This window comes from Orbilia oligospora, assembly GCF_000225545.1.
Source record: "Orbilia oligospora ATCC 24927 unplaced genomic scaffold scaffold00193, whole genome shotgun sequence".
Lineage (NCBI taxonomy): Eukaryota > Fungi > Ascomycota > Orbiliomycetes > Orbiliales > Orbiliaceae > Orbilia > Orbilia oligospora.
This window is the reverse complement of record NW_011645750.1, coordinates 268,367-387,696: the sequence shown is the minus strand read 5'-3', so window position 1 is coordinate 387,696 and position 119,330 is coordinate 268,367. Positions and strand designations below refer to the sequence as shown.

General features: G+C 45.7%; 39 protein-coding genes across 39 annotated transcripts in view; 17 read left to right on the top strand and 22 right to left on the bottom strand.

Annotated features, from left to right (window-relative positions):
- Window positions 1-1,071: 1,071 nt before the first annotated feature.
- AOL_s00193g112 (uncharacterized protein) lies at window positions 1,072-3,154 on the bottom strand (the record flags this gene model as incomplete). The annotated part of the gene is made up of 6 exons (XM_011128723.1): window positions 1,072-1,579; window positions 1,635-1,821; window positions 1,882-2,176; window positions 2,257-2,837; window positions 2,902-2,991; window positions 3,097-3,154. 6 exons carry the CDS (start codon window positions 3,152-3,154, stop codon window positions 1,072-1,074), a joined length of 1,719 nt encoding a protein of 572 aa, XP_011127025.1.
- A 1,184-nt stretch (window positions 3,155-4,338) lies between these two features.
- AOL_s00193g111 (uncharacterized protein) lies at window positions 4,339-6,384 on the bottom strand (the record flags this gene model as incomplete). The annotated part of the gene is made up of 1 exon (XM_011128722.1): window positions 4,339-6,384. One exon carries the CDS (start codon window positions 6,382-6,384, stop codon window positions 4,339-4,341), a length of 2,046 nt encoding a protein of 681 aa, XP_011127024.1.
- Window positions 6,385-8,979: 2,595 nt separating this feature from the next.
- Window positions 8,980-13,177, bottom strand: AOL_s00193g110 (uncharacterized protein; the record flags this gene model as incomplete). Its single annotated transcript, XM_011128721.1, has 7 exons — window positions 8,980-10,706; window positions 10,783-12,135; window positions 12,190-12,277; window positions 12,355-12,545; window positions 12,612-12,639; window positions 12,713-12,781; window positions 12,857-13,177. The coding sequence occupies 7 exons, from the start codon at window positions 13,175-13,177 to the stop codon at window positions 8,980-8,982; spliced, it is 3,777 nt and encodes a 1,258-aa protein (XP_011127023.1).
- A 1,091-nt stretch (window positions 13,178-14,268) lies between these two features.
- AOL_s00193g109 (uncharacterized protein) lies at window positions 14,269-15,919 on the bottom strand (the record flags this gene model as incomplete). The annotated part of the gene is made up of 3 exons (XM_011128720.1): window positions 14,269-15,207; window positions 15,274-15,335; window positions 15,406-15,919. The coding sequence occupies 3 exons, from the start codon at window positions 15,917-15,919 to the stop codon at window positions 14,269-14,271; spliced, it is 1,515 nt and encodes a 504-aa protein (XP_011127022.1).
- Window positions 15,920-18,975: 3,056 nt separating this feature from the next.
- On the top strand, window positions 18,976-21,009 carry AOL_s00193g108 (uncharacterized protein; the record flags this gene model as incomplete). Its single annotated transcript, XM_011128719.1, has 1 exon — window positions 18,976-21,009. The coding sequence occupies one exon, from the start codon at window positions 18,976-18,978 to the stop codon at window positions 21,007-21,009; it is 2,034 nt and encodes a 677-aa protein (XP_011127021.1).
- Window positions 21,010-24,195: 3,186 nt separating this feature from the next.
- AOL_s00193g107 (uncharacterized protein) lies at window positions 24,196-25,357 on the top strand (the record flags this gene model as incomplete). The annotated part of the gene is made up of 3 exons (XM_011128718.1): window positions 24,196-24,520; window positions 24,593-24,673; window positions 24,753-25,357. 3 exons carry the CDS (start codon window positions 24,196-24,198, stop codon window positions 25,355-25,357), a joined length of 1,011 nt encoding a protein of 336 aa, XP_011127020.1.
- A 582-nt stretch (window positions 25,358-25,939) lies between these two features.
- AOL_s00193g106 (uncharacterized protein) lies at window positions 25,940-28,181 on the bottom strand (the record flags this gene model as incomplete). Its single annotated transcript, XM_011128717.1, has 5 exons — window positions 25,940-27,082; window positions 27,148-27,204; window positions 27,271-27,401; window positions 27,458-27,914; window positions 27,981-28,181. 5 exons carry the CDS (start codon window positions 28,179-28,181, stop codon window positions 25,940-25,942), a joined length of 1,989 nt encoding a protein of 662 aa, XP_011127019.1.
- Window positions 28,182-29,507: 1,326 nt separating this feature from the next.
- On the top strand, window positions 29,508-29,915 carry AOL_s00193g105 (uncharacterized protein; the record flags this gene model as incomplete). The annotated part of the gene is made up of 1 exon (XM_011128716.1): window positions 29,508-29,915. One exon carries the CDS (start codon window positions 29,508-29,510, stop codon window positions 29,913-29,915), a length of 408 nt encoding a protein of 135 aa, XP_011127018.1.
- A 1,161-nt stretch (window positions 29,916-31,076) lies between these two features.
- Window positions 31,077-33,182, top strand: AOL_s00193g104 (uncharacterized protein; the record flags this gene model as incomplete). The annotated part of the gene is made up of 11 exons (XM_011128715.1): window positions 31,077-31,302; window positions 31,410-31,592; window positions 31,650-31,694; window positions 31,770-31,788; window positions 31,842-31,907; window positions 31,975-32,154; window positions 32,222-32,241; window positions 32,311-32,349; window positions 32,413-32,704; window positions 32,765-32,939; window positions 33,027-33,182. The coding sequence occupies 11 exons, from the start codon at window positions 31,077-31,079 to the stop codon at window positions 33,180-33,182; spliced, it is 1,401 nt and encodes a 466-aa protein (XP_011127017.1).
- Window positions 33,183-33,365: 183 nt separating this feature from the next.
- AOL_s00193g103 (uncharacterized protein) lies at window positions 33,366-34,426 on the bottom strand (the record flags this gene model as incomplete). Its single annotated transcript, XM_011128714.1, has 2 exons — window positions 33,366-33,632; window positions 33,707-34,426. 2 exons carry the CDS (start codon window positions 34,424-34,426, stop codon window positions 33,366-33,368), a joined length of 987 nt encoding a protein of 328 aa, XP_011127016.1.
- Window positions 34,427-34,461: 35 nt separating this feature from the next.
- AOL_s00193g102 (uncharacterized protein) lies at window positions 34,462-35,414 on the bottom strand (the record flags this gene model as incomplete). Its single annotated transcript, XM_011128713.1, has 2 exons — window positions 34,462-35,191; window positions 35,383-35,414. The coding sequence occupies 2 exons, from the start codon at window positions 35,412-35,414 to the stop codon at window positions 34,462-34,464; spliced, it is 762 nt and encodes a 253-aa protein (XP_011127015.1).
- Window positions 35,415-36,200: 786 nt separating this feature from the next.
- On the bottom strand, window positions 36,201-39,844 carry AOL_s00193g101 (uncharacterized protein; the record flags this gene model as incomplete). The annotated part of the gene is made up of 4 exons (XM_011128712.1): window positions 36,201-37,898; window positions 37,962-39,348; window positions 39,415-39,529; window positions 39,598-39,844. The coding sequence occupies 4 exons, from the start codon at window positions 39,842-39,844 to the stop codon at window positions 36,201-36,203; spliced, it is 3,447 nt and encodes a 1,148-aa protein (XP_011127014.1).
- Window positions 39,845-42,715: 2,871 nt separating this feature from the next.
- Window positions 42,716-43,265, bottom strand: AOL_s00193g100 (uncharacterized protein; the record flags this gene model as incomplete). Its single annotated transcript, XM_011128711.1, has 2 exons — window positions 42,716-42,975; window positions 43,055-43,265. The coding sequence occupies 2 exons, from the start codon at window positions 43,263-43,265 to the stop codon at window positions 42,716-42,718; spliced, it is 471 nt and encodes a 156-aa protein (XP_011127013.1).
- Window positions 43,266-44,828: 1,563 nt separating this feature from the next.
- On the top strand, window positions 44,829-45,855 carry AOL_s00193g99 (uncharacterized protein; the record flags this gene model as incomplete). Its single annotated transcript, XM_011128710.1, has 4 exons — window positions 44,829-45,196; window positions 45,271-45,406; window positions 45,468-45,629; window positions 45,682-45,855. 4 exons carry the CDS (start codon window positions 44,829-44,831, stop codon window positions 45,853-45,855), a joined length of 840 nt encoding a protein of 279 aa, XP_011127012.1.
- A 548-nt stretch (window positions 45,856-46,403) lies between these two features.
- AOL_s00193g98 (uncharacterized protein) lies at window positions 46,404-47,521 on the bottom strand (the record flags this gene model as incomplete). The annotated part of the gene is made up of 2 exons (XM_011128709.1): window positions 46,404-46,891; window positions 47,032-47,521. 2 exons carry the CDS (start codon window positions 47,519-47,521, stop codon window positions 46,404-46,406), a joined length of 978 nt encoding a protein of 325 aa, XP_011127011.1.
- A 1,673-nt stretch (window positions 47,522-49,194) lies between these two features.
- AOL_s00193g97 (uncharacterized protein) lies at window positions 49,195-50,571 on the top strand (the record flags this gene model as incomplete). The annotated part of the gene is made up of 1 exon (XM_011128708.1): window positions 49,195-50,571. One exon carries the CDS (start codon window positions 49,195-49,197, stop codon window positions 50,569-50,571), a length of 1,377 nt encoding a protein of 458 aa, XP_011127010.1.
- A 972-nt stretch (window positions 50,572-51,543) lies between these two features.
- AOL_s00193g96 (uncharacterized protein) lies at window positions 51,544-54,287 on the top strand (the record flags this gene model as incomplete). Its single annotated transcript, XM_011128707.1, has 5 exons — window positions 51,544-52,610; window positions 52,671-53,070; window positions 53,128-53,634; window positions 53,704-54,162; window positions 54,219-54,287. The coding sequence occupies 5 exons, from the start codon at window positions 51,544-51,546 to the stop codon at window positions 54,285-54,287; spliced, it is 2,502 nt and encodes an 833-aa protein (XP_011127009.1).
- Window positions 54,288-55,939: 1,652 nt separating this feature from the next.
- AOL_s00193g95 (uncharacterized protein) lies at window positions 55,940-57,348 on the bottom strand (the record flags this gene model as incomplete). Its single annotated transcript, XM_011128706.1, has 3 exons — window positions 55,940-56,182; window positions 56,277-57,065; window positions 57,160-57,348. The coding sequence occupies 3 exons, from the start codon at window positions 57,346-57,348 to the stop codon at window positions 55,940-55,942; spliced, it is 1,221 nt and encodes a 406-aa protein (XP_011127008.1).
- Window positions 57,349-58,159: 811 nt separating this feature from the next.
- On the bottom strand, window positions 58,160-61,740 carry AOL_s00193g94 (uncharacterized protein; the record flags this gene model as incomplete). The annotated part of the gene is made up of 2 exons (XM_011128705.1): window positions 58,160-60,731; window positions 60,815-61,740. 2 exons carry the CDS (start codon window positions 61,738-61,740, stop codon window positions 58,160-58,162), a joined length of 3,498 nt encoding a protein of 1,165 aa, XP_011127007.1.
- A 728-nt stretch (window positions 61,741-62,468) lies between these two features.
- On the bottom strand, window positions 62,469-63,384 carry AOL_s00193g93 (uncharacterized protein; the record flags this gene model as incomplete). The annotated part of the gene is made up of 3 exons (XM_011128704.1): window positions 62,469-62,816; window positions 62,908-63,077; window positions 63,219-63,384. The coding sequence occupies 3 exons, from the start codon at window positions 63,382-63,384 to the stop codon at window positions 62,469-62,471; spliced, it is 684 nt and encodes a 227-aa protein (XP_011127006.1).
- Window positions 63,385-64,707: 1,323 nt separating this feature from the next.
- AOL_s00193g92 (uncharacterized protein) lies at window positions 64,708-65,616 on the top strand (the record flags this gene model as incomplete). The annotated part of the gene is made up of 1 exon (XM_011128703.1): window positions 64,708-65,616. The coding sequence occupies one exon, from the start codon at window positions 64,708-64,710 to the stop codon at window positions 65,614-65,616; it is 909 nt and encodes a 302-aa protein (XP_011127005.1).
- A 350-nt stretch (window positions 65,617-65,966) lies between these two features.
- On the bottom strand, window positions 65,967-67,983 carry AOL_s00193g91 (uncharacterized protein; the record flags this gene model as incomplete). The annotated part of the gene is made up of 5 exons (XM_011128702.1): window positions 65,967-67,310; window positions 67,378-67,459; window positions 67,527-67,606; window positions 67,705-67,736; window positions 67,896-67,983. The coding sequence occupies 5 exons, from the start codon at window positions 67,981-67,983 to the stop codon at window positions 65,967-65,969; spliced, it is 1,626 nt and encodes a 541-aa protein (XP_011127004.1).
- Window positions 67,984-69,242: 1,259 nt separating this feature from the next.
- On the bottom strand, window positions 69,243-71,211 carry AOL_s00193g90 (uncharacterized protein; the record flags this gene model as incomplete). The annotated part of the gene is made up of 3 exons (XM_011128701.1): window positions 69,243-69,791; window positions 69,854-71,031; window positions 71,106-71,211. The coding sequence occupies 3 exons, from the start codon at window positions 71,209-71,211 to the stop codon at window positions 69,243-69,245; spliced, it is 1,833 nt and encodes a 610-aa protein (XP_011127003.1).
- Window positions 71,212-71,711: 500 nt separating this feature from the next.
- Window positions 71,712-71,972, top strand: AOL_s00193g89 (uncharacterized protein; the record flags this gene model as incomplete). Its single annotated transcript, XM_011128700.1, has 1 exon — window positions 71,712-71,972. The coding sequence occupies one exon, from the start codon at window positions 71,712-71,714 to the stop codon at window positions 71,970-71,972; it is 261 nt and encodes an 86-aa protein (XP_011127002.1).
- Window positions 71,973-72,054: 82 nt separating this feature from the next.
- Window positions 72,055-74,247, bottom strand: AOL_s00193g88 (uncharacterized protein; the record flags this gene model as incomplete). The annotated part of the gene is made up of 1 exon (XM_011128699.1): window positions 72,055-74,247. One exon carries the CDS (start codon window positions 74,245-74,247, stop codon window positions 72,055-72,057), a length of 2,193 nt encoding a protein of 730 aa, XP_011127001.1.
- Window positions 74,248-76,801: 2,554 nt separating this feature from the next.
- AOL_s00193g87 (uncharacterized protein) lies at window positions 76,802-77,164 on the top strand (the record flags this gene model as incomplete). Its single annotated transcript, XM_011128698.1, has 1 exon — window positions 76,802-77,164. One exon carries the CDS (start codon window positions 76,802-76,804, stop codon window positions 77,162-77,164), a length of 363 nt encoding a protein of 120 aa, XP_011127000.1.
- Window positions 77,165-81,372: 4,208 nt separating this feature from the next.
- Window positions 81,373-83,367, top strand: AOL_s00193g86 (uncharacterized protein; the record flags this gene model as incomplete). The annotated part of the gene is made up of 5 exons (XM_011128697.1): window positions 81,373-81,462; window positions 81,705-81,800; window positions 81,869-81,945; window positions 82,011-83,191; window positions 83,261-83,367. 5 exons carry the CDS (start codon window positions 81,373-81,375, stop codon window positions 83,365-83,367), a joined length of 1,551 nt encoding a protein of 516 aa, XP_011126999.1.
- Window positions 83,368-86,682: 3,315 nt separating this feature from the next.
- AOL_s00193g85 (uncharacterized protein) lies at window positions 86,683-87,842 on the top strand (the record flags this gene model as incomplete). The annotated part of the gene is made up of 4 exons (XM_011128696.1): window positions 86,683-86,781; window positions 86,879-86,969; window positions 87,043-87,566; window positions 87,639-87,842. The coding sequence occupies 4 exons, from the start codon at window positions 86,683-86,685 to the stop codon at window positions 87,840-87,842; spliced, it is 918 nt and encodes a 305-aa protein (XP_011126998.1).
- Window positions 87,843-88,721: 879 nt separating this feature from the next.
- AOL_s00193g84 (uncharacterized protein) lies at window positions 88,722-90,140 on the bottom strand (the record flags this gene model as incomplete). Its single annotated transcript, XM_011128695.1, has 1 exon — window positions 88,722-90,140. The coding sequence occupies one exon, from the start codon at window positions 90,138-90,140 to the stop codon at window positions 88,722-88,724; it is 1,419 nt and encodes a 472-aa protein (XP_011126997.1).
- A 1,375-nt stretch (window positions 90,141-91,515) lies between these two features.
- AOL_s00193g83 (uncharacterized protein) lies at window positions 91,516-93,738 on the top strand (the record flags this gene model as incomplete). Its single annotated transcript, XM_011128694.1, has 1 exon — window positions 91,516-93,738. One exon carries the CDS (start codon window positions 91,516-91,518, stop codon window positions 93,736-93,738), a length of 2,223 nt encoding a protein of 740 aa, XP_011126996.1.
- A 413-nt stretch (window positions 93,739-94,151) lies between these two features.
- On the bottom strand, window positions 94,152-95,555 carry AOL_s00193g82 (uncharacterized protein; the record flags this gene model as incomplete). Its single annotated transcript, XM_011128693.1, has 1 exon — window positions 94,152-95,555. One exon carries the CDS (start codon window positions 95,553-95,555, stop codon window positions 94,152-94,154), a length of 1,404 nt encoding a protein of 467 aa, XP_011126995.1.
- A 587-nt stretch (window positions 95,556-96,142) lies between these two features.
- Window positions 96,143-97,351, top strand: AOL_s00193g81 (uncharacterized protein; the record flags this gene model as incomplete). The annotated part of the gene is made up of 2 exons (XM_011128692.1): window positions 96,143-97,181; window positions 97,260-97,351. 2 exons carry the CDS (start codon window positions 96,143-96,145, stop codon window positions 97,349-97,351), a joined length of 1,131 nt encoding a protein of 376 aa, XP_011126994.1.
- A 780-nt stretch (window positions 97,352-98,131) lies between these two features.
- On the bottom strand, window positions 98,132-102,103 carry AOL_s00193g80 (uncharacterized protein; the record flags this gene model as incomplete). The annotated part of the gene is made up of 4 exons (XM_011128691.1): window positions 98,132-98,294; window positions 98,363-98,431; window positions 98,503-99,662; window positions 99,719-102,103. 4 exons carry the CDS (start codon window positions 102,101-102,103, stop codon window positions 98,132-98,134), a joined length of 3,777 nt encoding a protein of 1,258 aa, XP_011126993.1.
- Window positions 102,104-103,238: 1,135 nt separating this feature from the next.
- Window positions 103,239-104,143, bottom strand: AOL_s00193g79 (uncharacterized protein; the record flags this gene model as incomplete). Its single annotated transcript, XM_011128690.1, has 7 exons — window positions 103,239-103,303; window positions 103,408-103,477; window positions 103,571-103,597; window positions 103,715-103,749; window positions 103,851-103,884; window positions 103,979-104,001; window positions 104,107-104,143. The coding sequence occupies 7 exons, from the start codon at window positions 104,141-104,143 to the stop codon at window positions 103,239-103,241; spliced, it is 291 nt and encodes a 96-aa protein (XP_011126992.1).
- Window positions 104,144-104,766: 623 nt separating this feature from the next.
- On the top strand, window positions 104,767-107,739 carry AOL_s00193g78 (uncharacterized protein; the record flags this gene model as incomplete). The annotated part of the gene is made up of 3 exons (XM_011128689.1): window positions 104,767-104,798; window positions 104,891-105,926; window positions 106,195-107,739. 3 exons carry the CDS (start codon window positions 104,767-104,769, stop codon window positions 107,737-107,739), a joined length of 2,613 nt encoding a protein of 870 aa, XP_011126991.1.
- Window positions 107,740-108,560: 821 nt separating this feature from the next.
- On the bottom strand, window positions 108,561-111,643 carry AOL_s00193g77 (uncharacterized protein; the record flags this gene model as incomplete). The annotated part of the gene is made up of 6 exons (XM_011128688.1): window positions 108,561-109,693; window positions 109,750-110,011; window positions 110,070-110,288; window positions 110,355-110,558; window positions 110,615-110,875; window positions 110,936-111,643. 6 exons carry the CDS (start codon window positions 111,641-111,643, stop codon window positions 108,561-108,563), a joined length of 2,787 nt encoding a protein of 928 aa, XP_011126990.1.
- Window positions 111,644-113,731: 2,088 nt separating this feature from the next.
- On the top strand, window positions 113,732-114,829 carry AOL_s00193g76 (uncharacterized protein; the record flags this gene model as incomplete). Its single annotated transcript, XM_011128687.1, has 3 exons — window positions 113,732-113,908; window positions 114,038-114,110; window positions 114,216-114,829. 3 exons carry the CDS (start codon window positions 113,732-113,734, stop codon window positions 114,827-114,829), a joined length of 864 nt encoding a protein of 287 aa, XP_011126989.1.
- A 789-nt stretch (window positions 114,830-115,618) lies between these two features.
- On the top strand, window positions 115,619-116,906 carry AOL_s00193g75 (uncharacterized protein; the record flags this gene model as incomplete). The annotated part of the gene is made up of 6 exons (XM_011128686.1): window positions 115,619-115,787; window positions 116,141-116,305; window positions 116,391-116,509; window positions 116,570-116,660; window positions 116,720-116,837; window positions 116,897-116,906. The coding sequence occupies 6 exons, from the start codon at window positions 115,619-115,621 to the stop codon at window positions 116,904-116,906; spliced, it is 672 nt and encodes a 223-aa protein (XP_011126988.1).
- A 1,873-nt stretch (window positions 116,907-118,779) lies between these two features.
- The window catches only part of AOL_s00193g74 (uncharacterized protein), a gene marked incomplete at both ends in the record, with an annotated part of 1,768 nt that continues 1,217 nt past the window's right edge, over window positions 118,780-119,330 (bottom strand). Inside the window, one exon of the mRNA XM_011128685.1 lies at window positions 118,780-119,330. This exon is cut by the window's right edge and continues 762 nt beyond it. Coding sequence (XP_011126987.1) covers window positions 118,780-119,330 — 551 coding nt within the window.

Below are 119,330 nucleotides of genomic sequence, written 5' to 3'. Positions count from 1 at the left end.
GTCCTACTTCTGTGTCAAAACACCCCCAAGTTCGTCCTGCCAATTAGCAAGCATCACCGAGCTTTTTTCTCTCTCTTTCTGAACGAGTTCCTACTTTTTTTTGGTTTTGTCTCTGAACCCATTTGTGACGACCTCGAGTACGATTTTCCTTTCGTTTCCTTTACCTATGGATTGTAGTATGTGGAACTACCTCTGTGCACTAACGACTTAAGTTTACTTGCCCTGTATTCTATATGAGCTTACGATGCGAACATGTTTATGAAAAAAAATGAATCATTTAGACCACCCTCCAAAACTGTCAACATGGGGACAACTACTATGTATACAACTTTACCAATTGCAAACATGGTCAATTACTTGACGATATAAGTAAGTACTTATATGTCTCTAATCCCCTAGCGCTCGCGAAATATTGCAACAGAAAAAAAAAACCCCCCGACCTACCCACAAAACTTAGGAAACTAAACGAAACAATCTAAGAAACCCTATCTAGCTCGAAATCTCTAAAACGTTAAAACCAATAGCCCCCACCAACCAATCCAAAGAATAATAATAATAATAATAAAAACTGATATGAAAAATCGTTAATAAAAGCCAACAGGGTGTGCCAGGGAATGATAGAATACGTCTATAATTGGCTATAGATTGATCACGGACCCCATGTACTGTGCACTAGTCAATAAATGGACAATATAATCTCAACCGCCTAATTCAGTTTCTACTTTACCTTCTTTCTTTCTTTTCTTGGCCACTATCTAAAGCTAAATAAAATATAAAGACTAGAGTATAGAGGATCGTCAGGTTAAGGATCGTCAGATTGAATCAAATAAACACTGCTTTGCTCAAAATTATACAATTGATTCAGGGTATGCGACAATCAAGAATAGTCTCCCACAAAAAGCATCAAAATTATAGGGCCGACAAGGGCCGATAGAAAAAAAATCACAGCTATGAAACAAATTCAAGATATAATAGTATAGGGCTGCGCAACGGAGCAATTCATAAACCCCTAACTGCATCCAAAAAACAGATTCTATAATCTAGCCCTGGGGGTATACACACCAAACAAAATTATTTTTCCCGAGGAAGAGTGGGAAGCTGCACCACTTCAACTGGCCCTTGGCTCCCCACCGACAGGTTCGGTTTTAGAGGGTCATAAACGCTGTCGAGCTCCACGAGATGGCGGCTAGGCGCTAATTCAGCCGCAAGATGTGACGAATGTAATTCCGACAACGGTCTGCCAAAACCGCCAGGTGGTGGAAGACCGTTATCATATGCAGGGCCGGGCACAGGTACAGGCGGTAAATTCCGCTTCTTCCTTCGGCGCATGAAAAAGAATGCAAATACAATGGCACCGATTAAGACGACGCTCCCAACTGATGCTCCGGCGGCTATGGCAGCTGTATTCTTTTTAGGGGCCGAGCCGTCATTGTCGGATGGAGTACCGGCTCCTGTAGGCGTAGAACCACCGGTAGCCCCAGGGCCGACGGACGTACTGGTAGGAGCAACATAGCCGCGAGTATATGCTTGTGCGAATACCTCCGCAAGGGCAGGATTATCCCAACTTTCCGGTTGTCGTCTGAACAGATTCCATTAGATATTTCCAGCTAACTCGAAGGGAAGACAGTGCTTACCTTCTGCCTACAGCGGTTCTGACAATCTGAGGCCTTTCGTAGCCTTGCGCATTCGCATCGAAATGAGTCCAACCTAAGTTTGTGATATCATACCAAGCGAATGGGAAATTTGCGTATTCCGTGCCGAAGCCATATGTACTGGCCACCATGAAGTATCGGTCGTTTGGGCAAGAACAAGAGACGTTATCTAACATATGGGTGTCAGAGAAATTGTTAACCAGCAATGCCTGAATGGAGTTTAACGTACAAGCTCCATGAGTGGTTCGATCGCCGGTAAGACCGAAATAGTACTGAACCCATTGAAAAGTTGGTACCGTGAGAGCCCACACATCATCGAGTTTAAGTAGGTCATTAGAGACTGTCCGGTGACCACCGTGCAATATTATTTCATAAGAATCCGCAGCTCCTGCATAATAAGGAGAAACCGCGCAGAAGAACTTTCGGTCGATAGGAAGGCCTTGGACATCATCGGCCGGTGTTGCAATTTGAGAATACCATTTAGATGAAAGAATATCATAGACCCAGATGTTTTCCATTGGCATCTATTATACCCGTTTCGAGAAATTTGTTAGCAGGGTGTTTTCAAACTCTTCCCAATATAATTTGATGTCAGAAACAATACCGATCGTATCCTCCCACTAGAATCTATCATTTCTCCACCAATAGACACCAATACACCTTTCTTTCCAATCGGGTACCACGACATTTGGGATCCAACCAACGCTGGCATATCACCCGTATCCTCCACGGATATTTCCCCGTTGCTGAGATTTAATTTCACCAATTGCTTCAAATATTTCCCATTGTTATCCATACCCCCCAAATAGTACCCGAATCCATCAAGGGACTGTGCTGCTGCCCCATGATGTGGGTTCAGGTACGCCCCTTCTATTGTATCATTAGTCTTGGCCCCGACCGTGAAAATGTCGAATCCTGCGTCCTGCGTATTGTACTCGTACAAAGGATTTCCTGGGTCGACTTCGTCACCGGTTCTTCCTCCAAACTGGACAAATTGCGATCTACCGCCTCGGGAATCTATCCATTTGTAATTGAATAAAGCGCCCCCGGAGGAAGTTCCCGCGCTTGCAGGTTTTTCAATAAGCTTCAAACGACCGCTGTCCCAGAGTTGGTCGAGTCTGTTGTTTGATGTATTCCCGCTTGTGATGATGGTTTGGCTAAGGTCAAGACTATATAGATACGGGTCTATTCACCCCAATCAGTAATTGAAATTCGAGGTGTTTAGTTCCTCAGAGATAGCATAACATACTTGGACCGTAAGACCTATCTATTGTCGAGTTGGAGAAATTCGCAAGTCTAACAGGGAGGACTTCGCCGCCGTCTATCCATAATGTAGTGCCTATTTGTGCAAATTGCAAATATTCGCCTGTGGGTTAATTTTTTGCTTTCCTGCGATTTTCGCTTTCCGGTGGAAGCATATCGGTTATCGAAGATTTATATGTACCAATGAATGTGGTCTGGTGGTTTCGAATGAACTTAAGTCCGAAGTAGTCCTTAGCCATATTCGTCTGTTTAGGAATTCTGACCTTGATGCTGAAACAAATTCGCTAGTTCCCGAAAAACGTCAAAGAAACGTTTTGCACCCGTGTTCAATCGCGCTCGAATTACTGTTTACTGATCGCACTGGAAGCCGATCATGGGGCTCTAAGACACCAAAGTCGTAATTACACGATCGGAATTGAGAAAAGGACGGAAGGTCCCTTAAATATGGGAAGAGGTTTGCCCTCGGTAAGCGCCATTGTTGACGATATTTTGAATGCCATTGTCAATTGTCCCGCTTTCATCTAGGATAAACGAAGGTGTGCGAACAGGGGACGGAGTCCGAACATGGGTTTTCGCTCTCCTTTCCTAGTTTGGCAGGCCTATTTCTCGCACTGCATGATCTTGGCTACTCGGGCCAGTCAACTGGGAGACTCGTACATATGTGCCGGCTGGTTGAAAATAGAGAGTCTCCGTTTGGGCCAAATTGAAGGGCGGCGACAGAGCGGAACGCGATGGGCATCCTTACATAATTCAACTCATCTAGATCAATTGGATCTCAGCCGAGATATATGCAGGTGAATCGAATCTTGAATCTCAGAGATATTCTATTCAAAACTTCACTGTATCGCTGACTGTGTCATCCGGGGTTTGACTAAACATTTTCTTCATGCATCTCAGCGTAATCTGTCAGAGTTCGTGTATAGCATGGCGCATGTACGTTGCACAACTTTTGGATCTGACAGACTTCATTTTCCTTCGTCGGTGCTGAATGAGATTTTGAGCTCCAAGCCTCTTATTGATATTTGTATATGAGGAAAGTATAAAACCATTACGAATTTACGTTGTACAAATGGGGCAGAGTATCCTTATCAAAGTATAGCAATGTATCATGAATGCTCAGTCCTAATGTAACCCTTTTGATAGAGTAGGCCAGCTCCAAACTTCTGAATATATACAATAGTGGGTATCTACAGGCGTGGCTTCTCCAACATTATAGCCAGCCACCCTCCCCGACCTGCTCATCGAACATAAATTCCAGAATGACGTCAATAGTAACTCGAATCGTATCATGAATGCGCCAGACCAATGCGAATACGCCCTTAGCGGTAATAAAAGAAGAGACTCCAGCACTCCATCCAATGGAATAAAAAAATAGAGTAACGTTGAAAGAAAAAGAGAAGGAAAAAAGTTGGAGGATGAATAACTAGCCCTCCACGTTTATTGGACCCAGTTTCTGATAATCGCACAAACAATTTCCCATACCACGTTTCGCGGTCACATCGTTCAGAGATATCACGTCTAGTGATTCTTTATCTCTACAGACTACCTGCTTCCCGCCCCCAAATTTTTCTTCCGTAAGATAGACGTTCCCGGGCCATTCTCCACGATAGGCATTCCCTTTTGAATCGCCCTTTTTCCATCGAAATTCGGTGTTATTGACGAACATCTTTGCCGTCAATACGCTATTCGGGAATTCGCATGTGGCTTCTCGGCCGTCTATAACGACGCTGCTTGTTCGTGTGTAGTTCAATGAGAACTGGTAGAACGAAGTGTTTGTATTTGGATATCGCATTAGGTATAAATGTTCGGATGGGAATACGTAGGCAAATGGGTTCCCGCCGCTAGAAATAAAAAGCGGGCTTTGGTGATCTATTTCTGTTTCATTGGTCATGTTCCTTCTCGATATGAAGAAACTCCAAACCGCTTTACTCGCTGAAGGTGGAGTTTCGTAGGGAGCGCAGCGCCATAGGTCTGTTTCTTGCCCATCTGCTGTCGGTGCGCATCCTGTAGTTTCGTTCATAAGTGTCGTTGTATATGCCCAGGTACCGAGGAAGCCCCCAGGAGGTGGCATCTCTGTCGAATTTCTCGCGGCCCACCATCCGTTGCGGTGTCTTCTTCGCTGGCCCATTTCCCTTCCAATCACGATTCCAATGATCGTACCAACAACAATTGCTAATCCTGCAAGTCCAACAATGATCCAGAAGCAGTACCCCTTTCGCCTCCTCCACCATGGTTTCGAAGGGTCCTTATCCGTCGGATCAAACAATCCAACTTTCTCGCTCCACGTCTTTGTGCGCCCATCTGGTGTCAGAGTCGGCGTTAAGGTTGGTGATAGTAAAACCTCTCTTGTTGTAATATATTCTGGGGGTGGATTTTCAGCTCCGTGTGGTGGAGGAGGCCCGTGGAAATAATGAGGTGCTCGTGGCTTTGGCTGTGTATTCCGTAGCATCTCGATAACGTGAGGAGGAATCGGCAGCGGTGGTACGCTGCCCTCTCCAGGAACCACTGTTTTCATGTCCGCATTTGAAAAGCGCACCTGCCTCTGGATAGGACTTATCGGGGTGAACATCGCGAAACTCGATGCAGTCTGATTCGATTCCTGCCTTGTTCTTATGACTGGAGGAGGTTGAGAAGCTCTTGAAGCAGCTGACATAGCGTTTATCGTTTGATCGGATTCCTGCCGTGTCCTGAGTTCGAGACCGAAATCCTGGCCCTTTAAAGGAATCTTTGGAGGTGGAAATGGAGGTGGTGGTGCCAGGCTGTCTCGAAAGTTTTCAGTATCAACAAGCGGGGTGCCATATGGGTCCTTGGAACCAAGAGCTCCAACGCTCGATTGTGTGTGTATTGAATCGGATCGCTCAGTATGGCCCTGTTGGCTGCTATGGCTGCCGGCGGTTAATGTCCGCGATTTGTCCGCATCATTCCCTTCCGTGAGGTCGTCATGGTAGCCAAGGTCCGGGATTGATTGATCAGATATTATGGACATTCTCGCATCATGCGGCATAGACACTCCCAATCCCGAAGGATATGGGGAGGACCCTGGCGTTCCATAAACTTGAGGCACGGGGAGTCCATATGTTGAAGGTGGGCCATATGTTGAAGGTATGGAAGGCCCATAAACAGAGGGTACTGAAGGCCCATAAGATTCCGTGGAAGGAACAGGAAGTCCCCCAGATGTTGGGAATGAGGTCGGCGGTTGTGGAATTTGGTCTTGGTCTGGTAAATTGGTTCTAGTTGGACTTACAACTGTTGGATATTGTAGACCTGCTCGAATCGAATCTTCGGCGATACCAGCAGCAAATAACGAACCAGTCGGTGATAGTTCATCAGCATCGTTGCGGGGGTAGTATTCGTCGCCACTGATATTTTCTATGTCGCTAACAAGCGAAAGTCGGCCTCGGTTGTTCCTTGCCAGTTGATATCGGGGTGTCGAAGGCCCCTCGCCTGTGCTGGTATCCTTACTCTCCATCCCGGTTGCAGCTTAGTGTACTACACAGCACAAATCACGAGCGCAGGTGGGATATGGCCATCGATATGAACATTCAACTCGAGGAAATGATGTGAATATATAAAAAAAATAATCAAAATCAAATACCTGTATCGCAAAAGAACTTTTGGCGAAATAGAAGGAATTCACATTCTGTGAAAGGCGCGGGTGCAGGTACAAGTGTCCTCTTAAGTATGTCGAAGAAGATACACCACAAATCTGCAGGCTCGCTCCTAACGTCGACCTACTTCCAAACTACTCCGCTTTACTTTACACGCCATTTTTTTGGTCCGAGGGAATCGGAGGCAACAACTTAGAGACTTTGTGATGTACGGGCTAGCTGAAGACCCATATTTTTCCCTTCTTGGACAGACACAATTCCAGGTCGAGAAGGATGCATGCGAACAGGAGCGGAGGCCGAGAGCTAGGGCCACAGTTCATCTTCAAGTTGCCATGCATGGCTTTTGCATTTTTTGTGAAGTGAAAATCATCAGCCCTTTTGTTGGCTGTTTGCCGCCCCAAAGGCTGTAAATTGTTTCCATGGTTGGACCGCTCGAAGATTAAATTCTCAGCACCCGGTTTATCGGGGCTGATACTAAAGATCCTGCTTTTCTTGGCCTGGTGACCGAGAACTCCTAGACCTCGCGGAATTCATAGATATCATTCTGGACTTAAGTTGCGATCTTGTCGGAAATTAATTTGGATTTTAACTTGACAAGCGAGCGAAAGCTTTGATAGTATCTTTCTGGACCAACCCGAAACGCCGGCCTGGGTTTAGATTCGTAACATGGACTTTTAGCTGCGTTAGTTGCACCGCGGAGAGGATGAATTGCTGAGCTTCAAAAGCCGAAGGAAAGGAAGAAGAAATCCTAAAGCCTGGAGACATACGTACCTTTCGACCATAGATGGAGCCTCACAGGCGAGCTCGTACATGTCGAAACTAGATTCCTGTTAACTAATTCAATCGGGTCGAGGTGGTCTTTTGCGGCTGGGTTTGCCTTTGATGCAATTCATGCAGCACAAAACCAAGGACCCGATGGGCCATGTTCCGTCGTTCGGCCATGCACATATTCACCCGCGCAGGCAGGTCCTTAGACACTATTCAGTACAGTACATAAGAGCTAGGTATGTAAGTACTGCCGTTAGTTTTGAGGGGGAAAGTTGGTTAACGTTAGTAGTAGTAGCGTCCGTTGGCTGCGCGCTGTGGGGCGTTGTGATGAGGTTGGAAACCTGTTCCGAAGTAGTTGTTCTTGTCGTCTACATTGGGCATCGCATGCATGACAAAAGAAATGTAAAGGTACCATCGACGCCATTCTTTCTCACCCAATTGGAATGCTCTAATGCATGATATGGTATGATAACAAGATTGTTATTCCACATTGCATAGAAGAGGGGTTAGATAAGAATCAATTGGAAGGTAGCAGTGTGGGCCGTGGCTAGACCTTGATGCAATGCAGAAGCAAAGAGACCGAAGTAACCGCCCGAGATATCGATCATAGGTTCAAGATGGAATCCGAATTCGCTTGATCGATTGAACGAAAGCCAAGATACCTGTCTTGCTTTTTCTTCGTAAACGGGTTCCTGGGCTATCAAAGTTGACTTATAAACTTACAATATGCATGTTTCTTCCTAAATAAACGGAGAATAACCTCACTATTCCGAATGCTCTTCCAATTTTAACCGCAAGTAATATAACGCGGATATATTGGAAATTAGAGTCAATCTAATGCGGCAGCTTTGATTCGCATTAGACGGATATTTTGCACTCCTCGTGGGTGGAAAAGACGGCTAGGAATAAGCATTTCCACATTGGTAGTGCCATCGGCGCCGCTCGTTGCCGAAGCACAATTTGGCAGCTGAACTCGAAGTTTGGGACGATTTCATTTTTCCAGGACGGATAGCCTGTACTTACATACATGGGTATGTCGACTCTCCATGTGCATATTTGTAATGCCAAAGCCCCAAAGCTTGAGGTCCCGTGGGCTCAACTTAAACCTGCATTGGGATCTACAGACGAGTGCCTATAAGCAGGAAACGACGCCGATTAGCGTGGATGGCCTCGAGATCTAGATCTGGCCTGGGTATTGCGGAATTTAGGTCTCAGTGGAGCCATGGAGTATAGATAACCTACTTGATAGGTGGTTAGTGGGCTCTAGCCGAGCCAGTTAGGTCAATGCAGTTGGATGCTGATTGACTCTGGCCGTCAAAGCTTCAACGGCTCAAACATGTCTCGTCTTGCACATAATGATATGATTCGGTCGGTTGAAGTTCGTGGTTAACTGCGGTCTCGTATAAGACCTTATCCAAAATTCATTGCATTATATATCCGTCCAATTAGCTACAAAACAACCCGATTAAAACCCAAAACCTCTATACAGCTAGTAAATTAGTAATATGTTCATGCGGATACTCGCTCCGTGAAAGATCATAGAGATAGAAAAAACCCGATAAAAAAATCAAAATCAAAAGCAGAACTCATGACATAAGCCTCCAAGATCATTATTCATGTCGTCACAAAGATACCGCACCGTTATGGATTAAGCGCTGGGTGGCAGGTGGCTGAAGCCATGTTATCTCCTACTCCCGTTGTTCATATCCTCCAAAGACCCCACTTTCACGTCTCCTCTCTCTTCTTCGCCTCTCCGCGCTCCCGTCACCTGCTTCTCGCGATTCTTCACGAGATGGCCGGTGATGCCTTCGCGCCTTCTCTTTCTTTGGTGCGTCACCACTTTCGACTGCGTCCTCAAAGTTAACCTCCTTGACGGGTCGCTTCCTTTCCTTTTTTCGCGGACTGGGTGTTGGAGTTTCATCCCAATCTCGCTCTCGTCGGTGGCGCCGTCGATGTGCTTTCGCGTCACTTGCATCGCCAGTGTCAATACCTAACCCGCTGACATCCTGCAGCTCAGGCATTGCTGAATCCCTCCTTCGGGGCGACCGCGAAGGTTTGCGACCATCCGATCCAGAACCATCCGACGGCGCATCGAAATGTAGAGGGCTTGGACTTGATCTATGCTTTCGATTTCTGGAACTTTTCTCATCTGGAACTTTTAAGGCACCCTCTTCGCCCTCAGCTTGTACCCCATTCTCCTCTGCGGGTGGGCCGTCGGCGAAGTCAGTGGGATCGATTTGGACGGGAAGTGTCATGGAGCGATGTCTCCTACGCCTCCTCTCATCCTCATCATGCGAATGGTGTTTTCGCCTTTCACTCTGTGTATGGTCACCGCGGTCACCTGTTCTCCGCCGTTCAATCGGCCGTGGAGTCTCCTCTACCTGCTCACGGCCAAGGAATTTGTCTCTCTTGGACATAATTCTACCGAGGAGCCCACCGCGGCTTGGTGGTGGAGGTTCCTCAACTCGTCTCTTCTCGGTGGGTTCTCTATCCGTGTGTCTCCTAGTCCTATTTCTTCGCGCAGATTCTCCATTCGTGTCTGGGGGCTCCATGCCGAGAACCTTACTAGCCTTCGATTTCGGTTCTTGTCGCAACTCATGTTCCGGGTGGTGCGGTTGGAAGTACCCACTACCCTCTTCTGGTATAGGTGAAGGGTCACCACCTTCTCTTCTGCTCCTATGGCCTTCTCTCTTTCGAGAACTCCTCCTCCTTGACGGCTTCCTATCAGATTCCCCCTCTGCTTCAACCTCAATTGGGGTGGCTGGTTCCGGAGGGGCAGCAGGAGGGGCCTCTGGGCTATCTGGTGGATCAATGGGGGCCGGCGCCTCCGGCGCAGGCGGCCCTGGTTCAGTTTCGACCACTGGTACGGGAGGAACCTCTTCGTCCTTAGGAAGGGCATCTTCGTCTGATTTCGACCTCTCACGCCTACGTGAGCTTCTATGCCGGGGAGGCGAAGGCTGTAGGTCATCGCCTCCCTCGTGCCTATGCCTATGCCTCTTATGCCTCTCTTCGTTAGGCGCTGCCCTTGAAGATCTTACCCTTTCTGTAGACCCATTGGCTTTGTACCCTGGAGCGTCGGCAGGTGCGTTGCCACCTCCAAAACCTAGGTAGTTAAATCCCGAAGAGAACATTGCGCTCAGGCGAGATTTGGTGCCGTCCTTCTGCTTCTCTTCAGGGGGTGCGCGATCTAATTCGTCACGATGCCGATGATGGTGGTGTCGTTCTCGCTCCGCGAACTCATTTTGGCTATTCCGAGGGTCACCACTTCTGTGTTTCCTTCGAGTCGGGTCTCGGCCTGTGTAATCATCGACTGGTGCTGGAGGGGTTGGTGCTGGGGGTGGTTCCCGATCGATACTGCGCTCATCATTATGTCGTCTCGACCTGCGATTTTCTCTTTTTTCGGGGCTTCGGGAGCCTATATGTTATATTAGTGTATTGGTATGAAGCTAAGACGCGACGTTTATTATTTTTATGAGAGAGGGGGCATTTACCTCTATCTTCCCTTTCTCGAGGTGTTCTACTGTCTCGATCCCGTTTCCTTCGATGTGATCTCCCGCCGTCTTGTGAACCCAACATGGGAGTTGGGATGTCAGCAGCGACGGCCGCCCCCGCCGCCGTAACTATTTCTGGTGCGGGTTCTGCAGGTTCTGCAGGCTCTACAGGGGCTTCTTCTAGAGCTTTCTCCACTACAACTTCAGGAACCTTTTCCTCCTCCTCCACAACCGCCTCTTCGGGCTTCTTCTCTGTAAAAATCGTTCCTGTCGCATCTCCAGGCATGACTCCAATACCGGCTATAGGTTTTGATGATCCATGACCCGTATCGTGTCCGTGGTGATTTTTACTTTCTTTTATACCATCCATACTCAGACTGCCACGCAATTCGTCTTTCTCATCCTCACTTTTGAGTGTCCACCAATCACGCACAATGGCAAACATTGCAGATTGACCCCGGTGGTTGCGCTCGTCTCGGCAAACCGGGTGGTGGAAAACCCCTATAATGTAGTTGATCAAGGGTTCCATATCCATATCAGGCTCGTCCCATGCTCTCATAACCAATGGGACCACAAACTTAACAATTTCAACTGCTATTCTACCGGCCGGTTCACTCAGCACGTTGGCTGCGCTGTCTTTGCTAATAACCGTATGTACCGGGTCGGAGCAGTATGGATCTGAAAATACCTCCCCCTCTTTTTCCGACGCTATTGCGATTAGTTCGTTCGCTGACTCCGCTAGTTCTATTCTCGCTTGTTGCAGAACAGGGAGGATATAAGGAGCAATCAGAGTAAATGTAACGACACAAAGCGATTGTTGAATCTTTCCATACGTGGCAGCATGACTAGGGACTTCTTCCATGCCGTAGACAATCTCTCGGACTACTCGGTCGTGCATCTCCAGAAAGGGGTATATTTGGTCATAAAGATCCTTTGCATCAAGATCCACGGGTTCCCCATCGTCGGCCCGGGTTTGTACTTGTTTCTGCCTCTCCTTGCTTTGTTCCTCAAGAAGGTCGAGATTCGCGATCGATTGTTCGTTAAGAAGGCCTTTAGGAAGGGCTTCGAATAAATCTCTCAGGACCTTTATTTCGCCCTCATGGGTATTATCGGTTTCAAGAGCGGAGAGGATCTGTTGTTCCAGAAGCTGTAACTCGGAAAGGTTTGGGTTCATTGGATCGCCGCCAACGACACTTGAAAGGAAGTGAACTGTTCCGAAAGATCCAGTGACAAGCGGGAAGACTTGCTCCCCCTTGACTTCCACCTCAGTCGCAGTTCCGACATGGGGAAATACCCCCCTCTCGCCTAGCTCTCGGATGCATAGTTCGATATAGTTGGAATGCGCGGGGAAATCTACCACAGGCTATCAGCATAACTGCCGCATCACGAATATAGAAGCAAACTAACCTTCGAGCGCATGTAAAGCAGCACCTAGGTGCCGAAGCGCATCGTCAAAGTCCTTGATATTCTTCTTCCGAGCATGCTGTCGTCCTAGCTGTATCGTAGGAATATCTGTCAGCATAAAACCCCGATCTAGGCAAAGATGCCGCATCTCCTGCAACGATGCCGTACCTTAATACACCTCCCTAATGCCTTCCTCACATAACCTGCCGTAGTAGTAACACCGAGCCGCTCGTTTGCGATGTATCCTTTCATGCCCGTTCTGTCATCTGGAAATAGTTCCAAATCCTCATCCACTACCCCCCGTAGTCTGCTATCGTACTTCTTCGCATCGATATTATTGGCATAGTTTTTCGGATTATCTAGCGGGATATGGGGTTAGGTGTATTGCGTTTATGGGAGCAGTTTGGGAAGGAATGCGATTATACCGAGATGTTCCTCAGGCCGGTAAACGCTCTAGGTGAACCAAATTAGCATTTCGAAGATACCTCGCCATGTGCCTGCTAGCAAATCGGGATATATAACATACCAATCGACTATCCGAAACCTCAAATTCTCCAGTCCCATAACCAAATGTCATAAAAGCAAAAAGCGCCACCTAGGTCACCCCAATTAGCCCCACAAGACCCCTCACGTCGATATGAACAATTCCATCATTAGGTAATCCACATACCAGCGTCCTTAACACGTTTGGCCCAACAACTTTTAGAAAAGCAACATCCATAATCTGCGAATAATCCCGTAGCCAGTTGCCAAAGTACACTCTCTTAACATCCATTCTCGTGAAGGCCGTCCCGCCAGCCGTCCTGGCCAGCATAAGTCCCAGCAACGCATTCTCGATATCCCCATGTCGCCACTTGCAGTCATCGGAAGATGTAGTTCCAGCTCCAAAGGCGCTCGCGCCTGTCGTAAATACGAAGAAAAGGAATATCGTCAAGAGGTAAGATACGCCACCGTACGGCGACGGGAGCGTGCGTCTAAAGGTCGAAGCCATTCTTTCTTTCGATTCCTCCCCCAGGCAAGTGACCAGTCGTAAGGGAGACGGTTGACGGGGTCTTCGAGTTTTCGCTAAATTAATGATCACAAAAGAAATTCAAATCCCCAAATAAAACGGAAATATTACTAGAACGCTCAAAAACTGGAATGGAAGCTCGGTCGAATGAGAGGCGTCATTGCTGATGGAGAAGGAAAGAAGAAGAAGGGATGTCTCAGGCCGTCATAGCAGTTGACAATAAAAGAGGAAGTGGAGCCGATGAAAAGAACCTGAAGATATTCGCGGTTTGAAGGGCCCACCCCTCGGTGAGATCGCAACTGACATGTATTTTCTCGCAGAAGCAAAGCGCTGGTGTACCTGAAAAAACCGCAACTAAACAGGAGTCAAGCAAGCAGATGCCCTCTTCCCCCAAACAGGGTTACCGGCAGAGATGAGGCGAGGCTGGGCCTGCTAACTGGTCGGACTGTCTGGCGCAGACTAGAAATTGGCTGATTACGAATGCAAGGATCCCGAACGCCTGCCAAAAGAAGGGGGTTGGTGATTGGCTGAAGCAAGACGGCGCAACAGCAGACGATGGAAACTTTCCCAGCTGAACTATAAATAATATAATATCTCGGGGCCGTCGTCGGGGCAGGCGTCAACATTCGCGTTTGAGCGATGGATGTGACATTTCTACGGTGTACGTCGATAGAGGGGTACCTGTGAAGAGCAGAGAAGAGAAGAGGAAGGGGAGAAGAGATGATGGAGAGATGGAGATGGGATTTGTATCTGAGGTTACAGTCTAATGAATGGATACAGATACGGATGCCGTGCTAGCTATTGAAGCTACGAGAGAAGAAGATGTACCATTGATTAGATCTAGCTATCTGATCTGATCTGATAAGCCTTGGCAGGCCTGATGTTAAGAATACACGACGTTGTGATGGGCGGAACCGTGTTGGCTAGTATCGATGCCAACGCAATATCTGCAACAAGACCTCAGACTTGCAGCTTGTACTGTACAGTCCTTAAGCTTCAGCTTCCATAGCCACCACGATCTCGATATCACCATTATCACCATGTACTACTATTACCTCCTAGATGCTTGTCATCTATAAATGGAACCCCCCCGCTTGTAGAACTGAAAAGACACCCTTGGGATCATGCTTCCGGCGGATGTCTCGAAGTCTCTGATAGTTTACCTGGCCATAACTGCGGAAAGGGTCCTGGTCTGGTGCTGCAGCATTGATATAGATGAAGTCAATATGCTTTTCCTCAGCCTGAGCGAACCTTTTCATTCGTTCCACTGAGGCTTTTACAGCCGCAGTTCGGGTTGCCGACTCGGTTTGATTGATCCAGGAATATGTCAACAAGGCTAACATCAAAGGTCCGTTTTGTCTGTCCAAACCTAATGCGTTTCCACCAGTCCGTTGGCTTGCAGAGAGCATGCTAGTTGCATATGGTTCATATGCAAGGGTGAATACTCCAGGTTGTACACTACTACCTTGGCTTAATCTAAACTTTTCAGCCTCTTCTTGGAAAATCTCAGCAACCTTCTTATTAACTACTGGGGAGCGTTTGTAGGTGAGCGACCTCCAAGTATGGCTGAGAGTGCCTGGTGAAAGACCTTCCCTGCCATTTGGAACAAGCTCTGAGTACGGTTTCGTGGAGACTGTATTCGCAACAATTCCGGGGATGTCAAAGAAGGGCTGAAAGGCTACAGGAATTCCGGTAGACGGTTTGCCATAATAGAGAACGACCTCAACAAGCTTGCCAACCCCAACATCGGCAGCGTCCATGACATTGACGAAGAAGGAAGCCTTTGGATCAAATTCTAGGTGGCGGTGAACGACGTCGATCTGTTCGAGCACTAATGGCAAGCTGGAGTACTGATAGGTAATCGTCCCCCCAGTGACCTTGGATAATGGGTACATTCTCATATCAAAAGCAGTGACAATTCCGAACCGATTACTACCTCCCTTGAGAGCCCAGAAGAGATCGGGGTTGGAAGAGGCATTAGCATTTTGAACTTGGCCATCGGCGGTGACAACCTAGTTTCCAATGATTGGTCAGCTTGGCCTTGGTGAATCTAACATGTTAACATGAGAACCAATTACCTGGTAGTTCACTACCGTATCACAAGCAAATCCATGTTCTGAGCCCTGGAAGCTTATCCCACCTTATTCAAAATAGTAATTAGCAACAATATCCTAAGAACAAACTAGTACCATGGAGCTTTCGATACTTACCCCCCAAGACCAATCCACCAACTCCGACGGTTCCGATTCTTCCACCCAGAACTACTTTCCCAACCTTGTCGGTTTCACGATAAACTTCAGTCCAAGTGTTCCCGGGTCCAATCCTTACTGTTTTTCCACGAATATCCACCATTTTCAACTTTGTTGCGGCAAGTAAGATAGCTCCGTTTTGGCCGTTGCTGCCAGGGATTGGAAGATGCCCACCGCTGCGAACGGAGAAACTACAATTCGCACCGTTGAAAATACGAATTGCATAAGCGACATGTTCCGCTGTTTCGGGTGAGAAGACACAAGCTGGTTGAACGACGTTGGCCGCACTGAAGTAGTTATGTGTCTCATTGGTGTAGGTGGAGGAGCCTGAGAAGCTTACTGCTTTGGCAGAAATCCCTTTCAACGCAAGGCAGCAGACTTGTGCTCGAGAAAATTCCGTGACACCTGCGAGGTCTAACCCGTTACTCAGGATAGACCTGGACGCGATCAACCCATGCGCAAGAACGGTTTTCATGGTGCTAGAACAGTTAGAAAGGCGTTAATGGAGGTGAAAAGAAAAGACTTGATGAAAAAAGGGAGTACTGGCCTGAGGATAAGTAGGGGTAAGAAGGAGAAGAAGAGGGGAAGGGATGTAGGAAGGATAGTGGGAATGAAGAAACAGGTGGAGAGGACGAAATGATAGCAACGAGATGTGAATTGAATGAGGAAGGAAGATATTTGTGGGAACGAAACAGAAAATATGGGCAGGTCTTTCAAACTTCAAAGACATGTCCTGTAAGCATTCCAGCACGTGTACCTTAAAAGAAAAGGCTAGGGTACATCTCCTCATCGCAGTTTTCCATTATATTTCCTTGGGACATTTCGGCGGGCCAGCTCCTAACTATTAAGCCCGGCAGAACCGATCGAAGAGGGTACATCTGTTTTACCCAGATTGGTGACTTTAAGGCCGGCGCATTGACCACTAATACGCTTATCGATAAGCCTTAATTTCTGACATATATGTGGTGCAATGCATGGTTCGGATTGCATACACAAACCGTGTACCTCCTGTTGTGTTTAAGAGTCTTACACCGGGCGAAATGGGAGCCTTAGGCCACTATTCGTATAATTAATTCTCTAAGATTGATATATTGACATTACCAAAACAGTGGTCCTCAACTTAACTCTTAATATATCAGAATCCAAAATTCCAACAAAGTGTTTTACGAACCTAGCATGATGGCTACCCGACATATAGATCAGCCTCATTGAATAGTAAAAAACAAGGCCTTGGGAACATGGCACATCCCTAAGCCTCACACGTCGCCCTAATCAATTCCACGTGGTCCAGCAAAATCTCAAGAGCAAGGCCAGGAGATTACCATTCCTATCCTCGAGTTTACCACATGCTCTATCTCACGGCTCGTTACATTTGAAAATAAGACAGGCTTTAGCGAAAGCACCTGTACCAACCATGCACCTCGGACCTCTGTGGCTGCGACGTTCGCGCGTCAGAGTTGAAGAGTATCGAAATGCTCAAGGGTTGGTAATGTTATTTGTAATTATCCTCTAACCAACCACTGGCCGTCTAAGCCTGCTGATATACCTGCATAAGATAATTTGGTTTCTTCATGATCTGGAGATTGATCGATCATGGCCGTATTGATTTCCAGTAATAATTCTTATAAATTGTGGACCGTCAGAATGTAGATTTTACTGGTCTCGTAAGCAGATTTACAATTAATTTAACATCCCTATGATCATACAAACTTTTCGAAGTGTTCTTATCTAGAGTTCTAGAAGCCCAATCGTGAATTCGACGGTACCGAGTACCTGATCTTCATACCTCGTCATATGACCAATCCTCCAGGTCGTCCCTGTCATCCCTTGGGCCCCTTGTTTGTAGCCTGGTATCCAACCAACAGAGAGTAGCACATACATAAGTATGTAACAAAAAGCGAGCGCCCAGCTAGGTCCGGAGACCAATCGAGTTATACCATTTGCACACACAGCGCCCTTTCGTAGCTTAGTAATTACAAAATCGCAAGGCAGAAGTGAGCGTCTCCTGAACTAAAAATCGAGTCTCCTAGACTAAAAACCGAGTGAGATTTTATCATCCCAGATTGACAACTGGTCTCCTATTATCATATTCACACTTCCCTTGCTTTTCACACTTCCCTTACTTTGAAGCTTGGATTCATTAGGCATTTTTCCCCCCATTTCCCATAAGCACACTCCCAACGGAGGACCAACTCGAAGATCTTTAGCGCTTTGGCTCGTTACACGAGGGTATTTTCCTGCGATTTTTTTTTCCTATTTAGGACATGATGCTCGATGTGGATCTGTCGTGTAACCATGAGGATGCCACAAATGTTGTAGTTTTGGCTGTGCAACACAGACGCTGGATAGCCTGTTGTGAGCTCACCCCATGGTGACCGTGGCAGTATGCATGCCGCGGACCGGTCCACCAACAGGCCCCGAGCTCTTTTGTCTTGAAGCTATGTTGATCAGGAAGCTGTGAGTCTCAAAATTTGAGTCCAATTTCCCTTAATTATAACTTAAGTTAAATTGATGTGTCATATGCTACTCGTTTGTTTTGCCTTACATCGATCGTTAGACAACATTTTCTGTTCGGGTCTATTGGATCTTGGAATCTTATGTATGTAGCACGAATACACTGTGGGTTGTCTTAATATTGGCGAAGTTCGGTATCAATTAAGTGTGGGCCGGCTGCTCGAGCTCTAGATTCTAGATCTCACCAAGTCCCTGTACGTATGGGCATTTTCCATGACTCCACGACCTACTATAGTACTACTAAATGTGTTTCTTTCAGCTGATCTGAATGATCAATGAGGTAACATTACTAGCTAGTGCTCGTCACATGCGCCACATTTTGGGAGCATGTTGGATTTAACAAAGCAAATTCTTAGGCGAGCCGCCTTTAAATTGCAACCACTAAAGCTTGAAACTGAATAAGAATGAACTGGATTCTGAGCCATCTGGTTCATCGGTGAGATCCGTATCACGAATATATCGTCATTTATATACATGTATGTACGTTTATATACCTACCATAATCCCGTAGATTCTATGTCCTAAATTCAAATTTATATATGGATGGAATATGTATCGCCGTGAATTCCAATGCTTCAGTATATCAATTTATCTATTAAACACTTTTCTCCCCTCCCTTTCACTTTGGGAGGGGGCCTTAGCGTATTATCTTGTTATCCTCACACTAACAAAGAAATGGCATATCTATTTTCTATTAATATTCCGAAACATTTTCTTTAGAATGCAGAGGAATATGCGCTGGGAGCACGCGGAAAATTGATTAAACAATATCACCACCACCACTACCCAGACTCTCTATACCCAGTTCTACGAGCCCAACCTGGTCTCGTTCCCAGGCCCCACCATCTTTTAAGCTCGGGCTCATCCCAATATCCCAAGTTAAAAACCCCACAGGGACCGTATTCCTATTTCTAAGTAGCCGTGGTACAAGTTGCAGCATCGGCCTCAAGGTTGTTACGGTAATAGCCTCAAATCCAGGCATTCGGCATCACCCCCTCAAGTTCTCGTTGCATAAATATGCAGGGCTTAGCACAGCTTCAAGGTGATCGCCTTGAAGGTAATGCCGCGATAAACTATTTTGATATCCTTAATTTTCCAGAGCGTGAAGGCCGTCCGCCTAAACAAGATGTCGAAAAAGTCTACCCCAGAATCCGAGCAGGTATATTGAAGGAGATTGCCAAAGCAAATAAAGCTAGAGACAGAAGAAAAGTGCAAAGCCTCGAGCAAGACGCTAGAAACCTGAAAGAAGCACACGACTTTTTCACTCAGGAGGACCCAGGAAATACTCTGTTTAATCAGTGGGTAAAGAGGAGGGTAGCCCGGAGCCGCATCAAACCTGATTCTAGAAAGCCTCCTGGTAATCCAGGCACCGAGAATATCCGCATCTCAGACCCACCACTTTCCGCTGATGGTGAAGTATTCCGAGGAGCTGCTAAAGGGAAAGTGAGGGCGAAGAAGAAAGTGAACTTCAAACCCCTTAACGACATAGAGTTTATCGGTAGGGATGAAGAATTCGAAGCGCTAGAATCTCCCAGCGAACAAAGGAACAGGAGGCCTGGCCAACGCGATCATCATTCGATTCCCAAAGACCGACACAACGGTAGAATCAAGCCTGAGATCTGGGAAAGGCTTAAAGTATCACCTCCCCCACAAGAAGTCCAAGATGCATACGCTCGATTACCCCTACTTCCCTCGGACGAGCTTGATTTTGAAGATTTCGCGATAGAGGAACCAGAAGATCCATCGCCATCCCAGCCGTCCTTTAGTAGCACTACGAATCTTGACCAGACTGCGGAAACAGAACTCGGAAATACAGAAAACCGACTATCTCGTAAATACATAACTTCGGATGGAGACAGACAAATGGATAAAGATCTTAGACGCCGCCTGAACGCCTGGAAAGCTCTCAGAGAATCGGGGAATTTGACAAAACAACAACTCCTGCAGCGGATGAAGGAGGGAGAGCGAAACGCTAATCGCCAAATAGACCTTAACGCTGAAGTTGAAGCTGTAGACGCCGCTCCTAGGGTACCCTGGCAAGAAATAGCGCGCCAGCGAGCATTGGAAGCACAGACGTTATATAGAGAACAGCAACGAATACTGTTCGGGGCTCGGAATAAAAGTGATGTGGCGGATCGGCTTAACCGTCTTGAACTCGAGACCCCTGGCTGGATGAAGAGCGCCGGTTATTCTTTTTGGGTCCCTGGTATTGTAGGCCCAGAATATGTTGGAGCAAAACTTCTAGACGACGAAACAAATATCGATTGGAAGGCCCTTAATATTGAATGGCCGCCACCACCGACGGCCGAACAAATTGCCTGGAGTGAGAGGTGGCTCCAAGATATTGATGAACGCATCCAAAGTGGAGAGCTGGGGTCGGAGGATGAGGAGGAAGAAGGAGAAGAGAGGAAATTGACAAGTGAAGACTTACAAGCACGGACTAAGGAAACGGAGCCAAATACCTGGTGGAAACGGTACCAGAGATCCTGGGTTTCGAAACTCTTGTTTGGGGAGCATGAAAGTTTAGTTGACGGACGAGATATAGCAGTGGCCCCGAAGCAATACCGTTTTAAACCCAGCGTTTACAAACTCAACGACAACTTGGAACTTGAACATATTTGCAGTCCCGGGGAGTCATATTTTGAGCATCTTTACTTCTCCAACGAGACTTTCATTTGGCCAGAATCTCTTCCGAAGCCTCCAGGCATGTCCGCCCGAGACCGATGGATAATGAAACTACAAGAGACAGATGCATTGAGGCATCGGGATGGACTGCCGCCACTGGACCCAATCCCAGGCGTCACACCAACAGACCTGCCATACGACCCCGACCTTTTTAATCCACCTCCAAAGCCGCAGCCGACACCGACTCCTAGTGTTAGGACGGGTCAGGCGACATCGGAACCGCCGCTAATAGAGGGAAGAAGCAGAATTCAAAGGCCTAAAATTGAGGATTTTATACGGGATAGGCAAGAGCGTGGACGGCAAAAAAATCAGAACGAGAATCAAAAGCAGCTGAATAAAACTGAACATGGAAATCAAGGAGAGTGAGTTGGGAAACAATGTGAGAGTGGATCTTAAACGGAACCCGGCCCTAATACTTAGACGAGTTTTGACAAAGCGGTATTTTTTGATCTTGTTGTGCATACATACGAAGACTAGGGACTTGTATCATAGCTTTCCAGAGCCGAGCTATCAATAATAGAATTATATCAATATTCTTATTGAATATGGTACAATGATGCGGGATGTATACTATACAAGCGGACAACCGTAACGATAATTCGACTAGGTGGTGAAATATGGGAATATGACTACATCTTGATCTTCCTTTTTTTTATATTTCAAATGACGCAAATTTGCAAATCTTCCCAAACCAGGTGCTATTATATATCAATACTATACACAGCCCCTCAAATTACAAGTATGGTGTAATATGCTACTATAGTTTGCGCCTTGAAAAATATGCTGATACGAGACTGGGGTTTTGTGCTTCGATCGAGTCCCAGGTCATTTGCTATCGACCGGCCAACATTTGCCCTTGACGTAGATGCGCCTACCCGTCGGCTCTATAACCGCGATATGGATTACCCCGGCTCCTTATGTTCAATAACTGCTAGATAATACCAATACTATCCAATAGTCTCTTAGCTTTCAAACTCACTAAGTCAAATGGGATACAACTGTGCAATGCTCAGGCGCCCGTGGTTTTCGCACTCCTCATGTTCTCCCAAAGGAATTTAGATGTGTTATCGAGACCAATAGATCAGGCAGTATGTCTCAAGCTGATCAATAAAACTGCCTTGTCAGCCTATCATATCTGCAAGCCATATCTGGGGTATTTAATGTCAGGGCATTTAGTAAACGCATTCTGCGTTACACAAGAATTCTTGTCGGACGAATACCCCATATCTGGGATAGCGAGAACTTACCTCGGACGAAGGCTCCCCTCTAGGAGTGGCTACTATTGGACAATCTAAGATTAAAATCCGCTTTCTGGCACCTGTCGTACTCACCAGATGTATCGATTTGATAGACTTTGAATTTATGTATGCAAGTACCTACATACGTGCTTGTCACCACATATTCTTGAAATATGCTGTAGTTAGTACCACAGTTGGGTGTCACGCATGTCCGTCGCATGGAAAAGGTGGCTTTTGCGGTGACATATAAGTCGGCCCCCAAGTAATATTCAAATCCCACGAATAAACCAAAATCTCAACATGTATCAAGAGACGAAGTCTCTAGGCAGAGCAGGCAAGCCCAATATTCCAAAGCAAAATAGTTAGCCGAGTTTTTCAGAGCCTCCACCGCACTGCAGAAGTATGACCCGAGACCGATCATCCATGCCATCCGGATTTTGGCTCTCTATCGGTCAGGGTATATGGATCGATACCTAGCAACATAGGATTTGATATCCCGTCTGTGTCGACTAGTGCCGCTGAACCCTGTTAGGAACCAACATACAAGGATAGAAGGCTCGGCCAATATGCGTTTGCAAGGTAAATAGCATTTTAGAATGCATTAAGTTATATTTACGATTAAGACCTAACTAGGTTAATTGAGTGAACGGAATCTACTCGCCGTTTTCACACAATACTAGTAGACTACGTGCTAATCTCCGTTAGTCTCGAAACTGGATAATAGACTAAGTGGAAAATCAAAAAAAAAAAAAAAAAAGAAATATCGGCTAAGGCTGACTTACGCGATAAGCAAAGACTAGTAGAGTGAGGGCCCAAGACTAAAATTCTGGGTGTTTAGATCGGAGTTTGGAGATGCTTCTTTGTTCGAGACCCCCTCAAAATGCAACATCAAACACCTCAACATGAGTTTTGAAAGAAGTTCGAGCTAGCTGGCCCACCAACACCTATCCACCTTTCAACACCACAAGCATACTAAGTAATTACCTGCATTCTGTAACATTTCCTCTTCCCCCAAAAACATCCCTCCCGATAATATCTACAAAGCCTAAGCGTTCTCGGGAAGTCTGTTCATATCTCAAATCTACACCGTGCACCAAAAGACTTTCTTGAACGAACTTTTGCAACGTTGCACAGGTACAGGCCACCTAGATCGGATCTTTCCTTCCTTCCCTTGGGCTTGCCCCCCCAGGCCCTTCATAGTTTCAGCTATCAAGATTCCCTCCCTAATACCCAACATTGATCACAAAGTTGAGGGAAGAAAGAGAAAAAAAGTGATAATCCTCGCTAAATATCATGACGATTGGTGATCCAACTACTTAGCTTCGAACCGTGCTCTTCGCTTATTTCTCGCTGACGAAGGGGGGGCTAGGTTACAGCCGAGAGGGGGAAAGGGCCGATATAACCTACCTAGGCTTTGTATACTTGTACAATGTAGCCGTAATCTGCAGTAGGCTATGAAACCAAGTAAGGGAGATGCATGGAGTGCGCATAACACACTTGAGCTCGTCGTGGAGATAAAGATATAAAGTCCAACCACACCATACTAGAAGTAACCAAACTTTTCCCTTGTGATCTTTTGAATTTCTCAATTTTATTACTCGGACACAAAATAATAGTCACTCATGACCTTTAGTCACTTCAAAGGGAGACCTCAGGAATCAGTTCTCTTGAGGCTCTAGACCCAACAGCTCCTCACATTTATTCTTGCTTGCGGCAGATTTTCGTGAAGGCGAATGTCTCGAGTCCTGACAAGAGATCTATTTTTTATTATATTTCCTTGAGCTGAGGCACACAGATGATCTTTATCCAAACCCGGGGCACTACGATATCTAACTTCCAATTCATTTTGTAGATCTATTTATGAGGGCTTCTATCTTCTGGTTCCCCTTCAGAGAGTTTCATATTTTCGGCTTCGAAGATCCTGGGCAACTCAAAAGTATCTACTATCTCAACCATATATACAATATTCGACTAGTACTATAGTGAATTAGCGTTAACGAAATGAATGTCCTTCAGTACACCGTAAGTAGTTAGGACCTTTAATCGTACAATAACGGCGCAGAAGTTCAACTTAAAACTAATTCTATCGCATCTTAATAGGTCTGTTATATTACCTTCTTCATAATTTCTTTCGCTGCGACGGCTACTCGCGCATACACTCGAAAGAAGATCAACCGTGGCCTTCACACTGAGGATGTAGGTAACTTTAAACTAGGTTCTGTTTCTATACGTTCCATTTCAATGCAAAGATAGATTAACGGAATACCCGCACTAGTGGCTTACTATAGTAGCCTGTGCCATACTTCTCATCCAAATGGTTCTTTCTTGTCTCTTCACTCCACGCTACACAGTCCTGGTTGAGACCCCACCAGAGGAACTATTTAAGATGCTAGGCTCCATCCCAAATTTTCAAAAGTATCTAAAACGAACGCTCGAATACCAAATCGGCAGCCATGTTGGATTCCTAACCTCCCTTTGGCTCATCAAATTTTCATTCCTATTCTTTTATAAACGATTAGCGGAGGGAAGAGCGTGGAGTAAACTCTGGATTTTCACAGTTGTATTTTGCGGATTGAGCTACATTGGAAATGTGGTTGGGTATTTTTTTGTTTGCATCCCGTTAAGCAGTTACTTTGATAGTAAGATACCACCGTATCCCCCCAATTTAGTTGAGTATTGTGGATTCAATGTTAACCAGTTCATATGAATAGCGACTTGCGTAAGCCAAACCGGTCGAAGTAATGCCTCTCTCTACGGTGCTACCGCCACAGATATCATCAGTGATCTTTTGAGTAAGCTACCCAAACTTCTAATATCCAACCCTTATGCCAACTTCTTACAACTGTAACTTACACATTCTCTCTTCTATAGTAATGGCCATTCCACTTCGCCTAATCCGCCACCTACGCATGTCAGATCTTCAAAAAGTCGGCCTAGCCTGCCTCTTTTGTCTTGGTTTTGTCGTAGTAATCCTCTCCCTCGCTCGCACGATCCGAATCAATGCCGGTGGGTCAGGTGCATATCCACAGTCTGATCCGCGGTGGGTAGCACTATGGAGCATTGCAGAGGAGGCCACCGCAATCGTCGTTTGCTGTTTGCCTGCGATCAGGAAGCTCTTTACTGTGCAGAAAGAAAGGAGAGCCGGAACTTCTGCGGCGGCCGGCTCAGGCAGCCATGGATCAAGAACCGTTGAAACAATTTCAGGTGGTAGGAACATAGGAAAGAGGTGGTCTTTGAGGAGATGGTCTTTGAAGTATGGATTGAAATCTATGGAGTCTTCGGCAAATAGAACGAGAACTGATAGTATGGTTGAGTTGGAATATGGGGTTTCAACTACGCCCTCATCACCAGCTTGGCCTCTATCACCTCGGAAGCCTGAAAGCTTGCTGACGAAGGCGCGAAGTGAGAGTTTTGATGGGCAAGGGGGTTTAGGAGTTATTCCTAGCCCTCCTGGTTCTTGGAGAGGGGGACCTTAGCTATTTTCACTATGACGGAGTTGAGGTTGAGGTATTGGGGTATGTGAACATGTAGCCATGCATGTATTAAATTGGTCCCGACATCAGGCTTGGACCTCGATAGCCGGTACGATCTTGATAGCCATGTACGTAGCAAAGCTATAACTTCGATTCGTATTTACCTAGTTTTAGTCAGCCAGAAAATTTTAGATATCACATATACCCTTATATAATTATCAGTCGTCTTATGGCTTAAACCATATAGCATGGACCATTATGGATTAGGTGAAATCCGTGGACTAATGTTTCTGATTGGTAAGCTGAAAATATCTTGATAACTATCGAGCAAGATACACGACCAAAATTTGCTTAACTCACGCCCTGATGTCGGGTAAATATACAAGGAGGCTGCCGGTATTAGAGAAACACAAACTCAGTCAACTATAAGCATACGCCTAATCTGCAAATTATCAACTGGTTGGGAAAACACTTCAAAAGAAAACGAACCCCGGAAAGCCTTCCCACAAGATACGAAATAAAACGCCGCCAGGTTCAACTCCCCAAAGTACATCTATGTACACGCAGACAAGAAAATCTCCAATGTTATGCTAACAATCGACTCCAGTCTTCTGGCGACATATTTTGTTCACTCATACTCATCAATTCTGCAAAGAAAGCCTCAGAGAACGGATCCACTATGTGCCCAAACTCTAGCTCAGGGTTATAGTTTTCTGGGTTGTAGAAGTCATAATCCATATCCGAAGTCATGTTCTGCCCCATCGTTGATGGTTGGCAGGAGGAGAGGTTGTTCGTAGTCGGTTTATAAGCCGTATCACCAAGGTAATAGCTATTCATCGAACCCGGCGTAGATTGAGGAGGAGGCATTGAATTCAAGCTTTCGGGAGAAGCGTCAGCCCCAGTAGAAGCGCCGTATCCGCTAGTATCATATGTGGTGTCCATTTGCATGCTTGTGTTCGTATCTGTCGGGAATAAAGAACTAGCCATGTTTGGTGATTTCTGGCCAGCTGGCGAGGTAGGTTTCGGAGTAACACTCGTAGGATCCAGGAACGCTTGAAGCTTCCTCATCGCTTCACTGTTCTTCATATGTAAACTGTTAATAGGCCCGGTCACATCGTCCCGGTCGAGACAACGCAGGCTAGCTTTCAAGGTATCGAAGGCTTCCTTTGCTTCGATAGCCCTGGCCGATTCTTTACCTTTATGTGCCCTCGAGTAGCTAGCAAGTGCAACAGCACAAGTCAAAAGAATCATGGAGATAGTCCCACAGGTCAATTGCTTAAGGGCTTCCTGGCCCTCATAGCACAAGCGAGTAACTGTTAGAGCAGACGTAAAAACCTCCTCTTGGGCCTGTAAGCGAATTGTAGCATCTTGGTGGTGAAGAAAGCTCCTGAACAACATCATTTTTGCGCTTTGGAATTTGAGAGCAAGGTACAAAGCCGGCGCATGTGCAACAGGGTCCGCAAGATCTGGGGGGAGATCTTTTGCTAGGTTGTTGAGCTCTTCGTTTAATTTGGAACCAATGTGTTCTGGTGGAGGGCGAAAAGGGTTTCGACTTGTCGCAGCATAGAATGACGGGAGATCTTTCTGAGCAGGCTTCTGAAGCTTCGAGGTGATCTTGCCAGTTATCTCAGCCAATCTGATCTTTGCCTTCCATAAATCAGCTTGCCAACGAGGAGGCTTTACGCTCTTCGGTTTGTATGTGAAAGCAGGCCAAGGAGTATTGCAATCCTAGACAAATCAATATATATTAGAGTAAGCTCAACTAAAGCCAATATTAGAGCATGTTTACGTACTTTGTCCCTGATGGCTAAGGGGCGACCTGTCGCTAGGGAATACCACCGGTCGTAGCACTATTGATGTCCCACGTTAGCATTAAGCCGCAGAGTCTGCGCCGTAATCCTCGATATAAAGCTTACATATACTTCCCACCATATCATTCTGGCCCTCTCTAGCCCAGTCTCGTCGAGATTTTGAAAGATAGCAGAGTTAGAAACATGAAGCCCTAGGGCTTGAGCAACCCGAGCAGCAGCACCTGTACAAAGGTAACCTATGAACCGTTATTAGATATTTCGCAACAAGGCTCGATAGAGGCGATTTACCAACCTTCATCCAATCTTCCCGTTGTCGTCAAAAACGAAACCTCCATCAAAATAGTATCCAAAGTCTCAAGCGACAGTTGCGACCATAACAATCTTAAAGTCGGTTTTACAAGAAGGTATGCCGAAAAGGCCTTAAAGCTATCCGGGTACATCCCAGACAAAAGCGCTAAATACAATCCCAACGTCAAAGCTGTGGCCGGAACGGTGGGTATGCCCGCCTGTGTTGAGTAAATATGATTGAAGGTCTCCATCAGCTCATCGAGATATGCATAACGCTTCCGCAAGAATGTAGCTCGAACGAACGATGCCAAATACTGAAGGGCATCCTCTTTAGGAAAGAACTTGACCGGAGGTAGCTCATCCTTGAGGAGGCTAGGCAGGTAGTTCATATGCTGTGGTTGCCACGTAATCTCCCAGACTCCGAACCCACCGCCGCTTGGTTTCGTTTTCGGTAAGCAAGACTACATAACAAGTCGTATTGTTTAGTAATACTTTCTTACTACTATAGGAGCCGAAAACTAGCGCACCTTGTCCCTATTCTCGGAAGAAACTGTTGAGGGTGTCGCAGGCTCACTACGAGAGCTCGAGGATACGGGTGTATCGGGGCTCAAGGCCGGAGTAGTATTAGATATCGACCCCCCATTGCTTCCGTGAGTCGCTTGTTTCGTCAATAACGTCTCGAGGTGTGCGATCCTGTCTTTCAAGGCCTGAAGGTCGGAAGATTCCATTATAGAACTTGAAGGATATGCAATATCATCCTCAGCCGAAGTACAGTCGACTCCATATCGGACGCAATTCTGGCAGGGTCGAGTCCTATCGCACTATTCATATGAAAGTGGCATGGTCAGAAGGGCGAACGGAAATACGATATACGAAGGCTAGATCTATAGAGAAATTTACTTTAATTTTTCTTGAACCCGCAAAGCAGTCAGCATGAATCAGATAAGATATGTAGAACATAGAATAGTACGAACTGCAAGGCCGTACCTTGAATGGCATGACATGCACGCAGGAACTTTGATGCGACTGGTCGTCGATTTCTTCTTGGTAATCCCACCAGACTGTGTCCGATCGCGTTCAATCGCCATGATTCCTGATATAAAGTCGTTCGATCGACCGGGGGGAATTGAAATGTAAAGATTGGACGTAGAGCTATGCAATGCCCACCCGCTTTTATCGCTATTGACTATCAACGGGTGACTCGATAAGGGAAAAAAAAAAAAGGAGTATAGCAGTCGTATGGAAAATCGTAATAGTTCGGGAGACAATAGATGATTTCAAAGAGAAAAAAAAAGATTAATTGTCTTTCTTCCTCGCGACCGAGCCAGCTGAATTACATTCGGCTAGGTTATGCTGACATAATAATCATCATGCAATGTCGAAATGGGGGTATACTATGAAAGAAAGTAGGAATCGGGGCTTATTCTCTCCGCTGCGCTCCCATTCGAATCAGTCGCTGGCCAGTGTTATCAATCTGGGAAGATTCGATGCCCCGGAATGACCGGGGATGTGGAGTTAACAAGATGCATTACTAATGCGAACTGGCGAACTAAGACCATTTGTTGAACCCAGATCCTGTGCCTCGGCTCATGTTCGTGCTGGGGACATTTGCAACACAAACCGTCGTCGAGACGATTTCGAGGCGGACATCCACCCATCCTTCGAGGTCGCACAGTGTATATGCTCCTTCCTTATGTATATACTGTGCTTATGCACATTTGTTTGAGATCGTAGCTACTTAGATATAAAAATCCGTCCCTTAGAACCGTCATGTTCTTGATAATACGTAGAACGCTGTCCGCGGTGTCCGCTGACTCCTCGTCTGGGAACCACGTTGAGGAATATAAAATGGGCCCAGAAGTTCAGTCCCATTTGCCCGTTTGTGCAGCTGTTGAGCCCAACACAAAATATCCAACAAAACGCACCTATTCCTGTTCTTGGAAATGTAAGCATCTAAAAAGGAGGCCCGCCTCGAAAATTGCGAAACCCTAGCCATAGATGTATAAAGTACTTGGTTAATAGACTGTATTATAGAAAGAAGAAGCTATAACCACATGGCTAGTCTCCTCAAGACCATCAGGCCACCTCGGCTACGACCCCGCATTTCGGCTTGCTCCACGTCCCCCACACTCCGGAGGCCGACTGCTCCGCTCCCTCTAATTCACATGCTCAAGCCGACGGTTCAAATCTCACAGAGAGCATTCGGTACGCAGAAGCCGGGCCCGAATCCGAGTCCGGGCCCGAATAACGGCCAAGAAATCAGTCATGAGATGCCAAAGATAAGTTGGAAGGATCTTGGAGCTTCGCGAACGGTTAAAATCGTCGTCATTGTTGCCTTGAGCATAGTCGGTACGATGGAAACAATATTTTACGCCAAGTTATTCATGAGGAAATTCTTTCCCGGCGAAGAGAAACCTGTAGAGGACGGCGAGTCGGCCGTAGAGGACGCGAAGAGTACATGAGGCTGACGCCTGATACACTCTTCGTCCTCCTTTCCTTTGTTATGTTAATCGCATAGATAGAACGATAGATCACCTCTTTCCTATTCCCACTCTTTTATCAGTTGTGTACTTCTAGATTCTCATCCTGCGAAGTCCGGTTTGAGATAACTTAGCTATATATTGAAATAGAGTACACGATTCTTTCTAAGACCATATTATGACGTCTATAAAGCAGTTATTTACAAAAGTCCTCAGTTGCTCTCTTCGAAAGAAAGAAAACTAACAAGCAAAAATAAAAAAAACAAGAGATAAAAACCCCCCAAAGATCTAAGTTCTAATCCCAAGTTTTACACTACGCTCATTTGATGTCGTGACTAAGTTAGTGGGTTCGAAGTGCAATTGCGCAAACGTGGAAAGTATATCTGTAATGGCTGACGCCTTACATTTATAGTAGCAATATAACAATGATAAACTACCAAGCGCCCCCAAACCCATGCGCCGTAATGCTAGACCCACAACGGGGTCAAAAACCACTGAGATCTTCGTGCGACATAAACTAATAGGTCAGCAAGAGCGTGTTGTATGTAATGTCGTTTCATGAAGCCGCAGGGGTCTAGCAAACGTCCCAAGCTATGTAGCTCCAAGCTGCACAACCAGTCCTGCTTTAGGCTAAACATACCTGTTCACCCAGTGTTAAGCAGCCATTGTGTATATCATGTTTAGAACATAATATCTTCCAATTACCAAAAAAAAGACTAAACTACTTAACTACTAGGAGAAGGGAAATGTTCGAAACAAAGACACGGATAAATTATCGCTTTCTTTTCTGCCAAACCGAAATATCCTACTTAGCCAATGCATTACGGTTGGCTCGGAATATCTCCTTGCATAAAACTCGGTAGGACTGGTACCGAGCTTTCCCCATGATACCCACCTTTGAACATGGGTAAGCTAAAGAAAGAATCAAGAAGCTTCAGTAATTGTTAGAAAAGATACCCCACTAGGAGGATACACTCGAGCCAATTGACTAAAACGAAATACTTTAAAGCTAGATATAAACTTGTAATATAAGCCCTTTTTCATTTTCAAGATTCAATTCGATTCCATAGCTCCAACTTTTCCATCCCGTTCCTAGCATACTACAACTCGCAAAATCCAACAATCCTCCTTCAGGCCGCAACAATGCGCTCTACACTCCTCTCCCCCGTCCTCGCACTCCTCCTCTCCACCCCCTTCACATACTCTCTCCAACTAGAGTCGACAACCGAAGGCCGTCTCCCCGCTATGGGCTTTAATTCCTGGAATTGTTTCAACGAACACATCAACGAAGAAAAGTTCTTAACCGCAGCACAACAACTCGTCGACTTGGGATTGAAAGACTTGGGATACACATACGTCAATATCGATGGTAAGATTCATAAATATAATTATCATACATAGGAATTTCTAGTCTATTCCGCCTAGCTATAGAGAAATATAAGTTAATTGTCGTGGCGCTTTGGTTTCAAAATATAGACGGGTGGTCAGACAAAGACCTCTGGCGAGACCCAGAGACAAAACGGATCATCGTCGACACCAAGAAATTCCCGGATGGTATCTCGGGATTGGCAGATAAGGTCCATGAACTAGGCTTAAAGCTAGGAATATACTCCGATAGAGGGACAAAAACATGTGCTAGCTACCCCGGGAGCATGGATTGTAAGTATCTTGGTCGACTACGAACCGATATATTGAATTATTTCTAATATACCGAAGACGAAGAAATCGATGCAAAGACATTTGCAGATTGGGGCGTCGATTGTAAGTTTTAATCATCATCCCATACCACTCGGGTAATAAACATAAGGATACCTACCTAACATATTTTTCGGAAAGATCTCAAATATGACAACTGGTAGGACCTCATAGAAGATGATGCCGATATTAAGGTTCTAACACCAAAGAAAGCTTCATCCCCGACGAAGAAGAAGACGAATACCCCTGGGCTCCCGAATGGTGGAACACTACCCATGAGTATGTACACTGCATCTGCATTTATCAGAAAAATGATATTTCGTACTGATGTATATCTCCACATTAGTGGCAACAAAATCCACGCCCCAGAATCCTACGACTTCTCAACCTCCCGTTCCGCCCAACGTTACCGCGCCATGCGTGATGCCCTAAAAAGGCAAGATAGGATAATACAATTCGGAATGTGTAATTGGGGTCACGCACACGTTGAAAAATGGGGCAATGAGACAGCGCAGAGTTGGAGGATGTGAGTAGACCAGTCCCTAGAGGCTATACAGTGGAAGCTTGTGCTAACTATTGAATCGAATGAACAGTTGGGGTGACATATTACCCCGTAAGTCATTCTTCACCCCATGAAACGGGTTATATGTAAAAGATCTCACTCATAGGCATAAATCCACAGAATGGACCGGTCACAAAGACCACATAGCCTGGGGCGTCAGTAAGTCACCCCGAGACCTGAACCAGATACCCGTTTATATAGACCCAAACTAACGCCTCCCAGTGCCAATCCTAAACCACGCCCTCTTCCACCTCTCCCAGACCAACTTCTGGGGCCACGCGGACATGGATATGCTAGAAGTCGGCAACGGCCTTACACCCGCCGAAGACCGCTCCCATTTCGCTCTCTGGGCTATTCTAAAATCCCCTCTGTTAATTGGTACCCCGCTGGATAAAGTATCCCCAGAGACGCTGGCGGTATTTAAAAATAAAGAATTGATCGCATTTAACCAAGATGAAAGTTTTGGAATTCCGGCTTGGCCGTATAAGTGGGGTGTCAATGCGGATTGGACTTGGTAAAAAAACACCGCCAACTGCAGTAAGGAATACATACTGACCTCACTTACGATAAATAGGAACCAAACTCACCCTGCAGAATACTACTCCGGAAACTCCACCGCAGGTCTACACGTCTTCATGCTAAACACTCTGGAGAAAACGGTTACAAAAACCGCAGTATTCGATGAAGTTCCTGGCTTGGACTCCACAAAGAAATATATCGTCCACGACATGTGGAGCGGTGAAGACATCGTAAGCTAAGCCTCCCTAATCATGAAGTTGAGAGGATGAAAAGATAAATTTACACTTTTACTAAACTAAATATCTACGCATGTACAGGGTATCTACGAAAAAGAATTTTCAATCCCAGTAGAAAGCCACGACATCGCTGCATTACGGTTCAACGAGGCCTCCGAAGGCGCCGAGGAAGCATTGAAGGTACAGGGTAAGGGAAAAAGAACACACCATGCCGGAAGAGCAACCGACGAACTTTGAAATGAACAAGCCTTTACTAATCATACGCAAGGCTCGAGGGGCAAAAATCTCCAACAACCGTTATAAGCGGTCAAAAAGTTTATACTTCTAGCGTCTGAATTCATTTGAATACATAAGAATACCATAGATCTTAACTGCGAAATTCACACCCCCCAGCTAGATAGTATGATAAAGGTGAACTACTTAATCAACCTCTAGGAGCTCGTACTTCTCTCCCTTCTTTTCAAGCAAAGCCTCAACTCTCTCCATAACACCGAGAACCTTCTCTTCGTCCAACCGCTTACCAACGATCTGCACACCAACTGGCAGCCCAACCATCTTCTTCGCGTCGTAGTGAACATAAGCCCCCCTTGCGATCTTATTCAACTTCTTGATATTGAAAGTAGCTGGTAATGCGTCCTTAGTTGCATCAACCTTTGTAACTGGGAGTACACCAGCAGTGTAATCCAACTATCCCAACATTAAACCATTAGTTATAAAGCATCCTTTGAAGAGATTCAAAAATATCGAAAGGGCCCACTCACCAGATTAAACAAAAACGTATAACCACAGCTCGCAACAGCTGTTGCCATTCCATCCTCTGGTACCGCCGGTGTAGCATTCGGCACCGTCAGTAACATATCGATCCCCAAGTCATTAAACATCTTGTGCCATCTATATCTATACGCCTCCCGGTGACTAACAAGCTTCCACTGCTCCACTGTAGTCTGCTCCCTCCAGTGTGTGTCCACGAGTCCAGCCCATAACTCATCACCCTGGATATACCTAACCCACCAGACATAAAACTTCTTAATCAACCAAGGCATCTTAAACCACTTGGACAGATTCGCCACTCCGGCATCATTGTATTCAAAGTAAGAAGTAAAGAAGGACTCATAAGTCTTTCCTCCATCGTTGTTAAGCAAGATACTCGCCAACTTGAGCCCCTCGTATGGACTAGGAACATCCTTAAGATCCAACTCGATGACTTCCTCGCCGGATTCTCGGAGCACATTCACAACGCTATCGAGCGCTCGTGCACAAGCAGGTGATGGAGTCACAACACCATCATCGCGGAGAACAGCATACTTGAGCTTTCCAGATCGACCGGCTTCGAACTCCTCTTCACGCCACGGGATGGGGTGCGTATGGTGATCGTAATTCCAAGGTTTCATATCCAAATAACTACGCCAAAAGTATATCAAATCCTCATTCGTACGGGCCATCGGGGAGTACACAGCCAGAACACCCTCTTGGCCTGCCATACTTGTATTCTATCACCCCCTCGAAAAAAAAGGTATTAGTTCCCACCACCGCTTCTAGGTGTATTCAACACAAGATACATATGGGCATTAATACTAACATTCATACTCTTCATAAATCTTCCCGTCGCCGCCCTAACCGTATAGATACCAGCCCAATGCGCCGGCACTCTCACACTTCCTGCAACATCAGTGCCAATTCCAATCCTACTCCCACCGTAGGCCAAGAGTGCGCTTTCACCACCAGTACTACCACCAGGGCTATAATCCTTATTATGAGGATTCGAAGTCCGTCCAAAGACATCATTCGTGCTCTCAAAACTTAACAAAGTGATAGGAACATTAGTCTTAACGTACGGCACGCAACCTGCGTCCTTTAGTAGCCGTGTAAGAGGGGAGTCAATCAGAGCTGGCTTATTAACCAACGAGGAGTAGCCGATACAGTAGTCGAAGCCTTTGATACTGACAGTATCCTTAACGGAGATGGGGACTCCGGCTAGAGGGCCTGTGAATTCTTTGCCTTCGACATATTCTTCCATCTCTTTAATCATGACTTCGGTAAGACAGTTTGTTGCCTCATGGGCTAGAATTGACTTCTTGCCATAGGCTCTGAGGACGTCGATCGGAGCCCATTCTTTATTACGGATATTTGAGGCGAGTGTGCCGATTGGAGTGGAGAGGATGGAACGGTCCTGGGATGTAAGAGGGGTAGAGTAATATGACGGCAAAGAAGCAATCCGATTTGCACGGTCTTGCTGCTTGATTTTGCTACAATTGTTCGCAGATGGTGGGTGTCAGCAAAAGTGTGTTGGACTATGTGGTATCTTGAAAGCTGGCTAGCCTCGCTCGCTCAGGTCCGCAGACATGGGTCTGGATATCTCCAGCCAGCTAGACCGTACAAGGGTCGTGGGCAACCCGAGATAACCCCAATGCGAAGCTGGGAGCCAGATATAACGTACCAGTTCTTTCGATGCTGAAGATACGAGAACATCTTGGGAACGATTCAATGGTGTCGTGTGCGCGAAACCTGTTCAATTGGAACTTGAAAGGAAGAAGCTCAAAGTTTGAGCTTAAGTTAAGTTTAGCGGCGAGGTGTTCGCTATTTAAAGGCCCCACATCCATGGCACCCGGAGGGAGGAAGTGGGATGGGCGAAGGATGCCGACGGCTATCGTCGACTGGCGCTTGGAACCGACGGTAACAATCCATCGAATCCAAAACGAGTATCGTTAGGCCCCACATATTACCATCTGTGGATTAGTAAAACGTGGAGAACAACAATCTAATTTAATATGTATTATCGGGCTTCTCCTGGCTAGAACTCGAGCGGATGTATGTACAATATACCTGGAAATCATGTATCAAAAAACAGAGAATAAAAAGAAATATGCCAGCATCCAGTAATCATGTATTCATACAGTTTCAGAAGCGAATTCGGGGAGGAAAAACGGAGACTATTAAGAAATAATAAGAAAACACGGGCAGCGCAATGCAGCATGCTTTTGTGAAAGACCAAATACAACGTGCTACCGACGAGAAAAGAGACGCAAAAGAACCATCGAATAAACGCCAAAATGCAAGAGAATGGGCTTCAGTTTCGGGAGATAAAACGGCGAGAAAGAAGGAAAAAGGGAAAAAGAAAAGGAAATATGTATGATGAAAGAAGTCCTATATTAAAAAAGACAATGTATTCCGGAAAGGAAGTTATGAAAAAGTCGTATACGCGTCGCTTCCGGTCTTCCCTTAGCTCTCATCTCTGTCTTTTGCTAGTTATATTCTTCAAAACGTTCCTTTCCTCCCATGCTCATCCACAACCTCTGCTCGGCTCTCTGTCCCGAACACCCTCTCGTTTGTACTTGTCATGCTCACTTTATACCGATTCACCGTCCCCAAGCTCGCCGGCCGGCTGCTACTCGCATCATCATCGGCCGCGATCATAGCAGGCGTTATAAGCATAGAACTACTAGTCGAGTAGTTGCTATTCGCATCTTCTAGATTTCCAACTTCAGATGCTTCCCCTCCCAAAGCCGATGGGCCCTGGCTTGCCCTCGTGAATGGCAATCTGTGAGTAGAGCTTGTTGATCGGTTTTCGTGCAAGGGTGGATCGTATAGTTGTGAATGGACCCGTTCTGGTGTTTGTGGTAAGGAATGGTACAGAGGTGTAGGGATCAAATGGGCAGATTGCCTCTTAGACGACTTCCTAGGCACTCGGGGCTTCACACTCTTTGCACTCTTCCTGCTATTCACCCTTGACTGCATCGCAAACGCATCCCCCGTTTGGATTTCTGGCAATTGAGGCGGCAAGGGTGATAGTTGTGATGTAGGCCTTGGCGTCCCGACCCCATCGTCGTCCGAGAAATCGGAGTCTGTAGTATCTTCTTCGCTGGAAGATGTATCATCAGCCCCTCTAGATTGCATTCCAACATCTCTAGCTGGTTCTTGAGATATTGACTGCCGCGCTTTCCCAGCCGCAGTTCCAACTCTCACATCCTCATCGCCATCATCGCCCTCAATCGCCGACCTCATCGGCGGCGGTGCTCTCGCAGACCGCACGACTTGGAATCCCTTCTCCTTATTCTTCCCCTTTGTCCACCTTGAGAATTTATTCAGCCATCCGGTAGCACTCGCTACTGTACTTGTTGGATCTGCTGGCCCAGTCCTCAGCCTTCTCGAAGGTTGTGCCGAAAGTGCAGGCCCTCGAACTCCATAATAAAAGTCCGATTCTCGCTGTGAATAATCCTGCATCTTTCCAGATCCCATGGAGTCCGTATGTTGCGGCGCAGGAACGGCCATAAGTGCTGGGTTCGAGTAACCAAATCTAGTGTTTTCATCCATATCATTCAACTGAATGTTCGAAGACCCTTCTGGTGCCTCCCGTGTCGTATAGTCCGCAGGCCCGTTATATTTAAAGCTCGACGGGCCAGCAGCGTCCCAATCCCCACCACCACCCATAGAGCCAGACGTGCTATTATTCCGCGGTTTGTTCTTCCGAGGTTGTCGGTAGTAGGGGCCCTCATTCGGTCGTCCGTTGGAGTCTAAATTCGCAAGCGCATTTCCAAGTCCGGGTTGCTGAGGCAGGCGAGGGGAGCTACCGTTGATGCTCTGCATCGCTGACTGCGGATTTACATTCTCAAAGTACGATTGACCGCTGAAGTGCCGAGGCGTTGCTGGCCCAAAACTTGTGCTCCCGCTGTTTGTATGGTGGTGGCCTCTGCCCTGGGAGGATGTCTCTTGGATTGGGCTTGCGTATTCTGTACTAGGAGTCTGCGCGAAAACTGCTTGTTGAGCCGGGACATTGCCTTGGCCAAGCAAGATAGCAGAGCTACCAGAGATCGACCCTCCGTGACGAGATCCTGTCATCAGGCTTGGTTTCCTCTCCTCGTTCATATTAGAACCACCCCCTAGATATCCTGTTAGTTCGGGGCTATGTCCGCCAGGGCGATTCGAACGCCTCGCAAGCTGTCTTGAACCAAAGACCTAATCACCGGGCGTCATTAGCACTCAAATAAACAATAATACTGACAGCACTCATCTAAATACCTTAGACAATCCACCTCTCTGGGCACCGTCCCTGCCCTCTCCTGCTCCCGCGATTCTCGCTGCAACTTCCGCTAGTGTTTGCAGAGCATTCATAAAAAACCCAAACACTAAAACCACCCCATGCAATATCAAGATTACATATCCAATCCACCCTCTCACAGCGTCATCAACCTCAAGGCTTGGTACAAAGGCTACTTGGAATAGTACTGAAATCAGCCGGCTCATGCTAAAGCAACTGTGGTAGATATTCATTGAAGTCTTCGATGAGTAAGGTCGGAAGGCATTCAGGGTTAGTATCTGAACAATCTCGCAACTAGCGAGTAATGTTAACTGTGCAATCCCAGATGGTTGAAGGAATCCGAAAGATGCCCCTCGAATAAGACTGATTCCCAGATATACGATACAATATAGAGTTGCCGCTTCATCGTAAGTATTGTAGAGTGGTCCGTAGAAAAGTAGAGTTGGAAGGTCGTCATATAGTGGAGACCGAGGTTTATAGGTGCTGATCCTTCTCACGAGAAAGGCGGCCGCCACAACCACCGCAGCAAACACAATTCCAGAAACGATATCCACAGACAAAGGGCTGCTTCCCGATAAGATAAGCTGGTAGGCGCTGAGGGATAATATAGGCAGTAAGAGATAGTTGTACACCACCCTAACCAAAAGCCCTCCAAGAAAGGGAATATTCTTGGCTCGTAGGTCGCCACTCTCATGCAGCTTAATCCGTTTCATGACCCATCTGGCGGTAGCGATGATCACCACGAATAAAACAGTAGCACCGATAATTCCAGAAAAGATAACCATAAACCCAGCCCATGCATCCGACGGATCACCCTGCCCGACTAGCTGCGTAAGCCGACCCAAACCATGCCGGTGACTCGTAAAATATATATTATCCACCGGATTCTGTGTCGATTCCTGGCTCACCAACGAAAAGTTGAACATCAAAACCGACCATGCCGCATTTGCTACCACGGGCTGATAGAATCCCGGGTAGTTTAGTGACAGCGCACCCGTAAGAACCACAAATTGTAGATATTGTAAACAGTCCGCAAACCCGGGTGTTATCAATCGCAACATGTCCAAGTCCCTCCGATAATTACTGCTCCATTGAAAAATATCCTTTGTTCCGTTCCAGGGGTTGAATATCGCGGCGACTATAGTAGCAATGCCGGTCATAATGACGATACCAAGAGGGATGAAAGTTAAGAGGTCGGAAATAGCGCTGCCGAGAGTAGGGGTGATAGATGCTTCGACACAACCAATACTGATTCTTTCATTGTCGGCTGGGATAATACGATAGGTGTTTATGAGGGAGCTAAAGGCGTATGAACTAGAGAGGTTGCGAGTAGTGATGAAACCTGGAAGTTGTTGAAAATCGGAGCCGCTGTGTCAAAAGGTTTATTAGCATCGGAGATCGTGGATTTTAATGGATCGGCGACGGGAAGCCTACGCATCGGGTTTAGGAAATACATCGCAGGTTGTTCCTTCGGTAAGTGATTTGCAGAAGGCGACATTTTCGACCAGAGGGGTATACGACAGGACATTGATCTTTTGCCGTAATGTCGCTACATCCAACAGTTAGCGATTTAACGTCGGAGTGAACAATAAAAAAAATGAAGATTAATTAACATACTCAGAGCATTTTGCCTTTCGTCGAAATCCTTAATAACTTGACCTGGACCTGTGAGGTTTCCGTGAACCTCAATTGTCAATGGATACCCATCTGCCTCGTCTCCAAACTTCGCATCGACACTAAAGGGTCGAAAATGTGGAGCGCCGGGGGGGCCAGTTCGGAGACAATCCCGGAAGGGGACTTGGATGGCATTTGAAATGCCTGCCAAACCAACAAATAGCAACAGGTGAACTGTAATGAGCTCCATGGGTATAAAATTTGAGATTTCGAACCGCCGCCGCTTCATGTTAGATGATAATATGTGTATGGTGGCAAAGGGTTGTCCTTTGCTAGAGATAGAGGCAGATATGAGAGAGATTTAGGATGAGTCCGGCCAACAAGCTAAGAATGAACGGCGTTAGAGGAAGAACAATTATTTTTTGATAAAAAAAAAGTCGAAAGTATTAAAGAAACAAGACAGAATCGATCAGTTAAGCAGCGGCAGCTATCATTTTGGAACGGAGGCTATGAAGTTCGTCTCATCACTGGATATCGATTCTGCCACTAGATCGGTATCAGGTGGGATAAATGTCGAGATGGGTGTGTTTTGTTCTGGAAGAAGGTCGAACAAACAAGTTCCCAGGGTGGTCTGCGAACGACCGCCTCGTCTGACGTAGGAGTTAGGGGTCCAGACAACCGATATATTCGGGACTCGAACGGTTGTAGATGAAAGAATACGGTGAAGAGAGAAATTAGGAGGTTGGAAAAGAATTATATCGAAGGAAACAACCAAGCGGATTATCGATAAGTTGTTGATGGATTAACTGGCAGGCATTCGCTCGTGTTTCGACGGGACTGGCTGGGCATAGTCATTAATATTATTTATTATAACTGAGTAGCGAAGAAAAAGTTGACGAGAAGCGCACGAAAATGGCAACGGCAAGACAGAAATAAATGGCAGCAGCGACAAGAGAAAAGCCTCGAGAGACCGGGATCAGGATGTCGAAGAGAGTGGGTGTATGGGATGTGAGGATAGGTATTATTGGAAATCAATCCCCTTTGCACATTGCTCGCTCGACTAAACTACCAATTGGCAACTGGCAATGATTGGAAGTGCAAGTGCAGGTGCGAGATGATTGTAAGTGCAACCGCTGTGCGGCTGGTATGGGATTTATGTAACCGTACAGGAACACCCGTCGCTAAGCAATTTGCATCCTGTATTTTCCTCTCTGTGTATGGTCTGTCTCTCAAGGTTGAACCCTCTCTCTCTCTCTCACAACCAAAAGCGACCAAAGCAGGGAATCGTTCAGCGGTGATGGTGGGCGTGGTGGGGGCCCCTTCACGCCTAAAGGTTCGAATTGGGAACCTCGCTAGTGGAAATCGCAGACCTTTGGAGTCTATCTGTATCGTCTTGTGTACGGATTCACGGGGACCACGGGAAGCATAAAGATGCAATCAGGGGTGCGATCAATCGACTAGTAGTGATGGTGATGACGACGCATACGATGGGTGTATGATGATGATGATGATGGTGAGGCAGGAGGTGGTGGTGATGGTGATGATGGATGGTGGGTGGTGATGGTGGATTGCTTACCTTTCCAGACCGCCCGTCACTGGAACCACAGAATGGATGACCGGGCCAAGATGCAAAGCCAATTTGGGTAAGCGAGCTTGTTCAAGATCTCTTTCTTCCAATGCTGCCGAGTCCCGAGTAAACTGTCCGATTCGACCAACAATGTAGTGAATTCGATGATGAAGATTCAGAACGAAGAGAAAACTAATTACTGAACGTAAAACCTCGTCTCCCAGAAAAATTTAAATTAAATTTATGACGGTTAACATCTTCATGGATTCTAGAAAATAAAAATCCTCAAGACTCGAAGAAAAAAAGAAAAAAGAACAAAAAATAAAAAGAAAGAAAGAAAGAAAAAGGGGATTAAACCAAAGCGTGCAGTTGGGGTTGCAATCGCGCCGGTGTTTTTGCATGGCCTGCAGGAGGGGAACCCACCAGCGAAAGTGGCTATGCCCGTCGCTATCAGGAACATAAATCCCGACCAGTTTCAGCCCGTTTTTGTCGAGACTTCTCTTGCTCGCTCTCCACTCGCTCTTCCAAAGAGCCGCGCGGATGCGGTCCTGGTCAATTTCTCATATAAGTAATTAATTAGCTATCACCGTCATTTCGATATCATCAATCTGCTTCAAACTTTTTTTTTTGAAGAAATACCGAGAGTTCGAAATGAACTCAGAGTATTCGAGCGAGAGGTTATTAATGGTATTATCGTTACCGATGGACAACTGGATGGTCACAATACCCATGTCCACACGACAGAGACATGGAAGCTGCACGTTTCGCTTGTTATAAATAGCATCCTCACCATGGCCATATGGTACCAAACAGAAGGAGAGGAGGGGAAGAGGAAAGGAAGAAAAGGAAGAGGGAAAAAAAAAGTTTCATTGAACCACTGACGTTATCACAGGACTCTTTGCATTCCACTGTTTCTATTTCTTCCTCGATGATGTCCCTCCAGGTTGGACAGATCTAGCCGGTCTAGGAGAGATTTCCAGTTCCATCACACCCATTACACCGAGATTTGCAATATTGGTATTGCACATATATCTAGCTAATATCGATGTTCAGCACTTGGACTAGTTTCTTGAAACATGTTTGTAAACATACCCACTTGTCGCAAAAAAGTCCATTCGGGGGAGGTTGCATTCTTGAGTCGGACGATTCGCCTTATCCTAGCCACTAGCCACTTCGTAGACTAGTCCCATGAAGAACTAAGTCTATATTTAAACTCCTTTCCCGTCAATTTTTATTCTTAAAAGTGCAGAAAGTCAGGTACTTTAGGTAGGTAGGTAGGTGTATGAATATGTACCGGACGTACCAAGGATTAACAGATGTCAGACTTCGGCCGGGTGTCCCCCAAAGTTTCCCAATACTATGACTACTAAGATATCCATATACCGAGATGATGCATGTCTTATTGTTTCTAGCGTCTCGTATTTCGTTCCTTCGTGTGCATGTAGGTCCCTCTTACGGATTTTAATTCCGTTCCCTTCAAGTCCCTCCATTTAGAATCAGCACGAAAAGTAAGACCATTAACCATGCCATTGTAATTGCAGAGAGTATATTCACCTACGATTCATTATCCATTATCCCCAGTTTGCAGACAACCTTTTTGACCTGCTCGAAGTCCCTATTTGAATCTAACCAAACCGCTCCCAACAAAGCCTCTACAGCCGAAGCCGAGGTCACCCTGCCTATCTGTCCACCTTGAAGATGTAAATAAGCTTGCTCTGGTGCTACAAGAATTTCGCTCGTAATCCCTAATTGATCTGCGCATTCTTGTAGCCTTCGATTGGTTACATTATCTTTAAGAAGTACATCCGCGATCCCTAGGGACGTTAGATATCAGCAATACTCTTGATTTGGAACATCCTAGTATCCGCAGTTTACTATATATACGCAACTTACCTCTGGTCTGCTGGGTTCCATACCACTGATCAATTTGTACCAGACCCAGAACTTTATCTCCCAATGAAGCCAACCGTCTGTGGCCATCTCCTTTACCAGAGACGAGTCGCGCGTGACCAGTCGATTCGAGGGCCTCCTCTACGAGGGTGTTGGATTTGAAGACATAGCCGATAGCATTTTGGATCTTTTGTATATTGACGACCTTTGCCATCTTCGAATAAATCAATAGATACTACTTTATAAGTCGCTATTTGAAGTCGATAAAGGTAATAACTAATAGGGTAGCTGTAAGAGTTGTTAGTTATGGCGAACTTGATGGTATATTTTAGAACTACTCACCCAGATAGCTATATCGAGATACACTAGGTGGATTAAGTCTTGTCTCGTCGCCAGACTCCTCAACTGTGATTAAGTCTGTATCTAGCTATCCAAGGAACCAGTCTAACAGCTAGTGTGGTTTCCAAAGCGGGGCTAGAATTCGCTTGAAGTTCATTGGTATGAATTCCAGCCTGCTAACATGCAATTGTTGTAAGTAAGAATAAGGCTTGTGTATTTCAATTTTACTGGGGCTTTTCGCTTGAGGTTAACACCAGCAATTCAACGCACGTCCATGCCCGTTCGTACAAATTATCAGCTGGGTACCTGGGTCATGATCAAACAATTTCATGCAAAACCGCCACAGAAGCTCGAAGATTAATACTATCTACCACCTAATTAAGACGGCTCTTGCTATTAAGCCTTTGAGACACAAACCCGGGTTTCTCAGCTGTCAACTTAATTGATCATCGATACGTATCCGTGATCCGAATGACCAGCGTTGGCTGGCCGCCAAGGTACTTCAACATACGGAGACAAAAACTACAAAACCAGAACGTAGAAACGTTCTAAGGTAACAAACTCCGAAAAAAAGACAATTATGCCTCTGCCATCCTCTTTCATTTTTTTCCTTTTGTAGCCTTTGATCCACATATATTATACCCCTCTTAAAGTCTTAATTATAATTATAATAAAGCAAGATTCCCCCTCTAATCATGATCACGTGAGAGAACCCATCGATATCGGTAGGATGATCCGGACAGATGTGAACTCGCTTGTAGTATTCTGATTTGTAGACGTTAAGCGCAACTTCGGTGCGGGTACTACTGCGCGCCAGAAATTATACAAGGTTGTACCGCATCGAGAAGTTCCTTGTATATGAAAAGTTGTGCAACAGTTTTGGGGTGAGTGGGTATTGTATTGCATTGTTTGGAAACAGAAATATTACACTATAGAGAACATCGAATTTGGCATCTATGCACGCCAGATTCTTATCAAGGATCGCCGCATCGAGAAGTGGTGAGGTGAAATTATTTTAGTAGACTTTACACATAGCGATGTCACCTCTCACTCGTATCCGCATGTTGTAGCTTTATTGGGGATTCTTGCTTCGCGTGAGCTTTGTAGTCAGCCGGTGATACCGATATCACAATCGATCTTTTGTATTCGAGTTGCGGATAGTAAGATCTCAAGACTGGATTGGAGTATTTGAACAATCGATCTTGAAAATCGAAGATAGTGAGGGGAGAATGTATATAAGAAACCCAAACTTCACCTTTTAATCTTTCCTTTTCTCAGCAGCGCCTCCAGCCCACTCACCCCCACCGGTCTTTTACAGACTGACATTCTTTTACAAATCGGGTTCTTGAATCCTGCCGTTCTTTTTTATTATTATACTTTCACTACACAGAATAAATATATTCTATTAAAGCTTATACAGTATACTACTCGAAGAACAATGAAATTCACACTCCTTTCATCCGGCGTCATCGCCCTCACGACTATCGTCCCCTCCATATCCGCCCACTCCTTCATCTACTGGGCCGCTGGCGACGCCGACCCAAATATCCAAGGCTGGGCTCTCGGTTATCGTACCACCACCCCGGCAAACGGACAAGGTCAACTCCCCTTCCAGCGAGACGTAGCCGTCTTCTCCAACCCCGCTGTCCCCTGTAAAGCAGGTAGATGGCGTAAAACTTGTGAGAAAAGAGAGTACCTCCCCACTGGATGCGGTCTCAGTCTCTTCTACATCAATAGATATCATGAATCGTATAATCCAAACAAGGATAAACCATACAAAAAATCTGGGGGCAAAAAGAATGATTGGTACTATATGACGAAATATGTGTCAATAAGCCATTCATTCCTATCGCGTCTGAGGTGGAGAAACTGGTGAACAGTAATAAGCTCCCTCAGGTCAGCAAGGGTGGTCACGTGATTATGAAGATCCATCAGGTCAATGCCGATGGTGCTGGACCTTATCGGTGCTTCATAGATTATGGCGGTAACGCGGGTACATGGGCTGCGGAGTTGGCGGTACATTTCTCAATCTTTACTCGTATTAAGTTTTATATAATAGCTAATAAACTAAAAACAGGTTCAATGGCAAGTCAAACACACCGGCAAGCATTCAACCAACGACTACGGGTCCCTCAAGGACCAACAACTTCGAGTCAAGCTTCCAGATAACATGACCTGCGGTGGATCATATGCCGGCAGGAACAATATCTGCATGATACGCTGCCAAAATAGTGCCCCGGTAATATTATATTCATACTTCTAGCATCGAACGACTTGCTAACGTTTAATAGAACGGCCCCTTCGGAGGCTGCGTTCCTATTCAAGAGGTTCAACCTCCAGCAGCGACTCCAGTAGAGATTCCACATCAAGAGGAGCCAGCGCCACCACCACAAGAGAACCAACAGGATGCCGACGATTATAACGGTGCCGATAACGTTCAGGAAAACTATGATTACAACTATTAGATCGGTTTTTAGTCATCCGATTCACCTAGTTCAATGTATCTACCGGAGCTCTGTAGCGTAACAATATATAGAAATATATCCTGGTCGAACGGCAAATTGTGTTGAATTTGTGGTATTATGGAACCGCTACTTTTAATGATCTCGAGCTTTGTGATTTTTTTTTTTTTAACAGCATTTTAAACTCGAGAGACATTTTTAGACTAAGATGCTTGACAAAACAGTATCAAAAATTTAAAAATGAATGAAGCAAAACCTTGGGTGCGCTTCATGATTCTTATGAAATTCTATTGATTCCATTGGTGTCCAGATGTGGAAATGCAACAGATCAACACTATCCTCGCAGCCTCGAGATCTATCAACATTTCAAAAAAGAACATCGATTTTGACAAAGTATACCCTATCACGGTGACATCTAGTAGTATTACAGAGGCAAAGCCTGACCTTATCCATCTATGCCTACCTTTATATTCAGGGCCTTAAGAAATCTACCTAGCTAGGTCAATTCTAATACTAATGACTCGATCCGGCCCTCGATTTTAATAATCTAACTAATATTTATATTTAAAGTCTTCGATCGTTTTGTTGGCGCCGGCGCCGATATTCTCCGCTTGAGCTATTCCATTCCCTTCTTCTATATCATGATTAGGGGTTTGATCCTCGAGGTCATTCCTCTTTCTCAGAGCGCTGCTACTCCCCGAAATACTCCTCAAATCCCCATTTAACCCACGAAACCAATTCCGTGAGTCTCCCGTAGGCTCTTCATCTGGTCCTTCCAACCAGAATGGTTCTTTGACCCCGGGCACCAGCCACTTCTCCCTGGAAGACCCGGCCGCGCCTCCCCTGCTATGTTCATTTCCCTCAGCAATACCCGCAAGGTCTGTCGGATTGAACATCCCCTTCCTCCTCCTCCTAGTCTTCTTTTGTTGGCTATGTGACCTCAATGGTGGCATGAAAGGCTGATTTAGGGCGCTAAATAAAGACGCCGCCGTCACCTCCGGATCATCCTTTGGGAAAATGAGAACTTGACATGTGCATCCTATATTATAAAACCTCAACGTTAACAGTCAAAATTCCACCAAAATTACTATGCATGTCTTTTCATACTTCAAACATATAATATGATAAAACAAAAAAAACCAGAAGGATGCTCCGAAGGCTCGAAAGGGCCATACTAACCAAACAAATACATACAACTATTCGCCTTCTCTTGAGTCTCACACAGGGTCAACTCCGGCGACATCTCCGGCGGTTTTAAAATCGCATTTCCAGTTTCATCATTATCTCTCGACGAACATGCACATTCCTGGCAATGGTCTATGAAGGTTGAGATGAATTCGACGACGTGATGTCGTGGCGAATTTTCTAAAACGTTATGTAAGAACCTGTAGTCACCAGGGCGGATCGGGCCGATATTTGCGGGGTAGGATTGTTCACGCCAGCGGGTGATAACTTCGTCGATTGTCAGACAGGTGAGATATCCGCCTTTGGTGTACCAGCCGTCTGGAGGTCCGCGCTTTTTAGGGTTTGGAGTTACACCTGATGTGGTTTTGTTTAGGTCTGGTGTGGTCAATTCTGGGGGGTTTTCGAGGGGGTGGATTGATACTGGGGAACTGAGAATGGGTTGAAGGGTAGAGATTTGGAGAATAAGAAAGAATAGGTTTAGCATAGTGATATTTCCCCAGAGATGAGATAAAACAGCTATGAATGTCTGGTAGTTCAACAGTCTAGTCAGCCATGCCATAAACCGGCCCGAAATTTCTAGGAACTAGATTGAAGGAGGATCCTAGTTGAACAGACCATCGATGGCCATCGGCACTTCATAAACTATTTATGAATTTTTGTAGAAATGCTGCTGATCCTGTAAACATCTAGGATAGAATACTTCGTAATCAGTAGTGCTAAGTGAGGTACGAACGATCGCGAAACGGCTCCGGAGCTCCAAAGCTTTAAGTTCGGTTGGTTGAGTCCAAGCCACCCACATTAATGTATTTATGTATTTCGCTTTCCTTTGCGTATCATAAGCCGAAAGGCAGTAATGAATTTGTTCAATCTCCGGGTGCTAGAGCGGAGGATCACCAACTATGTGGCAAAGTACTGCAGTCTAATGTTTCCAAGTACATTCGCCCATCCATCGCGATATTTATATTTATATCGACACGAAAGGAAATTTAATACGTTAATGCGTTTGCGTTATATTCTTCTCCAAAATCCTTTGTAACTCTAGATCTATAGAACTCTAGAGCTCTGTAGTCAGTTAGAAAGTTTCCTCCGACTGTTCATGTTATGGGTTGCGTTTTTGAAACTGTGGTGTTATAATATTCGATCTTAACCTCAAACTGATTTAATATTTAAATTATATGAATTCAAAATATACACGTACATACTTACATACTTATATATATACATACAAGATCGAATGAATATATATTCCGCTCCACCTGCCTCGCCCCAACTGGCTAGGCCATAGCCCATCCGGAACTCTTAAATCCAACGGGTTTGAATTAAGGATATTCATATTTTCCAAAAATCCTGTATGTGTATACATGAGGTACAGCAGAATTCAGTATGCATATAAACTGTTCTGCCAAGACATAGCTACACATAGTCTGTATATGACAAAGTAAATGCAGTACGGCTTTCCCGTGCAAAACTTGGAACAATATTGCATTAAGTATTACAAAGTGGACTTTAAAAAGTCTACTTAGTCTGCCACGAAGTATTTTTCCCTCTTGCATCTAACAAGAATGAACCTATTTTTCAAGCGCTGCGCCGTTTACCTCTAAGCCTTATTTGTGGTCAGTACTAGTATGCAAACATGTATACCCAATCGAGACAATGATCTTGTTGTACGTTGTATTCTTTCCTCCGCCTCAAGCGCGTCTGGATTCGAGACTATATTCTTTCCTTCGACAAGCTAAGCCGCACATGTAAGTACCATAGGCCTCTGACAGTTTTTGTTTCCGAGCTCTAGCTCTCAAGCCACCATGACGCGGGGCCTAAAAAGCCTAGGATCAGGCATCAAACGGGGAACTGCTAAATGAGTAACCTTGTGATTCATTCATTTTCAAAAAGTTCTTATTGTACAACTCGTATATTTCCGTCTTGGTCCCAGAAGATATCGCGTAAAGCCTCAAGCAAGAATGGTATATATATTCGTATATACCAGGTCCTAGGTTTGCAGAATGTTGACGTTCGTATCGTGCTGTAATTAAATTTCAGTTCATTTTCAAGACGATAACTTCGAAAGTTACTTTATATATACCTTCAGAAATCCAGCTAAATTAATTATCATAAGTCGGCTGGTCGACGGCGACGCTGGGCCAAGTTTTGTTTTAAAGAATGGCTTCACTGGCCACCCTCCCCGTCGAAACCCTCCTACAGATATTCAACCAAATCCCAACCGCTGATCGAAATCATTGCGCACTAATGTGCCGCCGACTCCGTGGTATCATACACTCGCAGTACGGCATCCATTGTGTATTCCAAGTAGACCACACCTCCCGCTCAGCTTGGAAGTTTATCGAATACCTTCTTATCAATCCTAGTTTCGGAGAGCGAATCAGCAGGATTCGGGTTACATGGCATCGTCGGGAGTGGCGAGACGGAACGACCTGGACTCAGAAATGGTATTGGACTCCAGACGAATTAGTTAAAATCCGGTGTATGTGCGATAAGTGGGATCTCGGATCGGCGTATTATGCCATCAGGGATGGATTGAATTCCGAAGCCTGTTTACCATTGTTACTTTGCCATACCACACGGCTCGTATCACTGGATATTGGGAGAATATCGGATCCTGTGGTAAAGGATCGACTGCCCCAAACTCTTAAGAACCTCAATGCGATTTACAACTACTGCGTCGGAAACGAATCCAAAAGGGAACCTGGATGGGAACGTCGGTGTGATACCGAAGGATCATTCCAAAACACATCAAAAATGTTAATCCAGGGCATGCCATGGTTCTACACAACCTTCAACCCAGAGAAATGGCTACCGGGCTTATCCAGCCTCAAAAGAATCACATTTGGGGGCTACACCAAGGCAAGACCCGATGATCCTGATACCTGGCCATACGAAAATTTAAAGAAGATTCTTTTACTCCCACGGCTTGAAACCCTTCGGTTTAGTGGATTGGGCATGCCGGAACAAACCTTGCTCTCCGACATGTGCGGCGAACTATACGAGAAACAGGCTAGTAGACGGGGTCCGATAAGGCGTCTGGAAGTCATTAACTGCCTGTTCCGCTGGGATCATTACAGAATACTTGCAGCAGAAGTCGGTCCCCTGGAAGGTCTTAGACTTAGCATGCCTTATATGCTGCGGATGGGGTGGTTTGATCCAATAAGATGGCGGGGATGTATTAGAAACGATATAATAAACCTCTTCCTACGCAAGGAGACAACGAAATCGAAAGGGGGAAAGTTCCTGATTGAGAGGCAGTCCTGCAAAAAGGGCGATATCTACGGCCGTCGTCCTGAATATGATTCTGATCCTGATCCTGATGATCATGGTTATTATTCTTGCGGTTATGACGACGATCGTATTTGGTATCCGGGCGAGCCCGTGCAGATGGAACTTCATGGGCATAAACGGCTTGAAAATGTCGATGTCAAGTTTGCTTACTGGGGGTGTCAAGAAGAGGGTTTGGACGGTAAGATGGCAATTAGGACGAGGAGCGTGAAGGCCAAAAAACCGAAAGCCACGAGCAAACGATAATTGCAATAAGCTCTGGTGTAGTATCTCGGGTTAGAACTACAGGAGTTAAAAAGGAGCATATAAACGCTCCGTACATGTATGTACATAAGTGAAATAGTATAACAGTCCTTTAATGCATATAGTAGAATAGAATCGAATAGAAAACTTGTAACAGTTAAAAAAATGAATACCAACTTAAGCTTTGGAATATATTAGTAATACAATGGCGACACATTGCACAGCATGTGCCAGAATCTTCAGGGGATGGGAACATCTCATTGGCCCGATCAAGTGTCGACTTCGTTCAAAGGACATACATTAATATTACATGCCTAGCATCGGTAATATCTGTATCAATGCTCGAAGCGACTTCAGTCAGCTAAACCTCCTAGTCTTAGCTATATAGCTATATAAGTAAGTACTTAAGTAAGTAGCTATAGCCTGAAGATTCGATTGATAGATTCGATTTTGTGTTGGAATGTGGTATAATGGCTCCAGCCACCAGCATATGCCATGCAGATGTCCACCCCCTGTACATTGCATTCCGTAGACCAGACTAGAGCTATAGAGATATCGATTAGATGTGCAGCTGTTGATGCTAAATAAGAATGTTAACAAATATTAGAAGATGGTGTAGAGCTTGCTGTATCAATCGGGTTAGTAAGTAGGTGTAGGTGCCCGCGTGAGCAAAAATATCGAGGTTGGAATTGATAGGAACTCCGGCACAGACCAGCAGGTGCGGCCCTTTTTCTGCACGTCCGCCCGGCCAGACACACTTCGACCAGATAACGTGGGTCCGGGCATGGCAGCCATGGCTTGGTTGACCCTCTTTTTTTGGACATTCTTATCCTCATCCTTACCCTCATCCTCATCCTCATCTTCTTTTTCTTCATCTTCATATTTATTTTCACCTTTATCTTTATTATCTCCAATCAACCTTCAATCTTCTAAGTCTGTTGAATCGCTTTTGAATTCGTAGAATGCGAGGCTAAGATGGCCACAACCGAGGCTTCTGCAGTTCAGCTGCAGCTCCAAAACCTCACCCTCGATGACCCCTCCACATCCACATCCACATCCACATCCACCATCCCTCCTTCATCTCCTCCCTCAAAACCAACCGTCATCACGACTTCTACGACCCCTCCGGTCTTGGTCAAACCGGATATATCTGCCCCGGCGAGCAGTGAACCTGCAAATGGTCCGACCCCGCCGTCGTCTCCGTCGCAGTGCGGTTCTTCCACTCAAGCTGTCATGTCGTCGCGGTTGAGTGGCCCGGCAGACCACCAGCCCGGTACCAATACGGCTGCCACTCTCTCGAATTCCACTCCATCACAACATCCACTGCCACCGCCACCACCACCACAATTATCATCATCATCATCACAGCAGGCTCACCAGCAGCCTACTCCACCAAGCACCCTGCCCGAGGATGCTGCCTTCCCTCAGGCTGCCGTTGATAGCACCATGAATGATTCATCTCCAATATCTCCAAACGTTAACGTTAACCCTGTTAGGGAACCTTATGTTGTGGAACATGAACATCGGCCATCTGACGAGACATCGGTTTCCCCTGTCTCTCCTAGATCAGCAACCCCTTCATCGATATTAGACGACGGAGTCCCCACCTTGGATGCAAACGAGGCTGCTTTCATGCTTGAAGCCGACGAGATGGATAGTTCTCATCACGACCACGAAACTCGGCAGGCCGTCGACTCGACAGTCCCTACACCCGTTCATCTTCAGCAACGGCCTTCACAGATCCCTCGCTTTCCTTCTAATTCTAGTAACCAGTCCGTTCATTCGGACCTCCCAAACCTTCAAATCCCTCAGCATTCTCCACCGGTCCCTTTCCAACCTCACCAAACTGGTTCACACTACTCTTTCCCATATGCAACCACATTGCCTGCCGACCCTCGACGAACACCGTTAAGGGACATCCAACGATCACAGGAGGCTCCTTTGTCGCCCGATATTCCACCATGGCAGCCGGACTCGGAAGTCACCAGCTGCCCTATCTGTCGGACAGGTTTCTCATTCTTCTATAGGAAGCACCATTGCCGGTAAATCAGCCGTTCACAATACCATGATATCTTAAAACTGGTACTAACATATTTAATTAGTAAATGCGGCCGTGTCGTCTGCGCCCCTTGCTCACCCCACCGAATCGCGATCCCGAGATCATATGTCGTCTACCCCCCACACTCCATTGAGGCAGAACTAGCCCAGTCGTATATTGATGCCCACGGCCATCGGATATATGCAGATGGCGAAGAGGGTGTCGAGGTCAGGATATGTAACGAGTGCCTGGCCGGCGAGAACCCCTCGTCCGGGAGAATGGGACTGAATAGAAGGCAGTCGATCCAATCGCCCTCTGGCGGTGCAGGAAGGTTTTGGCAGGATACTGGCCCATCGGCTGGTGGAAATGGGAATAACTTTGTTTCGCCGCAGGGCGTAGGTTTTGGTGGAAGTCCTAGCACTCCTCGCCGTAGAACGGTCTCTAGTGCTAATCCATTCATCCAAGTAAGTTTTTCACTCAAGCCAGCCCAGGATATAAGGACAGCACTGACAATATCGTAGAATCCTGGAGTTATTCCAACAGTTACAGGCGGCTTCCCTGGCGCCTTATATCATCATCAGGGCGTACAACAAGCACATTCACTTGGTTCGAGAAGCCACCCCCATGGCTTCTTCCCAGGACAGCATCACCCACCATATCATTCACATCCTGTCCATCAGCCACCGCCTCTCCAACATCCCACTCCTTCGTACCCTCACCAGGGGCATCAAACTTTCACATTCACAGCCCCCCAATTTTATCCGTCACCCCAACCGTCAACCCACCACCACCATCACCATCATCATCATCAGAGGTCCATATCATCTTCTCATGCATATACCCAGTATTCTCCTGTCAACCAACCTATAAGAGGGCTGCTAGATACTTCACAACAGCCGACGCCGGCTTTTAGCATGCCCGCACACAGGCAGAATCTACCTATTGCTAGTCAGTTCATGTCAAGCAGCTCGAGGGAACAACAAACACACTCTGCACCACCTCAACCTCAGCCGAGGTTGAAAGAAACCGTACGAACCCTTTTTGTTTTTTCCCGCTTTCAGTTGTAAATCATTGGACAACTAACAAATATGAAACAGGATTACTGCCCAATCTGCATGACCGTACTCCCACCACCTAACCCTGTAACAAAAGACGAAAGCGCTCGAGAGGCCCATATCCAACAGTGCATTGAAAATGCAGTTGGGAGCCCCGAAGTTTCTCGCCGAAGATCAACTTCAGGCACCCCACCAAATCCTGCTAGTCTTGCCAATAACACAATGTCTTCACAACCTGCTCGAGCACTCCCCACCACCCCATCCCAAGACCAAACTCAAACGCACACCCCTGGCCCCGAACGGAGCAGAAGAAACACAGCCTCAAACCGTGCCGGCGGCAGCGGTAGGATGGTGGTTTATACAGCCACTGAGAAGGATACCTTTGCCATGGGGAATGATGCTGAGGCGGACGGCCAGAAGGCCGAATGCGTCATTTGCTTCGAGGAATTCGAAGCCGGCGATTCTATTGCACGGCTAGAGTGCTTTTGTCGATATCATAAGGTATTTTCAAACCTTCCCGTTACTTATTTCTACTTATATACTAATTACGGGACTAGAAATGCATTACGGACTGGTTTAACCGTCGAATGGACGGGCAATGCCCAGTGCATGCCATGAATGAATAGTAACTAGCGGCTTATAGTTACTATGTCCCCCATCAAGTGGGTTTCTGAGGGATAGTGGTGGTGGTTTATCAAATATATAACCCCCACTTCCCGATCTTTAAACTTTTAAGCAAGAGCCTTTTCTCTCCCTTTAGCACGGCAATGAAACTAGCAAGCAGTCGTCTCTCCCATTTTCTTTGTTCCCATATTAAATTTGTCATCGTTCTATTAGCGGGGTCTCTTTTTTGTCTCTCTCTCTCTCTCTCTCTCTCTATTCTTGTTATACACACGCAAACACGCACAACCGCATATGCATGCGCACACTCGGTATACGGGTTTCTCTTTGTTCTCAATCTCTTTTCGGTCTTAAGGTCTAGGTTTCTTCTTCTGTTGATTTTTTTCGTTTTTGTCTTTGCAATCTAAGGGGGACGGGCTATTCGGGGTGGGTGTTAAACCGGTTTCATGGATGTCGTCGGAAGCTTTCATTATATCTACATTTCGTTTTTTTTTTGTTTTTTTTTGGCCTTTTTTTTAACTGGAGTCAACCTCTCTCGATATCAGGTTCTATCCTCACGGTGTTTCTATACTATATATATATTTTCTTCTTCTTCTGTTTTTCTATCCTTTTGTTTAGTTTTTTCTTCTTTTAGTTCATTTTTATTTTTCGTTGAAAGTCTTTTTATAATTATCATTATCACTACTTACCTAGTATTAGGGTACTTAGATACTTTAGTTAGATGGCAACTTTTACTATTATAAATGTATTTGACTCTCTTCTTTTTTTTAAAAAAAAAAATGTTTTTCAAGAAGATTCGAATCATATAAACAGTCAATTGAAAATATATGATCATAAGTATTTGAGCACTTAAGGTAATGTATGTACAAGCCATAATACTACCAGCCTATAACACTTTAAAATAAAAGTATTATAAAATCCTATGAATCTTTTAGGTCGGCGGTCCTTTGAGGCTTGCGGATGGATGGTTGGTTAGTTCCCCCCTAAGCTGATATAAAAAGGATCCAACGGTAAATAAATTCTATCGGTCTTTTTATACGAAGGAGGGGAAACTTTGGCCGGTATCGTTTACAAACTCCATATTCCTCTTTGTAAATGCTAGAGACTACATTACATAGAAAAAACACTAGCGAGGATATATATAGAAGTCGTAAAAGATTCCGTCCTTTTTATTTTATTTTTATTCTCGCCTTTTTTGGGGGGTTTTGGATCAGAAATCAAGTAGGACTTGAATGTCCACGAGATCGGTGATTTATATCTTGAAATCTCATACCCAATGTTGGAGCAGTTTTTTTTTACATATATACTCACCGTTCACGGGGTTTGTTACTGAGTGAGTAATAATATAAAAAAGATTGGGATGAGATACAGATGTAAAAAGGCTGTTAAAGTTTAATGGAATATTCTTATTCACGCCTGAAAGGGAGAAGAAAGTAAAAGAGTCTGAATACCCAAAAGTTCCCTGCATCCGAAGTGGACGGGGACTAATGATCTTGCCCCGGAAAGGCCTCTAAAAGAAATCTCAAGATGGTTTAATTAATTTCTATACCATGTCTAGCACGTACCGTATTAACTTCCCTTTTTTTTTATAGAAAGGGACAATGACTTCCCACCGCACCAATGGTACGGTGGTGGAGGGGGAGGGGGGGTTAGACAACTAATGTTTCCCACTAAGCACAACCTGCTCACCCTTCGCCAACTTCTCAAAAGCCTGCAAAAGATCATTCCTCAGATCCTCCCAGTTCTCGACACCGATGCTCAACCGTAAAAGGGTTGTAGGACAGTGGGTATCGCTCATAGCCCGCCATTCGATTAGTGATTCAACACCACCTAATGAAGTTGCATGTGCGAATAACTCGAGATGTGATGGAAGTGTCTTTGCCAAAAGTTCAGTTTTCATCTATCAAAAAAGGGGATATTAGCATTTCATAAACTTCACCAGCCCAATCTAGTTTTTCTTGAAAAGGAAGAAGAAGAAGAAGAAAAACCAGTACCTCAATCCCAAAAACCGGTCCAAACCCTCCCTTCATCTGCTTCCTAACCCACTCCTCCTCCTGCAAACTAGCATGCTTAACATTCTCCACCACCCTCCCAATCGCACTCCCTTCCTTCCCAAGCTCCTCACTCAACCAGCCCACCAACTTCGTCGCATTCTCACTCTGCCTCAAAACCCTCATCTCCAAAGTCCTAGCACTCCTGGTCCCCAACCAAGCCTCAAGATTCCCCATAACCCCTCCCAAATACAACCTCTCGTCCCACAACTTCCATCTAGTCTTAATATCCCTCGTCACCAACACTCCAGCCAACATATCCGAATGTCCACCGATATACTTCGACCCAGAGTGCATTACAATATCCGCCCCGAACTCAAAGGGATCTTGTAACGGCGGTGGCGCAAACGTAGAATCTACCATTAATATGGCTCCACGACTATGTGCCCTATCCGCATAATATTTAATATCAAATGCAGTCCCCAATGGGTTCAGTGGTGTTTCGAGATGAACTACATCCCCTGGTTGAAGATCTTCGACAGGACAGTCTAGGGGTATTTGTTTCATCCCTGTTAAACGGCTATGGATGTCTGCAACGCCATGACAGCCGTGGTAGAAGAGACTGCCGGAGAGTTGACGTGGGTTTAGGTGGACTAATGCTGCGTGAAAGGCTGCAACACCAGATGAGTAGACGATTGCGTAGCCATTTAGATGGGAGGATAGTAAAGCCTCGAGTCGTGCGGTCGAAGGCGACGAGAGACGGGAGTAGACATGGGAATCTGCATCTTCGAGCTGGATGAAGTTACAAAACAAAATTCGTTAGTTAAGGGGAGAGAGAGAGAATAAGCTATAATTTGAAGCTTTGGGATGATGTATATATACGTACCGGCAAATCCTTAGCAGCAATTAACTTCGAAGGATCCCGTGGGTAACGGAAAGTAGTAGAAACGTGAATTGGGGGCGCAACATCGTTCACTTCGTTCAGAAACTCGTCGGCGTGGACGAGATTTGTCTCCGTGGTGTACTTGGAGGGAATGCCGGTGACGGCGGATGGTTGAAGAATGAACTTGCTCATCTTTGTGCTCTTTTAAGAAAAGCTGCTGAATAGGAACGATTGGGCAACACACAAAATACCACAAAGCCGTCAATGGAAATACGATAATTCTACTAAACTTCGAGTTCAATTGAATGAGATGCAATGAATGGTGAATGAAACTTAAAGGTTACTATATTTCTAAAGGATAACTCGGGTGCTCCTTTATATACTCCTTTTTATAGCAAAACTCTGTTTTACTTGTCAAAGTTAGAAAACCTTCATTCGTTGCTATTTCCCCGGAACTGATTGCGATATCGAATCTATCAAAGAGAAAAAGGCGGCAATTAGGTAATCCACTTTCAGTTTGCCCTGATCCTTCATTATAAAGTACCAGCTTGTAAGGACCTAGTAAAAACTTTCGAACCCCTTCGCGCGAGAAATCCGCCGACTCGCTTGGAGCTCTCGAACCATTAGACTCGATTAGATAGCTGCGGCCTAGCCGGCGGGGTCCTTTTTTGTTTTGTTTTTTTTCACTTTCTCAAAGCAGGAAACTTCGCGAAGAAACCGGTGCCCAATCCGGTGTGCCCGGTTAATATTACCCAGTGGACTATGCCCGACAGCCTGCCTAGCTCTACGCATTCAAAATGACACCATATGCAGGGTACGCTGCACAGTTGGGTAATGGTACCAGTCCTAGGGGGGGTTATATCAGAAGCGGTATACTACCCTGGCTTCATGTCTATCTATCTATACATGCATGTCTATGTCCAAAATAAGATATTTACAGGAAATATATTTACAAGAGAGCTATATACATATTATACACACACCATATCATCCTACTTTACATCTACTCCCACCTAACCCCCTCCCCGATTCTCTCAAAGAACTCACTCCTAACATCGCTCATGGGCTTCACGAAATCCGTATACTCGAATGCCACAATCTGCGCATTGTTCGAATCAGTAGACCAATGCCACGGCGAAATCTTCCCCTTCACAACGTCCCCGTACTTCACCGACTTTCCAATATTACCCGGCAAGTAGACTCTAGCTCCAGAAACTCCCAATCCCTTGATCTCTCCGGAGACTGGAGTAGGATGCGTCGCAACGCTGATAACCTCGATATCGACTTCTTCCGGTAGCCTTGGATCCCGAGCTTTCCAGAGCTGCTTCAGCAGCCTAATGCTCCAAAGTCTTAGAGTCGCATTGTCCGCGCTCTTGAGTATCTGCTCCCTGTGCCGAATATCCTTACAGAAATTCATTACTTCCGTCTCCGTCAACATGGGTTTCTTTAACGCTTCCTTGTCGCCTTTATATTCTTCGTGCTCCGCCAATATTTGTCGCTGAATGATATGATGGCTCACAAAGTCTGCAAATCTTCGAAGAGGACTGGTAACCTTGACATAGCCTTCCAGTCCCAGTGCCATGTGTCTCTCCATCCGGGGTGTTATTTTAGACCCTCCAGCCGGGAAATAAAGCTTCCAGAAGTCAACGGGTATGATACCATCTTCGCCCTTTGCCTTCGCTAGGAGATCAAGCCACTTTTTCTCTTCGGCTTTGCTGGGCCATATAAAGGCGTGCTGCCGGTACATCTGCATCAGGCCTCTCTGATTACTCCACACGGCTGCCGCTTCACCAGCCATCGTCATAGCTTCTCGAATTGCACTTGCGGACGAGAAGGTCTCCTTCGACCTCGTCAACTCCGAAAACTTCAATGTGATCGTGGGTTCGTAGACGTCTAAAACTGGTTTCTTGAGAAGACCGGGGTGAATTTCGTTTCCATGTCCGTTATCGACTACAATATCGAGGCTGGCTTGTTTCGAAACCTCCATACATCCGTTTCGTACCCGACGTTGGAGTAACCTATATCCTAGCTTGTGGAAGTTCCTCAAGGTTTCTAAGTCCTTTTCGTTAACATCCGGTTCCGGCTCTTCGGTTTTCTCGGATTGCGGCTTATTCGACAAAACTACAGTTTCTGCAGCCGTGACTCCGAGTAGTTTGTCCATGTACGCATATGACACCCGCTTCACGTTCTTCACGGTCGAAGCTCGAACCTGTATATCCTTATGTTCACCAGTCTCCCTATCAACCCGTATACTAAACGTCATCGCCGGCCGATTCGGTGCTAACCCGAGCTTCTCAACTGAAAGCCTTAACGGAACCATCGGGTAATTCCTAGCCGGGCCGTAAAACGTCTGCGTTCTCTTCGCCGCAATCTCAGAGATCCAGTGGTCTAGTGGAAGGAAAGCTGTCGGGTTGGCAACATGGACGTGCAGCCACACGTCTTTCGAGTTCTTGATCTCCTCCAGCGAGACGCCGTCGTCGATATCCTTCGTTTCCGCATCGTCAACGCAATAAACTGGCATATCCCCCCAGTCATGTCGTAAGCCCTCCATTATATCCTTCAGCCCCAACTTCTCCACCGAGCCCTCCTCTTTCTCAATGTTATCATATAGCCTTCCATCGTCCTCCGCCTCCACAGTAGCCCGGTGACCTGGTAAACCCAACTCTCGCTCTCTTAATACCGAATCCTCCCAGGGCGAACAAACTCCCACTTCTCCTAGGAATTCAAACAGTCGTTGTTCATCCAGTAGCTTGCCCTTATCGTATCTATTTAATAGCCCTAGAACATGTGGATACAGTGATTTGAGTGTCACACTCAGCCCACGTCTATATTCCAAAGCCTCCTCAAGCGCCCTTAGAAGCTCCATCTCTTCGTCAGTCCACTCAACCGTGAGTTCGTTTTTCACCTCATCGGTACTCTTCCCTTCTTTCCTAGCTTGCCTGCCCAAGTCGATGATCTCCCTTGCCTTTCTCACGAAACCATGGACAATCTTCCCACCTTCTGAGTCCTTATCCGCAATACTGTCTCTAATCAACTTCTCAATCCTCTTCGCTCTTTCAACTCCTTCCAAGCTTTTAACGTTCCACACAGTCTCCTCTCCCCATCCTTCGCCCACCGTGAACAGATCCCGTCGCGCGAACAATGCTATATGTGCAGCGTATCTATCCTCCTTCGAAGGATCCGCCTCTCCAATCATCATCCTCGCGACTTCATCCGTAGTCACAACCTTCGTCTCTTTCTCATCACCATCGTTACGACTGAGTAATTCTGTATGCAATTTATCGATCCTTGCGTTGAAGGTTGGGTATCGAAGATGCACCCTTGCCCTGAACTCACGGACAAGTGTTATCATGTCTCGTACCAGGTCCGCATTTAGTCGTCCCGTCGTTTGGGAATCTTTTATAAGTTCGTCAACTTTTTCCACCGGAATAAACCCGGGGAGTGTGAACCGGGACATATCCACAGCAGTGATTAGGATAGCGCCCTGTGGAGAGAGTACAAAGGAATCACGAGAGTAGTTTCCTGTCTTGTTCTTCAGGAATATGGCCAGGAACGGAACCGATGCGTCTGTATATCTGTTTACCACGAAGATATCAGTACTCATATAAATAGGATATAGAATGAAATTTTGTTATCCTCTCGAAAGAATTCAACGAACCTGACTTCCACCAAGCTGCCGGGAACCAAATCCACATTTCTTGACGCATAAGCCTCAGGGTCCAGATCATAAGCATTATCATATCCCCCTCCAGAACTTGCATCTATAGACGTAGCTTCCTCCGTAGCTTCTTCCAGCCATACCGCATTTTCCATGATTTTCTCTAGGACCACATCTACACTCGTCCCTTTGTTGTAGGCAATTTTATGAGCTTCCTCTTTCTTACGCCATTCATTCATAAGCTTCTCGCGCATTGTCGGTGTAGAAACCTGGTTTTCATAAACAATTGGTGGTGATGTAGGACGAAAACGATGAGAACCAATCTGTTCAGGATCGGGCCCTCGAGGTGCAAAAACTTCCTTCGCGAGGTTTGGCCTAAATGCAGTGAAAGGAGATCCTTGATTTTCCAATCCTAGCTGTCGAGGATCAGAATCCCTTCCGCCCCGATCAAACTTCTTCTTCGATGCATTTGGATATTTTGATTCCATCGTTTCTCCGAATGTTATGCGACCTCCCTGTATCTTGGGTGATGCCGAAAGCCCACTATCATCCAAAAACTCAACAGCTGTCCGCTTTATAACTTCGAGTTTAAATTTCGGGATTTTTTCATCGTTTATTTGGTAGTGCTGGTATACACCATTCATGAAACGCTCCTCATCCTCGTGGATCGTAAGTGTGCCGCCCGGTTCTAATTCCTCGATTCTTTGTAGGATATCCACGACATGTTGCTCGGTTTGCTCCTCTTTATCCTGCCTAGATTTCTCGTATCGGCGCCTGGCAGTGACACTGCGGTCAAGCGGTAATGTAGTTGTAAGAGTTCGAGAAGGGATGGTGGGGAGTATGAGACGAGTATGGCGGGGTAGTTGGCGGGGCCGCCATGTCCTTAGGGTAGCGATGAAAGTACATCGCGGACATTGAAGCGACATCAATGGCCGCTGATTGAAGAAGTTCTCCTAATTATTTGTGTAGCGGTTTTGTTTTGATGTTTCGTTGGAGAAGTGGTTGTATTCTCTAATGTTGATATGCGAGCTTTGAACAATGTGACGGCGACACAATTGAATTCGCGGAATCGAAATGATGTTGGTGGTTACGATGGTGATGCTAAGCTTCGAAAGGGAGGGTCTATCGGTGTAATGCAGACAAGATGCTCTTTATGTTAGATTCTAGATGCTAATTTATGGATATGCTGTTTGAATTGATGAAAGATTTTGAAGTTGATGATATCGAATCGAAGTGGGATGTTTAGCTCGTCTGCAGGGAATTTTTTACCGAAGTTTTGCGACCCAAAAAAAAAGTTTTTGGTGTCGGAGCTCGGAAAGAGCTTTGAACGCCGAAACCCACCAACAGGGGACAGTAAAACACCAGACCAGACTATCGACAGATATATACCTTATACCTCTTTCTTAGTATTTATATTTCGATAAGTATAGAGAATATTACAGTAGTAGATATGGAAGGCTTAGAATGGAGATTTAACTGTTTATTCTATTTTTGGTCTTTCTTCTTTTTCTTTGTTTCTTAACACTCAGACAACTGAGCTGTAAGTATAAGTACTCATGATCAAGTACCCAGATATTTTACATGAGATTGCGCCAGCGTACACCGTTTAGATATTCACTTGGCCGCCTTGGTAATCGCCATCGCATTGTACTATCTAAGCCTCCTCAGTAGCTGCCTTCTGAGCATCCCCAGGGGCGGTTCCATCCTCCAACAGCTCGCCGGACTTAACGATCACAAATTTCCCATCCAGGATCTTTCCGTCTTGTCGCTTTCCCTTCTTTGAAATTCTATTGACGACCTCCATGCTGTCGGAATCAGCAACTTCTCCGAAGACGGTGTGCTTGCCATCGAGATATCCGAGTGGGACCGTGGTGATGAAGAACTGGGAGCCATTGGTGTTCTTGCCGGCATTGGCCATAGAGAGGAGACCGGGGCGGTAGTGCTTGTGGTGGAAGTTCTCGTCGTCGAATCGATCACCGTAAATGGACTTCCCACCGGTACCCTACCGATTTGCAGTTTAACGGATTAGCACACCTATTCCAGTAATACTCTAAAATTAAAAAGAGAGAAAGAATGAAGAATGAAGAACGTACATTGCCCTTGGTGAAGTCACCACCCTGAATCATAAAGTTGTCGATGATACGATGGAAGTGAGACTTCTCATATCCGAAACCCTTCTCGCCGGTACAGAGAACCCTGAAGTTCTCAGAGGTCCTAGGAGTCTCGTCGTAGAGGTTGAACTTGATACGGCCCCATGACTCGGCTATGACAAAAAACAAAAGGTCCACGGGTCAGTATCGATATCTACCACTTTATTAAGTATCTACCACTCCATAAGAGAAGGGAGAAGGAGGAGGAGGGGCGTAAGTTTGAAGATGTGTAAATAGATAAATAGACTACTCACGATCATTGGCCGGCCTAGCAGGCTGCCACTCGACATCGAAGAAAACCTTGGAATGGACCATGCTGTTCGCTGAGGCGCCGAAGTAACGCACGGATCGGAGGGCAGATGGCTTTGTGGCGGTGGAGAGTAAGGAAGAGATGGTGGATGTGGGGAAGCGGGGAGGCATTGTTGCGATTGAATTGTATAAAAAGAAAGCTGCTTGCTTGCTTTTGCAATTGCTGTCTATCTATGACGAGGTCGAACACCTGAACGAAATCAGACGTCGACGTCGGAGGATGAAGTGTCTAAGCTATCAGGTTGCTTTTTCGGTCAGCCCTGTCCGTATGAAGTTTTTTTAGTTTTTTTTTTGAAAGGATCGAATAAAGAAAGAGAGAAAGAAAGATTGAAAGGACGGACGGACGGATGGACTGGCTGGATGGATGGGTACTTGCAGCGACTGACAGTATATTATCAAGTATAATACCGATCTATACTTAGGAATTGACAATCAACAGAGCTGAGTCTTCCGAGAGAAAATATCTTTTTAACTTCCCCAAGTTGGCTAAATTTCTAAAAAACCGAGGAAATTTTTGGCGTTTAGACATTTTCGTCGAAGCGCTGTTTCGCGAAAATTCCATGCTGCCGACAAACCCCGGTCGATTTCCTATCAAATACAGCTACGTCCAATTAATTCTCACGACCGAATTATATTATAGTAAGTAAGTACCTATTATGCAATTATGTCACCTGTCAATTCCTTAGGAATCTAGGAATAACCATCCATAGACATTAATGCACAGAGAGTATACATACATATAATACTTGGTGGGTATTTTGGCCGGAACAGTTGAAGCCGAGGTGCACCGTCGCAGTTCGGATTAGTTCGCTTTCAACCAGCACACAGAGCTGCAGAGAGCGAGAGAATACTTGCATCCTGTAACGTAACAAATCCTTCCACCGTAAACTAGCAACTCCACAATATTATGTACAATCCATCTTCAAAAATACCTACTTAAGTAAGTAGGTCAGATAATAAGTAGTAGCTACAGGCTGCCAAACTATACCTACAGGTACTAACTTGGATACCTTAGCAAGTACTAGTAAGTAAGTGGGTAGGTAGGTGAAAAATGCAACAAACCGTCTATCCTGTCGTCGAGACTAAACCCTCCTCGCCGCCAACATGTAGACGTATAAGCCTCATTAAAACTAACATTCAATTGAAACTTGAAACCGTTCTTCTATATGTCATAAATGGGTACCTTGCAGACGCATTCATGGCACAGACTTCGAATTCAGTTATAAGTACTTACATAAGTACTCAATCGAAATCTTTGCATTCTAGATCTCAGTTCAGATCTTTTCAACTAGTCTCTTTCATGAATTCATTCTAGTCTCCTTATACGAATTAAGACTGCATCTAAGAAGTATACTATACTATATATATTATACTATGTCGATATACCATCTTATAATTATAATACACATCTGAAAATATAATAATACTTTCAAAATGCATCTTCTAAATTTCATAAACTCCCTAATCCTCTTCCTCCCCCTCCTCGCACCCACACCCATAGCCGCCCTCCCCGCCAGCGGCCCCGACCCACCAGTCCAAGCCCGCCCTCCAGGCGGAAGCGTCGACCACTTAAACGCCTACTGCCAAATGAGTCTTTGGCAGCACGGTCCCGGCCAAGGCGCATCCTGGACCGGCTGGCCCCTCTCCAGTTCCCCAGGCTCCATACCCGGTTTCAATTTCGACGCAAACCTCAACAACCAATGCGTCAACCTCTTCGAACTCAACCCATCCGGTCTGGCTGGTGAATTATCATCCTACATAGTCACGGGATGGTGTGAATGCGAATTCTTCGCCAGGGTGGAATGTCTTCACAGTTTATTCTCGGCTTATAATCGTCGTGATGATACCCTTTGGGAGAGGAAGCCGGATGTGGACAATATGGTTCAGAGTTATAGATGTTGGTATACTCAACGTGAACAGGATTTCAATTGGTGTACTGTTAGTTGGCAAGGTGTGAAACCGGATAGTTTTAAAATGATCGATGGTCGTAAGCAGGTCGTCTGGGAGAAAGGTCCGCGCTGGCAGGATGTCATAGAGAAGAAGGAAATAGGCAAATGTCAGAGTCTTCCCGGTAGGAATAAGGAAGAGTGGCAGGCTATCTCGTCGGTTGTCATAAACGGCTGCACCTGTAACTTTTATAGTGATGAGGGCTGTCAAGGCGATGGGTTGGGATCATTCGGAAATGCTGGAAGTGTCATCGTCAAGGATTCCTTCAGTCCTCTGTTTTTTGAACAGGGGATCCGCTCCTATATGTGCTTTCATCCCGTGGGGATTCCGCAAGCAGCTAGGACAGATTATGATATAGCAGGAAAACCTGGCATGCCGCCTGAGGTGAACTTGTAAAGCTTTAAAGGTGCATGGCTGGATGCATGTATCAGTTGTCTTTGTTGCATACCTCTGCAGCTACGTATACGAGCTGTCATTTGGCGGAATTAATCTATGAGATCTTGAAACTGTCGTATACCTCAAAATTATAAACATAGAAAAAACGTTGGAAACTAAAATAAAATAAAATATTCTTTTTGTCGTAAAGGGGGAAAAGGCCAGCGTACGCTCTGTTCACATAGCGAGCACAAAGAAACAAAAGATCATATAAAGAGAAGACGTCGCAGGTGATAACCACAAAACCAAGGGGTCAACATATAAATACATTGTGAAGTGAATTGGACGAAGGATGGTAGAGCCCCTTCCCTTTAACCTAGTAGATCAAAGGCACTCGAGGAGCCGCTACCGCCGGCGGGCTTGTTGTTATTGTTGGTGGATGTTCCCGTAGTCCCCCAGATCCCGGCGGAAGCCTTCTCCTTTTGCATAGCTGCCATGCTAGCCTGGGGAGCGGTTGGTGTAGCGGGCTTTTTGACGCCAGCGCCTATGCTTACAGTGTTCCAAATGTTTCCGAAGGCATCGCCACCGGCTTTCTTGGGTCCACCGGCTGCAGAGTTTGGCGTTGTAGCACCAGTATTAGTCCTTCCCAGACCGCTGCTCAACGTTGGGGACATGGGAGTCGAACTCGTGGATGAGTTTAATGGAATCGAAGTGAAGTAGTTGGGCTGGGCTGGCTGGTATCCGGTAGGTTGCAGCGGTTGCATCGGTTTCGCGATCGAGCTGGACGCCTGGGAACCAATCGATGGCGCTGGAGAGGCTGTCTTGAATCCGACAAGGTCTTGCATGCCCTGGTTCTGAGAGGCTGAAACTGGTTTTGGAGATACAAATGTGGCAGTGCTCGTCGCGGGGAGTGAGGTCAAAGCAGGAATTGGTGTGATGGTTCGGTTGGCAGTATTAGTCGGTGGTGGAGAGATCGGTGCGGCAGAAATAAAGTCGTCGAATTCATCCTCATCATTGCCCGTCTTGAAATTACCAAAATCGTCGTCCAAGGCCGATTTCGAGGCGCCGCCGGCTTTCGAAGTAGCTGCTGGTGCAGGAGCGTCTCCGAAGAGCAGGTCCACGGCAGGTTCTTTCTTTGGTGCAGCTTTGGGGGGTTCTGGTCGTGAAGGTTTCTTGGGAGGTGGAGATGCTGGCGTGATGGCTCCCTCATCGTATTCGTTGTATTCCTCGTACTGGTTCCCTCGCCTTGATGTATCTGCATAGGAAGATGATGTACCTGTACTGAAACCTCCACCATCGCCATAAACTCCACCGGAATAGCCACCATACTCCAAGTCTTCCGACCCAAATCCACCGTATCGGCTTCCGCCTCCACCTCCACCTCCGCCTCCGCTACCGCCGCTAAAGCCACCACCGCCCCCGCCATAGCTGCTACTCCCCACACCACCAAAACTTCCCATACCACCACCCTCCATTCCCTGGAACTTGCCTCTACTCGATTTCGACTTCTTCCGTTCGGCGCGGATCTTTTCGACATCGGCGAGTAGCTCAGCTAACTCCTTAGCTCGGTTTCGTACGTTCAAACCTTGATCTTTGCCGTTCTGGTCTATGAAGTGGAATTGCTTGAGCATCTTGACGGTCGATATGTGCTGTCGGGCATCGTCAACCACCCGTTCGGAGCCGTTTTTGACCAGGAATTCTAGTAATTGGAGAGCCTATAAAAGATCACCAATTAGTGAACCGTCTTCCAAGAGCTTCCGACTTCCTACAGTTAATAGCTACCTTGTAGATCTGTCTCCATTCTTCTGCTGCCTTTTCGGTGAATCGCTTATAGATCATGGGCATGATCTCGTTCAATTGCTGGCTATACTATCGTTAGCGAAACTCGGAGCGGGGAATACGATGTTTTATCGGATGATCGAAGGACGTACTAATTGAAGGTTCCGGCGGCAATTTCATTCATAAGAGTAGACGAAGCTCCCCATGGCTCATTGTTGGTGGCTTCTCGGACCTATCCCACCCAATGACGTATTTAGTCAGCATCCTCAAAAGAAAGAAAAAGAGAGAAAAACCTCCTTCTCAGAACTGAGGTCTCGAGTATTGACGTACCTTAGCCTCCATCTCGGTGAAGTTCATCACCACTAGAAACATAAAAGCAAACCATCAGTCCTAAAAGATTCTCCTAATGTACCCTGCCGATTGTATCGTGGGACCCGAGTAGTAGGCGCAAAAAAAGGAAGTGGTGGGCGTGTGGGTGTGTTTTGGCAATTGTGGCATATAAAGGTGTATGTATCCCTTACCATTCTGGGCTTTGCGAACGGCGGCCTTGACATCGTAGAGCGTCAGGTTGGTGACCTGGCTCTTCAGGTCGTCGAGCGTGAAATTCATAGTTGGCGAATTACAGCTACCTGCGGAGCTATCGGAAGGCGATTAAGGTGGTGATTGTGATTGTGATAGTGGTAAAAGGATGGTGATGTTGGCGTTTTGGTGGTGGATCTGGACAGGTTGGTGAGAGCAGGAGGTCTGGCTGGTCCGGGCTCAGAACTGGAGCTTCTCAAAATGTCTCCCATTCTCTCCTGGCCGACACCCGATTTGGCCACCAACAAACAACACAATTCTCGCAGCTTATTGACTAGTACCACATACTTAAGTATGATTACTATGCAGCAATTACCACTATAACTCGATCCTGTGTAGGTTACCTCCTATCTACGATACAACTGGCCTGAAGGGTGCAGCTGGGCGTAGGTGAGTCGAGTCCATTCGAGACTTACGGGGAATAGGTAGCTAGCGTGTGTACTAAAATAATTTACGTGAACAGCCGGAATATCGCCAATACGATATCTTTATATAGAGCTATAGCTAGCTATACCCCTTGAAATGGTCGAGTCCATCGAGGCGATGACAAAACCGCAAAAGCTGAGTCAGCAGGTGCTCGGTACTGCGATTGTGTATGAAGACTTAAGTCTCACGCCCTGATAGTGTTAATTTCGCCCAAGGTCTTCCTCCAGATCATGGAGCTATTGGATTCAGGGAATGATGTTTGAAATGATCCTGAACAGCTTCTTATGATTATCGAACTTCGATATATTCAATCGGTTAACATAAAATCAAATGATCACTACTCCGCAGTGGGGAGTACATGATATTCATCCCTGTCGTCGATAGTGAAGTCTTCGACTGGGATACTTTTCAAAAAGCTGCGAAGCTATAGTGGATATGGAATTGATTGGTCCATATGAAAGTGAATACACGGCACTAGATACCCTAAGAAGTGTGGTCAATGAAGGCAGACAAGAGCTTGGAGTGCCAGATCTAAAGCCGGACAAGATAATTGGTGACAGTGGGCTTACCGCAGATGAACATAGGTGACCGCATAAGACTAAAGATAGGGCGGTCGTTAAGGTGCTTCCATATAATATCTAGAAGGATTGTAGAAACTCTAATTTGGAGGCTAAGCATTTTCTCTAAGAACCAGTAGATAGTATCATATATAGTATTAGGTTACTCTAGAATTGCTAAGATTCAAAATACACCGTACCTAAGAAGGAGATATCCCCAATCTGGAACAACATACACTCGGGTACTTGACATATCTTATACAAAATATCCAGTACCGACATGACTATTCGAGCAAAATATACGCTCTAAAGCCTAGCCTCAGCCTGGAGGCCATGCCCAAACACTAATCTACAATCAACTTCTGCCTTCTCCTTCCATCCAAACCGTCTTTGGAATATAGCCGGCGCACTCGTAGCCCCAACAGCCTGGAATCCCTCACGTCCAATCCCTTCAAGAATCCAGCGTAGCGCAACCTCAATCGCAAGCGGATCCCCATCTCTATCGGCATCCACTATAAGGAATGCACCCATGACCACGAATGCAATTCCAAAGCTTAGATCTCTACATTTCGATAGAGCCTCTTCGGTCGACGCCTTTTCAGCAAACTGCTTGATATCATTCCAAGTGGTTCTCAATACCGCCCTAGCTTCTCTTAAAGAATTGTGGCCTTGTCCGTCAAAGACACGGCCCAACCAGGTATTTAAAGCAGCCAAACTGTCTCCCTTTGTGAATGCACGAATAATATCCACCGAAAGCACATTCGTAGTACCCTCCCAGATAGGAAGGACGTTAGCATCCCTATATAGTCTGGCAATGTTTAACTCTTGTTCGTTCTCGAGGTAACCAACACCGCCCTGTACACAATAATTAGTTTCTTTGGTTTTCACGAATTAATTTGTAAACTTGGGAATCTTACCAGGCACTCCATACACTCCGCCAAAGACGACACGGTAGCCTTCGCTGTCACCATTTTTACCAATGGTGTTAATACCCTCAACATCAGTGCTACCTCCTTCCCATCTTTTGGCATCCATGGCGCCCTCTTCTCTGGCATTCCTTGCTCGTCAAACCCAAGCAATGCAACAGTGAAGTAAGTTAATTGCATATTTGCCCTAAACTGCACCTCCATCTTCGCCAAGCCGCTCAAGTGAAGAGGATTCTTCCATAGTTCCTTATTCTGCGTCTTTCTAACCTTCGCGAATGCCTTTACGATCGCCAAACCCCGGCGCCAGAAGCTCACCGAAGAAACCGCGTTGTGAACTCGAGTGATGTTCAACATCGTCGAGATATATTTCACACCTTTCCCTTCTTCACCCACGAGGTAACCTTTCATATCCTTCAGCTCGAGCTCAGCAGTAGGCAAGGCACGAGTGCCGAGTTTATCCTTAAGCCTAACGATCCGAACACCGTTCCACGACCCATCTGCATGCTTAAGAGGGGCGAAAAAGCAAGACAGCCCAGCTGAAGTTGGAGTACGAGCGAGAAGAATACTCATCTGTGAGTCAGTGGCAGATGAGAACCATTTATGACCCGAAATAAGGTATGTCCCATCCGATTGCTGGAAAGCTGTGGTCTCGCTATTGCGAACATCGGAGCCTCCAGCCCGCTCCGTCATCCACTGACCAGATGTCCAGGATTTTGCTGGATCGCGGGTCGTCAGATTATTGTATGCATCTTGAAAGACAGATCGCTTAGTTGTGGAGAGCGATGCATTGCTTAACTGGAGCTCAAGGACTCTAGCTGCCGCATCCGTCATAGCCAAAGGGCAAGTATAGATAGCGCTAGAAGGACAGTAAATATAATATTTGGTGAACTGGACAATTCGTTTATACGGTCCATATTTGTCCTCGTAGGCTGTTTGGATGATACCCTCTCGGGCGGCCATTTTGCCAAGTTCCTTCCATCCTGCAGCAGTGTGCAGAACACCCTTTGGTTTGCCAAAGGTAGAAAGTTCTTCTACATATGGCTTGTTCTTTTCAGCATCGTCTATCCAGCGGAAGACTTCTGGCTCTATGGTCTTTGCGCCGATATCTCTAAAGAGACCGACCGGGGAGCTTGCACCGGAAGCCTGCGATAGTTCAACAGGCAAGTAAGCTAAATTTTTATACAAACTTTAAATTAGAACTTCAAATAATTTTAAACTTGATTTTTTAATCGATAGAAAATACCTTGAATCAACCTTTGAAGATATAAATCTTCATCGTATTGGTTCCCTAAACGAGGCTGCTCTTGGAAGAAGCCCTCTGTCGCAGAGTTTGGTGTGAGACGAGACATTGTAGTTAAATTGATTCTGCTTAAATCTGATATGTCAAGGTATCCGGGGTAGCGTTAATGCGCCTCTAACACCAGACCTCTCAAAGTGATGTCGAGAAAAGCCATCCATGGCGGAAAATCCGGGGTAGAAGTACAAGCACTTGGGGATAATAAGCCGAGGCTGTTCGGTGCCGGCCTTCCACTGTTGTATTGTAGTAGACGCGTGCTTGTGACGGAATGGGCAGCTAGAACGTGGGGAATGAAACCTCCAAGCGAGCTGCTTCTTCTTCTCCGCTCTTTCTTTTTGACGACATGCACAACATCACGCCACAGAAATAGGAAGTAAGTTTTGAGCCCCAGATAGCTTAGTATGAAGTCGGGGTATCTAATCCTCCGTACGCGGCAATGCCGCATTTTGAATACTTTCAACTAGATCTGAATTACATCTGGCACACATAAATCTTTCAAGATTTACTAAATAAGGCTTATATTATACTCGCTAGCCGAGAGACGGTATCAAAATGGCCAGCACATTTACAGTCCTCTACTTTGCATCTGCACATACATATACCGGCAAATCCGAAGATGCCGTCCCAGGTCCAATGACCGTCTCAAAGCTCTTCCCCTACCTTGAAGAAAAGTACCCGGGATTTAGGAAGAAGGTTCTCGGTAGCTGTGCTCTGTCCGTTAACCTTGACTATGTGGATTTGGCCGAAGATTCAGAGAGGGAAATTCAAAATGGGGATGAAGTCGGAATCATTCCGCCTGTCAGCTCGGGGTAGACTGGAGTGTTTTGTGGGAATGTCTCTCTACGAACAATGAGAGGCTCAAATATGGCCACGGCCCGTTGCAATCTATGGTTACCTATACACGACGTCCTGGTTTATAGGCACGATCTTCGGGAGCTTTCCGCCTTCGCACTGTCTTCTTTTGAGGTTTTACAAGGTTTGAAGATTCACCTTTATTATCACTCTGCTCGGAGTCAGAGCCACCCTCAGACCTAGTTTCCTTTTCGACTTCCTTATCAACCCGGTTTTTCATATCCAAGATATCGAGTCGCTCTCGCCTCTCTTCCTCACGATCTCGAACTGGAATATATTCACCGTCCTTGCTTGCTTTCTCCTTTGGAGCTGGTGTCTTTGGGTGGGATAAATTATTCTGCTGTGACCTCCCCGTTTTTTCTTTTGATTTCGAAACTTTGGACGGGACTTCCCCTACATTATGCCATTTATTCTTGCTAAGGATTGGCTTGGTATTCTCCCTCTTGCCGTTCTTCAGGATTGATTTCGGCTTGAAGTCTGGCTTTGGTTTCACAGGGCGGGGCGCCGACGGCTTCTCCTTCGATTGCCCGCCGTTGACTACCTCTTCATTCTTCATTTGTTGGAGATCGCTTTTCTCGATTTTGTTGTTTTCGCGCACACCATGTTGTTTATACGTCGGATCAGAATTTCTTCTTTTCTTCTTTACTGTTTTCTTCGGCACGCGGGGACGTGATGGGCTTTCGACTTCTCGTTCCTCGGATTCTTCACCCCCGGTTGGCTGATATTCTTTGTCGTCGTCCTTCAGTGTTACCTTAGGTTTCCTGGGAGGTGGGCAAGGTGTATCATTTTGATAATTTTTTGAACTTGGTGGGAATGCCACGAACCGTGGCGAATGATACGGATTTTCGATACGAGGCTTTGGCGTCGACTTCGGCTTCGGCTTCGGCCTTACTGGTACTCGGATCGGTGGGGGCTCATACCTGGGAGTCGGGTCATATTTTGGCACCCGTATCTGCACGGGTTCCTTCCTCTGCGCCATAACCAATGGTCTCTTTGGTAGCATTTTCGGTCTTCGAGGGGCCACTGGCTTCGGGGGCGGGGCGGTCGATGTAAAATCTAATTTGAGGTTTCTCATATCAATTGTACGCGGTTCTGCATACCGAAATTTTCGACATTCCGGATCGTAGTATGGGATCTTGAAATATCCTTCCGAGAATTTTCCTAAGATGGTTCCATTTTTACTTATAAACTGCGAAGCAGGAGGAGGGGGGCTATCGAGTTCTTCGGCTCGAACGAATCTGCGGACATGCTGGAGCCAGGGCGGCTTCCTACCGCAGGAGAAAGGACTCTGGACTTCTTCTCTAACTCTTCGAGGAGTCGAAGAACCAGGAACATATTCATGTTCAGGTCGATTTTCATATCTGTACATCCCATTCTGTCCGAGGGTTTCATGACAGTAATCGTGTGCTTCATCTTCGGATTCGTCGCCCTCCTCAGGCGGTCGCCACGGCTTCGCGACATATTCGTACCGCTGTGATCGAGGATTATACTGCTTCACCCAACATAATCTTGTCTCTGGCTCCGAAGGGTCGGGCTTAACTTCCCAACATGGCTCTGGCGATCGCTCTTCCTCTTTTGGCGATTCAACAGGAGGTGACTCCACTGGGGGTACTTCCATGCCAGTGCGAACGACGATTCCATCACAAATTGTTTCGCAGAAAGATCGAGGGAACCTGCCGGGGAGCCTCCAGGTTAAGGTGCACATACATGTTCCTCGCTCAGTCCACTCTCCAGATGCAGAGCAGTGCCCACAGTCGACGTCGCCATATTCCTTCTTTAGGAATTCTCTTCTCTCAATCTCAGCCTCGCGCTCACTCTCAATCTGTGCTTCCATCTCCTTTGATTTGTTAGCTTCCAAGTTTTTCGATACCTGTGTCCGTTTTATCGACTTTGGAACAAACCGATCATACCATCTATTTGGCGGCGTGATTGACCCATATCTCCAAGAAGGTGTCTCTTCCTTCTCCCTCTCCTCCTCCTCCTCTTTCTCTTCCTTATTCAGTTCTCCGTTGTTATTTGGCTGGATATCCTCAACATCCTCGATCCATTCTGTAGAACCTAGAATTATTCGTCTTGCCGACTCTGGAATAATTAGATTATACCAACGCGAAGGAGCCTCTGGCGGAGTCATCGATCCATATCTCCAGCCGGCCAGTTTAGTGGTATCATCGGATGGATCGTAGGGTCCTTGGCATGTTGACGGGTCCACATGGGGATTATATGATGGTGCAAACATTTTGGCGGGGAAGCTCAAGGGCTTTCCCAGGTTTAAGATACCGAAGATTACGTTATATTAGGCTACGAGATAGCGTTACCTGCCTAGATAACGGCAAGATGATAAACAGACGGATCTAACGAGATAGAGGGGCAATCAGAGCATCATGATTGCTTGCAGCCTAGCTAGCAGATCTTTATGTTTATTGTTCCGCTTCGTCACTCTCGAACGGATTATTTGTATAGTTCGATTGGACAGCTCTATGACAAAATTACAGTTAATCTCGATCCGAACACTACTATTATATTCGCAAGCCTTGTGCAAATTGTGGCGAATGAGAATAAACATTCGATCAGGAAATTAGTTTACAGATATTTAATATTGCGAGCTTGTCAAGGTTAAGCTGCAAGCTTCAGACGTAAAATTGTGTTTTGACATCATGTTCCAGATCTTGCGGATGTTTATTTTAAAAAAAGAAAGGTCACTTGACCACTACGCTGGCCTTAGCTTAGCAGAGGTTCTCGATCTTTTCGGATTTTTTCTCCCATGATTGCTTTGGTACGAAATCTTAATACCAGTCCATGATGAAAACGTTCAGGAAATTACACAGCTAGTTCATTTAGTGCCACCGCCTCCAGCCGCAATCAGAATTAATCATGGCCATGCAAATAGCGGCAGGGAAATGTATACCACGCGCACGGCAGGCGGGTGACATTGGCTACATTAGCACGAACATCAAAAAATTCCCACCGTCGGTACGATCGAAATTTCTTCTTCTTCCAGGTACTATATTTTCTGTCCTTTTGCTTTATCTTTTTCAAGCCTTTGCCGTCGACACCGACGGCCGAAACATGGAGAGTGTCCGTCAAACATTGGACGGACGCCGTCTCCACATAATTCTGCATAGGACCCTATCATATATCCTTAAGAGGTACTTACATACTACTTCGCTTCGAACATGGTATACGTACCCATCTACATGTTACGAAACTTCGAAACGACAAAATTGCGAACTATTTCGACTCTACTATCTAAATCCGTCTATCGACACTGTAATATAAAGGAGAGTTCGACCAATTCGAAAGGGTACCAGCATGCATCATGTCATCTAAACCGTGTCGATCGAATGCAGCCCCCAGAACAGGCAGTCAGTTAACTTATAGTCCGTACCTGCATTCCTACCTAACCGTCTATGTCCACGGTAGGTACTATCTAGTTTAGCCTCAGGGGACGCTCAGTCTCGGAGGGAAGAGCCGGATTTCGCTAACCAGTCTCGTCACCAAGTCTTTGGTGTCGCTAGCTAATCCCAGGCCTTTTAGTCCCACTAAAACTCTAACATCATGCAGTCTAAAAAACACTTCATGGCTTAACGATGGTACCTATATGTAGCAACAGTTACAGTCTACGACTACCTAGCTAATCTTTCATATCAAGAGCCAGGGATTACCCATGAGGCCAGTGCACAAAAAATACGAAAGAAGGAAAGAAAAGGCAGCAATTATGGGGCATTGGCCATGTGCTGAATGGATCTAATACGCAAGATGCAAGAACTTTGACAGGGTTATGGACAAAAACTCCGTTATCGAGCGACGAAGTTCAGCTACACTGGCGTGATAGTTCCCTCGGAGTATCTTGGCCATTCGGGCTTTTTCCCTTACCCCTTGCACCAAAAGACAAAACACCATAATTCGTCGACGAGAGTCGGCCCCATATGAGCTCATTGATCCCATTGCATCGATTGGTCCTGCATATATCCTGCCGCAGATTCTGCAGCGAATATTTGAAGAAGATTACATACTTCGAGAGCGCAACCTGCAACCAAAAGTTAAAATCTTGGAAAGAGAATGTGCTATTTTCATCGTGGGTTTAACTTCTTTGCGCGCCCGTGGAGATTACATTATCCAAATTTCAAACCCACCAAGAAGGAAAAAGTGACCTTACTGTGCGAAGAAACGACGACAGAAAGGGAAGAGAAAGGGAAAAACAGCTAACAATAGTGGGCCCAATCAGTCCCAAATCCAGCGGCATAGCCCTCTTTCTCCCAGTTAACATTTCAAACTATACCCCAATCCTCCCTAGTTCCAGCGGCCGATCTTGCAATGAGGCGTTCGAGCCCGGGGCAGCATACCGTTAAGTTGCGGATGCTTTATGCGCCCATGTCTTTCATGGTTTAATTATCGATTACTCCATACTACAATCGATTTTTAATAGTTTACCACAAGGAAGCCCGGGGTGGGTGCGCAAGCAAAAAAAGGATTACAAAAGGAACGAGAAATAACGTCTTTCTTGAAATGATTTATCTTCCGGAGAGTAGTATGAATTTATTAAGAAAGGATCTTTAAGAAAAGGCCGTTGAGAGGATATCCAGCATCAAAGCCTTGACTGTGCTTTGTGCAACAACACTCGTTTTCGATATCACAACGTTCCCGTCTCACCGCTCATTACAGTTCTATTTTCATTTCTTCCTTTTTTCTCTCACTCTATAATTATCTGGCTGAATAATATAATCCTCCCGTCCTAAGTCATAAATATAAAAAGACTTCCGTCATTAGTTCTCTCTCAAAAAATTTACAAAATGCAAATCTACCCAAACCCCTTCGGAAACTCCGCCCATTCCCTCAAGATCAAGAAAACAACCACAATGACAATGACAACTTCTTCTACAAACTCGTCTACGAGTCAACTTCCCCCTTCTCTGCCCAGGCTCAGCATTGAGTCTCTACATCTTGATTTGGAGCAGGCTGCTTCCCGTACCCGCGCAAACTCCATGCGTGCCCCACGGACGGCCATCTCGACTACATCGGCAGAAGTACCGCCCGCTCTACCTCCACCGGCGTATATAACTCATAATTTATACGAGAAGGGAAATGGAGAGTACATGCTCCCTCCGCATGCACAGGTCCATGATGTTGAAAGTATTTATGAAGTTAGACAGTAAGTTATAAATAAACCACATCTACTTAATATCTATCTATGATAAATAAGTATCTAATACAAGAGTTCTTCTAGAGTCTCAATGCTTGACCGCTTTCAAGAAAGTCACCAACTACGTATGCTATTCATCCTGCTGTTATCATTCATCATTATCGGTGGCATTGCAGCAGGCGTTTTAGTCTTATTGGTGAAGAAGGCCTGAACACGCCAACAAAGAATTAGCGGATTTGGCTCGATAGCCAAATCCAGATAACGACGAAATGATACATATACGAAATTCATGGAGGATTTCTTTAACACTCTCCCGCTCTTCCTTTGACCCCCACTGTCGAATCAGAAGGTTCTTAATCTCAATCATCCCCATCCCACGAGAATCAAACAGGTGAATCAGGAGGAGAAGGAGAGCCAAAAGTCTATCCAATTCTACGGTGATAAAAGAAGATCTTGCTTCCCTCGATTCCATACCGTCTTCCTGCAGTCCTTTCTTCTTTCTTTCTTTCCTTCTTTCTTTATAATTATTTCGGGTTTCACGGGAAATTACGGCAAGCCATCCCGTACCACCATGCATGCCAATAAGGATGTGGAGATGGTGTTAACCTGAGGGCCGATCTATACGGAAGCGCATGAATTCAGCGGGCCCCTCGATTCCCTTTTGAGCTCGCTTCGAAGATGGTTACACAAGACAAGAGTAATTAAACAGGAGGCGCCGTGGTACAAGACGGAGAACCAAGGACGGCCTGGGGACAATACAAAGAACATAAGCCATTTAGGTAATATAATGGTACCTCATTGATTGATTGATGGAGAAACTGAACATGCAATATCTTTTCATTTCCCTTTCTTTCTTTCTTTCTTTCTTTCCTTTTTTCTTTTTTTTCTTTTCGGTTTTGTATAGGTACTAGTACATTCTTTGGATTCTTTGGGAACACTATTGGCGTTTTTGAATGGAGTTGGAGTCAGCATTTCTTCCTCTTTTTTTATTTATTAATTTCGCATCGATCGATCGATCGATATCAGCAAGGCACTGCACCTTATTCTTTACGAATCATTGTATATACCTGTCAGTACAGTTGTCTTACTGGTCGTTTTGTTGCGAATATTTTGCTTTGGAAAACAAGGAAGCGGATTGGACAAAAGTTATGGAATTTAATTAATTTGATGGACAAATTTACATATAGTATACTATATATACAAGTTACAAGCATAATAACCATAATGAAAACATCATATTTACAGCAAAAAGTAGTCTAGAGAATGGTAGGTAATTGATAGTTAAACATACAATCATGAAGTTTTGCAAGACCTTTAACTATAAGATGACCGTTATCATGCCGATTTATAGCTAGAAGCTGGTGAGTAACTTGTAAGCTGGAGAATGAATTAAAGATTGACATCTCAGCTGCACATTATCGATAGCTTATCGATAGCAAATAACCCTTTCCCATCTTCACCAGCGATGCGAACCTTTTCCTTATGCAGATAGCAATACATTTCATACCCAACGATCAATCAGTATTTTGACTTCCCGAGCACTCTTTTGTCCTTGTTCGCGTCGACGTTCTCCTGTGCGGAGCATAGCATTGAAATAGCACAATTTAATCACGTGATATACAATCACTGTGCACCTTTGAGCCTCGGCTTAGCCTCACAGGAGTGGGTCCGACGCGCAGTCTGGCCATGGTCCTTCACTACCGCCGTGTCGAAGTTGTTGAAAATGATAGGATGAAGCCCGGATCTCAAAAGCTTCTCAGAGTTTAATCTTTAAAGTCAAAAATTTTTAAAGGCCTCCAAGGGTTAACGCATAGAGCGGGAATATGATTTAATCACGCATTTGACCCTGGATGCCACGGACGGAGCCAGACACAATTCGAATTCACGAGGCCCGAGGGGGGCTCAGTCATTTGATATCAGAATCCTAAGTTAATTCCCAGGCCGGGTCCTGGTTTAGCTGAGGTGAGTACAGGAAACCAGGCCAGGTACATTGTCTGTACTATGGAAAAGGGAGATAGAGAAAAAGGAACCAAAAAAATTTGCGCAGTAAATATAGTAACTTTCGAAACCCCTCCCCTCCCCTCCTTCGGAATTATTCAAAATGCCGTCTCGAGAAATTTTTTTCCCAATGATAGACATATCTCAACAGATGTACAGAGATGATGAATCCTCATTGCATAGAGGGGGTGGCGGATAGAGGGGGAAAATTTTTTTAAAAAGAGACGAGAGGTATTTATCTTGAAGACCTTGCATAATACATAGACGTCTTTAGAATATTTTGCCCCTGCCGTAGAAGAAATAATACATGAACAAGCCAGTTTGGTGCAGCTATCTGAACATGTGTGTCGTCGAGGCTCGTTCGTCGGTATGCTTGGCACAGTTGTTATACATGAGTGCATCCTGCCATGCACTCTGACTAGCATACTTTTATGTATGTCTGTAAATATTTTGAGTGCAATGGGAGGGGAAGGTGCATGTATACGTATATATACATAGCAGAGACATGCTATAGAATAGACTGTGATACTCGAACACGAATGCACAGAACTAACTAGATGTTTCCGCACATTGCAGTAGTAGCTACTTAAGCTACCTAGCACTCACATAAATCAATTGCAACTAGCTCTGTCAAGCGGGGCTTGCTGCAGCTCGAGAACTAACTACTTAGTTGTAGCTTAGCTGTCGAATGTGTGATAAGAGGGGGAGCCAAGGGATTTGTTCGATTCCAGCGAGAGAGGTTTTAGCTGCACCTAGCTGAGGTAAGCTAGCTCGGTTTCTAGAGTTGGTGATTCGGAACAATTAAGGGCAGGCAGAGGTGATGTGATGACATACCAGTTACTTGTGTAGAATCAAATCCACAATGCTGTTGAGGAGAAAAGAACGCGTTCAAGGACCTCTCTTGCATGTTTTCACCCCTCCCCTGCCATTGATGTGCTGGTTGGTGTCGTAGGCAGATAGACTTTGAAGGTTCAGACTTGGGTTATAAAAAGAGGATTGAGTCCCCCTTCGTATTCTTTGAGGTTTTCTTTCTCCGTCGCAAGTTCCAATCCTGTTTCCCGTCATCTAGCTAGCCCGTCAAGCTATAAACTGAGTGAGAGAAGATCCTCGAAAACTCGAGATTTTTCCCATTTCCTTCAAGAAACCAAAAAAAGGCATCTCCGAGCGTTTTACCGGTCAATTGCCTCCGTCTTCTTAGGATCTAGCTTTTTAGACCCTCATACCTCTTTTTCAATCAGCAGGAACCTGTTCTCTTAGAGCACTTAGGTTTCTCTGTCATCAGCATCGACAATTGCATAGCTGTTGGGAATCCATTCAGTCTCGTCGTCCTATTCAGGTAAGGTTTGGCCCCACTTTGATTTCGTCTGAGCTAGCTTCAATTTTCGAAGTTCGACACAATCGTTTTTCTTTTCTTCTTCCTCTTTCTTTTGCCTCCCAAAGTCCCCTTGCTTTGTCGCTCTTTTGAATCGTCGGCCAGTGGCAACGATGTGTAATCGCGTTACCTACTGTAAAGAGTAGTTTTTTTTCTTCTCGCCTTCTTCCTGGCGGCCCTGTCTTGGAGGGGTAGAATTATACTCGATGCAATGGAAGAATGTCGGAAGGATGGTCGGCATGTGGCTTGTACATACATGTACAGTACATGACATGAGCAAAATCTTTATCGATAGCCGTTTGATTTGATGGATGTCGGTTACAATTGGACGCTGCAGCTGTGCATTGCATGGCTGTCCGCCATGACATAATTGGCTCTCCGAATTGCCATCCTCAAGCACGACGACCACTACGCCTGTTAGACATTATAATAATAGTATCGAGAGGAAGAAAGAAAAAAAAAACTTTTGTTGAATCCGATCAATTGGGGAGGTTAGTTTGATTACACACATACCGTTCATATATCCCTCAGTTGAGAGTAAACTGCCTGTACGGTGGATGTTGATGTGGATTTGGCCCTGGTCAGGTTGGCCTATTTGTCTCTCTCCTACGTAATTGCTAGCCTCAAAAACCACCCGCATCGACCTTCTTTCTTCCTTTCTCTCTTTCTCTCTTTCTCTTCTTCCTCTGTTACAATTAGCTTCACTTCGATTCACCGATTCTCTGAAAGTACACTGACCACAAGACCTTCCAAACTATTCTGGGTGCTCTCTCACAGACAGATTAGACATCATCCTTAATACTACCGTGCCGATTACTTGTTTACCGGTTCCACGTTTCAATTCTCTCAAAATGTCGAAACTCTCTTTCGCCGGCAGTTCCCTCTTGAACCCTGAGAGCTTCCCGACGTCTAGAAGACATCCAAAGTCCCAGAGTGCCTTCGTGAGTTTCCAATTACCCTCTTTTCTTCTTTCATGATAGAATACCGTACGAAACGAAACGACACAACCAGACAAAATACAATACAGTCTACTCTCCATGCCAGAGTCGCCTATGCAGAGAAGGCGGTCATTGAAGGTTCGAATCTTAGGCGAGATTGCTGGCTACGACTCTACGGAATTCATCCACAGATGTGTACGGAATCAATGAATCATTGTACTGACGGTTATAATCTTTATTGGTAGGCTTTCGACAATACATCGACGTCGGTGGCTGCTAGCCAAATGCGAAATGCCTTGAACAGGCTGGCCGACACCGTCAAGGACCCACAGACCAAGAAGGTACGATCTCTATATTTCACTATAAGAATGGTCTACAACAGTAACTAACACAATGGACTGAACTGCAGAAGTTCGAGACGGAAATGGACAACTTCTTCGCCCTTTTCCGCCGATACCTCCAAGACAAGGCCAAGGGTGCTACACTGTACGTTACCCCTCAATCACCCCGCTATCGGCTGTAGTATGCATGTTGGCTAACGAAGTGGACAGGGATTGGGACCTTATCGCCCCTCCAAACCCCAAGCAGGTCATCGACTACAATACCCTTCAGGAGTCCAACAACACCGATCTTCTGAACAAACTTGCTGTCCTCAAGCTCAATGGTGGTCTCGGTACCTCCATGGGTTGTGTCGGCCCCAAGTCCGTCATTGAAGTTCGTGATGGCATGTCCTTCCTCGATCTTTCCGTCCGTCAGATCGAATACCTCAACCACACTCACAAGGTCAATGTTCCATTCGTTCTCATGAACTCCTTCAACACCAATGATGATACTCAGAGCATCATCAAGAAGTACGAAGGCCACAACATTGACATTTTGACCTTCAACCAATCCCGCTTCCCACGTATCCACAAGGACTCCTCCCTACCTGTCCCCAAGGAGTTCGATTCGTCGATCGAGAACTGGTACCCACCCGGCCACGGTGACGTCTTCGAGTCCCTGAATAACTCTGGTATCCTTGATCAGCTCATTGATTCCGGGGTTGAATGGCTGTTCCTGAGCAACGTCGACAACTTGGGTGCCGTCGTTGACTTGAACATCCTCCAGCACTTGAACGATACAGGAGCTGAGTACATCATGGAACTTACAGACAAGACCAAGGCCGACGTTAAGGGTGGTACCATCATTGACTACGAAGGTACCGTTCGTCTGCTTGAAATCGCACAGGTTCCAAAGGAACACGAGCAAGACTTCAAGTCGATCAAGAAGTTCAAGTACTTCAACACCAACAACATCTGGCTGAGCCTTAAGGCCATCAAGCGTGTTGTTGAGAACAACGAGCTCGAACTCGAGATTATTCCCAACCACAAGAACATCTCTGTCGGAAAGGGTGAATCTGACCTGTCAGTCGTTCAGCTGGAAACTGCCGTCGGTGCTGCCATCAGACACTTTAAAGGTTCGCACGGTGTTAACGTCCCACGTCGCCGTTTCTTGCCTGTTAAGACCTGTTCCGATTTGATGCTTGTTAAATCGGACTTGTACTCTCTCAAGCACGGTCAATTGACAATTGACGCCTCGAGATTCGGACCTGCACCATTGATCAAGCTAGGAACACACTTCAAGAAGGTCTCGGACTTCCAGAAGAGGATCCCGAGCATTCCTAGAATGTTGGAGCTAGACCACTTGACAATCATTGGAGCCGTCAACCTCGGCAGGAAGGTAACTTTGAAAGGTTAGTGCTCACACCCGTATTGCCACAAGTTTTTGTTTCTAAGACATAAATGCTAATTATTATATATAGGAACTGTCATTATCGTGGCGAGCGAGGGTAGCACCATCGATATCCCACCAGGAAGTATCCTTGAGAACGTTGTCGTCCAGGGATCCCTTCGGTTGCTCGAGCACTAAAAGCATTGCACACTTACTGTCATTATTCTTTGATATACGTTTCTTTTCCCTTTTATTATTATTCTTTGTAAAACTTGAATGTGAAGGAGCGACTTTTGGGGTGGGATCATGCACATGGAATCATGTTTGGGTTTGACAGAAGCGCGGAGGAGAAAAAAGAACAGGCTCATTGGTTTAGTTTACTAAAAGAGTTCCTTTTTTTTGTCGTGGTTTTTTGAGGTTAAGAGCTTGTGAGCAAGTGTGGTTCTTTCTATTGTCTTGGAGCTTGAAGGTGTAGCTTTGGAGCTTGCTTGTGGAGCTTTGAGCTAGCCGGGTTATCGGGCTATCCAATTGAAAAATAAAATAACGATTTGTAATGAAGAAATGGAAACAGGCATACGCGTTCGTTTTATCAAGGCACTGGTCCCGTACTGTGAATATCGAATAACGACTTACTTGCCCAAGTACTAAGTATGTAAGTACCTAAGTAAGTACTTGTCTGTCAAAGGAAAAGAAGAAGAAGGAGAAGAAGATCGAATATGGTGTTTTGGATGTGTTTCGCAAATTCTGAATACTCCTATAGGCCTAGCTAGCAATTGGTGAACCTGACTCCTCGTATCCCACTACCCGACTTCTAGTGTCTACGGGTCGGTAGACGGGTGACTAACTGGCTAGCTGGGCCTTTAAGTACTGGAACTACTGCAGGTTCCAACAGTCGAACAGAACGGTCTAGCTTGTTTCATCTGATGTTGTGGTTCTAGCGAATAAGAATCGCTAAAAGCATGCGGTCCACCAACCACGCGTTGAACATTCTCTGGCGGAGGGTTGCCTCGAAAAGGTCAACATTCCTGGAGTTCTTGGATCTCGAAGGAGGGTAGAAAACGTCTGCATGCATGCATTCGTCGATAGATCTACAGGATGCAGGAAAGAGGTTTCCCTATCAAGAAGAGAAATATGAAGATGAAGATGAAGAAGAGTAAAAGTACCTGGGTTGTTACAGGGGGACGAAAGAGACCGACGTGGTTCAGGGCGCTCCACCGTTCATGCACTCTATTTCTATCAACTTGTATCACGTTCCAATCACCAGGATGGTAGGAAGACATCCTATTCGTCGCCTCCTAATCTCTGTCGACTCGGTCGATTTATAACTTCGAAGACAAGAGACCAGTGGAATCCCCCAACCCTCCCGGGGAACACGCTTGTCAAATTAATTTTTAAAAATGTGGAAAAGCTCATGTCTTGACATCTCATCAATTTTTTCCCTCTCTTCCTTCCCTGGGCCAACCCCTCCCCCCAAGGATGCATCTGTCTCGCCAGGCGACATGCACAAATTAATATTACGCATGTTCTATTTTTTGACTTTTACTCGCCCTACCTATTTAAACCTGGACCTTTTTTCTCTTTCGCAATGGACCAGGTGCATGGGAATGAGTGGGCCAAGGGAGGGTGCTTAAGCGAACATGCACGGCGGCTGTTGGTACAGTCCCGGAGATTGATTCTGGACCTGTCGTTAGTATTGCAATGCGACTCGCGGGATGCTGCACTGACCATGGAGGGCCCAACCATGCTGATTCTTTTTTAGATTTTTCTCGCCGTTCGCATCACTTCGCATTGTTCTTGGGATTATTCATCACCTGCGTGCCGATTCCTTAGCCTAAGTTAGGCAAATGCAATAGGCGGGCGGGCATGAATCGACGTTTTCCCCTCCACTGTGAGCTGGCACAGTCGTCATTGTCCAAGTTGACAATGGAGTCATGAACATGGTCTATTGGCTACCATAACTCAAGAATTCGTATCCTCGACAGAATATCTTGAAACGCTGCAAGTTTAAAGATTTAAAAATCTTGACATGACAGAGAGTGAAGTCGCAAGATCTCGATCACGAAGATATCGCACGACCGCATGCTTTTGATGCATCTTGGCGATTGTGCTCATGTTTTCTTATTCCCCTCCCACGGACCGGGGGCATGACAGCAGCCGTGGCCTATAGCCTGTGATAAATGCATAGCTCCAGTTACCAATATTAAAGAGACCGCCCTGTTGTACTAGTTGGCGATATTAAGAGAAAAGAGAGAGCGAGAAGAGCTAAATATACCACACCCCACTCAGAGCTCCAATCCACTCGCTCAATGATCGCGATCGGAGAGCTCTAAATCCCAGTAATAAACATTAAACGCGAGTAAAGAGAATTAAAGAAAAAGAAAAAGAAAAAGGAAAAAGCTTGGTTCTTTTGCCAGGCGGGTGATGAAGTTGGCCCTCGAGTCAATCATGGGTATACGCATTCTACAGTTCGCGGGTGCTATGCATAAATTATTGCCACGAGGCAACAAACAGACATTATAGGATATATGGTATGCACAGTAGTAAATCTGCATGGCACGATCCTCATGTATATAGAGGAGCGTGAACACCCGATCTATCGAGATACTTTTTCTTCATTCCCATTGCATTGTTTTATGTGCCTTCCGTTTGCATTTTCCTTTTGTTTCAATTCTATCTTCCATTCTCTCTTTTGAGGTTGAAGTTTCTGTAGGCGATATCGATATCGATACTGATACCAAATCCAAATATCAAAGAGGCACAACACAGACGGATTGACATATATATCTCTATCTTCTTGCCGGTGATCTTTTGAGAGTTAGGATATTAGACTTGAGGATCTGAGATACCTTGAGACTACTCCATTCTGTCCTCTTACCTTTTTTTTTTTTTCCCCGTCCAACGACGTCACTTCTTCATTCATTCACTTTGGTTCTATCGCCGGTTGAACTCGGCAGCAGCAACTGCAGACTGTGTGTGACATTTCACAACAAACATTTGTGTTGTCAGCATCTCAAGCTTCATTCACTTTCACATTCACTACAAGCTCAAGACAAGATAATTTGATTTAGCTACCTAATCAAGGAAGACAAAAAGAATCTTCAAGCTTGGAGAAGCTTCAATATACCTCTATTTAGAGAAATCCTTATCATCAGAGAATTAAGGCTATCTGAAAGAGGGCTGGCTGAAGCTGAATTCCTATACCAGCTCTATTCCCAGCATTCTCTGCCTCATTCCTGATTATATCAGCTTCACCACTAACAACTTCTTCCCTCTTTTTTTCTATTTTTTTATTTTTTTGTTTTATGTGTGTGGGTTTTTGAAGAACGTTCTGATATAAATCTACCCACGATAACTCCACCTGTCTCTCTTTCTTTCTTCTCTCATCAACCATCAACCACATTATCATCATCACCTTACTTCACCTACCATTCACCAACCAAACCACTACCATCAAACATCAAAAAGCTATCTCTCCATTTCACCTACCGACCTGATTAACTTCGATCTGTGACAATGGACTCTTTCCTGAAGGTTTCGCGCCTTCTGGGGTTTCAATACCTCCTAATAATCCTTGCTATTCTCACCCGGGGCGGTGTAGATGGCCACTCTTGGGTATGTTATACAACTCCTGTATTAGGCAAAAAGAAAATTGTTTAATATATACATACACGATAATTGGACCGAGAAACTAACTTCGCTATCTACCCAGGTCGACGAACTAACTTGTGCAAGCGGTCCGTTCTTTACAAGCCGTCCGTTACCTCCAGGCATTCCTACAGAAGGATACATTCGAGACTATGGTCCGTCCCAATTCCTCCCGTTCTACTCTGATATCATCATCGTACTAATGTATTCTTTTTTCTCCTTTTACAGTCGGCCGTCAATCTACCCAAATCGACCAGCTTACAACTTTCCGTATCCTAGATTTATCATCTAACCAACCTGTCTGCCCTCCTGGTCGTACCTCTACTGGTTACAGCAAGAAGTTCCCAAAGCTCAGAGCCACCCCAGGAGATCTCATCAAAGCATCCTACCTTGAAAACGGTCACATCTGGCAAACTCTCGCTGGTATCAACGGTCCTGATGCCAAACCCGGCACGATCTACTGGTATGGGACTCAAACTCCCAAATCGGACCGTGACATCGCCAGTGTTCTCGAGTGGACTCCGGATGGCAAAGGTGGTGATGGCGAAGGGTTTCTATTGGCGGCTACACCTTTCGATGACCTTGTTTGCATTGAAACCGGTCACGAAGATGCAGAAGAAGGACGTGTAGGCGGACCTTGTAGCAGCTACTTTCGACTTCCTGAAACTGCTGAGGAAGGCAAGGATTTCACTGTTTACTGGCTTTGGGATTACACTGAGCACTTCGGACCACCAAAGCCTGGTTTCATTGAGGTTTGTCTCTCCACTTCGTTTATAACCTACTCTATATAAAGAATGATCATTTATAACTAACTACTTTGATAGTGGTACTCATCTTGCTTGGACATCGCCGTCATCTCCAAAGAAGACGCCCTCAAGGAAATCGAGGAAGCCCGTCGTAATGCCCAACCCCTTCCTACAGACTCCACTCCAACAAAGGCTCTCAACCGTCACCTCCGTCGCCAACAACTCTACAACGAACGACGAAAGCAAGCTGGCGAGAAGAAGTCATCGTGGTTCTCCTGGTGAAACCATTGACATACCTCGTTTCTTCCGCACTCACTCACTTTATGAGTATTTCCTTTGTTTTCTGAATAATAAGTACCCTAGCATACAACCCCGGGGAAAGATGAGTACATCCTGTAAAGATACCACAGCTGTACGGATGGTTGCATGTATGGGGTCTTTTGTTTCTGTCTTCCCACTCGCATACTTGCTCTTTTTCTTCTTTTCTTTTCAAAGCATTATACCCCCTTTCCTACTTTTTTCTCTTTCTCATTCTGTTTTCCTGACTACTCAACAATATTTCCCTTTTAATCGGCATTATACAGCTTGTGTCATGAAATACCAGGCTCTGGAACGAGTTCCTTTTGTTTTTATCATGCTCACTCATTCCCACACATGGGACATCTGCATATTCACCATGGCGTTTTGTTTTTGAAAAAGTCGTTTTATTCCCCTGTTCTTTTTAATTCTTTTATAACATAGCGCTGTAGATGGGAATAGCCCGTCCATTTTACCTATACATGGGTAAAACTGAAGAACAATCAGGAGCCCTAGTAGGGTTATCCTTATGTAGTATCTATTCATAATTCCAAACATCATATTTGCTTACATCCATATCTCTCTAAAGCTCCATGTGCTAGATGACGTTTTTGAAGAAACAGAAGGGGGAAATAAATAATAATAATATCTTTAATTATAATTGACGTTATAAATTCTTCATGAACGAAAGTAACATTATAATGCCTAAGTAGGTAGCTAATACTAGTGCCTCTAACTAAGCCCCCTACCTGCGTAGTCGACTACTCTTGGGTTATACGCACGTCTAATACAAAAATGGCCACCGCCACCGTCTATGATGCCCCCAAATAAATCGCTCTACAAAGACGGTGTATGTGATTGGCTTCAAGCCGACAGCCCAAAAAACCCCTTAACCCTCCTCAAAACCTCTCTCCCAGCTGCCCTCTTCGTCTCCCCCGTCCTCCCCAGCGCATCTTTATTCTCATCCGCCCGCCTCAACAAATACTTCACACACTGCTCCATAGTTCCCCAAGGTATATACTTCACAACATTAACCCCTCCGTTCTCCTGCGAATTAATCACACTCATAGAAACCTCATCCGCCATACCAGCCAACTGAGCGAATGTAATTTCTTTACCTTCCAACAACCGTCCCGCCTCTTCGTTTTTCAAATGAGAAAGTGTATCCATCGCCTTCGTAACGCTGGTTTGATTATGCGACGCCACCACAATTCCGACGTTTATACCCCCATTCTTCGCACCACGTGAATTATCGAACGTAAGAAGTCGGTTAATACCTCCGTTATAACTATCATCTGTGCCTTCCTTCCCTTCCCAAAAGGTACTCCTCGGATCCGAGTGTAAATAAGCACCCCTAACAACCTTTGCGCCGAACCCAAACCCTTGACTCTTTGCAGCCTCCAAGTGGGATTTTAGGTTACTCGGAGAGATTTTTCGATACATTTGGTATGTATTGTATACCGTCGGCATCCGTTCCGGTGTATTATATCTCTTCATGAGGTGTAAAGTATACCCATCCATCGCGTCTTGATACCTCGTTTGTTCGGCATCAAACAATAACTTGACGTTTTTCCCATTCGCCTGTGCCGCTTTACAGATATCATCTAGAGCAGTCATGAACAGCGGAGACTGCGGTTCGTTAGTTTCCATGTTCAACACGGATGCCGGTCCCGCGCCGGAATATTTCACCGAAACGAAGGAGTTAGGTTCCGCATATTCGATGGTTTTAACGGTAGCATCCTTCCAATTTTTGATATCGAACTCTAGGTGTTCTTGCGAAATATTCTCCCTTGAGAGTTTTGCGGGCACTTCGACTTCCTTTGCATATGCTAGAATTATTCCACGGAATCCCCAGGATTTTAGACGGGTTAAGGTGGATTGGATCTCATTGGGTGTGTTCCCAGCGCAGAAGTGATTGTAAAATGTATGTTTTAGGAAGAACCGTGGTATTGGGTTGGAAGTTAAGAAGGTCGTGTAGGTGAGTAGAAGCTTCGTGAGGAGGTTTGAGAGGAACGGAGAGGTTGAGACGGTACAGATTAGAATCGTACGCAGGAGATAGGGAGTTGGAAGGGTTGAGAGTGGGGGGACTGGTGTTTGAGGTGTGGGATTAGAATGAGAGAAAGAAGATGATTCTGATGAATTGGTGAAGGAGTCGGCAGTCGAGAGTGTCGAGTTCGGACGCCGCTGGGTGGATATGTTACGAGTGCATATTAACGGTAAGATTGACTTGGAGGGGGTGAGGGGGAGGCTATGGACGAGGGAGACGCCGGAGCGCCGGAGCATTGTTGTATTTTGTGCGTTGGGGGCTTAATACGGCAAGCTTCGATGGTGGTTCGTAGGTATGATAATAAGGCAGATCTGAGTTTCAAAATCTCAACTGTTCAATAAGAAATGCCAAAGAAAAAAGGGTTTATAGGTAGATTAGAAGTATATAAGTAAAAGTCAAATATAAATATGGTAGCTAATTTTTGCTGTAAATCTTGTGCTGATTGTCAACGAAATGCTTTTTTTTCTTTTGTCTCAAACTCTATGGTGTATACGAGGTAGGCAGGCCTGGGTAGAAATTCAGAAGAGAAATCAGGGCTGTCAAATGAACGTTCCAATGCCGGATGCAACCCGCCCTTTTAAACCACCTATATCTCTCCGATAGTACGTAATAGCTGATATTAGAGGGGAAGAGAGGCGAGGCAGAGCACGGTACCATCGCGATGTCGCACAGACAAGACAGCAAGCTGTCCAGCCGATTCAGAGTTCCGCCCCCCGTTCTTGTCATAAGTTGGGGGTGTATTCTGGCGTCATGGGTCATTCTCGATAAGCTTCGGATCTTCAGCGAAAAGGCTGCTTTAGCTGTGTGCAGGCGAATAAGCAAGATAAGCTTAAAGCGGATGGACTGTCCCGCTTTGAAAGAAAGATGGCCCAGAACGCCTGTGACATGACCTCGAGTCTTGATAAGGCTTAGCATTTTAGGAAGGGACTAATCTTTGAAGGAGCGCAGGGGAAACTGGTGTTTCCCTATCGTAATTGAATTCCCATTGGATGCTTATTTCCTGGAGACCCCGATGTGCCTAATTTTATTAGTTTAAAAACAAAAATAAAAAAAGAAAGGAAGAAGAGAGCTCAAGCTAGCAATCAAGTCGTCGTCGATATAATACGGTATGGATGTTATATCATGGTTCCGCGTGATGCATGTCCCTTAGCAGCTTGTCCCTGGCCCGTTGTTAGCCGTCCCTGCCGATTTTGGGGGTTAGCTAACGTCAAGCAGCCTTCGGTGTTCCGCCATGGCCATGGTTGGCTGAGTCCCGTGGTCGGACAGTGCAGCGCTACATGGTAGAGGTCCGTGGAATGTACTGTTGCACGAGCAGGTCCATTGGACGAGTTGATGCCTAGATGTATGATTTATGCATGAGCAGGGAGAATGCTGAAGCCATCATGATGTCTGGTATCTGACACTACCAGGCCAGACAGGGAACTTACACTGAGCGAGGTCATGTGTTGAGGCGTCGTTGCCAAAGCAACACGTTTGGTAAAGATCTTGAACTTCCACAACACTCCAACCGACCTCCGCCTCAATCTCGAATCCACAAGCCGACACTCCTTCAATTCATCATCGTCAACGTCGACAACATCATCATTTTTGCAGTCACTGCCATCACGGACAATGGCCACAGCCACCACCACTTTACCGATAACCCCCTCACGGGCCAGTCGCTTCACAAGTGTCAAAGACATGCTCCTCCTCACAGATGACCTCGAAGCATCGCTTTCTCCACCAAAAAGCATCAATCCACCATCCACAAAACTAAAACGCCCAAACAAATCCGCCATCTTATCCCGTAAATCCACAAACTCCCCATCCCTCCTTTCAAAAAATGGTAAAATCTTTGGAAGAGCTACGAAACCATCGTCTACATCCAATATTTCAAAACCCAAAACAATAGACTCATTCGATGTCTTTGCGATCCCATCTTCGCAACCCGAGGAAGAGGAGGAAGAGACAAAGGAAGGACTCCTTGGAGCCCCTCCGAAAGGAACAAAAGACCTATACATCCCCGCAAAACGGCTATGGACCCCCATAAAGGAAAACGCCCGACCAGAAGTTATCGACCTCTGTACTCCGGACGATGTGGCAAAAGCAACGGCGACAGGCTCATTCGTCTCGCTGTTAAGCTCTTATAAACATCAAGACGTACCCAAAATTAACGGTCTTCACAATTCGACGAGTTGTGATGAGCCGCTGAGGAAGGGAAGGTGTATCGGACTCGTTAATATTCCGGGCAATAGAAAAGGTTCTTTGACGCCGTTGGCAGAGGAACAACAAAGTGAGGAATTAGTCTCAAAAGTTACTGCAAAAGCTGCGTCAAAATCAAAGAAACCGAAAACAAAGAAGGGTGCAAAGACGATAACGGGACTGGCAGTGGCACCGTATCTCCCTACCGATGTAGAGCCAATTGCTCCTCAGACCCTCCCTGAAACATCTGTGGAGGAGCCAGCGAAGGAACATAAACCAAAGAAACCCCGCAAGAAAAGAGAGACTTCAACGACGAAGACACCAAAGCCGAAAAAAGTCTCCAAAAAGTCAGAAGTTCAGCCGCCCCTTCTATCGCCAAAGTCCGTACAAAAGCAGATGGACACACAATCATTCATCTTCGGAACGTCGTCACAATTACTCGGAACTGACCCTCCAGAGGGAGGCTGGGCGCTGGAAACGGCGGGCCAAAAGCTAAACACAATACAAACGCACGCAAAGATTCATGCGAAAGCTAGATGGGACTTGGACAATTTTAGTGATACCGAGAAGGAAGTTGTAGAAAAGCCCGTAGTGCAGTCAGAATGTGCTGTGGATACATCTGGATGGGGAATTTCTGATCTGGATATAACAAAAGTGAAGATGAAATCCGGGATGGGGATATGGTCAATAGGGTCAAGAGGGCTATCGGGAGAGTTGCACTCGGTTGAAGTGATGAATCTAGTTGATGAGGATGATCTAGATGACATTTTGAGCCAGAGGTTGCCATCACAGCAGCCGAAAGCAGCAAGCTCAAAAGTACATAAGGATCCCAAACCACAAACCAAAGAAGCTACGAAGGAGAACACTGCACCCTTGATACCAAAAGATCTACCAGCTGTTCACTGGACTCAACTCCCTACGCCCGATTCAACAAACCCAGTCCCCGAATCTTCAAAGCCGAAATCTAAAAAAACGGATGAAACTACCAAACCGACGGGGTTATCTAACCGCCCTAATTTTGAAGGGTTCACCATGATTCAATTGCAAATCCAGATCAAACAATACGGCTACAAACCCGTTAAGTCAAGAAAGACAATGATCGATATCTTAAACAAGTGCTGGGATTCCGCGGAGATCATGATAGCGAATCCGCCATCACCTGTGGTGATTAAACCCAAAACAGTAGCAAAGGGGAAGGGAAAGAAGAAGGCAGCCGCTGGTGAGGAAGTGGAGGTGGTTCCCAAGAAACGAGGGAGAAAACCAAAGGCCACAGCGGAACCTGAAGATGAGATGGAGGCCCCGAAACCGAAGAGAAGAAAGTCCTCAACTGTCGCGCCGAAAAAGAAACTTGATACTTCGACAGTATTTAAACACATTGCAGCAGCTATCAAACAACAGCCGACTTCACCAGATCTCCGAAATCCCTCGTGGTGGCAGAGAATACTTATGAATGAAACGATTGTGCTTGAGGAGTTTTCAGAGTGGCTGCTCGACAGTGGGTTGCAAGCTGCGGGTGTGGACGGGAGTATTTGGGTCGATTGCGGGGTGTGCGATAGTTCTACGGATGCTGATTCCACAAAGAAGAAAGAAGATGTGGTAAAGCTGTGGTGTGAAGCCAGGAGTGTGTCCTTCGTAGAGAGGGGTGGAAAATAACGTGTATGTTTTTTTATGACGGCTGTAAGTATCAGATGTTTCGATATAGCGATTCGGCGTTAAATTTGGATGTTTTTGGGTATGGCACAATTGAAGAGCTCAGAAGTGCATGTATGATATTAAAACTTGGGCCCCGTACTCGGGAGCAGGGAATTGTGACGATTAGGTAGTAAATACTATTTTAAGCAGTACTTAAAAATTATACTCAAACAGCGTCTCACAAAGAAGTAAACTGACGGTATGAGGGATCAAAAGACTCCGGATTGAAATGACCAAAGAACTCCATCCGTACACCTTAAAAAAGCACGTATTCCACAAAAACACAAAAACACTAAGGCTGCAACAAGGAATAGTATACAATGGTTTCGCGTGAAGTGGTATCTGCAAGTAAGCTAGGTAGCGACGACAGGGTCTTAGGTGAATAATTCCCCACCCTTCAACCCACCCTTTTCTGCCTTCTTCCTCTCCGACTCCAATTCTGCCTTCTCCTCCTTAATTCTATCTTCAACATCCATACTAACCCCCCCAATATCCGGCGGGATCTCTTGCATCTGTACGCTTGGTGCTCCCTTCAAATATCTTAGTTGCTCCAAAACCTTCTGTCTCGCTAACTCCAGGTGTTTTCTCGTGTTCTTGTTCTCGTGCTTAGTGGTTGCAAGATCAGGATGGAGTGTATAATCCGGTTTCCACCAGTCTGCATACTGCGAGGCTGGTAATTTATTATCGAGTTCAAGGTTTAGACACAACCCCGTTTCGTAAGCCCACAGACGGGATACATTCCTAGGAGTGTATCCTCCGCCGCCTAGTACTAATAAAGGTAAATTAAACGATTTTATGAAGTCTACGCAGGCGCCGTGGGCTTTGATGTTTAGGTTGAAACAGCCTAGACGGTCACACCCCAGGGAGTCGGCACCACACTGAAGGACGATAGCTGATGGGCGGTAGGAGAGAAGAACGGCTTCTGAGATAGATTTGAAAAGGAGAATATAGCTATTATCGTCTATTCCGTCTTTGAGGGGCACGTTTAAGGCATAGTGCTTTCCGTTTCCAGCGCCGATATCATCGAAACCTCCTGTACCAGGGAAGAACTCCTTAGGATCATACTTATGGAAGGAGAGAGTCATGACTCGATCTGTGGACCAGAATGCCTGTTCTACGCCATCACCGTGGTGGACGTCTATGTCGATGTATAAGACACGAGGGTGGTGACGGAGGAGTTGGAGGATGGCGAGGACAATATCGTTGATGTAGCAGAACCCCGAAGCCTCTGACTTCTTGGCATGGTGGAGTCCGCCAGACCAGTTGATAGCAATGTCCGATTGATGGTTGATGAGTTTCCTGGCACCGTCAAGACTAGCGCCAGCGTAGAGTGAGCCGAAGTCATACATTCCGTCGAAGATGGGACAGTCATCGCCAATATTGTACTTTGTGATCATATCGCTAGAGAAAGTATCGGTGTTATGAGGAGTCACACGGCGAAGGAATTCGAGGTAGTCGGTACTGTGAAAGTCGGCGAGTTCATCCTCGGAGGCTCGGCGGGGAACATAGACGTCCATGAGATGGTGCATGCCATAGCCTAATACGAGCTGATTCGTGAGGGTCAGACGCCATGGTTTCATGGGATGTGTGGCTCCGAAATGGTGTTCATCGGCGGCGGGGTTGTGATGGTAGGACACTTTGACTTTGGAGCTGTCTTTGACGGTGAAGAGCTGGCGATAGCCTAGAGTCTTGTCGTCGACGGTCAAGGTTGGAGGTCCGCTTGGCGGCGGTTCATCGCGAGGGTCGGAGGGAAAGGTATCATAGGTCTTCACGACCATCGTATTGATCAATCAATCAATCAATCAATCAATCAACAGGCAGATCGAATGGGTGGTTGGAGTATGTTTGGATGTTATTGTGTCAGGCTCTTAGATGGAATCGCTGCTACCGGAGCATATCGTCGAGTCGAGTAGCTGTCACCACTCTCAAATTAGTAAGCCATTACCAAGAGTCTCAATGAAGCTTTGTATTAGACTAATAAGCTTACTAGTGATGCCAAATCGGGCCGGCAATGGTGATGATATTGAGTGGTGGGGGAGATTGATGGAGATGAAGACGATGAAGGGACGATGAAGAGGAAGAAGAGGAAGTGGAAGGATAAAGAAGAGAGGCGGCTGCTTAGCTAAACAGTCCCGAAGAAGGATTCGCCAAACCTTAGTCTGCATCCCATCGCCCTTCAACTTCGAACATCTCCCACCTTCAACTTTCAACCAACTTTCAACCAACCTTCCACCAACCTCAACCTTCAACCTTCAACATCACCAGACCAAATATATACCTCCCTAGCGCCGCGACAATATAACATTACGTTCGACCCAAAGCAAAGAAGGAAGGAAGGAAGGAATCAAAGAGGGAAAGGAAGAGAATGGCAGCCTTCGGTCCAATCGAAGACGTCCAATCCGTCCTCGAACAATTCATCGAAAACGTCTCCAATCTCCCCGCTGAATTAACACATCTCTACGAAGAACTCTCAAACAAAGATAAACGCGTCCACACTCTAAAACAGTCAATCTCCCAAAAGGATGCTTCCATTCAACGTTTCATCCGCCAGAATGGTTCCCAAGTCCCGTACCCGAAGGAAGCTGCTTATAACAAAGCTATCGGCGAGGCTTTCAAAGAAATAAGCGTAATCCAGGAAGAGAAATGTAAACTGGCGAAAAGAGCGACCGAGTTGATCGAAAAACATGTAAAACGGTTGGATATGAAGATTCGAGATTTACAGAGGGAAGGCCTCATCAGCGAGGACTTCATAACCCCACAAATGATATCTCAATATGCTCCACCGACTCTCTCTGGCCCACCATCCTCCAACAATAGCGGCGCTAGCATTGGTAACTCGGGTGGAAACAGCATAACCGTCAGTGCTCTCCCCGGTCGCCACCCTCCATCCCTTTCGAGCTCCAGAGCGGGCGGGAACAGCTCGGCCGGTGGAGGGATGAGTACAGCATCAACTTTAGAAGGTGTATCAAGAACTCTGGCAGCATCAGCTGAAGACCAGCTACTCCACACCTTAAAGGGAATCTTACCCCCAGATCCCAAACGTCGACGGTTAAACACCAATGGCCCAGCCCCTGTCGGACCGTCCCCGTTAGCAAACGCCTCAAATGCAAATTCTGGTGTAAATACCCCAACCCGTGGGCTTTCATCACTATCTCAAGGTCAGGCATCAGCCAGGAGGAGTGGTCCACCACCCAAACCCGCTCGGCGTCCCACAGCTAGCGCTGCCCCCAAGAAGCAAAAGAACGAAGACGATATGGACGAAGACCACAGCGATAGCGATAATGACGAGGAAGAGGAAGATACTGGTGAAGATCAGAAGCCGTACTGTGTTTGCCAGCAAGTTAGTTTTGGAAACATGGTCGCTTGTGATAATAAAAGTTGTCCGTTCGAATGGTTCCACTGGGGTAAGTTCTACTTATATCTCCCAAGTATCTACTAAATCTATTTATTTGACATACCTACTAACATGATCGATTATACAGGCTGTGTCGGCCTCACCAAAGAGCCAGCAGGCAGCTGGTTCTGCGACCACTGCACGAAACTAAGGAATCAAAAAGGCGTCAAGAAGGAATAGGATCCTTCTTACGAACCTCTTTCTCCTTATATTAAATCACGTGTGGAAGGTCCTGTCTATCAAGTTCCTTCTTAAGGTGGTTTCTTGAGCATAAAATCAAAGAAACAATCTCTCAGCAATTCTTTTTCTATTCTCGTCCTCCTAACGCTCCAAATCTAGTTTGCAGGAAGTATTCCCTTTATAACCCTCATTCTTCACTTCCAAAAAGCGATTTATTTGCATTGCATCACTTGGTGTTCGGTTTGTTTTAGCGGGTATCCTTTTGTCCCCTGAAATGTGGGTAGGTATATCGGGCTGGCGTTTAATTTTGTTCAGAGATGGCGGAAGACACTATCAAGCTATTAATATATTGTAAATAAATTTATTTTGAAATACGCCTTGTATAATAGAAAACCACTTTGATTTTCATTCTAGATCTATGCTCGTAATATACATAGGCTTCGTTCTGTCCGTATTTCCCCTCATAATGATAATGCGTATCGAAAGGCTCTGTCTATCTTCTTCCTCCCTCCCCCCTTTCCCCCCTTTTCTTTCTGAACGCTTAGAAAACAAAGCATAGGAAGGTAAAAGGGAGTAGTATGAGTCTGAGTGGGAATTAGGTGGGGTTGGGAAGAAGAGGGGAGGACGAGCTATGTTTGAGCTACCACCAATCTCAAATTATGCATATGCCCAAGACTTGCCATAGAGATAACAGGATAAGAAACAAAAAAAGAGAATATCTTGTAGCTGATGAGGAAAACATTTGAATAGCGAAAGGGCTATCTTTAGGGTGCCAATCAACTATCTAATTGTGACACCAGACCTCTTGCTGTACATTCTTGCAGCAATGTTCATGGCCGTTAGTTCCTGGAATAGTAATTTGGCAGCATACGGAAGGTGGATCTGTGAAATCTTCGTCTTGTTGCGGCATGGACGACATTCGAATAGGTTCTTCTTCAAATTGCTATATGACCCGGTTCGTTAGTACTTGGTCCCATTTTGAAAAATCGGAGCGCAAAAGAAGGAACATACGCAATCGGTGTCATAAGACCACAAATGTCGCAAACGTGGACTCTGAATGCATCCGAAACCTCGAATAGACTGTGTCATTTTAACGTTAGCCGATTCTCATATCTTCTCTAGTAGTAGTTAATAGAAAGGGAGACACCTACCGTTCCTTCAAGAAAGCACTTGCACCGTGAGAAATCATACAATCGCGCTCCATCTCTCCGAAACGCAATCCACCATCCCTAGCACGACCCTCCACTGGCTGTCTCGTCAGAATCTGAACCGGTCCTCTCGCCCTCGCGTGAATCTTATCATCCACCATATGCCTCAATCGCTGATAGTATGTCGGCCCCAAGAAAACTTGACAGACCAATTTTTTCCCCGTATGGCCATTATACATAACCTCAAATCCTCGAGATTGGTACCCATGCTCTCGTAACAATCTCGACACGTTCTCGACCGTAACTTCGGTAAACGGCGTCGCATCACCTTCGAACCCTCTCAGAGACGAAACTTTACTTAATTGACACTCAATTAAATGTGCAATTGTCATACGAGAAGGAATAGCGTGCGGATTAATGATGAGATCCGGAACGATACCCTCAGCAGTAAACGGCATGTCCTCATGCCGGTATGTGATACCGATTGTCCCCTTCTGTCCGTGCCTGGAAGCAAACTTGTCGCCGATCTGCGGAACTTTCGTGGTCCTCATACGGACTTTTACGAATCGCATGCCCTCGGCATTGGTAGTAAGCATAACTTGGTCTACTATACCATTTTCAGTGCTACGAAGAGGTGTGGAAACATCGCGTTTCGTGTGGTTCTTCGTTCGCTGCCCCAACTCTTCTGTATCCGCCGGGATGGGCGCCGTTTTCCCAATAATGATGTCCTCACCGGATACTCTAACCCCGGGGGCAACAAGGCCATCATCGTCGAGCTTGTCATACGTTCCATGTTTCAGTCGAAGAGTATTGTTTCTCATCGGCTTCTCGAACTCTTCAATAGTTGTCATGCCAATTCGCTTCTCGGAGTCCATATATGCTCTGTAGAACAAACTTCGAAAGAGTCCACGATCGATACTACTCTGGTTCATAATCACGGAGTCTTCTTGGTTATATCCACTGTAACACATAATACCCACGATAGCGTTTTGGCCAGCTGGAAGCTCTCGGAATTTTAGAAATTCCATAGATCGGGTGGTGGCAAGTGGCTTCTGTGGGTAGTATAAAATATTCGCCATGGTGTCCATTCTTTCGTTGAAGTTGGTCAGGAAGATACCCATAGCTTGCTTACCCATAGCCGATTGGTAGGTGTTACGAGGGGACTATTGAAGGTTAGAAAAATACATGCGTACTTAATCGATTTATCAAGGAAGCATACCTGGTTATGATCTGGGAAGGGAATAATGCTGGCGCATATACCCAAAATCATACTTGGATGGATTTCACAATGAGTCCACGTGTGGGCGTAAGGGTTGACTTTCGCCTTGACCCTCTTCGCCATATCACCGCTGTCATCAACTGGGATCTCGTAGCCTGCTTGGACCTGACGAGAAATCTCAAGATCTTCAGGACTCATCGAAATCATGATTGTTTCCTCTTCTTCGGCATCCACATATTCAACACAACCATCGTTCAAAAGCCCATTCCAACCATACTTCTCCTCCCCGGGCGCAAGATCTTCAGCAGTCTGGAATTTCGCATTTTCGAGCTTCTCGATGTGGTACTTCTGTAGAACCAGCTCGCCCTTACGTAGACTACCCGGATCATTGTCAATAACATAGAGCGGGCGAGTCACACGTCCAGCATCGCTGAAAATCTTAAACTCTCGATCACGTATATCACGAATAACGCTGACCTCGTGACTTATAACGTTGGTTCGGCGCAAACTAAGAACTGTTCGGTAGAGAGATGCAGCATCACGGTGAACACCGACCCAAGATCCATTGATGAAAACCTTGGTGACGTTGGGTGATCTGCCTGGTTCGAAGGTTTCCAACGGCTCCAAATTCCGCTGTTCCATAAACGCTTGGATAGGTTCCGTAGGAGATCCGACAGTGATGTATGACATGAGAGACAAGTTTTTGACCAAACCACAGGCTTGACCTTCGGGTGTCTCGGCAGGACACACCAAACCCCAGTGAGTATTGTGAAGTTGACGGGGCTTTGCTATTTTCCCGTCTCGTCCAATAGGTGTGTTTGTCCTGCGCAAATGGGAGAGTGTCGAGGCGAAGGTATATCTATTCAGCACCTGAGAGACACCGGCCTTTGCAGAAGCCGGCTTCTTCTGGTCACCCCAGTTACCTGTAGCCAACGAGTATTTCAGGCCGTTTGTTATTGTGTTTGATTTTATCGCCAAAGTAACGTTGAAATCTCGTCCGCTCTCGACACACTTCTGCAAATATTTGAAAACATCCTTCACAAGCTTTTTGAAAAGCATGCGGAACAGGTTCGCAAGAAGTGGACCCGCGAGATCGAGACGTTTCCTTCCAAAATGATCTCGATCGTCGGTTTCTCTTCTTTCCAAGGCGCACTGCAACATCTTGTGAACCATGTAACCCAGGAAGAATGCCTTTCTCGTTTCGTGCCCTTCGGCTTGGGAAATATGGGGTAGAAGTTCCTTCTGCATGATTTCTTTCGCATACTTGATACGCTTGTCACGATTTATGCCTTGAGCGGATCCACGCTTGCCGATGAAATCAAGAGCCACTTCCCGGTCCTGAATAACGAAAGCTTCTTCGATACAGGGTTTCAACATCTCCAACATAGCAGTATCGTTTCGATCATAACAAACTCGATTGAGAATATCCTCATCAGAGACGACACCAAGGGCACGGAAGACCACGGCAATGGGAACATCAGTCTTGATGTATGGGAGCGTCGACCTTATAGTTCTCCCAAACCCTGTTCTTCCTTCGCCCTTGGCCATCAGCTTGATCGTTAAACTGCTGATTAATCGAGATCCCTTCTCCAAAGCACTTCGGATTTCAGCAATGTAGCTGATAGGTGATGGAGCCGCTTTCTTGAAGCACTGGACAATGTTGGCAGCACTTCGCTCCTGAGCGATCAGGACTTTCTCGGAGCCGTTAATGACAAAGTAACCTCCTTGATCATAAGGACATTCATTGAGACCGTAAAGACCATCTTCATTGAACTCCTTCAACACGCAATATTGCGATTTCAACATGATTGGAATCTTGCCGATGAACACCCTGGTATGATTCGAAGTATCGATGTCGTCATCATCGTCACCAACTTCCTCAGTTGTGTCACCGATGACTTGCCAATGGAAATCCTGCTTCTCTTTCTTCTCACCTTCTTCCGCATCATCCATATCCTCATCTTCATCCTCTTCCTTCTCAGCCATCGACTTCTCACGTGCAACCATGACCTTCTGTGACATTTGAAGATACAGCGGCGACGCATATGTCAAATTTCGTAACCGAGCTTCCTGAGGTTGCATGACTTGGGTAGATCCGTCTCCTTCAGTGAAGGTCGGCCGCGATAACAGGACATTCCCAAATTTGATCTCGAAGCGACGAAGAGCAATACCTTCATCGTTACTCGGGGTATTATGGTCGAGAACGAGTTGGTTATCTTCGTCGATTAACTCCTGCATAGTCGTGCTGACAAATTCGTCGAAGGAATCGATCTGTTGCGAGACCAAACCTTTGGCATCGAAGAAGGACGAGATGACCGTCCAGCAGTCCTCGGCCGTGATGTTGGACTCCTCCTCATACTCGTATTCCTCTTCCATGTCGGACATCTTGGATGGTGCGTCTCAAAATCAGTCCTCAGACGGTGGTTATTGAGAGGTAATGGTGGAGCTAGAGCTTGGACGCGAAGGAGGCGAGGTGGCCACACTGTCGCGTTTCAACGTGGACGAGGAGATGGTTTACGGGTTGAAGCCAATGAAAAGATATCGTAAATCGTAATTGTAGGGACCGAAATAGTAAGTATGAGGGCTCCCAGGTTGAAGAGCAATGAGGGTGGATGGAGATGATGAGGTTGATGGGAAGGTCGTCGCTTGTGGCAAGTGTTCTGGCGAGTCGAGCAAAAGTGTGGTTCGGGCGACGGTGCTCAGCTAAGCGACCAATTTTGCGCCAGTCGAACGGAACATAGGATCAGAGCAGGATCCGGCTATCGAATTCCAATCAACTAGCTCCAAGCTCAAGCACGGACATGAAATTCTAAAAGTTGGACTCCGGGCACCTTAATGGAGGCATATTTTTAAGTGGGTACCTCGGCCTATAGGTGTATACACATATTATCAACAGCAAGGGGGTGTATATTATAGGCATGGCGGGATTCGTTAAGTCAGAACTTGAAGGTTTCCTCATAAACCTGTGATATCATATTTTACATTTAAGCGTTTAAAAAAAAAAAAAATGACGCTCAGCCGCACTCGCACTGAGAGTCATGTACAACTCTGAGGGAATCGAGATGGCATTGGCATAAACAGCGGAGAAAAGACAATAAGAATGATAAAGAGCTTAAGAGCCGAGAACAACCAAAGACTTCAAAATCACAAGAGAGTAAAAAGGACAGAGAACGACAACGTTAACGTTAACAGTCCAAAGAATATAAAAGATCGCCAAATCCAATCCACCGCGTCCAGAGAGAGGGGAGGGGGGGTTTAGGGCCTTCCTCCGATCAACTAAGATCCAAAGGAATTTGGAGTCCACAGGTCCAGTTGATGATATTTCAAAAGATTCAGAATATCCAAAGAATTTTTAATCCCAAAAGCATAGTATAACATGTAACACCCATGCTCCCATTTTTCATCCGCTAGAATCGCTTGATGATGCCTATATGGTAAAAGAAAATAGGAAAGAATACACAAAAGACAGTGTGAGGGATGCCGTTTGATTTTAATTGTTATTTATTTTTTTTGGTCTTTTCTAGGCGGTTTTGAAAAGCAGTATCGCGACGTGGCCGAGGTAGAAATAGATAAAATGCTTGGTTTCTACACGGGTATTATCATCAGTCTTCTATATCCACGGCTTGGCGATGAGGGGAGGGAGAAATTAAAGCGAAAAGCAAGTACTAGGTATATATAAGCATGCATACCATGAGTAACGAAGCTGCCAAAGTTCCTGCCCACAATGCAATGCCAGGTCGACCCGAATCGGTTGTCAAACTATTCCCATGCAGAAAATCGCGTCAGTCACGTTTTGGCCCAGTAGGATTCATAGCCGCGGCTGATATATGCCCCAAGGAATACACCACATACCTCTTTCTTGATATGTTGTGCGATGTCCTGCAGAAGATTAATTGGAAATCCTGTTAGCCACCTCAGACTAGCCAAGCGCTTGTGCTCCGCGGACAAATGCCACTGGAGCTTTGCCCCATTTTCACTATTCCCTATGGTTCATACCTTCTCAATGTTCCACTTCTCCATAGCTTCCTGTGCTATAAAAAATCAGTCAGTTTCGCCCAACAAAAAGTACCATGACCACCCCAGAAAGAAAGAAAAGAGAAAGAAGAAAAAACATCAAATTGCAACAACTTACCAACTTTAATGGCATCCTCTTGCATAGGCTCGGCCTGAAAGGAATTAACAACGGCACGGTTAGAGGTTGAGAGGCTCTATCGAAGGAGTAGGAGAGCAATAGGTGGAGGGTGGGAAGCCTGGTCTCACCATGTCGGCCGACTTGACCACGGCTATAGAACGGGAAAAAAAACAAACAGTCAGCACGTCGGTTCACTTAACACGATATATGCATCAAAACCATCGTGTATCCTCGGTAATAGGAGTCCTCAACATACCCTTCATCTCGGAACTAGTGCTGTCGTTGTTGACCATTGTTTCGAAGGTTCGTGTTGGGGTATCCGAAGAGATGCTAATTGATATGGCTATGGGTATCGGAAGGCTTCGTCAGTCGGGTGTTATAGCTCGCAAAGATATCGTCGAGCGAAGGAGAAACAAGCCAAGAGATAGGAGGGAAGGAACAGAAGCTCGATGGAGCTTACCAGAGATATGAACGATGGATACTTTCCGTAGAGAGATGTGAAAACGAGATGGGTTCTTCGATGGGGAGGAGATAAAGACTTAAGTAAGTAAGTCTAAGAGGTAAAGTGAGAGCAGCAAGTGGTCAGGATGAAATTGGAGGGAGACAGTGTAACATGTGTCTGTCTGTGGTCTCAGGCCGGAGCAAGCATGGAACATTCTTGGGAGCGCGAAATTCCATGCTGTGCCAAGACTCAAGACGTGCCCAAGCCTCGGCGCCGTGTTGCCCACCCTGGGCAGTGACCTTGGGCACGGGAGGGGCTCCTCCGGGCTCTGGGGCAGCCAACCTACCTTCCCCGTTGTCATGTCCTGTCCCCGTAGCCGCCAAGACTCCACCATAAAGCCTGTCGCAAAAAAAATTTTCCTCTTCGTCTTCCTTCTCAACCTCAACCTCAAAAAATATATTCTTCACCATAAAAATGACTACCGAGGAATTCTCTCCTGCTGGCACGTATGGTATCTCTCCTCCTCCTCCCCCTCTCTCCCTTCTTTATTTATTGCATTGTACTGGCAGCAACATCTGCTAACATTTTGAGTGCACAGTCGCCAGCCAGCATCCTCCCGCATTTTCATCAGAAACCTTCCTCCCACCAACTTCACAACTGCCCTTCTGAAATCCCACTTTCAGACCCTCTCCTCCACCACAATCACAGACTGTCGCTATCTCCCTGAGCGCAGAATAGCCTTTATTGGCTATAAGACTCCTGAACAAGCTAATGCCGCTGTCAAGTACTTTGACCGGTCTTACATCAAAACGTCAAGGCTTTCCGTCGAACTAGCCAAGTCTACGAAGGATGACAGTCTTTCTCGCCCGTGGAGTGCGAATACTCCGGGCTCTTCCGCTTACGCGAAGAAGCATAGTTTAGACGAACCTACCGCCAAGGCTAGAAATCTCAAACGGAAACGTGATGAGATTGTTGAGGCCAAGAAGCCTGAAGACACCAAGGGAAATTCCCTTGATGAGAATGACCCGAAGTATAAGGAGTACATGCAACTGATGAAAGGTCGAGCGAATACCAAGATCTGGGAAAACGAGACTGCCATCATCAATGAAGAACAGCCCATAATCGCCCAACCTCCTGAGGATGAGAGCGAAGAAGAGTATGAGGATCTCTCTGGGTTAAGGTTTGAAAAGAAGAAGTCTAAAAAGGACACTTCAGACGCCTTACCTATCCCTGCTCCTAAAGAATCAATACCAGAGTCTACGGAACCTGCCGTCGAAGCGGACCTTGAGGTAGACCCAGAGATCCTCCCAGATGTAGCCGCCCAAACTGGTCTGTCCGATGCAGATTGGTTAAAAGCCATGACCAGCAACAAACTGGAAACAGTCGAGCCCCCGACGAATGAGGAAGCCATTAAAAAAGGCTCCTTAGACGAATGGGGCGGTATAGACAATGACGCAGAAATGGAAGATGCTCCCGAACTCGAAGGGGTTGAAACGGAGGCTCCAAAATCTGAATTTGATCTAGCTGTTGAAAAAATTGAAGAAACAGGTCGCCTCTTCGCCCGGAACCTGTCATATTCAATCACTGAATCCGAACTCGAAGAACTGTTCAGTCCATTTGGAGAACTTGAGGAGGTGAGACATCCCTTTTTATATTTCCACTCACATTCACATCTACATCACATACCCACACGCCCTACACATAATTATCCCCGCAACTACTCTTTATATGATGATATCCTCCTTAGATAGGGACAACTGCGATGTATCAAAAGATACCATCGATGATGATCCCATTCATAGATAGTAAATTAGTCTGATAAAGAATTTTTCCCTCGCCTCATTTCATACACTCATTTTACCCTTTCGCTCTTTGAAACCCCTACTAACAGTCATCATAAAGGTTCATCTCCCCATGGATTCAAAATCACACACTCCAAAAGGGTTTGCTTACGTCCAGTTCGCCTCCCCGTCTTCTGCCATTTCTGCCTTCAAAGCATTAGACACTTCGATCTTCCAAGGTCGTTCCCTCCACATCCTCCCTGGAACCGCCAAACGCACTACGCAGCTAGATTCCTTCACCCTCTCCAAGTTGCCTCTCAAAAAGCAGCGAGAAATCCTGAAAAAGCGGAATGCCTCAAAGTCAGACTTCGAATGGAACTCCCTTTACATGAACATCAATGCCGTAATGTCATCAATGGCAGACCGTCTCGGTGTTTCCAAAGCAGATATTCTAGATCCCACATCTTCAGACGCGGCCGTGAAACAAGCACACGCGGAAACAAGAGTGATACAAGAAACAAAACAATATTTTGAAAAGCACGGTATAAACCTCGCTGCTTTCGCAAAGAAGAAGCGTGGGGATAAAGTTATATTGATCAAAAATTTTGGTTACGGAACGACCGTTGATGAACTTCGTGCTTTATGCAATGAGTTTGGTGAAACGAAAAGGGTTTTGATGCCCCCGACGGGTACTATCGCCATCGTTGAATTTTCAGACGAACCGAGTGGTCGAGCAGCCTTTACCCGTCTTTATGGCAGAAAGCTCAAAGATTCTATGCTTAAAGTCGAAAAGGCGCCTGAAGATCTCTTTACCACACCCGTAGACCCAACGAAACAGACAGAAGTCACACCCACAACCGGTAATATAGCCAAACCTTCAATTAAGGATATAATATCCACAGATGATGCTGAAGCCATACCCGGTGAAACATTTTCCCTATTTGTAAAGAATTTGAGTTTCGCAACTCCACAAGAGAAGCTTAAAGATTTATTCTCGCCACTAGAAGGCTTTTTGGCGGCGAGGATCAAGATGAAACCAGATCCTAAGAATGTAGGGAAGTATCTGAGTATGGGCTACGGGTTTGTGGAGTTCAAATCCAAGGTATTCGCGGACGCTGCAGCAGCGACGACGAATGGCTACTTTTTGGATGGGCATAAGCTTGAAGTCAGAGGGTCACATAAAGGAGACGATGCCGCTGCAGAACGCAAAAAGGCAGATCTTAGAAAAAATGCAGCTAGTACCAAGATTATCATCAAGAATCTTGCCTTCGAGGTTTCTGAGAAGCAGATTAGAAGCTTATTCGGCCAGTACGGAAAACTTAGGAGCGTTAGGGTCCCTAAGAAGTTTAATAGGACTTCTAGGGGTTTTGGGTTTGCACAGTTCGTGAGTGTACGGGAAGCCGAGAATGCTATGGAGGCATTAAGGCATACACATTTACACGGCCGTCCATTAGTGTTAGAGTGGGCTAAGGAGGAGGCAAAGGACGCAGAAGAAGAAATTCAAAGACTCACTAAGAAAGTAGGCAGACAAGTTGAGAGCGTTAAGTTTGCGAAGTTGAGTGGAGCAGCTGGGAGGAAGAAGTTCGATATCGAGGAGATGGCTAGGGAGCAAGCTGGCGCTCAAAGAAGAAGTGGTGGCGACGATGACAATGATGCAGAAGAATAGGACTAGATCACCATGAGATTTGATAGAAATAATCAATTTTTTTAGGATGGAGAAGCTCGACTTTTGATCCCATTGCCGTCCCATACCTTGGAACACTCCACAGCTTTGTTTTCCCTGCTCATGCTAGCTTTTCATTATTATACAAGCGTCTCCAGTCAAAAACCTGATAACCAACTACAACGGATGCACGGGTACAATTCATAAACCTCAAAGTAGAAAGGAACAAAAAAAATCAACTGCACCATGCATCTCTGTCGTATCTTACATTTCGTCCCTTTGCATGATTTTCTTCAGAGCATTAATTCCTAGACATGACCAGATATCCGTCGTACAAATAACATAAAAAAAATATACATACTAGGGTATGTAGCAGAAAAGAAAAACGAATTCCAAAGAGAAGAAAACATCGCTTTCATTAACCTCTTGCAGTCGATAAACCGTGCATGTCGGACAAAAGAGAAATTAAAAAAGTAAAAAAGAAAGGTATTTTCACTGTTCCCAGACAAGAATGCCAATATATAACAATGGGAAAAAGCGCCCGCTTTTGTGAACTGGTTGAAGAAGTAATCCAGCATCAATCGTCAAGAAGAAAAGCCCTGAAACAACGATGGCGGGCTAGGAAGAAGAAAGACAACAGCGAAAGGAAACTAAGAAAATATGCTTTTTCCCGCAAAAAGGTAATCCGGTGTCCAACGAAAGAAAAGTAGAAAAGTAGAAAGTCGAAAAAGAAAAAGAAGGGAATAAGAAAAATAGGGTTTCCCAAAGCTGAACCAAACAAATATTACCATGGCTAGATCACGAGAGGAAGGTGCAGACTTCAACTAAGAAAACAGCTTCTTCAGAGTCGTTTTGCCACGAAGAGATTTCTTAATACGACCATGCATTGATGATAATGAATGGCTAGAAATCCCAAAATCGGCTCCAAAGGTCATTTTGTCGGAAAACGAGGAAGTGTGAGTAATAGGCGAAACAGGGGCAGTCGAACCCGGTGTTGAGGGTTCTGTAGAGCTTGTCGAGTGAGTACTATACCTTTCGGGCGAAAGTCTTTGTAGCAAACTTCGTCGGCGATTTGGCGGTTTAGTCTGGAAAATCCAATTCTCTTTGTCATCTTCTTCCCGAATCCGAGGGACTGTGTTATGCGAACCGGATCGCCCAAAATGCCGGCCGAAGGTCTGCGGTCCTCCAAAGTGATCTGACTTGCTTCTCTTCGGCCTCAGGCTTCCCGAGCGTTTGGGAATAATAAGTCGAGATGGGCGGCCCTTTTGGCCCGATCCTTCGCCGTTCGTAGGCGTATAGCTTCTTTTCCTAGACTGCCAAATCCCCGTGAGAGACAATTTCCTCATCAAGCCCTTCTCCTCGATATAAGAGGTTGACATAGACCTTGTGGACAGGGTGTTCAGCCGCCGTGGAGGATCTTTCTTGGAGACAGGTCCTGATAGTATATCAGTTGAGATGACATGTGAGTATAGATTTTCGAGAGTGTTCCGTTGTTCTGGCCAGAGTCTAGAAACAGCCTCCTCTCTCTTATCCGTCAACAGTCTCTCTAGGTCTGTATTCTTTCGCAAAATCTTTTCTAGAGACTTGTTATAGACCGGTTGTACCAGAGGCTCTGTGGATTCCACCTCCTCTTTATGCCCCAAAGAAAACATCCCTAGTGGCTGAGATTTCGAACGCAGAATCCCAATTTGACTCTTAGCTTGTGAGAATTGTCCCTTCAGATCTATGACCGACGGTTTGTCATCGTTTTCCCTAGCCCGAATATCAACTGGCAGATAGCTGAGATGATTTGTCGGAGAATTGCCATCTGTTGTGATCCTATCGATGCAATTAGATAAACTAGACCTCCAGACCTCAGCGTCTTCAGCTGTTTTCGCCGAGATACGAATTCTATATAGCCGATTTGCTTTTCTGAAATTGATCTTCCAGGAGAACTCAGTGTCCGGCAGAGATCGGTCTATGATTATAAATGATTAGTCCTAATCCGGGCTATTCTATGGTATTGAAGTTTACCTTGGATATCATCCGATTTTAGGGCGGCGAGCGGGACCATGAACAGTGTTGAACAGACAGCCTTCTGCGTCGCAGGATCGACAGTTGGTCTAGCAAGCAAGAGATGGGTCCTATATAGTGAACCGATTGTGTATCGAGCAGTCGGGCCGTCATTGGTAGAATACGCAACCTGCAAAACACCACATAACAAAACCTGCCCGAGATGTCGAAGTATACTTTTTCGGCTGTCGACTGTTACACGGTTCGAAAGGCAATCAATTTCCTGCGTTTTTTACTTAGTAAAAATTCACTGGCACAATTTAGTCGGACTGTGGACGTACCCTAGGCAGGCTGATCATCTCACGCAGAAGCCATGTTTTTTCAAGTTGATCTCTAGCGCCAGATTTATTACATTGGACACTGTTAAGCTCGCCTCCTAAATCCTTGATTGCCTTGATGATTCTTTGGAGGGATTCATTGGCTTCGGGGGCATCGATGGTCGGTGTGACCTCCAAAAGTCGGTTAAGAAGCAGCGGGTATCGACAAATATGATGGATTGGCTATCAATTTTTTTAAAAAAATTTCAGCATTTAAAATCCATTTATAAACAGCAACTAGAGGCCTACCTTAATGATGAGATCCGAAAGAGTCGCAGCCTTCTTGCCAGGGTAATTTCCCTTGTTGCATTCTGCGGAAACCGCGTTGGCCAACATCTCGAATCCCGATTCCCAAGATTTTGACCGAAATGGGGAAGATGGATTGCTATTAATGAGTTCCTGGAGTGTCTCAAAATTTGCACCATATTCGACGTGCGCAAAGAAGAATGCCATCTACAAAGATCAGTCCACACACTTCAAAAGGCTTAGAGGGAGAGCAGGAACCCTACTCTTGACTCGAAGACATCTGCCAAAGATTTAACGAGTGACGGATCGGCCAGATTGTCATAAGATGGTACTAGAACCTCAGATGCGCTGCCATTGGTAAATACGGGCCTCGTGGGTAATGCGATAGATGCTGGTAGCCTAGTGAACAACTCTGATAGGAAGTTTTCCTGATACTCTAGGAGATCGGTCATATTATCGACGATTCTCCGCTTGATTCGTACGTCGGTGGATGGTGCAACGGCGTCCTTTAGGGAAGTAAAAGCCTTATATATAGGTATTTAGTATATCCGGTTTGTATGTAGATTAATATTTATGTTGCTTACCGAAATCATGGTTTTCAGATCCATTATATACTCTTCCTCCGACAAGACAATTTCGGCCAAGATTTTCCATCTTTGCTGCGCTCTTTCAATTGTAGCGATGTCCAGGGTATCATCCAGGGAATCTTCTGTTCTTAGATCTAAATCTAACTGATCGACAGGACCCCGCCCCGAGAAGCCCGCAACACTACCGTAGAATGATAGTGACATTCTAGATGCGGTGGCAGTGCCAACTCTTTGCAAAAAATTCGTTGAACCAGTGAGTTTTGTGGCGCTTGTCATTGCAGAAGGCGCAATTGAAAGATTTCCATGGACAGAGTTCCTAGCTGTCTGACTTTTGTAGATGTCGTAATGCATATGCGGGAGCTTTGACTTTCCACGAAGACTCTTCATCCACCGCAGCATGACACCACGTCCATTCCTTCCACGGCCTGAGGAGCAAGACCTGAGAGTATTAAACTTGGGTGTTGGGAGACTGCTGAATTGTAGATCGCCACTATCCTCTGTAGAGAAGGACAGTCTCCGAATGGATTCTGGTGCATCGACGAAGTTGTCCCCATCCTGTGACACAAGAATCTGAGGTGCAGGCTGGTCTCCGATGATGCTGTCAACCGGTGTAACCGGATCCATTGCTGTCATCATGGACTCGCAGTCACTTTGGAGAACAAAGTCCCTGGTATCGAGGATCAGATGTTCCGACGACTCCCCCATGGTGGCTGATGACGACGACGAAGATATATGTTTAACCATATGGATTCAGACTCCGGCCCGAATAAGTACTCAAAAAAAAGAAACCTGCCAACTGAGTAGCTATGGTCGAAGAAGCTGAAATCCGGGACTAACGATAACGATTCAAGGCCGGCATGAGGTAAAGAATATCGAGTGGAATGGTGAACAAGTAGATAGTATTTAAATTATTGGCGAAGCGGGTGTTTCATCAATGCAATTGGCGAAGGGATATGGACCCTTCTCGAGGAGAAGGATATGAGAGCGAGAGGAAGAGTTAAAAAAAAAGAGGAATGGAAATATTTGGTCCCTATGCGTTCGTGGCCGTAATGTTTTGGGAATCCGAGTGTTTTTCTGGAACTGAATCTGTGGTGTTTGAGCTGCAGCATGCACATATCAGATCGGATATCACGTCTGTATGTACGGCCAACCAAGCAGTGGCGCCTAGACACAGGCTAGCAGCCACAACCAAGAGCCCTCCTCTGTTGTAGATGGTATAGGAGGTATCCAGCGTATAACTCCCTCTCCTTGGTAACAAGAGTGCCGTAACAGTCCTATATGCTACCACTGCCACCTATACATATATCCCTTTGATCATGCGGCCAGTGGGTCTGTCTATAATATAAGTACTTAGGTAGTGTAAGAGGCAGTTTGGGAAATATATAATTGAATAGTTAAGTGGGTAGGGAAAGTATAAGGCTGTCAATAACAATAGTAGCAGAATAAAGGAAAGGAAAGGGCACAATACATATGTATGATGGCGATGATTATGATTATGGAGGAAGCTTAAGTCAGAAAGGGAGAGGGGGGAGTGGGGGATTGTTACATACCCTGCAGCATCCAGCATCCAGCATCCAGCATCCAGCATCCAGGACCCAGGACCCAGGATTCAGAATTTACTGTATGCAACCAAATCGAACTTGCAGAAGTGATTGATTTTTACTGTTTATCACAATCCCAATGCGAACCGAGTGAAATGAAGATGGCGGTGAACGGAGGTGAGGACTTCATTCCTTCGAAAACAAAAAAAAAGAGGTCCACAATTGATTCGGCGAGTAAGAGGCGTGATAAGTACCAGTCTTGTATTTCTTATCGGGTCGACTGACTGCTTTTTGAAGAGCGCCAGGCAGGCGTAATTTTCTCTCTCTTCTGAACGCAGGAGCGAAAGAACGTGGCCGTCAACGTCAGTCAGTCAGTTAGTCGGTCTAAGTACCTGTTAGTGTATGTATGTAAATTTAAAATAAGCATGTTACTAACGACTTTAAAGACTTACCTGGTGTCTGTAACGCTTGCATTTGGAAAATCCGGATCCCCCAAATAGACGGGACTGACCAAACTCTAACTGCTCTGGGACCAATTTCTTGAAGATGAATTGCAATTGAAACCGCCCCCAACAATAATAGTACAGCCATCATCACTAAAACACGCGCTAGGGTCGGAGTATACACAGGATATGCAATCGACAATGCAGTGTTCCACCTCAAGGTGGCTGTTAAACTGTTCAATTTCCTTTCGCAACACATTCCTGACACCAAATGACGTCGCCAATGCCACGAACCGGACCAAACAGGACTAGAGTAGAATGGTCAACCAGCCTGCTACCGATCCAAAATAAATACACACGCCACTGTCCATTGACTCGAGCATTCGACTTCTCCCCTTCCGTAGCGTCTGTCTTAAGATAGTGGCAATGAAGCAAAAAGTTTTTTATCGTTGAAGTTGAATTCATTCCGTGATATCGACAACTATGGCTAGTATCCAGTCCTCAGTACTGCGAGATGTTGGAAAATGCGATGGTGTTTGTCGTTTTCGCGTTGCCGACGTTTGGCAGCCACGCATTCATTCATTCATTCATTCACCCATCCATTCGTAAGCTCTCTCTCAGATCTTCCACTCTCGATCTCTCTCTCCTCGAATCCTCCCTCGCGTTCGACCTCTCTCCACCCCCATAACATCGGCCTCTTGGTATACGATATCTGATAATTAGAAGTCGAAAAGGAAGCTTAAGAGAGATACCCACTCAGCTTCATACCACCAAAAAACATAACATAGCATAATATAGCATTACATGTCATGGGCAGACCGATGGAGGCGAACATTCACAATCCTTCCGTTGGCGGCCAGGCTGCAAACACCTCCTCTGCTTCTGCTTCAAACGGCACTTCGTCGCGAGACCGCATTCTAGCTCTCATGAAAAGAAAAGACGCTCTGGAGGCAGAAATAAGTGCTCTCAGCGCTGTTCTAGACACTGTACGGGGGATCCCTTCCTTCCCTTTCCATTTTCATCACAGAATAATTCTGTCGGGTCTCTGGAATGTTACAGCTAATTGATCTTTTCTTTCCCTTTTCCTTCCGGGATTTTTAATATACTCGTCCCAGCATGGAGCCAATATGCAAACGCCTTTGACAACATTTGATGGATATCCAAGGGATGACATCGATGTCGCACAAAGTTAGTTCCCTTTGAACCGTTGGCTTTCCGGGCGAGGGGTTTCTGACTGGAATGTCTTCTGAATTGTCAAAGTTCGAACCACGAGAGCGCGTATAATTCCGCTAGTTAACGATGTGAAGGCCTTGATGATCGAGATTGAGAAAGCTCTTCATGCACACCATGCCGAACCAACTGGGACATCCACCAGCGCGGATTCATCGTCGACTTCGGCTGCACCACCTACAACAGCACCCCAGACAGAGACACCAGTAATCGAAGCGGTATTTGCAGTTGTTGACCAGGTTTCTCCATCGTCACCGGCAGAACAAGCTGGTGTTCAAGTGGGCGACAAGGTAAAGAGGTTTGGATCGGTAGGAGCTTTGAACCATGAAAAACTAGCCAAAGTTGCTGCCGAGGTTCAACAGAATGAAAATGTGAGACCTTCATCCTTCCCCCAGCTGCATGCAGCCTGCAGGCTTGTTGGGAGAGTTTTGAAACTGACGACGACGACTCATGCGTATTACTCAGCGAATCATATCGGTTCTGGTGTGCCGTGCGATTGGCGATGGGGAGCAGGATCTGGAGCTGCAGTTGACACCTCGACGAGATTGGGGTGGTCGAGGGATGCTGGGATGTCACTTGCTTCCATTATAATCGTGCCTCCTTGCCGCCTACCGGTCGCCTCGTTTGGATGCATTGGAACACCTGTTGTTTTTCTTGATCGGACTGGCCTGGCATGACTACTTAACTTAGCATTGATCCCGGCGTTAGTTCATATGTCCTTCGATTCGTCCTTATGGTATACACCGTTTTTTTTTTTTCCTCCTTCCTCACTTGCCTCCCAAAAGGATTAAGTAATGACTAGGAGCCACTATCACCTTCGGAGTAATACTATAAAAATTTACGATTGAACTCGAGGATTTCAAATCAGATGGGACACTACTCATGTGTAAGGATCGTGAACGTAGTCACGGCCAGCCTTGCAATAGTATGGCTATAGTCATGGTGGCCAGTGGGAAAGAAATCAAGCCGAGCAAACGTCTTAGTCAGCAGCCCTGGGCCATGGCCCGGGACTGCCTGGATCCTTCGCGGGGGCCGTTTTTATATGGAAAAATTCCCTCTCTTTCATTCATATAAGATTCTGTTCTCTTCATCGCCCAGAACCACCACCGCCGTCTAATCATCTCCTTCAGTTTCTGAACATCTTCATAATCATCACCGACCTCAAGTAAAATAGACTTTTCTCATCGTAAATGTACGTTCTGCCCTTCTCGTCGCGTGTCTACTCCATCGTTCTTCCCCCGAAATGCTGCCGCTCTCGACTGCGTCAGGGGCAAGGATGGGACCTCCCCGAGCTTCCCAAAGCGAACCTCCAAAATTTTTTAAACTTCTTCTCCTCCAGCAAAATCAACAAACCAAAACCATCTCCCATCCTCTTCACCCCCCCTCTCACCATACACTCCTAGTTTCTTCCTGCCCCAGTTTCTAAACCTCCTACTCCAAAAACAACAGACATATTCACAACTACAATGGCTACCGCCGCTACACCCACCTTCAAACTCGTCCTCGTCGGAGACGGTGGTACCGGCAAGACCACCTTCGTCAAGCGTCACTTGACTGGTGAATTCGAAAAGAAATACATCGCCACCCTTGGTGTCGAAGTCCATCCTCTAGGCAAGTTTCCCCCCAGTTCATCTGGTATCATACCAGGCTTCACATAAAAGCACGCCCACCTCCCGTCTGTCCGACCTCTCTCTCTCTCTCACTCTCACTACCGCTCGAGCACCCACTCGACCCGTGTCACGGTCGCCCGGATGTCCAGCTAGCAAGAGTCAGATCAGCCAGCTCCCCTCGCGACGTCAGATTTTTTTTATTTTTATTTTTTTTAAATTTTTTTCTTCTCGTCTCTCACTCGTTGAGGTGGTGCTCGCTGCTTTTGGTTTGGCAAACCAACACATACACCACCCATATTTACCCCTCCAGTCGCTCTTCGGCCTATGGTGGCCCACCGGCGTGACAAGATTCCTATTCTAACCTCCGAAAAACAACAGGCTTCAGCACAAACTTCGGACAAATCCAGTTCGATGTTTGGGATACTGCCGGTCAGGAGAAATTTGGTGGTCTCCGTGATGGATACTATATCAACGGCCAGTGTGGTATCATTATGTTCGATGTCACCTCCAGAATTACCTACAAGAACGTCCCGAATTGGCACCGTACGTATTTTTACGCTAGCTAGCTAGCACCCCCCCAGATTCCTAACGGAGAGACAAAAGAACTAAGTCAATAACCTTTATCCAGGTGATCTCGTTCGTGTTTGCGAGAACATCCCAATCGTGCTTTGCGGTAACAAAGTCGACGTAAAGGAGAGAAAAGTCAAGGCGAAGACTATCACCTTCCACAGGAAGAAGAATCTTCAAGTATATATACGCATCTACAAAACCAAAAATAATCACCGAGTGTCTAACATCCCGGATTAGTATTACGATATCTCCGCTAAGTCGAACTACAACTTCGAAAAACCATTCTTGTGGCTCGCAAGAAAGCTCTCTGGAGAATCAACCCTCGAGTGTACGGTCCCTTTCATATAGTTCAAAGATATCCGAAAACCCCGCTAACAAAATAAACAGTCATCGCCGAAATCGCCCTTGCCGCACCAGAAGTCTTCATTGGCCAAGAACAGTTGGCAGCAATGAACAAGGAGTTGAAGGATGCTGAGGCCGCCCCTCTCCCAGATGAAGATGATGCGTAAGCAACCCAAATCTTCTCACTAGTATAAATATATATACGCTAACATAAACAAATAGCGACTTGTAAACATCTTCTGTACCCCTGGCGCAAGATAGACGGTGCATTCTTAACCTTCTATCCGTCTTTTTTTCGCCTCCCTGTTTTCCTTGGCTCTCCTTTTAATTTGAGAAGATACTAGAAGAACGAAAAGAAAGAGAAGGAATAAAGAGAACGAAACTTCCACATATGTCAAACGCTTGAAGAATATGGAATCTAGAGAATTGCCCTGTGCATCCTGTTTTTCCCTTTGTCTTTTTTTTTTTTTGCTTGAACTGGGAAGGGAAACTATAAGGAGGCATAGAAAAATGACATAATATTATTTTTTTTTACGATCGAAGGAGAAAAATGGGAAAGAGGAGGTCACTACTGCTCTCTCACAGTTCCCTTTTTTTCTTCATTTTGTGCATTCCCTACTTTTGATACTCAAATAGCTAGTAGACTTCCGCTAGGTTTTTCATACTTGGCCATCCAGGCGTTCACGCCTCCCACATCTTGTCGACCTTTTCGCCTCTCTCTTTCCTTCCTCTTTCTGGACCTTTAAAGATTGAAAGGCAGGGTCGTCGAAGAAGGAAGCGTGAAAAAAAGAAAGAAAAGAAGAAACGGGGAAATCCTATTATGATAACATGAATCTTCTTTCTTCTTCTTCTTCTCCTACTTCTCTCTTGTGGCTTCATTTTTCTTCTTCTCTTTACTTTCTTATTACTCCTGTTTCTTAAGTCCTTTTGTTTTTAATCTAGACCAAGCTTTATGATATCACGATGGTTTCGGCCTGCCGTTTCGATTCGAAATTTAGAGATTATATATATTAGGCTGGATCGATTGGTATCAGCTAGATGTGAGCTTCCGGCCTGCAGTGCTACACTTCACATCATGCGCACGTGCATATGCGCGTGTGTGCGTGCGCCCTATGCATGGGACCTGACTTATGTGCTTCTCGAAATTAATCCCAATTGTAATTCAGTGTACAGAATTCGAACATGTACACCTCGGCCTTGTAAATTAACTACTTAGGCATTTGATATCGTGAAGTCTATAGGTAGTTTTACATATAGACGTGACGCGACGCCGGCCAGGTTGCATTGTCGAGATATTTATTATGTATAACTTGGAATTCGAAGATTACACCGTAACGATATATATCACAAGTAGTTTCTCAATCTACGAGGATGCACATGAAATTCATATCAAATTCATTCAATGTTGAAAATTTTTTTTATTTTTTGAGTTATATATATACTCTGAGTTAAAATAATTGATCGAAAAAAAAAAGAGATATGGAATGCCAGAGTCTCAACTTAAAGGCCGTTCGAAGTTACAAATGCAAAAAAAAGAAGTAACAACCAAGATGCTGAGAATGTAACTCCCCGATAAGATACAGACAGATATGATTCCAAAAAAAAAAACTCGCTGGAGATTATGAGTCGAACGTAATAAGACATATTGTTTTTGAAGCTTGCTTCAAATTAAATGGTGAATTCGCGAAGAAAGGGAATAGGAAACCATTTGTTCGACCAATGTGCGCGTCATGTACACGAAAGACTATTAAAAAAATCGAAAAGCTATGTTGAAAAGGGCATGATTATGGGACGTAGCCAAATTATGTTGAATGGAATGATGTGCAAGGTGCATGTTATACAATGAAAAGATGCATTGATGCATGAAATCAACGATGAGGAAAGAGAAAAAGAGAGAAAGAGACAAGGAGCTTTCAGGGTATCAAATCGTTATCGTATCAATCCTGAATCCACTCCTCCCAGAGCCCAAAATAAACACCAACCAGAACACCAACTCGCAAAAGTTAAGAGAAAAAGGAAGAAAAAAACCCTGATGTGAAATAAACAACTTATGAAAAGAACCTAGAAAACAAACGAACAAATGATATGTTAGACGCTTATCGTGTCTATGTGGCGTTCAACATCCGAACCCCGTACCCCGGTGGTGGTGCCATGTTGGCGTTGTTCGACATCATGTGAGCAGGTAGCTGTCCTGCTTCTTCTGCAAAACTTGATAGTCGCATTCCAGCCGGAGGGGCGATGGACCGAGGAGTGAAGAACTCTTCAAAGGCAGGGAGTTCCTCTGCTTCCAACTGTGCTGAGAGGTTGTATGCACCAGACGACGTTACCTGCAGTGGCAACTTGAGGTTGAAAGAACTCTTTAGTCGTGAACTGATGTCTACTGATAGACCGATATCGAGCTCATACTGGCGGCCCACATGGCAAGATTGGAAGGTTGGTGGGAGCGCCTTCTCTTGCGGTTGAGAAACTGGGACGAGGATTTCGGCGTAGTAGTGGTTTGGAGACTCGCTCGAGAAGGAATTGGTGCTACCACTATCAGACATATCAGAGCCTCGGCGTGAACCGTAGGTTGAGTCGTTCTCTGGGTCTGCAATACGACCACGACGCCATTTGATGCCGTTGAGGGCCCGGGACGAAAGAGTGATGGTTTCCTGAT